At 35.2% G+C, this 144,179-nt stretch overlaps 1 protein-coding gene across 2 annotated transcripts; it reads right to left on the bottom strand.

Annotated features, from left to right (window-relative positions):
• Positions 1-49,274: 49,274 nt before the first annotated feature.
• On the bottom strand, positions 49,275-101,679 carry LOC145694324 (uncharacterized). Of its 2 annotated transcripts, none has more exons than XM_081770431.1 (3): positions 101,417-101,679; positions 95,769-96,308; positions 49,275-51,556 (listed from the first exon to the last, which is right to left on the bottom strand). In XM_081770431.1, exons 2-3 carry the CDS (start codon positions 96,203-96,205, stop codon positions 50,461-50,463), a joined length of 1,533 nt encoding a protein of 510 aa, XP_081626557.1. In that variant the 5' UTR covers positions 96,206-96,308; positions 101,417-101,679; the 3' UTR covers positions 49,275-50,460. The 2 variants fall into 2 exon arrangements, with proteins under 2 accessions (XP_081626557.1, XP_081626558.1); XM_081770432.1 differs by having other exon boundaries at positions 101,287-101,424.
• Between the last annotated feature and the right edge of the window lie 42,500 nt (positions 101,680-144,179).

Below are 144,179 nucleotides of genomic sequence, written 5' to 3' on the forward strand. Positions count from 1 at the left end.
CATAATTGATCAAAATGTCTTATGTGAAATAAATATTTTTCAATGTAAAATAAATGGTTTTATTGTTGAAGTTCACACTCTATGCTTTGTGCGTTCAATTACGGGAATTTCCAGAGCACTTGTTGCAAGACTGTTCTTTTCTAGTGTTGCCAACTGTGGAAAGTAGAAAAACCGGCACTCCCTCAAAATTCCCTATGATATAGGTCTAAGTGTGACGTATCTCTGTTCGGACCCCCCCACCATGGGAAGGAAAATACTATCGTGAACAAAAGTGCATTAGCACCTGTATTCTGCATATCCTTAGTACATTCACTAATAAGCTTAATGCTATAAACTAGGGATGGTCAAAATTTTCCGGATTTCGGAAATTTCACTTTCCGGATTTCGGCAAATTCCGGAATTCAGAAATCTTTCCGAATTCCAGAATTGGCCATCCTTACTATAAATGAGAAATTGAAATCAGCATTGATAATTTTTTTGTATTTATCACCACTTCTTTAAAATTATCGAAACAAATGAATAAATTAATCTTTACGTGACAATTTTGCATTTGAAAAATGAAATTTATTCTTTGAACTTACACTTCAGCTACAGGAAATTGCTTTAAGAAGTCCTTTTTTTACTCTCAATAAATGTATAAAGTTCCTTACAGATAAATTTCAAATTTTCCGTGATATAGCCCTTGTCATCTCTTCAAAATTATGTAAGCAGATGAACAAAACATACTAATCGTTGATAGATGGTGGAAGGTGAGTTTTGGGTTTACAGAATGAAAGCTACTTTTTATATCTATATTTTGCACTAGATAAAAGTTTTAAAAAAACGGTCATAAATGGGCTGGCAAGAAATTTGCAGCGGTAACCGGCTTTAATCAAAATAACAACAATATTTCCGGCCAGGCCGGTGAAAAACCAACCCTATTCTTTTCCGAAAATTAATTTATAACAACTAACAAAGATAGGCCTATAATTCATATTTTATAAAGTAAATGTTTCAAATTGTAATAAATGAAATTAAATATCTTCCAGCGTAAAATAAATAGTTTTATTATTGAAGTATTCACTTCCGATGCTTTGCGCATTCAATTGGGGGAATTTCCCCAACACTTTTTCACGACAGGTTTTCCCTGAAAATGCAGCTTGCTTTACTGTACGTCGAAACTTCCATTAATACTGAAGTTTGAATTCAGCACTTGAAGTAGTAAGCGTTACGTAGTCTTGGGAGCTCCGAGCATTAAGCTTCTTAATTTTGACAAGAATTTTTACGCTATTGCTGGTGTTGATTCTACAGAATGCTTATTTGAAGGGTAGCAACAAATGACTGTTGTTGGAAAACCAAATTTTACTGAATACTTTTGTTACCACCAAAGGTAACAAAAAATACAAATAGTTTTACTAATGTATTTACATATTTACTGTTAGTACCGGTACCTATGACCTTAAACCCGTCAACGTATGAGGGATAACGTCTCTCGGCGGCGCCGAGTCAGCAAGCACACTATTCACGGAAAGTATTTTTCTAATTCAAATAGGCTATAAGGATAATCCACACATTAATTTATTCTATAATTATCTCAAGCTAAGGGGAGTTTTTTTATTCATTCATTTAGTTTATTCAGAACTTAATAAAGGTCTTATGTAGAATGTTGTTGTTTATCTTAAAGTGAAAGCATCTAATGCGCCCAAAGAAAGTTCAAAATCTGATAAAAACAACTTCAAATGTGATCACCTTAGTTGTACCTATAATATACTAACAAAAAGCTCAAAAACCCAGGTGGGTTTAATGCGGGTTTTTTCAGGTGGGTCCAAACCGAAAAAAACCGTTGGGTTTTTTCGGGCTCGGCCCACTTGGGCAAACCCTGATCAGACTTGCCTATTATTCTATCCATAACTGACAATACTCATAGTTAATATTCATTCTATCAACAATACATCATTTACTGAAACATATTGAATTAAATGATGAAAAATGATAACAATTAAAAGAAAATCCGTGTACTTATACTTGTTACGTTATGGAATAGCAGTGAAATCGCAATTGACATTTACATCACTTCGACATAAGAGTTGATTTGACTTACATATACACTCAGTATAAATCAAGAAGTTATCATAAATCACTGCTGTTATTCTAAGCATTTGCACATTAAAGAATTAGTTGGTTGAGCATTAAGCTATTTACTGATTTAGTCTATTGTTTACAAGCACAAATTCGAACGCTACCAGTCAAATAAAGAAAAGTAGTAAAAGTATGCTATACGTCTTCAAATTCATTCAAATTGCACTATATTATATTACTTACAATTCCACAACAAATTGAGACAAAACACACAAATAATCAACAAGAAATGCATAAAATAATGTTGTACATTTATTCGTGAATGACTACACTAATAATTATTTAATGTTAATTAACAACACACTTCTAGTGTATATGATATATTCATTGGAAATAAATATATACAAATAAACACTTTTACAGTTTTTCAAACAAAATGTTTCATGTGCTATGTAAAACGTGATTAGCGGTTATTTTTATCATCTCAACTAAGAAATTAAATTCTTCATAATTTACAAAGCCAGTAATTCATATATTAAACATAGTTATGAGTCTTTACACACACGTATTACGCTTAACCAGTGATTATTAGGTACCGGAAGGAGCAAAGAAAGATACACGACATTTCTAAATTTCATTGTCAACATGGACGCGTATTCGCAATAAAAACTGACATCAAGATTTTAGAGCTTGAATAAGAGTATATATAAGCATTTTAATAGAAAATCCTTTAAATTTCTAACCTATCTAAAAAAAAATTCACTACTTCTAGGTACTTAGCTCAGAAGAAGGTGATAGTAGCTAGTACTGAAAATCAGCAGCAGTACCGTATGGTAACTGAACTAGTACAGTTGAAGTAAAATAATTTATGTACACCTTATATTATACTTGCGTTTAGTTCGTTCTCATAAGGAATTCTAATCATATTTCTAGAGAATATTTGCTACCTGTATAAGTTTAATAAGATGTTAAAATAAGGTGTAATATTACCTTATTATTTACTAAATTTTATGGATTTTGTAAAATAAATTTTAAGTATCATTTAACTACATCATAAATTAAAAGTGAGTACAATAAGTATGATTTTAGTTTTACGTCCAGCGTTACGCTCTGTAGGCTAAGGAAGACAAACGATCTATGAAAATGGATGATTATGAAAGAATTGGTGAAACGAGGATATTGGAAGAAACAGAAGGATCGCCAGAAAACCTACGAACAGATGTCCACCACAAACTCATATGGTCTGAGATTGAACCAGGAACTCCTAGCGTCAGAGATGAGGATCTACCACTAAGTCACCATGTCACCACTAACCAACCATATCCATGCAAAATTACTTTAGATTTGTTATCAATATCCACCATATATATCGTACAAAAAAAACTCAATTCGTAAGGAAGCTCTCAATCAGGATTCCAAAATATCCATTTATAATTTCCGGAGTTGTTCAGTCGAGATTTCTAAATTGGCGCAATTGTAGTTAGGTATTGTACAAGTGTGTATGTGGGAAGCTTAGATCACTGACATTGCATTATAATCCAAAAACATTAAGTCGAAATGCGGAAAGGGGCGGTTATTAATATATATATCACAGGAATGACAATTCAACTCAAGCTCAACAGTTCGCATTTCACCACGACAATCCAGTTCCTGCAGATCATACAACCGATATCAAAGAAATAGAGTCCGCACTATTGGAAAAGTCTCAGGATACCTAAGAACATTATTGCAATGAGACAAGCCAACCAGCACAGTCTGCAATGCTCTTGAACTCGTCAAGCTACATACATTGAAATATACGCCGCAAGTGAAAGACGCATTCGTAATTACGGAATCACATCCCTATAAAGTGTAAGGATGGAATGCAGGTGCATGTATTAACCAAGAATTATGTAAACAGTCAAATATTGCCAAATATTACTACAAATGTTGGGGGGAAACAGATCCTATTCATAACAAGAGGCCCGTTTTCACTTATCGATATACGTGAATAAGCAAAATATTCGGTACTGGTGCAAGATTAACCTGAGGAACTTTATCAAGGACCCTTATATAGTGAAAAAGTAAGAGTGTAATGTTATACCTATTTCTTACTCAGGGATTATTGTCTGTACATCTTTGAAGATAACAACGAGAATTATATAGCGATGTTAAATACATTCTTGAAGTCACAGGAGACACCTTTCTCTAAAATTAGCGGGGAAATATGGCTTCAACAAAACGAGGTTAAATATTCACAGACGGTGTCAGGAGTGTTTCCAATCACATCATCTCAAAATATGGTACTTGTCTTGGCCTGCGCGATCCATGGATATTTTCGCTCGTGACTATTTCCTTTTACATATGTTTATAAAGTTAAATGTTTAGCCCCCTACCATCAAGGGATGTACCACTACCGAAACAAACAATCCAAAGACATATAGAGAAGATCCCCTTCAAATGTACAGTAATCGATAATTTGTAACCGGTTCTAGAAATGTGTAGAGATTGTTGCCAACTGCTGGACATTGTATTCAAGACTTGTTTTGTTCGTCACATGTAACATGAATACCAATTAATACCCTTACGCATTCCATACGCACAACTTTTAAAATAATTTAATTTTTGAAATATAAACTTTAAAATTTGCTTTCTCTTCTGGTTGGACCCTGTACATGCAACTCAAATCGTACTTTAAGCTGTAGGTTTACAATCTCATAATAGCTGTAGCAGAAAAGGAACATTAAACTTCAAATAGCATTACAGGTATATTCATCTATCACATAAATAAGGAATCTTGTAATTAGGAGAAATTTCTATCACTCTGGAATTGCTCCTTTGCATTGAAATCGCGTAAGTGGATGGCATACATTCTCTCTGTACAAACATAGCCATGAATACCAAATACTTTTCCGTAATTTTCAGCATCCCTCATCCAGTGGAGACTCCAGAGTTTTACAACTGAGAAATCACATCGGCAGTGGCGAAATTGTCTTCAATAATGTCTCGTTTAATTAATTGTAGCAGATACGGAATATCTAAGTAAATCACCATTCGTTCATGTAATGTAAACGACATAACTTTCTCGTAATATTAAAAGGACAGACTTCAAGTTTCTAATAAACAAATACAAATCCAAACACATTGCACGTTTTTAAAAGTAATGAAAACTTAATTATATATTAATGAATAAATAGCAAATATATAATTAAACTAACAAAAAATTAAAATCAGAGCTAGCGGCCTATCACACCATTCTCACCCAATATTATTAATAGTAAATATATAAATTAGAAATAGATCAAATATAACAATAGTAACGAAACTAATAAGTAAGAGAATTTCGTATTCACTGTGCCCCTTCGATAGACTACCAACCTATGAGAATTCAAAAATGAAATGAAATGAAATCCTTAAGTTTAACGTCCCACGGTTATGCCGGTTAGGCTAAAGGAGACGGTGATAATGAGAAACGAGTGAAATGGTGGAATGAAGAAAGTGGGAGGAAACGGGAGAACCCCGAGAAAACTCACGAGCACGGTGTTTGTCCACCACAAAGTCCACACGGCGCGAGCTGGGATCGAACCAGGGACCCCAACCATCGAACGTGAACGCTCTACCACTGAGCCACCGCGCCCCCTATGGAAATTCAATACGTAAATTTGAAGTAGTAACTCTATAACTGATGGATGCATTAGAGTGATAAGATTTAAGATACAACCTGTTTTTCAGAACCGGAATCCATACCAAAAAGCCATTACTCGCTATATCTTACTGTTTTTGTTCAATGCGACGAAAGTTGAAATCGGAAATTATAAATCTGAAACACTTCCGCTTTGAACCGAAAGTTAACGGAAAAGATTGAACCTATTCCTGGTAAGCTGAAACAATTGAAAAAATCTACATATCGATTTCTTACCGTTTTTGCTCTGTGTGAATCAGTATTGAAACCGGACCTAATAGTAAATTTCAACTTCCGGTTTTAGTAGTGTGATGATACATTGTCTTGGAGGCCCTGACTCAATTGCAGAACACCGTTTTTCACTTTCTACTATACTTTTTCTCTTGCGATGAACGTTGAAACCGGAAATGGTTAATTAGAACCACTTCCAGTTTAATAGTTGGTTAATGGAGGAGACAGACACTATTCGTGAGAAGCTGAATCTATTGTATAAAACAGCATCTCCATATCGTTAACATTTTTGTTCTATCGGAAGTAATAGTAAATTTGAACTACTTCTGGTTTTGGTAGAATATTGTTGATAATCATGTTATATTGAGATGCTGAATCGTTGGCATAAACCGCTTCTGGCTATCTTTTACAGTTTTCGATCTATGATTAATGTTGAAACCATCCTCCAATTTTTCTTTGATACCTGTCGATAGACGGACGAACGAACAAAGGCATTCTATAAGACTTGCGACCTTTTGCATAGCATAGTTTGGAAGACTAATATAGCAATAAATGTTAAATAACAAAAAATTATATGTTAAATAACAAAAAATTACCAATAACATATCTATCGAAAATAAAATAATATAATACAGTCATGAATACTATAGCAACAAATATAAATGGACAAATATATTTTACAAAATACCAAGTTGCTCAACATGTATGCATGTCTTAGTATATCAGCTCTGAGCGCTATGCTGTTGAGCTACAGTGCCCATCAGCATAACAAAATAATTTGTAATTTATATACCAATATGGAGGCAGTAAAGAAAGATTGTGTACATTAGATTTTAACTGAAGTTTCGTAAAGTTTTCACTGGTAAATAAACATCTCTCTTTGTCATTTCAAAAGTTCTTGCCTCAAAATCGATGACAATAACAAAGCACAGCAAAAAATCCTAGGAGATGATGCATGTTTTATTAATAGCATCATCTGAAAGGATTTCCAACTGGCTTCGTGTTCTTCGAGAAGCAGTGACGACAATCTATCTACTTGTGCAAACCAGCACTCATCCTATCTTGCACAAAGGCCGAATCCAAACTCTGTGTTCCGTCATTATAACCTTCCAAGGAACTGCAGCAGCTTTCGCATGATGAGCAATTTAATATTCCACTGAACATGATGCGGAATTTTGCATGCTTCAATTTCCAGCTAGTTGTAGACTGTTTTGAATGCCAAGAGTAGTATTAAGCATAACATTATACATCAACTGAACAAGTGTTCACTGACATACGTGCTGCACTCTACAAGCACAACGGTGTGATACACTCCATTTGGTGATTTATCTACAAGAGGAAATATGTTTGGCTGACCAAGAAGCGGGGTGTAATGCAGTAGTTAACCCATCGTTATAGTGAGGAGGCGGCCAAGATTTAATTCTCAGTCCAGTCATACATTTTCCATTCTTTAAATTTCAGTGGCATACGTTATCTAAACAAATCACCATTTGCCATGAAACGTAAACGACAAAATTAAAACTTTAAAATTACAAAAATTGTCTCTTAAATTCCAAAGAAGCTGTATATTTTAAAAGCAATGAAATATATATTGTAGAGGTATATTAAGTTTATAATATTTTATTTTTGGTGATTGGGATAATGATAGGTTTGAATTAAAGTTAAAAGATCAGAATATTACAATGATGTTAGATTGTGTCATATTGGCACGTGTGATTGTTACTGTTTATTTGTTGATGTAAGCCATTGCACATGGTTGTGCTTATGTTATGTTAGTCGTGAAATCCTGGCGAGACGCTAACTCGCAGGATTATGTAAATATAAAACTAAGAAGAGTAAAGTCAGCTTTGTAGTGTCAGAAATATGTAATACCATCTTTTGTTAACATTGACACAATTCGGATATGGCATAATATTCAGATTCGCAAAATTGATCGTCTGGGAATTCGGTCACGATGTAATACGGTTTGAAACAAATGTTTGACTAATAGCTGAGGTAAACAAAGTTGAATCACAACATGATGAATTCCACCGTCTGGAAGATCAAACAAAAACCCCGATTCAGAGGAAATCAGGATCAGTCTACGAGGAGTCGAAGATCAGTCGAAGCAGTTTAACATCTGCCTGAGATTAGTTGGAGACCACAAGTAGATCAAGGGTTGATTTACATTACGTTTCAATTACGACTACCATCGAGTAATGGTTGGTCATTAGTTGGCTAACTGTGGAGACCAAGCGCAGACGCCAACCTCGTCCTGATAGAGATCCAGAGCCAAGCAGTAAGGATTCGTCTTTCCAGCCTGAAGCTAGATTACTAGGGTATGTGTGCCTCAGCTATTTGTGTTACTCGTGATCTAAACTCCAGGCATTTGACAGTCTGTGATCTGAACAATTAGGTCATATTCATTAATTCCACACATTTACACGATGACATTCAGTAATCAAATACATGAGTTTAAACTACTTAGAGTGTTTCTGTGATTATCCTCTAGCTAGAACATTTAATTGCTCGGTACCTACTCATTTCAGATAATGAGTAGTAGCAGCTTCGTTACGTCACTACAAAATTATCCCCAAGCTTTACAGGCACGACGTAAGGAGGTTGTTATGGTGGAGATGCTTCCGGTTCGATTCCCGGTGTGTTTGTAAGGCTTTTAACAATATATCCCACCATTGTTATGGTGAAGAAATGTTTGGTTCGATTCTCCGTTCGGTTACCTAGCAATATTAAGTTCACCATTGTTATGGTGAGAATATTTTTGGTTCGAGTCCCGACTGGCTCACAAGGTAATTTATCGTTGTTAGAATAATGAATATATTGTTTAAGATAATAAAATAGGTTAACCCTCACCACCCTCCCTCACTGAGTCATTAAGCTAATTCAAGTTATTTTAAAGTTATAAGTTTATTATTAGATGACTGAAAACAAAGTGTTAACTAGAGCACAAAAAGCAAGCAAGGGTATTAGGATTGAGTTTAATGATCTATTTAGTGTGAGGACACCTGACAGACGAGGACAGATAAACATAAGTAGTCAGGATACAGCCGTGGAACCCGCGAGTCTAAAAATCGAAGTAGGAAAAGGTCCAATATTTAATTTTCCTAGTAGTCCGGTGGTAACATCGTTTTCGGAAGATTATCCGTCAATTTCACTGCTAGACGAGAAATTGGTACACGTTGGTGAAGATAAGAAAACAGAGAATTTAAATATGGCGTCAAATATAACATTCTATGCGGACGTGAATAAACTCCCGAAATTCGATTTAAAGAATGATCGTGACATCATAGCATTTTTCGATGAGTTTGACGATGCATGTCAGATGGCAGGCGTCGCCGAAAATAAAAGAAAGGAATTACTGCCGAGCATATTTAAAGGAGTTGGGAGACAATGGATAAAATTATTCCTAAAACGGAAAAATTTAGGTAAAATCTCATATAAAGAATAGCAGGCGGAAATAGTAGATGAGTTTACGAGAACTAACGTAAGCTTTGATATAGAAGACCGGATCCGCGAACGATTGCAACAGGAGGATGAAACAATCATAAATTATGTTTATGTTATGCTGGTATTCTGCGAGAGACTAGACTCGAACATGACCGACAAGAGGAAAATTGGTATAATAGCGGCTTACAGCCTTACTATATGGAAAAGGTAGGGACTGTAGCCTATTCAAATTTAGACAAATTCGTAGAAGATTTGCAAAAGATTGAGCGTAATAAATGTAAAATTGAAAAACAAGTAACCGGTAAAGTAACAATAAAAGATTTGGTAAAGAAAATAAGAGAGCAGGTCGAAGACGATGAAAGTGATACAGAGTTAGATCGAGCAGTATTTTGGAAGAATAAAGACGAAGGAAAAATTAAGCAAGAACCGCAAAATTTAACGCAATTGGCAGAATTAGAAAAGAAAATTGATCAGCTTCAATTAGCATTATCGGTAAACACACAGGATAGTGATAAGCGTGAAAATAGAGAAAATAAGTCAGTGAAAAATCAGAGTTTTTCAAACAATAGAGGTAATAGACAATATAGAGGTAGTGGAAGAAAGCATTACCGGAATAGCAATAATAGATCATGGAATAACAATAGTGATGCTAGAGGTCAGAACAATTTTAGAGGAAATAGAGGTAATAACAGATTTTCAAATAGGCGAGGAAACCGGAATGAGTATTGGCGAAGTAATAGAGGTAGAGTACAGCAAGGACAGTGGCATAGAGACAACCATTGTCAGCATACGTGTTGTCACCAAAATCAAAGCCAGCAAGAGCAAAACCCACAAAGATTTGTGCATGTAGTACCGGCACAAGTAAACGGTACGACGTATTATCAGCCAATGGGTACGCAAAATTTAAACTAAGAAGTACTGTAAATGGGAGAGGCACATTTACAGGAGATAAGAATAGCAGAATACGCGAAGTGATAGCCTCTGTATTACAAGAAAATAATATGGTTTACTTGCCATTAGAAATAGAAAATAGACAGGTTAAAGCATTGTTAGATAGTGGATCGCAGATCTCGATCATTAATGAAAGATTAATACCACCCAGTGCGAAAGTTATCCCAAAACAAACAAAAATACGTGGAATCACCCAAAACGTCCTGGTAATCAATAAATTAGCAATTATGAAATTTAAAATTTCTAATCAGACATTTCATCAGGAATTTAGAGTTATTAAGGACTTTCCTGATCAAGTATTGATAGGAAATGATTTTCTGAAAACTCAAAATTGCCAAATTGATTATGGTAACAGTAAGATATTAGTGCAAAGATTCGGAAGACCTAAAAAGAAATATGAGAACAACCAAGAACCGCGATCAGTTTCGGAGAATACAGCGGTTGGTATTAGGACTAGTTTAAGACCTAAATGAGTGCTAGATCACAAAGTTAGATTATTACCAAGAACTAGGACAACTGTTGAAGTGAATTTGGTTAACTCTTGGAATGGTAATGAGTATTTATTGGAATCGGATAGGAGATTAAAAACCCAGTATAATGTATTGATACCGGAACGTGTGTGCGGAAAGGAACATTTTTCAGCAATGTTGAGTATTGCGCATGTGTTCTTGCTATCTTATTGTATTGTATTGTATTGTATCAAGTAGTCAACTGGAATCTCTTCTCGATCCGAAGAAAAGAACAGGCGAAAAATGCTACTATTGGCGGACAGTCATTTAAGAAACTGTGCATCTATTATCCAAGATTGTGCAAATACTGACCTTAGTGTAAGCAGCATTGTGAAACCAAGTGCACCCTACGAATCCATCGTTGAGAACGTTCACAAACTAACTAGTAAAATCAATGAAAACGATTGTGTTGTGTTGGCTGGTGGAACTAATAATAACCTAAGCCATCTATTAGAAACCTAGAATGTGTTAGTATCTTTAGAAAGAGCACTTGAAAGCACAGGTAAAAGAAACATTAGAACAGTAGAATTGTCAACACCCTATAGGTATGATTTTCCGAATAGGCCGAACGGTAGTGTGAACAGATCAATATTTGAATTTAATATGCAGGTGAATGAAATAATCTCTAAAAAGTACAGCCATGTTAGATTTGTTAGTTTAGGTGCATTGCGTAGACAGGATTACACTAGTCATGGCTTACATCTAAATGCAAAAGGAAAGAGAAGGGTCTGTGATTGAATTATTGAGGCAGAAAATGCTTTTTTATAGGTTACGAGTTCTGCAGAAAAACGAAATTTATGACGTGTACTTCACTTCCGCAAAATAAACATAGAGAAGTTTCCTGTAATTCTTATGACAAAAAAAAGTAATGTAGGTTATGTGTGTTGTGGTATGCCCTCTTGTATCTCGGATCTAAATGTTGTAGATGATGTAAATTGTCAAAGTAATACTCCCCTACTAAAAGCAGTAGATATAACTATCGGTAATGTTTCTAATCAAAATGTAGAAGACGGAAGTGAATCTAAAAATATTAGTCTCCAAATCCTACACCACAACGTCCAAGGATTAGGAAATAAAATAATCGAACTAAAAATTATTTTGGTAAATGAATTAGGTAAAATTGATGTCTTGTGTATATCGGAACACTGGTTGAATAAAGAAGAAATAGAAACAATTTCACTCACAGGCTTTAAACTATCTGCGTACTATTGTAGGAAAAATACATTCCATGGCGGTATTGCCATATTCGTCAAAGAGGATTTTCGTATCAAAATTCTAAGGAATACCCTTACATTGAACGTTGAGAAAACTTTCGAATCTGTAGCACTAGAATTTTGCGATCATAATTTAATACTTATCTGTCTCTATCGCACGCCAGACAGTAATGTCAATGGCTTTTTGAATAAATTAGAAAGGCTTATATCGGAATTCTCGTCCTCTAAAAAGTCGTTAGTAATTAGTGGTGATATTAATATTGATTTTTTACTAAATAATAGCAAAGAAAAAGATCTTATTTCGCTCTGCACATCATTTAATCTGAAACCTATCGTAAATAATCCTACCAGAATAGGCAAAACAAGAATCTCTGCTCTTGACCAAATTATAATTCCATGTGATGATTTCGTATCTCATGTTGATGTACTAAACCTAGGCTATTCTGACCATAATGCTCAACTTCTTTATTTTTACACAGAAATAATTAATAAGAATACAAACATGGGCGTGGACTGGTCTGAACGGCGTTCATTTACACCCACTAACGTGGCATATTTCAGATACTTGTTGAAAACTGAGTCGTGGGAAGATGTTTATATTGAATGTAATGTTAACTACCAATTTAATTCCTTTTTATGTATATTTACTCATTATTTTAATATTGCTTTTCCTAAACAAAAAATCAAGATAAATAAATCGGTAAATGTCAGTTCGAAGTGGACGACTTTTGGAATAAAGGTTTCTCTAGAAAAAATGCGCTATTTACATCAACTATCCCGACGGTGCCGTACTCCCGTGTTTAAACGATACCACAAAATGTAGAGACGAGTTTTACATAAGATCATAAAACAGGCAAAAATGTTAGAGAACGATACTTACATTGGGAAAGCTTCCAATAGAATGAAAGCTACATGCCAAATTATTCGGAAAGAATCTGGGGAACGAAAACCCTCCTCTAAGATAACTAGCGTTTCTTGTCAAAATAAAGTTATTAAAAATCCGACTGAAATTGCAAATGCTTTTAACGATTACTTCACGAATGAAGTGGAAAAGCTTATCACTAATAACGTGAACAATAAACTATCTAGCAAACAATACGTTAGTAGACCCAAAGATATTTTAGAAAAATCATTGTTCTTGCACCCAGTAACTAGTCAGGAAATCTTAAATACTACACTGAAAATGACAAATAAGAGTTCTTCAGGATATGATGAAGTTCCTGATAAAATTCTAAAGCAATGCTCTTATGAAATTGCTGACATCTTATGCTTCATAGTAAATAACTCATTTAGTAGTGGCGTTTTTCCTGATGCATTGAAGCTAGCAGTTGTTAAGCCCTTATATAAAAGTGGCAAGAAAGATCTTACATCGAACTATAGACCAATATCATGTCTGTCTACCTTCTCTAAACTTTTGGATAACTTATGTATATAAGAGAAGTTAGCTTTCTAAATAATTTTAACTTAATATCTCCTGCTCAAAATGGCTTTAGATCAAATAAGTCTACTGAAACTGCTCTTTACTCCTTTCTCTATTCCGCTTTAAATTCAATAAACGCTAAGAAATATACAACCGGTATGTTTCTTGATCTTAGCAAAGCTTTTGATACAATTGATCATCAAATTTTACTTAAAAAATTGCAATACTATGGTATTAGGGGAAATGCTTATGAGTGGTTTAAATCGTATATATCCAACAGAAGGCAAACTGTTGAAATTAACTGTCAGACTCGAGATACTCAGGGAGTAACCAAATGTTATTCAGATTCCAAATAGTTAAAATTTTGAGTTCCTCAAGTTTGCATCTTAGGCCCTATTCTATTTTTAATATATATAAATGACTTGCCACAATGTTTAGACTCTGCTAAAATTGTTCTATATGCTGACGATACAAATATATTAGTAACTGAAGAAACTTACGTTGAGTTATGTAATGCAGTAGATTCCACCATGTCTGCCGTCAGTGACTGGATGGATAGAAATAAACTAATACTAAACACAACAAAGTCTTCGTGCATGTGCTTTCACGTAGTAAAAAACGAGATAAGAAAACGCCCTTGTGTAACAATTAACGGCAAAACGTTGAATTACGTGTCGGATATCAAATTTCTTTGTCTTTGGGTATCAGATACATTAGATTGGAAAATTCACATTCAAAAATTATCTAGTAAATTGGCTCAAACCTGTTACATGTTAAAGCTTTTACGAAATAGTGTCAGTCAGCATGTTCTGCTCACAACTTATTTTGGACTTTTTCATTCTAAATTGAAATATGGTATTATATTCTGGGGATGTACTGCACTGCTAAATTCCATATTCGTTTTACAAAAGAGAGCTTTAAGGTTTATGACCGGAAGTAAACCTCGAACTTCTTGTAAACCTCTATTTAAATTTCTTGAAATCTTACCTCTTCCATGTTTCTATATATATGAACTTCTAAAATTTGTAAGAAAAGATATACAGATAGGTACAAGCAGCTTCCGGTTGAACTCAGATATTCATATGCATAATACAAGACAAGCGTCTGATCTTCATGTAGAGTCCTCACGTTTAAAAGTACATAAGAATAATACATTTCCTATGGCAGTGAATATTTATAACAAGCTTCCTTCCACTTTAAAAAACAAAACATCCGGTTTCAATAAACCAGTCAAGTACTACCTACTCGAGCACTGCTTCTATTCTGTAGAAGAATATCTCGCCTGTAGTAAATAAGGTTTAAAGTATATATATTTTGTATATCTATAATGTAAGGTTTTATTAACTGTTATGTTGTTTTATATCCTTGTATGTAAATTAGAATAATGAAAAATTGTACTTTTTTTAAACATAAATTTACACTATTTTAATATTGCATATAGATTTAAATATATACATATGTACACATTCAGTGTTTTTATGACGTGTCCAACTCATACATTCACGTTGTGGATGTTTGTATGAAAAAGGATGAAAATAAATACAATACAATACAATATACGCGTTTCTTGTCATATTCATTCATCAGTTTCTATTATTGCAGTTCGTGTTTGGGGAATGACTTTTTTTTTTGTCATATATCGATGGTTTAGAGACCAAGATGTGTTAATCTAGAGAAATGAAACTAAGAAAATTAGAGTTTTTCGGCATTTGTAGACATTTTAGGGCATTGATAACGCTGTTATCCGCAGATAAATAAATTCATTGTTTTTCTTGTTTATGCCTCTGAAAGAAGTTGTAATTTTCTGTTAATCGCACCGTGAAAGTGAATTTCCTATTTTTGACTTGAAACGAGTGGATTCTGAGCCATCCACGTATCGTTTTCCACTCCCTACTTCCTCTGTTTGATACCGAACGACAATGCCCTATTCGATTTGAATATCGAGCACGTAATAATGCGCTCATGCGTACAATGGATGTTTTTGTGCAATGTATAAAAGGTTTCTTTGTATTTTAGGAGAAAGTTATATTTTGGTTTGAATTTTATTTATGTAACTTCAAAACTAATCTTTTATTTCTCAATGATGACATTCGCTATTTAAATGTGTAGTCCCTTCTGGTGATACAGTATTATTGCATTGAGTTTTATGTTAAGGTCACCATTTTTCTTCCTCAGGAGCAGTACAACTCCAATTTCCTGATATACAAACTAGCGACATTGTCGGACGGATTGGGAAAGTCTTAAGTGGTTCGCGAGATTGGGATGGTTACAGATGTAATCGAAGAAGAGAACAGGCTCAAGACTTAGAGGAAGATGCACAGTCGTTCCGCGGGGAACCAGCAAGAGTCCAAGGACCACTTGAATTCATCTTGCAGAGTCGGCCCGAAAGGAATGCCGCGGGGTGTTCTGTCCCGCAGCTAGTTGTGGTCAACCCTCAGCAGTGTGTCTCCGATATAAATAAACTTACATGAGAGAAAAGTCTTATTGTAGATATAATAGTGAGAAAATATGTTAAAGTAAAAGAGAATTATAAACTTAATGAAAGTAACTCTTATAATAGTTTTTCTATTTATCACAGTCACTTTCAGTTCGCTAAATTGCAGAAATATTTCCTAGTGATACATTTTTATAAGTTTTATGTTGTATTTTACTGCAAAGAACCTATCCAAACTAAAACTTTATAGTGGCATGCATATTTTGCTAAACATAATGAGTTTTCCTAACTTCCGTGCTGTCTGTGTAGCTGTAAGGGGTGAGTCTACACTCCAGACCAGTGTGCGAATTAACGGATATTTTACAGTCGGAAGTGCACTTCAGTAGGAATAATGTACTTGGGTCGGGCGTGGGAAAATTTTTTTCCTAGAATTCGATGTCATTTCCTGGAAATATGAGGCAAGTTTCGACAAGCCTTTAGTTGCTATGTTCATATCCTTTTACGGCTAGTACAGAAGTTCGTGGGAAAATGTTGTTGTGAGAACAGTCTGTTGTTATGGTGATAGTCTTGGATGTCTTCATCGTCTTGGATGCTCATACTGTTGGACGGGTCATAGTCCTATCAGTTATCATGATCGAAGTTTCCCAATTGATTGATTGATTGATTTTTGTCTTTTCGTTATGTATTGAATAGCTAGATGCTCTTGACCTTCATAGTCTTGGATGCTCATACTCTTGGTCTGATCAGAGTGCTATCAGTTATTATGATCGAAGCTTCCCAATTGATTGATTGATTGATTTTTGCTTTTCGTTATGTATTGAATAGCTAAATGCTCTTGGACGGATGAGAGTTCTATTAGTTATCATGATCAAAGCTTCCCAATTGATTGATTGATTGATTTTTGTCTTTTCGTTATGAAATTGAACCCCCCAAACCCCTCCACTCCCTCCTGCGAAGAACGTAAGGGAACGTTGTTACTATGCTCATACTCTTGGACGGCGAAGCTTCCCAATTGATTGATTGATTGATTTTTGCTTTTCGTTATGTATTGAATAGCTAAATGTTCTTGGACGGATGAGAGTTCTATTAGTTATCATGATCGAAGCTTCCCAATTGATTGATTGATTGATTTTTGTCTTTTCGTTATGGATTTGAACCCCCCAAACCCCTCCACTTCACTCCCTCCTGCGAAGAACGCAAGCGAACGTTGTTACTATGCTCATACTCTTGGACGTCTATCACGTTTGAAGCTTCCCAATTGATTGAATATCAAGTTCGAAGCTTCTCAATTGATTGTTTGATTTTCGTCTTTTCGTTATGTATTGAATACCTATTTTGCATAGCGAAGAGCATACTTAATGTCTTAAAATATTCAGTGCTTTCTCATCGAGAATCGAACCTGTACACTAAATATGTTTTCATTTTGAAAGCTCTCTCATTGAAATCGAACGCAAGACCAGTACTTCACGATTTAGAGTTGAATTAATTCTTGCATAAAGAAAAAAAAAAAGAATTTCATGTATTGATTTTAGCGTAGCATATGATATGTACATTGTTCGAAGCTCTTCATTTCGAAGCACTATAATGTTTTCAAGTGTTCAATGCTCCTTTTCTCTATCCTTTTCTCTCTCTATCATCGAGAATCGAACCCGGACCAAAGTGGTATTAAAACATAAATAACAACCATAAAAATAAATTTAAAAAATACAGCATCACATTATTATTATTATTATTATTATTTTGGGAGTGAAAGTGAAGCAGACAACTAACCTTGATTGTAGCTTCGTTAACTTATGAAATAAAGATTGTACATCGGAATCGAACGCGAGACCAGTACTTCACGATTTAGAGTTGAATTAATCCTCGCATGAAAAAAAAAAAAAGAATTTCACGGAGTAATCCAACTTGAGGTGAGCACTCTATCACTGAACGTCAGTGCCTCGCATATAGATTAGATTTTATTTTTAAAAAAACTTTTCGTCTTATTTATTTTTCTAGTCGTCTGGTATTGGGTAGCTAGACTCCCCCCTCAGCCCCCCAGACCCATCTTGTAATGCTAAGAATAGAAGTTCCCAGATTTTCTGCGTAGAATTTGAGGAGTTTAACCTGATCTTATTCTCACGAAACGTCTGGAAAATTTTCGTCTGGAACCTTCTCAGGAAATTGAGTTGATAAGACGATTGTTGTAGTTCATGGATGTTTTTAAAACGTATTGGTAGCGGAAGCACTTCTCATAGCATATCATAATGTTTTAAAAACGTAGGATGAGAAAATTTGTATGCTCAAATCAGCAGGGTTGATTGTATTGCATGTGAAAAGTATTATATGGATATTCACATGATGATGTCTGTTATGACAAGTAATTAAAATCACTGAAGTTGAAGCCGTGATGAGATATTGCGTTGTAACACAAAAGATTACGCCCTATGAAATGTCTGTAGGTTATGAACTATTTGCTTTATCTAATTTGGTCTTGGGATTCTCACGAATTCACTTGTAAGTGTTCATGGGAATAGAATTTGTTTGCAGACTGTTCTTTGATCGAATAGACCTTAGTTGCTCAGGGGAATATCGCATTGCATGAATCGTGAATATCGAATACATTTGAATCTGAAACTAATGTCAATCCCTTACTTGAGATTGATTTTTGTCTTTTCGTTATGAATTTGAACCCCCAAACCCCCTCCACTCTGTCCTGCGAAGAACGTAAGGGAACGTTGTTACTATGCTCATACTCTTGGACGGCGAAGCTTCCCAATTGATTGATTGATTGATTTTTGCTTTTCGTTATGTATTGAATAGCTAAATGCTCTTGGACGGATGAGAGTTCTATTAGTTATCATGATCGAAGCTTCCCAATTGATTGATTGATTTTCGTCTTTTCGTTATGTATTGAATAGCGAAGAGCATACTTAATATCTTAAAATATTCAATGCTTTCTCATCGAGAATCGAACCTGTACACTAAACGCAAGACCAGTGCTTCACGATTTAGAGTTGAATTAATTCTTGCATGAAAAAAGAAAAAGATTATCATGTATTGGTTTTAGCGTAGCATATGATATGTACATTGTTCGAAGCTCTTCATTTCGAAGCACTATAATGCTTTCAAATGTTCAATGCTCCCTTTCTCTCTCTTTCTCTATCATCGAGAATCGAACCCGGACCAAAGTGGTATTAAAACATAAATAACAACCATAAAAATAAATTTAAAAAATACAGCATTACATTATTATTATTATTATTTTGGGAGTGAAAGTGAAGCAGACAACTAACCTTGATTGTAGCTTCGCTAACTTATGAAATAAAGACTTTTCACAAAATTCTACTTTGGTAGGGAGCTGGGATCGAATTTAGTACTTCATGATTTTAAAGTTGAACTAGTCCTTGCATGAAAAAAAAAGAATTTCACTTCGTTTTCACGAAAGAAAGGATCGAATTAATTTCATGTCTTAAAATGTGTAAAGTTTTCTCATCGAGGATCGAACCAGCAGAACACGGGAATCAAACGCAAGACCTGAGAATCAAACGCAAGACCTGTACTTCACGACCATTGAGTTGAATTAATCCTTGCATGAAAAAAAAGAATTTCACGTATATAGCACATCGTTTCACGACAGAAAGGAACGAAATAATTAATTTATTGTCTTGAAATATTTAATGCTCTTTCACTAAGAATCGGTAGAACACTAAATATGCTTTTATTTTGAAAGTTCTCTCATCGGAATCGAAGGTGAGACCAGTACTTCACGAATTAGAGTTGAATTAATCCTCGCACGGAGGAATTCAACTTGAGGTGGGCACTCTATCACTGAACGTCAGTGCCTCGCATATAGATTAGATTTTATTAAAAAAACTTTTCGTCCTTTTTTTTCTAGTCGTCTTGTATTGGGTAGCTAGATTCCCGCTCCACCTCAGCCCCACCAGACCCATCTTGTAATACTAAGAATAGAAGTTCCCAGATTTTCTGCGAAGAAAAAAAAAGAATGCTTTATCATCGAGAATCGAACCCGGATCCCAAACGATCGTGGTCTTTCGTAAGTGTATGGTACATGAATAAACAAGATGAAACATGATTTCCTCTTCGTCATCCCTTCTTGCATCATGCATGTGTGCACAGATATTTGTATGCATAGTGTCATTAGTCTCTGTTGATCATCTGCTGAAATAACATGGCTATGTAAATCATAAGTTACTTTATAATATTGACTTCCATAGATTTCCAACATAATTGAACATAGAAACGTAGGCAAGATTTCATTGAAGTAGACGATTAGAAAAATACGAATAGTGGAAGATTAAGAATGGAACTGCGACCAAATTCTGTATCTGAAAGGATACCACTTCAACAAATGCCAGAATTACCATATAGTGGTGCGTATAAATGTTTTGCCCCTCAATATAATCAGTATTGTACAAAGGAATTACGTTTAAGAACATTCGAACACTGGCCTATTTCATCAAAACAATGCCCGGATCAATTAAGTGATGCTGGATTTTTTTACACGAAGACAAGAGACCAAACTATATGCTTCTATTGTGCTGGAGGATTAAAAGATTGGACTGATAACGATGTTCCATGGATAGAACATGCGAAATGGTTTCCTAATTGTCCATTTCTTTACCTTAAGAAGGGATATGCTTTTATTAAACAAATACAGGAAAAGTGCCCTGTTATACAAGTATTACGTAGTGCTCCGAAATGAAAGCCAAATTAATGTGTATTGTACTAAAAAGTGGAACATTTGAATAAGTGAATCGTGTTGTTAAAGACCTTGTATTTGGATTTAAGTGAAATTTTAACAGAATAGGAAAGAAAACTTGTACATTTGATTCCGCTTGCTTTCAGACTATAAACAAAAACTTATAGATTCAATTATGACTGATTTATTGGATAGTGTACAAACAGAGTCAAGTTTGACGGAAAACGAACTTTAAAGTTGATGAGTGTCAATGAAGTGGACTTCTGTTCATAAAGAAGCAGAAAATAGTTTTCATTTATACTGAACAGTGTAGTACTAATTCTAGAGCATTAATAATAATAATAATAATAATAATAATAATAATAATAATAATAATAATAATATAGTGAAATTGAAATCTTTTATTATTTTCACATAAAATTTGTATTTTGTGATCGATCAACAAGGCAGGATTTTTAAATTAGTATACTAATGTTGTTGTTATTCCGATACTTCTGTTTTAGGAGTTAAGAAACTTCATTTAGAATGGTTGATCTGAAAAGAAACCGTACGGACGTCTTTTTTTCGATCACAGCACAACGTACGTTTACGATGAAGAACGTTCTGTTTGTAGATTTTTGAATTTATCAGAAAGTCCATACGGTGTGAACCGTGATCGAATCAGGGACCTCAAAATACTGGATGTAAATCCTCTATCACTGAGCCATCATACTCGTCAAACAAAAAAAACACAGACACATATGTGAATGTCTGTTTTGCTAGTCTCTTTCTTTTCTCTGTTTGCTAGCACATTAAACTTCATCTTAAAATGGTTTAGTTTCAAGAGCAACAGATAAGATAACATTATCAAATGTTTTGATGATTCGTTACAGACTGACCTACAGCCCCCTGCTAAACGAATGATAAAAGGTACAGTACATTTAATTGTATGTTAAATCATATTATGTCTTAAAATGATATATATATGTGTGTGTGTGTGTGTGTGTAGTATGTGCTTGGGTGAGCCCATCTGGAACATCGATTCACGAGAAAAAAAAAGAAATGAAATCTATGAGTTTTATTCCTATAGTTATGACTACTAGACTAGTGGAGGGGGAAAGTGATGATGAGAAATGATGAAGTGAAGAAAGTGGGAGGAAACGGGAGAACTCCCAAGGAAATCCATTCATACAGTGTTTGTCCACTACAAAGTTCACTTTGTCTGGAGCAGAATTTGAACACGGTGCTTCATGCATTACAGATGAACGCTCCGGGAGAACCCAGAGGAAATCCACGTACACGGTGTTTGTTCATTATAAAGTTCATCTGGCGGGAACAGAATATTGAACCTGGGATCCGTTTGATAATATGATGCATACCTGTCTGTCTTTCTGTATGTAAATGAAATCTTTGAACAATAAAGAGTTTTACGTCTCACAATAAAGCCAACAAGGTCTATCTGTCTTTCTGTCTGTAAATGAAATCTTTGAACAATGAAATGAAATCTTTGAGTTTTACGTCCCACAATAAAGTCAACAAGGTTAATGGGAAATCTTTAAGTTTTACCCACTGGAATGAAAGATTAAACTATATTACCCATGCAATGATTGTTTGACATCCCATAAACATTTGTCCCTATACTTGTGAACTATAAATGTAAATATATCTAAGTGTATATCTTTCTGTCTGTATATCTGTATGATGAGCATAATCGTGGTACATTAAACTGAAATATTTTCTTACGTTTCGAACGTAAGAAATATGTGAAAAGTTTGTGTGTGTGTGTGTGGCTCAGTGATAAAGCAACGAAACAGTAAACGTCGTCATAGCCGCATACATAACAGCACAAGCAAGATTAGAATTGTACAAGTATTTAGATCAACTGCAAGAAAGAGTATTGTATTTTGATACAGATTCAGTCATTTATACGCAAAAACCTGGTGAAACTACAATCCCAACTGGTGACTTTTTAGGCGATTTAACAATAGTGTAGTAGAGCATTGTTCCGCAACCCCAGTGCATGCGGTCCCTAGTTCGATCTCCGATCAAGTAAGCTTATAATTTTTTATTACTAATTGCCGCTCACTGTGGTCGACTTCCGAACACAGTGTCCGTGAGTTTTCATGGTCTACTCATACATTCTCATTCTACTAAGTATTCATTCATTCATTCATTTGTCTTAATCATTCGTCTTCCTCAACATAATGAGCATAATCATAGTACGTTAAACTGAAATATTTTCTTATGTTTCGAACGTAAGAAATATGTGAAAGTTTGTGTGTGGTTCAGTGATAAAGCAATGACTTATTCTTTCAGATGAATACTTAGTATAGTAGAGCATTGTTCCGCAACCCAGTGCATGCGGTCCCTAGTTCGATCTCCGATCAAATAAGCTTATAATTTTTTATTACTAATTGTCGTGCACTGTGACAAAGTGCATGCAGCCCCCTAGTTACATCTCCGAACATCGTGTCCGTGAGTTTTCATGATCTACTCATACATTCTCATTCTACTAAGTATTCATTTATTCATTTGTCTTAATCATCCAACTCCCGCAGCATAATGGGCATAGTCGTGGTACGTTAAACTGATTTGAACGTACCTCTAAATTGAGTTTTCGTATTTGCTATGGAATAAGAACATCATATTGTGTTAAGTAATAGTTTTCGCAATCATTGAGACATCATGCCCTTCGTAAGAGAGAGAGAGAGAGAGAGAGAGAGGAAATATTTTTAGTTTAACGTTCCGCCTAACAGAATTTCTTCGTATTTCCACTCTTCAGTGAAAATCAACGTTGCAATTTTCTTTTAACATAACATGTTTTTTTGAAGGTACATTAGTGACAATACTACGCGTCTCGGATGTTTCTGTTTCATTTCGAATTTGAAAAAATGTACTTGTCGATTTGCGACTTATGTCTTTTCGTACCGAAAAGTTTCTCCATTCGTTGCCAAATAAATCTAAAAGTAATAATTTTTTCTTCACGAACTATGAGAATTATCTGAAACAAAGAGAGAGATGTGTTTATGCCCTTATTATTATTATACTGAACACCTAACATTACCATCATCATCATCATCATCAGCCTTGAAGAAACATGAATCTAACAAATTCCGAATTCGTTATCTTTCTTTTTTTTAGAGTAATTAACTGAAAGTGTGATGATTGCCAAATCTGAGGCACGGATCGCTATTAAGTTCCAACAGGATGCATACCAAGAAGCTTCAGCATTTGAAAAACGAAGTACTGATTGTAAATCCTTTACCACTGAGCCACCATACTCCTCAAACCTAAAATGTAATAGATTTGTACATCATGTAAAGACCCCCCCCCCCGAAGCCCCACAAATATGCCCTTTCTCGGTAAAAGGACATATGATTAAGACAAATGAATGACGAAAAAATAATAGTTGGTAGAATGACAATGTGAATAAACGTTATATCACTGAGTCATCATGCATCCTGAAATCCATTGAATTTATGAGTAGAAGAACAATACACGTACTAGAAAGAAAAGATACATGTTCTAACCTGACATAATTGCTTTAGAAAAATAACAAACATAAAAATAAAAAATACAGGAATGAACAAAGTAGAAGTAAACAGGAGAACTAATGCTTACAGTTTTTTTGTTTACCACAATTACCTATTAACATGAACTCGGATTGAGACAGGAACCACAAGCACCAGAAGTATTCACTCTACCCATGCCCTTATCCATAGGGATGACGAGCGCCCCTAAAATTATCACGGTAGGCTTGCAAATGAACTAAAATATGATTGAATTGGGTCTTTCCTAACTTCTACTGCCCATCTCCCTACATTTGGGGCTGACTGTTGCCAATCTACCAATGGGACTCAACCATTGATCCATCATGACCGTTAAAAAATTAAATTGTGATTACTCATCACTCTTTTACAAAAAGTTACGAATACCGTCAGCGAACTTTCCATTGTGATAATACCAAGGAGACAGGAGGCTAATGAGGTAATGCTTAAAATTACTAATATTTGGCGAAAATGTGAGCCATGATTAGCAACCAAAAAATTGGCATGTCCATGCTCCCTTTTAGAAAATTTTGTTCCAACAGGACCTGATTCAAAACGTTAGTGGTTACATTAGATAGTATTTGCAAAGATGTGATGTGCACAAGAGTAACATGTAATCGTTTCTTAGAAAATTAATTACTTTTAAAAACGAAAGTCTAACATTAAAAATGAATCGAATGACTTCATTAAAAGATTGAAATCTATTGTACACGTTCACCATCATCATCTTTAAACATCGCAAGTTTACTTTTTTAAAAAATGAACTACATACGTGTGAAGATAAATATTAAACCAAGACATTCATCAACAAAAATGAGAAGTGTTAACGTGATGTTCTGACGTAATGCTGAACAACAAAAGATAGCATATATCTAAAGAAACACTGACCTATCCTATATACAGAAGGAGTAGCAATGTAATATTCTGCGATATAATACATGATGCATTTTTATATAACTCTGCACATGTCGACATCAGATCCGCAATTTGAATTACTAACGAAAAAAGGTTGCATCACGTAATGACCAATAAGATTTGATCTATATTTGTTGGAGATACAGTAGCATCATTATTACGTATAGCCATATAATCTTCCTGTACACACGAAAAAGAAAGTATTCTTCAGTTGACAAATTTTCTTTTTCGCATTAATTCGTGAACAAATGAATTAATCTGTTTTCACGTTATCTTTGGAATAGTTATAATTTGATAACTTGTCAAGTCGGTACTGTAATAGGAAAAGAAATTTTCTCAACTTTTCATTTTGAATTTGAAAAAATGTACTTGTCGATTTGCGACTTATCTCTTTTTCGTACCGAAAAGTTTCTCGATTCGTGTCATATTTTGTCAGACAGTGAAGATAGGAACAAAGGAATCACTGGATGGATTATTTTACAGAGAGGAATTACAACCTGTGACTTTATCAAAGATCTAGATATTCTATGCTTGGTCGTCCTTCTACCTTTCTCTCTATCAACACGGATTTAATAAAAAAAAAAAAGTCGTGAGAAACACTAAAAGTATTTCACATTATTGCTTATATTTCTCATGGCTTTCCTTTTCCAGTCTAATAAGACCACGATTCCAAAACGACTTAAAATGAGCTGAAGGAGCGAGCCATTTATGAAACTCAACTCGACTCGAAACTCGACCTGAAAACAGTAACTCGACTCGAAACTCAACTCGAGAAAATTACATTTGACTCGACTCACGCCTATCCCTAAGATTTACGCATGTAACCTACGATTTTACGTACGCTACATAGTTTTTTCTTTGTGGCATCAAGTCTGTATATAATTGATTCATATTGAGCCTCAAAGTCTTTCAAAATCCTCAACTTCAGTCCATATAATGGAAATTTAATCCATTTTGAGAAATGATGGATAATGTTGCGTGTTGTGTGTCATCTTTTTTGTCCATTGACTTATAGAGGATTTATTTTTCTTTCTTCTTTGAAATGAACTGAAATGTTAATAATTTATTCTACTAATATCTTCTTAAAATATTCCTTACTTAATAAAAACTAAATTTTGGTAGATCTACATCAGTTGTCTGAAAAGCATTGTCCTTTGAAGTTCAAAATTTGAGAATACACTTGTGATTTGAAAATAACGCAATGAAACTTCAAATACAAATGATCTGCCATTTTTCCGGTAACAGAATTAACCTGTAACTGTAGAACAAGTATTTCAAACTTGTGAATTGCATGTGGCCCTTGAATCATTTGTTTGTGACCCTCGGTTCACCTTCAGAAAACAAGAAAGAAGTACTCGTATATATATATATATATATATATATATATATATATATATACAATATATATATAATGGCCCAAAAGTAGATATACAGCCCCGTACTGATCAGCTCATGGAATTTTCATTTACTTATTGCAACCCATACATACAATATATTGACTTAGTTTCTTCATTATTTGCTCTTAATTCCTTTTCACTTATGTCTAAACTCGAAATAGACCGAAGCATATAAATTCATTATCTTAATAAATTAAAATGTCATACTTGATCAATGCAGGTATGTATACCTACTTTGGGTCACTTTGTGATACGTTCAAAGATAGTTCACATAGACAATGTTCTTAAATCAACTTCATATGGCTTAAACCAGCGACAATTTGCTGTTTTCTTGGAAGATTTTGCATAAATATTCTAGGTTTCCCTATCGCAGAGAAGTGTGCTGGGTATCCTGTGCTCCACGGGTCTGAAAAGTTCCTAGAACTTGAGAGATGGAATTAGCAATTTTCTTCAAATCAAAGAACAAAGCACAAACTTACTGACAGATTCTTTGTGGTTACAATATGTTTCTTTCATGGCAGATGATATTACGAAATATTTGTCACATTTTAATTTGAAACTTTAAGGAAAAAACATAATTACTGCAAACATTACGTAAATAAAACGTTAGAACACAAGTTGCAGCTCTGGGAGAAACTGTTACAAAACGAAGGCTTCATACATTTACCAATTTGTGTTAAGTATGGAACAAGTACAAGGCACTTGCTTTGTACAGGATGCATACCAAGAAGCTTCAGCATTGGAAAATGAATTCAAAGAAAGATTCCGCGATATCAGACCTATTAAAGATTAGCTCTCCCTGTATTCTGCTTCTTTCTGAACTGACATTAAGGAATGATCAACTCTCAGTCCTTTCGCGTGGGAGGCGCGGGTTCGATTCCCGTCGGGAGCTCATGTGGTTCGGATTCCACGTTAATCAGTAGGGCCACGTCTCATATAGCCTCACTGCCAAACGGGACGTTAAACTCAAAATCAACTGATATATGCCACATGTAACATTAAAACAGTGTCTGAGGACTAAAACTTGAGTGAACTAGTATTGTCTATGAGACTCGGATGTTTCTGTTTCATTTCGAATTTGAAAAAAATGTACTTGTCGATTTATATCACACGAATCTACTCCCCCAAATTAATAATAATAATAATAATAATAATAATAATAATAATAATAATAATAATAATAATAATAATAATAATAATCAAACGGTGAATTTAGTACATAACTTTTCACAAAATTAAGATTTCCTGCTCGAAGTGATTCTACCTAAGGAACGTCTGAGATGATTTTTCGTTTCTTTTACTTTTATTAAAATGTAAAACTTCCAAACAAATGTACAAGATTAAATCTAAACCTAATAGCTCTCTTTCTCTCTCTCTCTCTCTTTCTCTCTTCAATTAGTTTTTTATTGGTGAATGAATTCAAATACGATTTTTAATACAACGTAAAATATTAGTGAACTAATGAATGATACATAATCGGAAATGTATAAAATATATCACTTTCACTAAAATCACTACACTGAAAAAAAATATTTTTTCTTTTCATAATAATGAATTCAAATACGATTTTTGCATACAACGTAAAATATTACTCCAGAATAATACGCGTTCAATACTACACAGAGGCTTGTAGTGTTTGAGCCCCGTCGCCCAAAGCTTGGACCTCTCCCAACAAAAAATTTCTTGATGCACGCCTGTGTACATAGCTAGTATAGGAATTCTATGACGGGATTCTGAGCATTTTAAAAGAAATTGATGATAATAATAGGGAATATTTTAGCTACTTTCGTCCTTTTAAAGTAATATCACATACAGCTTAGACTATAATATAGAGAAAACTGTACAAAGTTCAACTTAAAGAAATGGAGATAGAGAAAACTGTACAAAGTTCAACTTCCTAGATCAACTTAAAGAAATGGAGAAATGTTCTCTTATTTGAGAACAGACAATTGTTTTAACTTGAAGATTTGTGCCCATGTTGAAATCGTGGGGTGCTGTGGATCAGTGGTAAAGCGTTCACCTCCGGTGCTTGGGGTCCCTGGTTCGATCCTAACTCTCGCCGTGTGGACTTTATGGTGCATATAGCCTCGCTGCTGAACGGAACGTTAAACTCAAAAATCAATCAACATCATGTGTACATGGGTAACGACATCCGAGATGAATAGGCAACACTAGTTTTGTCAAGTTTTAGATCTCAAACACTGTTTTAATGTTACCTAAAACACACACACATACATATCTTCGCTTCGTGTTGTTTGAAACCATGACCTAGGATAATGTTGACGCGACAGCTGGAGAACAACATTGAAATACAAAACATGTTCTGTTATCTTATTTTTCTGCTCTTTCCAAGTAGACAGTACAGATACAGAAACTCTCTCAGTTCGTTGACTTATGTATGTGTTTTTAACGTTAGATTTCACTCTTATTAACATTAGAAAATTATGAAATTAACTTTAGTGCCTCAGTGGTAGAGTGTTCACCTCTGGTGCATGAGGTCCCGTGTTCAAATCACATTCTTTTTTCTATATACTTGTCATTAATTTTAGCGACCACAAATTCCCTGCTTCCTTTACAACTTAACGAAAATATGCTATTGACTGTCCCCGGACAACCGTCCTTATCATTTCATTTTTACGTTCCAGAGGGCACGGTGGCTCAGTGGTAGAGCGTTCACCTCAAGTGCTTGGGTCCCTGATTCGATCCCAGTTCGTGCCCTATGAACTTTGTGGTGGACAAACATCGTATGCGTGGATTTCCCTTCGGAGTTCACCAGTTTCCTTCCACTTTCTTCATTACATCATATCATTCATTTTTTCATTATCACCTCTCCTTCATTAGCCTAGTAGACGTAAACGTAGGACGTAAAACTCACTTTTCACTTGTCCCATCGCCGTCCATTAGTATAGTACACTCAGCCTAACCGGCATAATCGTGGGACGTTAAACTCAAAGATTTCATTTCATTTTTTTCGTTCCAGAGGGCAGGGTGGCTCAGTGGTAGAGCGTTCACCTTAAGTGCTTGGGGGTCCCTCGTTCGTCTTCCATTAGCATAGTACACTTAGCCTAACCGATATAATCGTGGGACGTTAAACTCAAAGATTTCATTTAATTTTTTTCGTTCCATGGGGAACGGTGGCTCAATGGTAGAGCGTTCACCTTAATGGGGCGTTTACACTTGGTCGATTTAGTCGCACGACTAAATCGATTAAGTCGCACGACTAAATCGACTCGCTGCATTTGTCACTAAATCGAAGCAACTAGGCCGAATCAGATCGATGGATGTGTTCAATTATTTCAACCACAGAAAATAGAACGTCTTTCAATTCAGTTGCCAGTCGATTAGTCGCCTTCGATCAACAAGCGATTAAGTTGAAGTCCTGTTTACACGGTCGATTAAGTTGAAACTGACGTCAATTCAACTGAATCGAACGCAAATCGACTAAGTGTAAACGCCCCATAAGTGCTTGGGGTCTCTCGTTCGATCCCAGTTCGTACCCTATGAACTTTGTGGTGGACAAACATCGTATGCGTGGATTTCCCTTCGGAGTTCACCAGTTTCCTTCCACTTTCTTCATTACACCATTTCATTCATTTTTTCATTATCACCTCTCCTTCATTAGCCTAGTAGACGTAACCGTAAAACGTAAAACTCACCTTTCACTTGTCCCACCCACACAGATTATACTATTTTCATTTGCTAAAACGCACATATCTTCGTTTCGTCTGCTTAATCTTCCACTATTCGTATTTTTCTAATCGTCTACTTCAATGAAATCTTGCTTACGTTTCTATGTTCAATTATGTTCGAAATCTATGAAAGTCAATATTATAAAGTAACTTATGAAAACGTCACACGAAATTTAAACATTTCAAATATTACATTTCAATACAACCGTTTCTTCTTTCTTTTTAAAAATAATGATTTAATGTATACTTACACCGCAGCGACATGACGAAGCACTCACCTATCTGAGAAAGGGGCCTTACGAAATTTCACAAGCCCTAATCAGAATTTCATGTCTTTCGTCTCTACATTCTTCAGGAAATGTCCTAATCGAAGAACAAATATATTCAATTACATCAACAAGAATAAACTGATACCAACGTGATTAAATGTACTCAGCGAAAATAGAATTTCTCACAAACACACGAACAAAAAAAAATCATAAATCCCATATATACATTAAAGGTAAACGTAATCGCAAAGCAATACGATAACTTATATCTGAAGTCAAAAATAAAGCAAGTTTATTATGATAACTCTTTTCAAGAAACATATGAGCTTTTCCAAGCGAATAAAATCTCCCCACCTCTCCCATGCTACATTTAATATCCTTATTCAGTTTCATTTCCTTATTCACACACATTATTTGATAGATGTATCAAAATATCATCTTTAGTAAATCTTATCTATTAACAGACTTATTTTTCATTACACAAACTCAGCGTTTTCGCAATCAGATTACACTATGTTCAGTCGCACGTGAGTATGTTCGTATCTGAAGATGACAACAAACATACATGTAATCTCATAATGCTGTATACGTTTGTAAATACGATATTCACGATTCATGCAATGCGATATTCCCCTGAGCAACTAAGGTCTATTCGATCAAAGAACAGTCTGCAAACAAATTCTATTCCCATGAACACTTACAAGTGAATTCGTGAGAATCCCAAGACCAAATTAGATAAAGCAAATAGTTCATAACCTACAGACATTTCGTAGGGCGTAATCTTTTGTGTTACAACGCAATATCTCATCACAGCTTCAACTTAAGTGATTTTAATTACTTGTCATAACAGACATCATCATGTGAATATCCATATAATACTTTTCACATGCAATACAATCAACCCTGCTGATTTGAGCATACAAATTTTCTCATCCTACGTTTTTAAAACATTATGATATGCTATGAGAAGTGCTTCCGCTACCAATACGTTTTAAAAACATCCATGAACTACAACAATCGTCTTATCAACTCAATTTCCTGAGAAGGTTCCAGACGAAAATTTTCCAGACGTTTCGTGAGAATAACATCAGGTTAAACTCCTCAAATTCTACGCAGAAAATCTGGGAACTTCTATTCTTAGCATTACAAGATGGGTCTGGGGGGCTGAGGGGGGAATCTAGCTACCCAATACCAGACGACTAGAAAAATAAATGAGACGAAAAGTTTTTTTAAAATAAAATCTAATCTATATGCGAGGCACTGATGTTCAGTGATAGAGTGCTCACCTCAAGTTGGATTACTCCGTGAAATTATTTTTTTTTCATGCGAGGATTAATTCAACTCTAAATCGTGAAGTACTGGTCTCGCGTTCGATTCCGATGTACAATCTTTATTTCATAAGTTAACGAAGCTACAATCAAGGTTAGTTGTCTGCTTCACTTTCACTCCCAAAATAATAATAATAATAATAATAATAATAATAATAATAATGTGATGCTGTATTTTTTAAATTTATTTTTATGGTTGTTATTTCTGTTTTAATACCACTTTGGTCCGGGTTCGATTCTCGATGATAGAGAGAGAAAAGGATAGAGAAAGGGAGCATTGAACACTTGAAAACATTATAGTGCTTCGAAATGAAGAGCTTCGAACAATGTACATATCATATGCTACACTAAAATCAATACATGAAATTCTTTTTTTTTTATGCAAGAATTAATTCAACTCTAAATCGTGAAGTACTGGTCTTGCGTTCAATTTCAATGAGAGAGCTTTCAAAATGAAAACATATTTAGTGTACAGGTTCGATTCTCGATGAGAAAACACTGAATATTTTAAGACATTAAGTATGCTCTTCACTATGCAAAATAGCTATTCAATACATAACGAAAAGACGAAAATCAATCAATCAATTGAGAAGCTTCGAGCTTGATATTCAATCAATTGGGAAGCTTCGAACGTGATAGACGTCCAAGAGTATGAGCATAGTAACAACGTTCGCTTGCGTTCTTCGCAGGAGGGAGTGAAGTGGAGGGGTTTGGGGGGTTCAAATCCATAACGAAAAGACAAAAATCAATCAATCAATCAATTGGGAAGCTTCGATCATGATAACTAATAGAACTCTCATCCGTCCAAGAGCATCTAGCTAATCAATACATAACGAAAAGCAAAAATCAATCAATCAATCAATTAGGAAGCTTCGCCGTCCAAGAGTATGAGCATAGTAACAACGTTCCCTTACGTTCTTCGCAGGAGGGAGTGGAGGGGTTTGGGGGGTTCAAATTCATAACGAAAAGACAAAAATCAATCAATCAATCAATTGGGAAGCTTTGATCATGATAACTAATAGAACTCTCATCCGTCCAAGAGCATTTAGCTATTCAATACATAACGAAAAGCAAAAATCAATCAATCAATCAATTGGGAAGCTTCGATCATGATAACTGATAGGACTCTGAGCCGACCAAGAGTATGAGCATCCAAGACTATGAAGGTCAAGAGCATCTAGCTATTCAATACATAACGAAAAGACAAAAATCAATCAATCAATCAATTGGGAAACTTCGATCATGATAACTGATAGGACTATGATCCGTCCAACAGTATGAGCATCCAAGACGATGAAGGCATCCAAGACTATCACCATAACAACAGACTGTTCTCACAACATTTTCCCACGAACTTCTGTACTAGCCGTAAAAGGATATGAACATAGCAACTAAAGGCTTGTCGAAACTTGCCTCACATTTCCAGGAAATGACAGCGAATTCTAGGAAAAAAAAATTCCCACGCCCGACCCAAGTACATTATTCCTACTACATCCTAAAAAGATAACTTGGAGAAGTTAATATTTATGGGAAACTAATAATTTTAAGAAAAGAACTTCCTAAATTTTCTCTAAATTATTTCAAGTTAAGTAGAAAGATAAATATTATCTGCATAGTTTCTTTAGTTATATATTAGTTTCCCTAAACGGGATATGTAACGGAAAAATTCGATGTTTGAAATAAATTTATTTACAGTGGCTTTTGTTGACCTAGAGTGTATATGATTTTTACATGTTTAATTTTATCATACATATGATATATTTACATAAGGGTCAGAAAAATGGCCACTTATCAGTGAACCATTTTTTGAATAAACTACATAGTTTCCACAGGTTGCGGAACAAGAGCTAGTTCCTTCTAAAGTGGAAAGAAAGAATGATGTATATGAAGACTACGCGTTAACTGTGAAGGTCACATTTTCGATATGCTCAAGATATGTTTTGAGCACACCACACCAAAAGATAGAAAATGGTTGGTTAAAACAGGTCGTAGTCCACTCGTGAATGTACACGTGAGCGAATTACGTTTTTTCACCATCTTAATTATAAACTTTTGTGCTGAGAAAGGATTTTCTGAGCATTAGAAAAAGTGCTCTTCATAGTCCTTCCTGCGTACTCTTCATATGCAAGAGAACAAAATGCTAAAGACATTGTCAACGTTTGGTAACTATTAAGTTGATGCAAGAGAAGATTCACTCATTTTTCTATATTGTTTCTATATTAATGATAATCAGTTAAGTGTCTAAAAGTATTTATTTCCATTCGTTATGTTGGAATCAGCAAAACAATTATACAATAGATACCTCTATGCAATGATTGAAATTCACGATAAAAAATAAAAATAGGGAATATGTTTTGTGTAAATCGTATTTTGATTATTTTTAAAAAATAAAAATGAGATTACTTCAATCTGAAAGTGTTTTTATTATATACTGGTTTGCTTAGTCTAAATACTGCATCTGTGAAATATGCTAAGTGCCCGACCGACCGCTTGGATCCGCCATAGTTAGAAGTGTGGCAAAACAACTTGCACCAGTGACATTTTGAAAAAATGTCAGATGCATCTGATGTCATTTTCTCCCATTTTCATCAGAAAACCATAACTTGAGTCCAAAACGGTCGACGAAGCATGTAGCGTGCGCCAGAGATGCTGTTCTTGTCCCTATTCAATTGTGATGTGGTGATATAACCATCTGATGTTAAATATGTAAAAATTATATGGTTACATCTGGTTTACCGATGTGGGTGGGATCTCCCACCCAAATCTTCCACATACCCAGATTGTCATTCTAGCATCCATGGTTAACCAATGTTCCCTTATATGGGTCCAACCCAGATCTACAACATACTCTACAAATGAACATATCCGCACTCAGATTTTTTAAAACTTTTATATATAATCACTTAGTGTGAAAAGAAATAGGCTGAGCTCGTACGTTTCGCAATTGTGTATAGTACCTGGGTGATCAGAAATATCGTCTATTGTATGTTCCTTGTGAAAAGTACTGGGCGGTTCAAATACATTTGAATAGCTTCGTTCCTTTTACAAGGAAGATATAGAGCTACATCGGTTAACCATGGGAGTTAGAACGACGATGTGAGTATGGAGCAGATCTAGATGGGTCTACATTGACCCCACATCTTTAATTTAGAAAATATAAAAGAAAGTAATACAGAAGACATGGAGGAAATGAATTTACTATAATCTCATATTTTTTTTGAAATCGGAGGGCACAAATATATGGATGGTGCTCACAGGATGTCGCGATGGTTGGGGCGACATTCACCAAAAGAATATATAAAATTTTGTCTTTCCATTAGAGGAACAGTGATCCAAACAAATTCTTTCTTTTAGATGCAAGTTTTTAGATGTAAGTTTTTATGATTTTAAATGTCATAAAAGCCTGTTCAATCTCACTTTAACGTTGTAGTTATGGAAATACTTTGCGCTCTGTAACCTTATATAATTAGCTGGGTCCTTCTATGCTGGCCAAAATACTGGGAGGGGAAAATTGCGCTCGTAATAACCATAACATGCTACAAAATAACCCTTCCAATGAAGGTGCAGCTAGTTCTTCCGAAGAATCTCCTGGCATTATGACGAGTGATTTTGAGTTTGACCCTAAGTTAGCATCAACACCTTTAAAGAAAGAACAGCAGCATATAGTTGCTCCAGAAGCGGTCGAGGATGAGGAAGTTTATTTTCCATTTGATATACCACCTCACGTGGGAAAACCCTTGGAAAGTAAACTGCCGGAAATTTCGCCACCTGAATCCAGTAAATATGATTCCGATGATGAAATTAAGCAACTGGCAAAGAAGGAGCTCTATCAGGAAAAGACTGCACGTGACGTACTAACAACAAGTCATTTTTCATATGATTCAGGCGAAGAACTCAAGGAGTTTATAAATGAAGAACCTTGTAAGAATCTAAGCTTCTCTAAATATCCACAAGTTGCTTCTCACCCTCCTTAAGTAAAATATTCCCTTACTGCCGATAACGCACTTGCACTTTTGTTATATAATAATATTAGGCAAGAAATTTTACATAATCACGAAGTGAAGACTTCCTCAGAGGATTCATTACACTTGGACGAGAATAAGTCAATAGAAGTTAATTCACCCCACCCGAAAGAACCTCAAGTAGAAAATAGGCAAAATCTTGATGAATCAAGTGCAAGGGAAGAAACTGAAGATCGAGTAGCCAGTGTACCGGTAATGAAATTGCCGATATTTAAAGGAAGTCCTAAAGAATCTGTTGCTAGATTCCTTGATGAATATCAAACCACAACTCGTGCTCTGAATTGGCTCGACCAGGAGCAATGTATTTATTTGGTGGCTTGTCTCGAACATGCGGCTCTTGACTGGTTCTTATGTCGTAAGGAAGCCATTCAACAGTTGCAGTTTCGGGAATTAAAGCAAATGATTTCTCAAGCGTTTCCCGACGATTTATATAAAGGTCAGCTTGAACAAAACTTAAAGTAAAGAGAAAACGACTCCCTCCTCATTTTCCACCTGATAACTTCGCGTATACGTTAATAAGAGATTGTCAATTCGTAAGACCTGAAATGGGAGAGAAAGAATTGTTACGCCTATTGTATAAGGCGTTGCGCTCGGGAGAGATGGTAGGCCAATTGAAGTGAAAAGAGCTCGAATGAATTTGTGTGATCACAGATTGGCCACGAATCCGATTCGAATTTTTAATAGAAAAGTAGATGCATTGTTAGATAGTGGTTCGCAGATCTCTGTTTTGGCTGAAGAAATGATTCCTCAAGATTTTCCACTTGCTAAGCGAATGCGTGCCACAATATGTTTGCGCACACTGAGGATAAGTTAACTCAACCACTCCCAGTGGTTCGGTTAAGTTTCCAAGTTGGAACCTATGGTCGAATATCGCGTCGCTTATGGTTAAACGTAGCGTTAGTTAAACAGTCTTACAGTCTGTAACTATTAGCGGCAATCAAAGACAGCCAAACATGAAGTTTCATGTTCAGTATTTGCCAAGTCGCAAGGAACAAACAGTGTTAAATCTGTCACATGTTCAGTTTTACAACAAGAATGGTAACCCTCGGACAAATAGAAATGTTAGCTCAACATCTGTACCGCGTACGAAAGCTGAAGTGACTCAAAAAGGATTAGAGCTCAATGTTTCAGGTTCCTCTTCTGAAGATGTTTTTCCAAATTCACAACCGGAAAATGAATGTCCTATTTTGAGGATCAATTGTATTGAAACTCAAGCATCGCGTAATTTAATCACAACAGTCGAGTGCATGCAAATATCTGCTAGAAAAGTTGGTTTACTAAAAGTTAAGCCAAGTTATCCTATAGTTGGAGATCATTATGTGGAACCGAATGACGTTTTACATCGATCTTACTCATGTTTAATACCACCCACAATTTTTGTGGAAAAAAATGGGTTTGCTAAACTGCCTGTGTTCAATCTGAGTAAACGAGATGTGACTATACCTGACTCTCAAATCGTAGGACATTTAGAGAAATGTGTCTCTACACCAGAGGTAAGAGTGAACACGATTAAAGCTAGCTCACTCCCCGCTGAGAAAGTTGAAGAATAGAAATCTAAACTACAACACGATATTGGTAAGGAAATTGACAATTCCCCTGACCTTTCCCCCGAAGAACAAAAAAGAGTAATAGATCTACTGACTGAATTTCAAAATATTATTGCGTGGACAATAGGAGATACGACTGTAACACACGAATATGAGCATAGTATGGAATTAATTTCAAACATTCCTGTATCCTCACCACCCTATAGAGAGACTTTAGAGAGTAAGAGATCCATGAAGGAAGAGATTGACAAATTGCTTAAACAAAACATCATTTCTCCTTGTCGGTCTCCATATGCGTCTCCAGTTATTTTAGTCAATAAGAGAGATAATTCTACGAGGCTCTTAGTGGACTATAGAAAATTGAACACCATCATATCTCCTGACAGTTACGCTCTTCCATCACTCAACGACTTGATAGATTTATTTACAAATATTCAATTTATAAGTACAATGGACCTCAGATCTGGTTTTCTACAAATTCCCTTAAGGGAAGAGGATAAATTGAAAATGCATTCATTTGTAGTCCCGGATTGTCTAGTTTTAATGTGGTCCCAAAAGGTCTTTCCACTTCCCCCGCAGCATTTCAAAGAATGATCGATAAAGTGTTTGTCGGTTTAAACTTTAATATTATGGCATGCTCCGTGGATGACTTGATTGTTTTGGAAAATCTATAGACGAAAAGTTAGATAGACTTCGGAAAGAATTTACTCGTTTGCGAGAAGCCAATCTACAATTAAATCCCTCAAAATCTCACTTCATGTATGCCGAACTACCAATCAAATGATTCGTCGTAGGACGCGAAGGGGTTAAAATAGATCCTAAACGAATCGAGGCTATCACTAACTTTCCCGAACCACAAACAGTTCGTGATGTACGTAGTTTTGTTGGATTGGCTTGTTAAAATCGAAGATTTATTAAAAACTTTTCAGTTATCGCGAAGCATTCAGTAGATTTGACTAAGGCTGATGTAATCTTTCAATTTGGAGATAAAGAACGTCAAGCCTTTAATATCTTAAAGGAGAAGTTCGTTACTGCCCCTGTATTAGCCATCTTTGATCCGGAAGCAGATGCTACCGAGTTGTACGTAGATGAATGTGAATACGGAATTGGCGCCGTATTAATGCAAATCAAGAAAGGAGAGAAGAAACCGATTGCTTATTATAGCAGGAAAATCTCAGATCATGAAGCTAAGTCCTTAACGATCCCAGAAAAAGTGACCAAGGCATTGGTACAAGCTGTATTACATTTCCATGACTATTTAATAGGACTGCCTCACTTCACAGCGTTCACAGACAGCTGTTGTCTTTGTTATTTAAGAAATATGAAAAATCTAAAAGGAAAATACCTCCATTGGTTAGTTAGGCTTCAATTTTACAGCTTTTCAATAAAAGCGATAAAAGGTAACCCCTCTAATGTCCAGATATCCTACGCAGACCTTAAGTGAGGAAGAAAACGCAAATCGAGAGGACGGACTTTATATAAATACAATGAAAATTGACGCCCCTGATGTAATCAAGTCCCAGAAAGAAGAGGAATATTTTGGGTGAATACGCGATATAGTAAGATCTGATCCTACTAATAATGAGGCTCTTCCTTATATATTAGTAGACGAGATGTTATATCGTAAAGCCAATAACGATTTGAAGCAATGTGTCCCACGTTGTATGGTCCCTGAAATTTTATATGCTACCCATACAGCATGTCTAGAAGGCGGATATCTTGGAGAGAGCAAAGTGTTTTTTCGTGTCAATAAGCGATTTTATTGGCCTCGGATGGGAACTGATATCAGAAATTTTATCAGGCCTTGCCGCGAATGTCAAGAACGCAGGGACTCAACCACTAAACCATTAGGGTTGCATGAACCAATCAAACCAATAGCTTTTCATACTTTAAATTTGAAAGTGTTTGGCCCACTGCCCTCCTCTAATGGTTATAAGTATGTCATGACCGTTGTCGATATCTTTTCAAACTATGTAGTGGCACGACCTTTAAAAACCATAACAGCAAAGAATGTTGCAAAGTTTTTATTAGAGGATATTATTTATTTTGGTCCACCCCGCCATATATTGTCAGACCTTGCTTCTAAATTCCACGCATAAATAACTAGCGAAATTATGGCTGTACTAGGTATACATCAAAAGTTTAGTACTACTTATTATCCTAGGACAAATTGACGAGTGGAGAAATATGATCATACTTTGGCAAACTATTTGAGAAAATATGTGTCTACTTCTCAAAAAGATTGGTCTCTATTTGTTAGAACTGCTTGTTACGCTTATGATACTGCGAGACACGAACACCATCCTTATTCTCCTTTTGAATTGGTGTTTGGTAGAAAGGCTGTATTAGGTATCGAACTCGAGACACCATGTCGAACCCCGTATGGAAAACTCGTGAAAAAGAAAACCCGTGAGCCTGGTCGTTAGTCGTATAAGAAAACTAGCTCAAAAGGCCTTAATTAGTCAGCAGTAAAAACAAAAAAGCCAAAATTGATAAACATAGGAACGCCCATACGTAAAAGGAAAATGATTTAGTCTTCATTAGAAATTTGGCAACTAAGCCGGGGTTATTTCTTAAATGTAAACGAGGGAGATCAGCCAAAGAAAGTTAATGTTGGACGAATGAAGTTATATTATCCAAGTTCTCTAGTTCCAAACCTGATCGATTTTGTTTGATCATCTCACACTGCATAGTCAAATTAAAATATGTCACTTTAATAAGTTATCGCGGTAGACGTAGGAACTTCTAACGTGAAATTCAATGATGATGCTGGCTTTCTGAAAGAAATGTTATATTAATACCTAAATAAATAAATAAACAAGTAAATGGGTGCTCAATCAATTAAGTAAATATATTTATATGTATAGAAGGAATATATAGAGAAAATAGTAGTTTAGAGAAGTACAAGATTGTTTCTAAATCCATATATTGTAGGAAACCCTGCTAAAAAAGAATAAAAAGAAGAGAGAATGCATGAACAATAAAAATATATAACTAAGGAATTAAATTGATTTCCTTAAGTAGGTATACATTCCTGGTGTAGACTAGCAGACCAAAGACAGACAGACAGACAAAACAACCAAGTGAAAAGAAAAGAGAGAAATGAAAAATAAAAATTATTTATTTGTTAAAAGTAAAACTTCCGTTAGAAGGATTGAAAATCGCATTAATGAGCGAGAATAAAACTTAAAAATAGGATACGACTTTGTATTTTATAGGTCCAGATAGGTTTTGCCTTCGCAGCCTCCGCTAAGCTTGGTGAACCATTGCCTTATTGGCAAGACGGAATAAAACACCTCATGAACTTTTTCGAATTAGGTATGCAGTTCTAAGAGCATGTAACAAACTAGAATTAATTATGAGTACGTATTACATATTAAAAAATGGTACATATTAAAAGGTTTGGACCCCGTGTATTGGAAATTATCTTTACCCGTGAGCCTGGTCGTGGTCGTGTGTAAATGAAGTTGAGAGACTACTTAAATTGTATGAATTTGCTAAGGTTCAAGCAGGTTTACGTGCCCTCACTGATGCTCCTTTGGAGCTTCATAATGTGGAATGTAGTCAACCCAAGATAAAATCAATCGACAAAGAGTATTGATGAATCGTGGAGAACAATGACTTTATAATAATAGAAATCGTGGTATAAGAGGTCACTATATAATAACCTTACCTAACCTAAGGTTAGTAAACCAGCCTTGGTAATTATTTTCTTTTATCTTAATCATTGTATTTCTTTATTTTTATTTTCTTTCCTTTTACTGTTAATGTCTATAATGTGCAGGTAATTAGTAATTAGAAGAGTTAGCTAAGGAAACAAAAGCGTATTAAAAGGACTGATATAGTCCTTTATATCATAAGATAACGAATCATGAATCACTAAATGCTTCATCCTCGTATAGCAGAATGGTGTACCTTTCCATAATTCTATTAGTATTATTTTACTCTAGAACATTATATTATGAAGCAGTGAGAACGTAGAAGTTGTCATTTGAAAAACAAAGACAAGAAAAGAACACGAGCGACAAAAATCTTAATTCTGTGTAATCATATTTTGCTTCCTTTTAGAAATAATGCCTCTATTAATTGTCATTGCTCGTGAGTAATTACGTCTTGTTTTGTTTGTATTAATGCAATGCAACATTATAGTATATTCTATATAAAGTATTATAGTTACATACATTATTGTATTAAAATATTGCAGATGGATGAAAATTCACAATTCACCGTTTGCGTAAGCACTATAGATAGTCCTGAAATACCGGTGTACACCCCTTTTTGGATTGGCATGAATGTAGGCAATGTACTCTGTTACGAAGCCAGGACTCCTTCTTCCCTCTTTACTTTTTTTTTCATTTCCGCTCTATTTCCGGCCTGATCCTGCAACGTTCTGTACCTTTTTGGAAGGTCTCTAAACAAGTATATGTTTTGTTATATATTTCATATTTATTAAATAAAATATTGTGATATACTTCATATTTGTTAAATCAAACATTGTTTCTTTTCTCAACGATTTTACTTCATAAGTATTATCTGCTATTATGTAATAGTGTTCTCTTGCATAGTTTCTGTATTCCGGAAGTAAGTTATATACTTTCTTATTCAACTAATCGTTATCAGCACACGCTCTCGGCAAGAACACAAAAATCTTTATCTACAATTTGCATGCAATGAAGTGCATTACTTTAAAAAGGAGAAGGTTCTAAAATATAAAATCACCATCATTACTATTTGAGATTAATGCTCTACTATTGGAATTAGGTCAAGTTGAATGGCAGCAGCCTTACTCAAAAATTTTCATGCAATACTAATAATGTTAATAATAATAATCATGATAAAATACATATAATTTGTACCGTCATCTAAGTTAAATAATAATACTAATGAGCATATATAAGGTATTCACTTCTCGATTCCCCGTGTAAATTACCATCGATCCTCACTTACTTAAATTCGTTACCTTCAATTGATTAATGTACATGTTATATAACAATAGCCTTTATTACTCTTACTATAACAACGATTATGAGTCAATATTATTTGAATACCTTCCTCTAATACCACTACTTCCATTGCGACCACTTACATGGCTTCCTGTGCGTATTTCTTGTGCGCTCATTATTGATTACGCTCCCTCCTTATACTGGTGACGTTTTCTAATCGTTGTAACTACCATTTACTATTGCAAAAAAATTATTTTTCTTTTACTCTAAATTCTTTTTTCTTTTAATTTTATTTCCTTACTATAAGTTCAATTTTTCTTTTTTTATTACTTAATATATCTATATAATTTTTATCAACATTACGTTAGGAAATTCAGGTTATGCTATGGTGTTACTTTTTTAAATCTTTTAATTGAAAATGGTATATTATAAATAGTGTTTTATTCTATTTTCATGGATCTAATTGACTTCTGAGTGCGAGTTCTGTTCTTTGAAAAATGGAAGAATGCCTAAGAAGAGTAAAATTTGGAAACTCCCTCTCCCTTTCGAAATCCTTACTGTTCTTCGGACATCAGACTACAACTTTAGGAAGTAATTGTTTTTAATTGTGTATAGTGGTGTATTTCAGTGGCGTATTTCATTCAAAACGTGGCATTATTTGCAAGAGTTAGAGTATTATACTATGTGGTATTATACTATGTCAGAATATAGTTTCTACTTACCACTTGATACTCTTCCAATGGTAATCCTTTGGTAGGATGCTGAAGTAAATCACGCCGAGGCGACTATAATATTTCCAATATGATTTAAATCCCTAATTACCCGCAGTATTAAGCACACGGTTATATTTTGGTTGGAATTGTTGTAATTGCATTTAATATGCATTTCTTACTTAAACAACACTCACACCAATACCTACATTACGATCACTTCGCGATTCTCAAGAATAAGAGTAACTACGTTGTGCATGTCAATCCGCGAATTACCACCGTTTAACTAAGTGATCACAAGCTTTTGCATACTATAAAATATTCTTACTTTCCTTATATGATGTGTGGTGTCATCCTTAGAACATTGACTCGATCAAGGAGTATCGAACCCAACATTTTTTTAATTATGAAAACTCAATAGCATTCACAATTAAGCCCCTTATTCTTGTGGATTCCAACAGTTAAAACAAAAAGGAGTATAGAATTACTTCTTAGTCCGTTGGAAATTTTGTAAATGTTTTCCTAGACAAAGTGGCACACGCTTCCTGCCTATGCAAATTATAGCCAGTCAACAGGAAATGCCTGCGGTTTTACCTAATCTTAGATTGCGAATAATTGCCGGTGGCAATATACTTTAATACCAGCAAGAAGTTAATAAAATGTGAATGATTAAAATTATCTAATTGGCTAAATTCAGTATACCTGATAACTCGCCCACGACCTCAACCGGAAGTATGAACCACTAGGTGTGGAGGATCCAAATCTAACTAAGTATTGGTTCGATTCTCCAGAATCCCCGACTAATAAACAACAAGGGATCCTTTTCCTTCCTCGCTCCTTTTGAATACACCTGTAAACTTTTAAAATGCACAAAAGAGGAGAAAGGAAAGAGAGGAAATCACCCCTTATTTTGGGTTCAAAATGAGAGCACTCATAACGAAACAGGGTTCCAATATTATAGTTTCACCGACATGTAGACTCAAGGCGGCGACTACAGGTGAACTCATTATTAAACTTCTATTTATCTTGTTGCTTTTGTCATGCATGACATAATATAAAATACAATAGAATAGTAAATTAAAATTTTAAAAGATTGTAGTATTAAAAACCTGCAAAATCCAGTGACAGTAGTCCACCCTCGATTCTTCGTGATCTACATACTAGGATTTCATTGTATAAAATAAAGTATGAATAAGTCAGCACTCTTAGATATCTCGAATCTGTATGTAATCAAATCTCTACATTGCTATGTAACTACAGAAATTGACTTCTAAACCCCATTAATTGTTGTTGTTACAAATTACTCATTTGGGGTGCCTACTTTGTAAATATTCACCCATCTTTGTAATGTAATCTACCATAAACTATGTATTGGCGTATCTTCTTTTCCATTCATGTTAGAATTTTGCTCTTCAATTTCCTAATGTCATTAAATTAGATGCCACAAATGCATCAATCTCTTAACCAATTGTTGTTTCATTCATTCAATCATTTTATAAGCATAATATTGATAATAAAATCTATGTAATGTAATGGAATAATGCAAACTAATTGCGCTCCTGAGTATACAACGTTCGTTACTAATTATAGCAATGCTAATTCTTACTTACTTGTGTATTGTTCAATTTTAATGGGAGCCTATTTCGTTGAATGTGAGATGGTACACCTCTCACTAGATTGTAAGCATTTAACGTACCTAACTGTATATCAATACTTACTCTTAATAAAATTTCAGACTCTATCAATAGTGACTCAACTATACTAAAAAAACTAAGTTCGAATCTGAGATAGTGTTCTGAACGTTACAAAATTATCGTTGGAGTGATAAACCGAACGGTTCTCTGTTATTGTCAAGTAATCTAAATTACTATATTATTAGACTATATTATTATTATATTATGTCGTTACTTTCTCTCTATGCCCTCTCCTTGCCCATAACAAATTCCAATAAAAAGTGGGTGTTTGTCGTTCAATGTTTTATTGCAAACGTCAATGTTTGTACACGATTCTGTTGTAATGAATCTCTGGAGGAGATGAGAAATATTAGCTATTCTGAACTTCCAGGGAATTAATCGATTGTTATAATGTTAACCTTTTGCAAATGTAGCGAGTTCAATATATTATTGACTTTTCAACCTTAATGTGGTAATTCATTCACGTAACTTCTTGTAAATGTAGCATGTTCAAATTATTATTGACTTTTCAACGTTAATGTAGTATTTCATTCACGTAATTACTTGCAATTATAGCATGTTCAAAAGGTTGTTGACCTTTAACTTTGATATAGTACATCAGTACTGCTTTATGCTGTGTCAAACTAACATATATTTGTTAATTTGCAGTTAATTATACTTGACCACTTGTATTTCCATTTAGCTGTGTTGAGTTATGAAACAGAGACGCCATCCATTCTCTGTATTATTGTTAAGAAAAGGTTAAATGCGACTATGCTGACAACAGGTTCATAATTAGGTGCATGACCTATAATATTCTTCACTTTGCAAAATTTTTTTTCAATATAAGTTCTTCTACGAGGGCCACTCGGAAAGTAAGTTACCCATGTTCCGGCGCTAACGCTAGCTTCTTGGCAATTTTCGAGGTCTAAAATTACGAGGCAGTGGGAATGTGACACTGAATCCAAAAATATGGTTACATTGTTTTTTATTGAAGGAATTGAAAAGATCATTTTGAATTCATATGCATATTAAAAGACATTTTTCTCTTTTGACTTGCCACGAGCTAGCAACAGAGAAAGGAACTACGTATAATTTGCTGAAGGTGACTGATGTTGCTTTTGCTGCGCAATTTTGTAGGAAGTTTACTTGTTGAAAGTTACTCATAGTCATCATTCAGGATATATATAATCATGATTTTGACAACGTGACGCCGCATTAATGTGCGGAAATTGGTTAAATAGTTAAGAATCTATGGAAAAGTTTAGAAATCATGCTATTGAATTCTTCCGGCCATGACAGTACACGTGTGTACATGTGTCATGCCATGTATCCTGGGTGCGGCCCTTGTCAAGAGCCAATCAGAATGCAAAAGAGCAATAAGTTTCCATATTTGTGGATCTGATGCAAACGGAAAAACTGACTGATACGAGGTTTGGGTGTGTCCCACGCAAAATAATAAAAAGGGACCTCAAGGTCTCAATTATTCATTCGGAGATACGAAAGTCGAGATTCGAGACGCAGGTTGTGAGCTGACAATCATCGTCAAAGTTCTACGAGTTACAAGACTACTCCTATAAGGTATGTACGAGCACTTGTTGCATCAGTAATTTCAAGTTTAGAGATGTCATGCAGTACTTCAAAATGTTCTGTTTATCCTTAGTAAAACTTTCAAGATTAAGAACTGTTGTCGCATATTCGTATTGCATCTTCCGTCTCCAATAACTTAAATATCTGAATAACTTGCCTGTTAATCGATCTATGTTAAGATATAAAACTATAAAATAAACTATGAGATATCAAATAACTAATGTGAATTACTCAATTAAATGTTGTTGTATATTACAAATTTTAGTTATGTAATAAACTTACTATTTATAAATAATGTTGTCATTCCCCTAGATTATTCCCCTTTTCCCATGAAAATCATGGTGTAATTTAATTCTTTTGTGACAACCGGTAAAGAAATAGCGTGAGCAGTTCTCTACATTATGTGGAAATTAACGAGCTAAGTAAACAGAAAGAGACCTGCACATCGTCACAGTTGCAACATTCTAGGCATTTAAATTTTCAAAACGGAAGTTTGTAAAGTATATTTTGATTCTCACTTTCTAATAATCTATTTTTTTCTGATAAACAGCACAAATTTCTTCATGATACTTCAATAAGAAAAATTAGAATCTTGAAAATAGATTATGCCATTTTCACACATAAATTATCCCTTAGTGTCCGCCATTGGATCTGCTCTATTAGAATGTTTTCTAGTTTGGGAAATATAAATTTAATTTTGTTGTAGAAACGGACCTACGTTACATTTTAGGGAATTCTAATATCTGTAACTTCGTAATATCTGTAACTTCAGGATTTCCTTTAAAATAGGGACATTACTATTCCGGTTCCATTGAATATTTTTATGCTCGGTTTACACTGTTAAAACTGTATTGAAACATACCAAAATCCAAAGCGGGTCATTGTGAGAAAAGCAAGGAACCTTCAGCTACAGAACTTATAATCTTCAAAACAAGAGCTGAACTTTCAACAAGCAAAGGATGAATTTGAGCTACTTTTTTATATAATTAATTTCATAAGTTCTTAATGTTAATTTTCAATTTTATGCAGAGCATTGACCTTCCTGTTCAAGATTAGTTTGGTTGGCAGAAAAATTGAACGTCAATATATTTTGTATTATGAAGTATTCGTGAGAAACCGTAATACTCTGGCAACTAATTTCTTGAGTTTCTTATATAACATTGCCAGCTTTGTGCAAACTGTGTATTCTATGCTGGTTAATAAAAACCCGCTGTGTGTCATACATCGTCGAAATGGACATAACTATTCCCTGCTTTGAAACTTAAGCAATCATATTTTTTCTATGGCACCTTTACAAAATAGAATGTCGAAACTATTGCTTTTAAAACCGGTAGGTCCCACAGCCACAAATGGATTCACAAAAAAATACCACCCGTAGACGGATTGGAACTTGATTCATTCAGTTGCTAGGCAAACTGATAATCCTTACTGACTACACTATTGCGCCCCTGATACTGCTTTTTGGAATGGAAACTGAAAATCCGTACGCCGATAAACTTAAAATTGTAATTATATGCTAGTGTAGTTGTTAATAAAATCAGATTGTCAAAGCGGTGGTCCATTCTTGATTTCATTCCCAGAAATATAGCTACATTCTAAATGCGTGCTTAATCTAAAGATAAAATAAAACTACATACTCAAAGCAAGTCCATGAGTAGAGTATCCAACTTCATTGGCGTAACCGAAACCTCATTACGAGAGTGCTTCAAATATCAATCATAAAATATGTATGTGTACAGACCTCTAAGAATGGCGACTGGATATATATATAGTCTGGCGCCTAGTTAATTTAAGCTTAAAAAACGTTTTTCTATGTATCGAATTCGTCACAAATTGCATAAATTAAAACTGCACGAGATGAAATGGCAACAAAACTATGATCTGGCTACCGAATTCAAATGTATAATTTGTACTCCTCTCGACAATATACAGCAAAGCATTATATAGATACTTTTACACATAGGCTTTGAAACGTTTGAAGTAAAAGGCTAACCACGTATGTATCCAAATCAACATATTCTGGCGCCCAAAGCTGCACTTTAGAGCTCTCACCCCCTCCGGAAATTATTGATAAAATTGTTATCTACTTTGTATTTAATATTCAGCTACACGAAATCTCATTTTCGAATGAGCGTTTATACCAGGATTCCCCGTGAGGAGTAAAGTTTAATATAGAAATGGCCATATCAGAAATTTTAGAAGATTAATTTATTCCTTAAGATCCAAGTATCCCCAAAAAATATGTGGCCCTGGCCTACAGAACAGTAACTGATTTTAGGTTTTCTGAGAGACAACAAGATTGCCCAATAGAGAAGTGATAACATTTGCTAAAACATAAAGGGAATTACTAAACGCTCTTTCGCAGTTGATATAGATTTACTATCGCAAGTGCCACTTTTTTAACTGGGAGATGCATGGTCACTTCATCGTTTCTCATGTATCCCGCTTTCTCGAAGCAGTGCAATGCTAATTTATTTCGATAGCTTTACCACTGACTCATGATTCAGAATTAGCAGCAATTAATGCGTAGTCAGAACGCGTCATTCTTGCTTGCGCATATATATTGACTTATGCTTATATATATATATATGTGTGTGTGTGTGTATGAAGTTGTAACAAAAAGAGTCAGTGAATCAAACTCAGAAACTCGCGACGTGTAAAGCCTCTGTTTGCAAACAGAGACTGACCATGGCTCGGGTACTAAATATAGCGAACATTATAAAGTGAACTTATGACTTCTTGGCTATTGACTTTCGTTGAGATCGGAGGCAGCAAGCAGATCTGTTTTTTCCCGGCTACGGCACTGTCTTGCGTTATTAAGCTTGTCACGTTTAAGAGGAAACTTAAATAAGAATCACTTACGTATGTTTTTTTCTTATCAGTTTTTAACTGTCATACGTATATTTTCCAAAAAACACAATAGTAAGAACGGAAAATTTTACATGGATCAGTATGTGCTTGCCTTTTCAATCAACAAACACGAAGTTTAAAGGTATGACACTACTTTGAGGATACGGTACTTCAATATATAAGATATATATTTAGTTTGGTGTATGAATATTTTTATAGAAGTGTTTGGTTTTAAAGAAGTGTTTTCAAAGTATTGAATTTTGAACCTAATTCTTTTCCACCATTAAGACGTGAAATTTTTTGTCTACATGTAAACTTATGCATACTTAACCATCTTTATATTTTGATTTTTTGAGAATATTCTTCTTTTATATGTGAAAATGGATTGTGCCAAATTTTAATGTTCTTTCTGCATTTCTTAGACGTCAGGGATATTTTTATCTCCTTTCTGTACTCTATATGCCATTTATATGTGTCACTCTTATCTCTTAAAATGTATTGCTAAATTTAGTTTTGAACTTAGTCGTTTTTTACTCTCTTTGCTTGTATGAAGGTTTTTAGCTTTATATGTTTGCACACCTATATACACTCATACATATACCGTCATTCACTCTATATTTTGGAGAAATTAGTTTTGAATATAACGCCTTCAAAACTTCACCAGATTGGTTTCCAATCTTTGCTGCTAACGTCAACACAATCTTGCGACGAAGAAGTTTTCAGTTGTTTGACCTAAATTGACTTTAATCCGAATATTTAACCACATTGTATATTTTGCCACATCTGAACCTCCCTAATACCCAACACTCTTAGGTCCTGTTTTATCTCAACTGTATATATAAACACCTGACTTGCAAAAGTTGAATTTCGGTTAAATTCTTTCTCGCACTCTTAACACGAACGAAAGTTCCTCCTAAGTGAAGCATACTCAACTCTTGACAAGTTTGACTTTCTCACTTGCAAACACGAACACGTGATATAAATGTGATCTTAGATTACATAAATCTCGGGATCAAAAGGTGTTACAAAATCTGAAAAAATCTCTTTCCACACTCTTGGTGTCATCTTTTCCACCTCTATGTTAACATGTGTGTGTACAACTGTGAACTTTGGCCAAATTCCTTTTCACAATGTTAGTATGTGTCTACTTTTCACAAGTATGTACAAATATGTGTCTAGCTAAACATGATTCACTACTTTATGCCTTTCCACAATCAAGGCACGTGTGAGTATTTTCACGTACGTACATGAGTAAAGCTCACCGTGGACTTTGACCGATTCCATGCCATATAGTTTGCATGTGTGAGAATTTTCACGTGTATGTATTAGCATATGGCTAGCCAAACCAGTTGATTCATTCCGTTGCCACAATATTGTCATGTGTGAGGCTTATCACCTTTATGTATTAATATGTGTGCCTTCAAATATGTACCTCGTCTAAACCTTTTACCACAATGCTGGCATGTGTGAGGCTTCTCACCTGTATGTGTTAACATGTGACTAGTCAAATGATTTTTATGAATAAATCCCTTACCACACTCTTCGCATTTATGAAGTTTTTCACCTGTATGTATTAGCATGTGCTTAGCCAAATACGATCGTTGATTGAATCCCTTTCCACAATCATGGCATATGTGAAATTTGTGACCTCTATGAATCAGCATGTGTTTTTTCAAATATGAACTATGTTTAAATTTTTTACAACACTCTTGGCATGTGTGAGGTTTTTCATCTGTATGTATTAACATGTGCATAGCCAAATGGGATCGTTGATTGAATCCCCTACCACAATCTTGGCATGTGTGAGGCTTTTCACCAGTATGTATTAACATGTGCGTAGCCAAACTGTATCGTAGATTGAATCCCGTTCCACAATCTTGACATTTGTGAGGCTTTTCACCTGTATGTATTAACATGTGTTTTTTCAAATATGAACTTCGTGTAAACCTTTGACCACAATTTTGGCACATATGTCCCTTATCACCGGTATGTGTTAACATGTGTGTTTTCAAATATGAACTATGTTTAAATCTTTTACAACACTCTTGGCATGTGTGAGGTTTTTCACCTGTATGTACTAACATGTGCACAGCCAAATTGAATCGTCGATTGAACCCCTTCCCACAATCTTGGCATGTGTGAGGCTTTTTACCAGTATGTATTAACATGTGTGTAACCAAACTTGAACGTTTATAGAATCCCTTTCGACAATGATGGCATATGAGGAGTTTTTCATCTGTTTTTGTTAACATGTGTCCAACAAAACTTGAAGGTACTTTGGATTCCTTTCTACACTCTCCGAATTTGTGCGGTTTTTCACCTGTGTTTTTTAACATATCTGTTGCGAAATGTGATTGAGGAAACCCAGCGTAAGACTGCTTGCAAATATGAGATTTCCCACCTGAATGACAATTTATATCCTTCCGTGTAGTAAACATATATGCTTTCCTGGAAACAGTGTTTTTATGTAACCTGCAACAAAATCAATCAAAACGCTAATGGATATCGAGCTAGATAAGAAACACTAATGATATGCAAACAGTTCCATATCAAATACTTGCTTTCTGCTATTGCATCTTAAAGCTCGTTATTGCCATTTGTTATGCGGTCTTTATTATACGTTATACAAATGACGTCTTCCGTCTATGCTTCATGTATCCTATCTATCATATCTCATACGTAAGAAAAGTTCTTATCGATGTGAGTATACACATATATCTATAACAACTTATTGGCGTTCAGGGACCTAGAAAAACATTCTGCAGTAGTAATTCTCGCGCCAGTTGACTACTTTCCTCTCTGTGAGTATATTTTCGCTAAATAAAATATGTAAACATTTAGCTAATCCATCCGAAATCCGCAATTTGTAGATTACCATCTTTATTTTTCATACGTATTTTTGGTGTATTGTGGAAACGTTGGTTTGTGTAGGTTATATTAAGTTCGTATAGCATCTATTAAAGACATATGTACTAGGTACCATAAAACTGAACCTAACGTGCACAAGGCAATCAAAGAGTATACAAAAAGTAAAATCTTTACGCATTTGTTCAAAGTTTACTCTATATATTTTAATATTGATGCTAATATTATACTATATGTAATACATATTTACACTACCCATGTAAATTATCACTTCCTGTCCCATAAAGTATGATAGGTCTATAAAACGATTAGGCCATTTTAGTGCGTGTTGTTGATACATTCTGGGCACATATATGGATTGCGTACGCTCGCATCCCAGATAGCTTGTATGACCTATTTCCTTTGTCCTTGTGTTGACCCCCCTCTTCTCGCGTAGCTTTTGTAGCACCCCGTACACCTTTCTCGAACTTTGTTGGGGAAAATACGTGCAGGTGTGAAAATTAGCTGATGTTCACTATTTTCCTGTTTGCTGGTACAGTAGGAGCTGATTTATCTTGGATTGATGCGCAACATAAAGATTCCATTATGGCGTCGTGAAATTCCTTGATTTTCATCTTGTCTCTCAAGATATTACTATTATAGAGATACTGAGCAATTACAAGGTTTGTACCTCAAATTGCCTAAATAACAATTTTTCCTTACCACTTTGTATATCTTCTAGAATTGTACTATATATGGCTATCTGGTCACAAGTATAAATTCCTTTCGTGGTTGTAATTTGCAATGCACTTAGGTTTTTTAAGTTCTTGGCAACGAAAGGTTTTCAAGAGATAGTCGTCTGCAGACTTAGCAGTGGAAATCATTAGGATATCTCTTTGGCCTTTCAACTTCAAAACTGAAACACCTCCTCCTGATTTTTTACCATTAACCTCTTTTCCTCTCAACTTCATACATTTCACTTCCTTATGAATGTTTTTTTTTTTCTTATTTCACAAGATCCCAACGAGATGAGAGTTTTCGCGCAACAAGTGATATTTAGAGCAATAATGTTAAAATAATTGTCTACGTAAGATAACGTCCTTCACCAAAATGTCCTGTAATCAATGACAACCACTCCCTACGGAATTGACTATCTTTATTTACAGTTCTACCAAATACCATGCATAACCATTATCACTAGATAACTTAAGAGACAATCATTTCGTATTAGTTGCGGTTCGATGTTACATGCTGATGGAACGATAGTCGGCCTCGTCAGAGGATAATAGATTAATCCATGCACACCTTTCCTCCTCGAGGATATAAACATTGATATTTGCTAATCAACAGATTTAGGATGTTTTCTACTTTATGAAGTCTATTATCATTAGCAGTTTCGTTGTCGGCAAAATGCCACAATCGCAACAGAAGTTGATATCTGTTTTGCGACAATACCGATCTTGGTAGTGCAAGACTACTTAATTTATTATTGCTCCAATAGTCCTCCGCATTACAGTTTGACAAGAACCACAGAACCTTCCAACCCAAAAGTTTTCTTTATTTTTTCAATGTTGGTCCGAGTGCACCTATGTCATTTCAATGTGTTCAACGTCGTCATGTTGCAAAAGAGTGTGAGTAGCGAAGAAGTTTGTTTCATTCACCATAATATGTAACAACATTTAGAATTGTTAGACAGGTCAAATATGCTATATAAAATCTGTACTACAAACCTGTGAGCAACTGATTTACGCTTTAAGAGATTGAAGCGGCAATTTCCGTAGTTTGCTTAATATATATAAAATTACCATATTATGTAAAATTAATAATGAATGTCCATTTTAATAATCACAGCTTTGCTTGCATATAAAAAAAATTCAGGTAAATTAGCTTTTCATGAAGATTTCAAAAAATGTTGTTTACCTGTGAATCCTGTAACCATACGGTTCAGCTCAGTCAATTTTTTTAAAAAAAAATTTAACTTTCTAAATAAACCTCGCATAAAAGTGCTCACAAGAATTTTTCTCTCAGCCAACAAATGAATGTGCATATATGTATGTGCGTCTCGTCTGCAACGGAAATCGTAAAGTTCCTCTCTGTTCGGCCGCATTTCATTATTCTTTTGTTTTGTATTTGGCAACACTGGGACGATTGATAGTTCTTTATAAGTGTCAACGTGGTGTGTGTGACTGCATAGTGTGTAGTTGCTTATGCATAGCAATTAGTGTATTTAGTTGTGTGTTTACAATATAATAAATAGTATATTGTACAACGAACTTTGTGTTCAAAATAATACAGTCCACGAATATTAAATTGGTCCTTACCGACCGGATTTTGTTCCAGTTGTGCATGTGCATGGTTTGCGAACTTGTGGCGCAGTATCTTCATTTTGTAGTGCATTGTCAAAGTGGTGCAGAATTATAACAATGGAAGAACTCATAGGTAAGAAAACTGTCTTGAAACGTGAAGTGACAAGGTTAATACATAAAGTGAACGAGAATAAAGACAAGCCTAACTTCAGTATCAAGCTGTACACTGAACGTGCTACGCAATTACATAGCGATTGCACAGAGCTCATTACAAAGTTCATTTCTGTGGGTGGTGAAAGTGAGTTTGCAAAATATGACGGAGAATTTAATGAAGTGCAAAATAAGTTGGACTCTGTCTTAGAAATTTTGTACAATATGCAGTCACCTAATACTGAACAGGTAAATACATCTAATAAACAGTGCACAGATGTGAAGTTGCCAGACTTAGAACTCCCTACATTTTGTGGTAGAGTGCAAGATTGGCTATCGTTTCGTGACTTATTTGTTGCTGCTGTTCATAATAACAATCGGTTAGGAAATGCTCAAAAGTTGCAGTATTTGAAGACAGCTGTATCAGGAGAACCTGCTGTATTGTTGCAGTCTATTTCCATATCTGATGATAACTATAAAGTAGCATGGGAGTTACTTAAATCAAGATATGAAGACGTGAGGGAGCTAGCAAATCATATTTTGAGCAAGTTTGTTACTCAACCAGCTGTGAAGAATGAGTCATCAGGTGAGTTACGAAGATTGGTTGACAATAGTGTTCAGTGTGTGTGTGAACTTAAATCCTTGGGCCTTCCAGTGGAACATTGGGATGTGATTTTAATTTACCATGTGGGTGAGAAGCTAGATAAGAACACCAGAAAACAATGGGAGCTTTCATTGAAGAAAAACGAACAACCAACTTTCGACCAGCTGAAAGAGTTCATATTACAACGTGCCAAAGCATTAGCTGCAGTGAGTGCAAGGTCACCGGCAGACACGTCTGCTTTAAAAGCAAACAAAAAAGGCAACACGTTAGTTCATCATTCAAGTCCAATTGTGTCATGTATCATGTGTAAAAATAACCACAAGCTATATAAGTGTCAAAAGTTCATAAATATGTCAGTGAATGATAGGCATAGTTTTGTGAAAAAGAATTCGCTTTGTTTCAATTGTTTGACCTTAAATTGTTCCGTGAATAAGTGTAGTGTGAAGCAGGGTTGCCACACTTGCAACAAAAAACATCATACTTTATTGCATTTTGAAAAGAAGGATAAAGTAGATAATGTAAATTGTTCTCATTCTATAAATCAAAAACTAATTCCTCAGGTGTTGTTGTCCACCGCTGTCATAAATATCAAAGATAATGCAAATAAGTTGATACAATTTCGTGCTCTTATCGACTGTGGTAGTGAATTATCGTTTGTAACTGAACGTTGCGTCCAGAAATTACGCATAAACAAAGAGAAAATAAACATGAGCATATCAGGTGTTACTGGTTCTAACGTTGGAAATTCTCATGCAATAGTTGATTTGTGTTTTCAGTCATTGTACAGTAATAATAATATTCATACTAAAGCAATAGTAGTCCCAAGAATCACAAGTAACTTACCCAGAGTAACTATTCAAAATATAGGTAATTGGGAAATTGTGAAACAAGTAAACTTAGCAGATCCACAGTTTAATAAAAGCGGCCCTATTGATGTGTTGTTAGGTGCTGATGTTTTCCCATTATTGTTGCTCAGTGGGAGACACGTAAGTACGAATGGAGCTCCGTCTGCCATTGAAACGGTGTTAGGTTGGGTATTGTGTGGTCAGATTAACTTAACGAATAACACATCAAGTGTTCAGTCATATTTTGTTTCTGTTGATCTCAATAAAACATTGCAAAGATTCTGGGAAGTAGAGGAGTTGCCAACTGTACAACATTTATCCGTTGAAGAGCAAAAATGTGAGCAGTATTTTGCTGAAACTTACAAACGTGATGTTGATGGTAAATACATTGTAAAATTGCCTTTTAAAGAAAATGTTGAACCTCTAGGGGTATCACGGGACACAGCAGTAAAGCGATTATGCTAGATGGAACGTAAGTTACAGAAAGATCCTGATTTATGTAAACAATATTGTGATTTCATGAAGGAGTACTTAGACTTAGGTCACATGGGAAAAATTCCTGATGTAAAACTTGATAAGCTTGTATCTGAATCTTATTATCTGCCGCATCATTGTGTCTTAAATGAAAGTAGTTCTACCACTAAATTGCGAGTTGTATTTGATGGTAGTGCTAAAACTAGCAGTGGAGTATCTCTCAATGACAACTTAATGGTAGGTCCAAAATTACAAGATGATATTATCCCATTAATATTAAGGTTCAGAACTCATCCAATTGCATTGTGTGCTGATATAGCAAAAATGTACAGACAAGTTAAGGTAGATCAAACTGATTCTGATTACCAGAGAATAGTGTGGAGAGAAACAGTTGACCAACCTATTAGTGATTTTAGATTGTTAACTGTTACTTATGGAACCAGTTCGGCTCCATATCTCGCTGTAAAGTGTTTGCAACAGTTAGCTGTAGATGAAGGTTATTGTTATCCCAGAGCTGCAGAATTAGTCATGAATGATTTCTTTGTTGATAATTTAGTTTCAGGTGCAGCTGATAGTAGTGAGGCAATGGTATTGTACTCAGAATTAACAGCATTATTACACAAAGGTGGTTTCGAATTAAGAAAATGGTCTACGAACGACATGAATGTGCTAAATAGTATACCTTCTCACTTAAGAGAAACTCAGTCGTTAATTTGTTTTAATGAAGATGAGAATGTAAAAGCTTTAGGTATACAGTGGAATCCATCAAGTGATTCATTTTCATTTTCTATTGTTGTTCCCACTTATAAGTCAGTAATGACAAAACGAATGTTACTATCTGATATTGCAAAATTGTATGATCCGCTTGGTTGGTTATCTCCAGTATCCATTGTTGCAAAATTGTTGCTACAATCATTATGGAAATTAAAAATTGAATGGGATGACGTACTTCCGAATGATATTGCTCGCTCGTGGGAAGTATATTGTCAAGAATTGCCATTGTTGAGACAGATTAAGATCAAAAGGTGTATTTCTTCTGAAAATATTGTGAAATATGATCTAATTGGGTTCTCAGATGCTAGCGAAAAGGCGTATGCTGCAGTAGCATATGTACGTTGTATAGATACATCTGGAAATGTGCAAGTATACCTAATTGCTGCAAAGACCAAAGTTGCCCCTATAAAGCAAATATCAATACCTAGGTTAGAATTGTGTGCTGCAGTATTGTTATGTAGATTAGTCAATACGGTCATTAAGGCAATGTTAATCAAGTTTGAACAAGTTGTCTGTTACACAGATTCTACTATTGTGTTAGCATGGCTTTCTTCATGTCCGAGTAAGTGGAAAACATTTGTGGCTAACCGAGTATCTGAGATTCAACAATCAATTTTTATTAAATGGGCGCACACATCGAGCAAAGACAACCCAGCTGATTGTAGTTCTCGTGGTTTGAATCCGTCACAATTAGAGTCTTATTCACTATGGTGGAATGGGCCAAAGTGGTTGATGGAATCAGAGTTACCTATTGTAAATATTAATTGCAAAAATCTAGATTCTGTTCAATGTGAGCAAAAGTCTTTAACTGTTAACATGCACATTAAGGTTGACTGTACAATAGTAGATAAATTTTCATCATTATCTAGGTTAGTTCGTGTTACTGCTTGGTGTAAAAGATTTATTAGGAATAGCAAAAGTAAACAGGAGTTAAGATGTAGTGGACCATTAACTACAAAGGAGTTGTCAAATGCATTAATGCATTGGATAAAACAAGCTCAAGAATCAGAATATCCACTTGAGATAAAATACTTACGTATGAAAAAACCTTTGCCTTATAATAGCAAACTATTGTGTTTAAATCCATTTCTTGATGAGAGTTGGAGGTCGCTTGCAAAATGCTAATGTAACATATGATTTCAAATATCCTATCTTACTTCCAAAACATGCTAGAATTACAGAACTTCTTGTAAAATCTGAACATATAAAGCATCTTCATGCAGGTTCACAGTTACTTTTATCTGTTTTGCAACAAAGGTTTTGGATTATTGGTGGTCGTGACTTTGTAAGGAAAATTGTAAAAAGTTGTGTAATATGTCACAAACAGTCAAGTGTAACAGCCTCCCAATTAATGGGTCAACTTCCTGTTGGTAGAGTAACACCAACTCGTCCATTTTTGCATTGCGGTTTAGATTATGCAGGTCCACTAAGGTTAAAAAATATGAAAAGTCGAAATTCAAAATTGTTCAAAGGTTATGTAGCACTCTTCATTTGTTTCAGTGTCAAGGCAATCCACTTAGAATTGGTAAGTGATGCTTCAACAGAGTCATTTATTGCAGCTTTGAAACGTTTTATAGCTAGAAGGGGAAAACTTACTGATATTTACAGTGATTGTGGTTCAAATTTCATAGGTGCAAACAGAGAATTAAAATCCTTACTGAAACTTGTAACGAATGGTGATTCAAAAGAGTCTGTATGTAATTACCTCAGTGTGCAATCTATAAATTGGCATTTTAATCCACCATCCTCACCTCACTTTGGAGGCATATGGGAAGCTGGTGTAAAGTCTGTCAAGTACAACTTGAGACGTGTAGTTGGTAACACTATACTCACATTTGAAGAAATGTATACAGTTTTGTGTCAGATTGAAGCATGTTTAAATTCTAGACCATTAACTGCTCTATCTTCTGATCCTAATGACTATCAGGTATTAACTCCTGGTCATTTTTTAATTCACGATTCACTAGTAGCAATACCTGAACCAAATTTGTGTGAATTAAAAATCAATCATTTGTCACGCTGGCAATTAACTCAAAGGTTGGTCCAACATTTTTGGAACCGTTGGCAAACAGAATATTTGTCTCGGCTGCAACAAAGGCCAAAATGGTGGTGTAAACATGCTAATATCAAGGTCAATGATTTAGTGTTAGTGAAGGAAGATAAGACATCTCCTCAGCATTGGAATTTAGCAAGAGTAGTTGCTGTTCATCCTGGTGTAGATAATATTGTTAGAACTGTTACTATTAAAACGAGCAAAGGTGTCTTCAAACGACCAATTGTAAAAATTTCTCCTCTTCCATTTAATGAAGAATAATATGTAGAATGTGTAGTGTAGAGTAATGTGTAGAATAATATGTAGTGTTGAAATGATATTTCAAGGTGGGCGGTATGTTCGGCCGCATTTCATTATTCTTTTGTTTTGTATTTGGCAACACTGGGACGATTGATAGTTCTTTATAAGTGTCAACGTGGTGTGTGTGACTGCATAGTGTGTAGTTGCTTATGCATAGCAATTAGTGTATTTAGTTGTGTGTTTACAATATAATAAATAGTATATTGTACAACGAACTTTGTGTTCAAAATAATACAGTCCACGAATACTCTCTCCTTCCCAAATAAGGAGCTAAAATTCAGCACAAAAAACAATCGTCGTCTCTAAACATTCCTATCTATAAGTTGTCATAGCTATTTTTAACTTCTGACATCACCTAATTGCGTGGCAAAGCGAGTTGTTGCCTAGCAACAAGAGGAGACGGAGAGAAAAGTAAAGTTAGTGTTAGATATACACCCGGCAAAACAACCACAAATGGTCTGACAATGGTCCTCGGTGCGATAACAGTTTGTGTTTGCCATGGAGACTAAAATAAATGAACATACACTACTACTGTACTTATAACAATATGTTCTTCGCACAACGTAGTTATAATGTTCCACTACATCAAAGGAGTGCTTGTAAAATAAATGTGCTTACAACATGAACAAATGTATTTAAAATCGTTGAGCAATGAAAAGTGATTAGTTCATTGGGAAGAAGATGAAAGGAGAGCAGCCCGCAACCTTCAGGACACCCCCCTGGAATCACAGAAGATAGTCCTCCTTCCAGTGTCAAAATGAGTGAGCAGCAACAGTGAAAATGTGTGAATCGGCAATATAACGAAACATTACGAATAATTCGTGGCAACCGCGTCAACCGCGTTCTCAATAATAAATGGGCCTAAATTAAAATATCATTATCAGTTATCCATTTGAAGTGCCAAAAGTGATGTATTATATGTTCGTAAAGTTTTAGTGTCATGAATTAAAATCAAAAATCGAAATTTGAGTATCCTTTCAAAATAATAATCATGGTTTAAATTTATATGTGTTAACTTAAAAAAGCAATCTAATTCACTTTTCTTTACAGCACGAGTGATTAGCGCCTATGCAACTTAGTAATTCGTATATTAATAAATTGCATCAGCGCTAAATATAATATTAAAATCTACTTTTATGCTGGTTCTCTAAAACGTTCCGGTTCGAACTCCGAAACATGTGTCCAGTGGCTATATGGTAGGCTTAGATGGGTGATCCAAATTGTTAATAAATAATAAAGGAGACATAAGTTGCAGAGGATCGAATCCCGGACTATTGTAGATATCCGAGCCCACCTAGGGATCTGTAGAATCCGAACTACGTAATGTTATTAGAGGCTATACTCCGACAACGGACACACATAAGGATCGAACCCAGTACTAGTACAAATAAGGCGTACCGAACAAGATACGAACCCAGACGGGTCACAAATATGGTTTCCCGAATAGGAACACGATCCAATCGTGTCATAGAAATGGCTTTCCCGAACAGTGACAAGCAGGAATCGATCCAATCGTGTTACAAATATGTCTTCCCGAAGAGGGACAGGTAAGGTTCGAACCCAATCGTGTCATAGAAATGGCGCTCCGAACTGAGACAGAATTCCTGAACCGCTAAATGGAAACTAGTAATTTATGTACTGGAACGTGTGATAAAACCACATAAAAGCGACGCTTATTGTATTTTTGATCAAGGTAAATCGTAGTGCCTTTTTAGTACCTTTTAATTTTTTTGTTTGGCATTCGTAAATCAGTCATCATGTATGTGAATGAAAAAATGATACCTGTCATGAAGGAAATGCGAAAAATTTTAAAAGAAACAGAGTATGTAATGGTGGAAAGACAATTCAGATATACAATAGAACCATTTACTTTGCGAGATGTTGAAAATGCTTTGAAGGTAGATCAGGAAGTATCTAAAATTCGTAAAAGAGCTAAACAGGAAGCTGCAAAATTTCTTTTAGAAAGCAATATAGAACATAGAGCAGGAGTTGAAGATAAAATTGTGGCTAAAATGCATGAAATACGCAAATCTGAGCTTTATCGAAAGGTTAAAGATGAGTGTATTTTTAAATCAAAATCTGTTTCTTTGTCAGACATTAAATATAAGTTGAAGATCGATTTCGAAATTTCAGATATCGTACGTATTGCAAAAAAAAAGGTTAGCTGAAAGGATTTACAAAAACTATTTAAAATATCAAAATATTAGTTGTAATAAGGATTCCAGCGATGAACGGAAGGTAAATTGTAAAACAGTACCACCAAAAGGGGTTAAGGTTGTCGATCCTCCTGAAACTGTAACATTTCCGCATCCCTTTGCAAATGTTAATAAGTTAGAAAATAGTCAAAATGACGAGAGTCGCAAAAGGAAAACAGTATCATTAGAAAGAAAATTTGCTAAAAATAACTTTGAATTTGTTAAACCTGAGTTTGAAGGAATTATGTGGGACCCTGCCCCCGTAGCTCAGAAAGCATACGCGCAAACAGTGAAAAATGAATGTGTTAAACGTTGTACTATTTTGCCATGTGTTAGTTTTCACTTACCACCTGTTGTTTTAAATCAAGCCAATGTTGAATTTCTTGACAACAAATTTGAACAGGTCGAAGAAATATTTGAGTGTGAATTAAAGGTAGAAAAAGAAATCATTCCTGTTGTCAGTCACGTTAACGTCGAATTAGGCCAAGCCAAAAAATTTGTTTTGTCTCTCTCGAATAGCATCCTAGAAAGAAAAAAGAATAATGACCCAGCTGTTAAAAAGATTTCTCAATTACAACGCCCGACCATCGAGTTGGTCACGTCCAGTGTAGCTGTGTGCATGAATCAGCAGCCAGCTGTTTCTGGTATTGTTTGTTTGTTTTGTAAAGGAACAAAAGGCATTCATGGATGCAATGCGTGCGTCACTACAGAAAGGTTTACTAGAGTTGTAATAAATTGCGTTGAAAACGGGAATGAGAGTAGCCCATATACGCAGCCTTGTAGTGTATTATGTTTATTAGAGGAAAATTGTTTTTATGGCACCTTGCTAACCAGTAGATTAGAATGCGTTCCGTTTTACAAAATTTGTTTATTTTTTGTGTCTGTTAGGGTTGCTGAGATTTGTCAAGAGAAGAGTAGTTCTTTAAGTTGTGAGTTGAAAATTAAAAACGTAGATAGAACAAATGAATTATGTCACCTTTTGCATAGTCACTTGTACTCAAATTGTGTATTTAGAAGATTGTACAAACGGCTTTATGCCAGGTAGGCATAATGGTAATGACCATGACTCAATAACGTGGGAAGAGAAATTAAAAACCTGTCAAGAATATTTTAGTAGATTACGAAATGTTGTTTGTCAAATGGTAAGAAAATATAATGTACAGATTCAATATGGCAAAAAGCACCGGCAATATAAAAAGAAAGTACATGAAGTCAGACGAAAACTAAAAAGAATCAAACGTATGTTGTATTGTTTTTCTAAATTGCATAAGTTTGTTCGTAAGTGTTCTTTGAAAAATAAATGTCACAGTCGCACCAATGCTCAGACAAGTAGTCGTAAATGTCAAGTTGTGTTGTCGCGTGATCAAAATTTCAAATCAGATCCTGCTGGTAACTTAGAAAGTAATAATTTAGTAAAGGGGTCAGGTGCTGACCACTCATCACCTGCAAGTAATAAAAACCACGAACCTTTTCAGGAAGAATGTGGTAATCGGGTGAATAAATCTTTCACGTCTAATCGATTTGAAAGTGAACGTAATAGGAAAATTAAATGTCAATCACCAATTGTTGTCAGTGATGTGCTATCAGCTGATCGTGACGTCATAACAAAGGTCAAACATACAGGTAAATGAAAAAACCTAGTGAAACAAAAAATGCAATTTAGTATTCATTCTGAATACCGTAAAATTGGTGCACATCGAAAATTATTACGAAAAAAAAGTAATTGCTATTCAAGCAGTGATAAGTTAGTCAAATTCTTGTGCTATGCAGCAATCATACATGTTGAAAAACCGCTTTCTAATGTAATCAGGATCGATGAAAACCTCGTACTAGTTGATACATTCATGTTAGCTGTTTATTGGCAAATGAAACCTTTGAAAATTGTCTTTGTGTTGAAAAAGCCTCGATTGGTGTAGGATAAAAACAAAAAACTTCGTTAAGCCGGACTGCTTGTATATTAGGAAATCGACACTTGCAATGATTTTGATATTTCAAAAAAAAAGGAAGGTTGTTTACTGTGATGTTAGCAGGCATCTGTGATTAGCTATGCGACTACCAGATGGCCGTTGATGTTTCTTTTCCAAAGTAATGGAAAAACTAGCAAAGATATATGCCAAGTCATAGAGATGAGGTTCCCCCCTATATATTTTGGGTAATGTAATATTTCTTTAACGCTCGGAGTAAGCAATTTTGGTAAATCCCATTCTTGATTATTTTGAATTTTTAACCTTGTGTTCTATAATTCGGCCTCATCTCGGGGTGAAAAATAAATAATAATGTGGGTAGGTATCTTCAAAATTTAGGAGGGCAGACACTTTAAAAAGTGTAATGGTGTAACAAACCATCCTCTGCTCAGTCCATTCTTGGTCAAGTTTTAACCAGAATGTAATAAATGTAAAATATTGTGATTAATAAGTATTGTTGTAAAATTAAGTAAAAATTTTTTTTCATACCGTAACCAATATTTTGAAAATATTTACGTGTGTTGATACTTGAATTTAATTTGTGTGTCATATATTTGTTTCATAGTAGTAATAATAATTAAAATAATACCACTACTAATAAAAATATATGGAAATGAATATATATTTGTTATGTTAATTTTCAAGAATGTTGGAAGTTGTTTTCAATGAAAGTAAATATTGAAAATGAATGCTTTTTGAAAATAGCAAGAAAATAAATTTATGTTACACTTAAGAGTACAAGGCACTACATTAGTAAATATTTTAGGTTACAATAATTATCAAATATACTTATAAATATAATATTTTATATTTAATGGTAAACAGTACCAGTCGTTAGTTATTCGAATTATCAAATATGCTATTTTGAGCGAAAATGATGAAAACTTTGTTTATGTTTTGATGTGTTTAAAATTGTGGCACTTAAATATTTAAAAACAACAAATATTAATATAATGAAAGACATTGACAAACTATATTGAAATTATGGCCCAACCGTAATCCGAAATTCGTTTCGTATGGCCCACGTGTTCGTTACCGTATTTCCGAAAGGACTTTAAAATTTTTTCGTTTATCATCTCAAGAAGACTTAAGTGATGTTAACCCTTTGAAGACCAGTGGAAGAAATTTGGTGACACTAGTGAAGTGATCAGTGTTGCAGGGTTCTGTTTGTTTTTCCTCTTCGCTCGAAAACAAACGTCCTGTCGAGCGCCTTTGTAACCATACGGTTCAGCTCAGTCAATTTTTTTTAAAAAAAATTTAACTTTCTAAATAAACCTCGCATAAAAGTGCTCACAAGAATTTTTCTCTCAGCCAACAAACGAATGTGCATATATGTATGTGCGTCTCGTCTGCAAAGGAAATCGTAAAGTTCCTCTCTCCTTCCCAAATAAGGAGCTAAAATTCAGCACAAAAAACAATCGTCGTCTCCAAACATTCCTATCTATAAGTTGTCATAGCTATTTTTAACTTCTGACATCACCTAATTGCGTGGCAAAGAGAGTTGTTGCCTAGCAACAAGAGGAGACGGAGAGAAAAGTAAAGTTAGTGTTAGATATACACCCGGCAAAACAACCACAAATGGTCTGACAATGGTCCTCGGTGCGATAACAGTTTGTGTTTGCCATGGAGACTAAAATAAATGAACATACACTACTACTACTTATAACAATATGTTCTTCGCACAACGTAGTTATAATGTTCCACTACATCAAAGGAGTGCTTGTAAAATAAATGTGCTTACAACATGAACAAATGTATTTAAAATCGTTGAGCAATGAAAAGTGATTAGTTCATTGGGAAGAAGATGAAAGGAGAGCAGCCCGCAACCTTCAGGACACCCCCCTGGAATCACAGAAGATAGTCCTCCTTCCAGTGTCAAAATGAGTGAGCAGCAACAGTGAAAATGTGTGAATCGGCAATATAACGAAACATTACGAATAATTCGTGGCAACCGCGTCAACCGCGTTCTCAATAATAAATGGGCCTAAATTAAAATATCATTATCAGTTATCCATTTGAAGTGCCAAAAGTGATGTATTATATGTTCGTAAAGTTTTAGTGTCATGAATTAAAATCAAAAATCGAAATTTGAGTATCCTTTCAAAATAATAATCATGGTTTAAATTTATATGTGTTAACTTAAAAAAGCAATCTAATTCACTTTTCTTTACAGCACGAGTGATTAGCGCCTATGCAACTTAGTAATTCGTATATTAATAAATTGCATCAGCGCTAAATATAATATTAAAATCTACTTTTATGCTGGTTCTCTAAAACGTTCCGGTTCGAACTCCGAAACATGTGTCCAGTGGCTATATGGTAGGCTTAGATGGGTGATCCAAATTGTTAATAAATAATAAAGGAGACATAAGTTGCAGAGGATCGAATCCCGGACTATTGTAGATATCCGAGCCCACCTAGGGATCTGTAGAATCCGAACTACGTAATGTTATTAGAGGCTATACTCCGACAACGGACACACATAAGGATCGAACCCAGTACTAGTACAAATAAGGCGTACCGAACAAGATACGAACCCAGACGGGTCACAAATATGGTTTCCCGAATAGGAACACGATCCAATCGTGTCATAGAAATGGCTTTCCCGAACAGTGACAAGCAGGAATCGATCCAATCGTGTTACAAATATGTCTTCCCGAAGAGGGACAGGTAAGGTTCGAACCCAATCGTGTCATAGAAATGGCGCTCCGAACTGAGACAGAATTCCTGAACCGCTAAATGGAAACTAGTAATTTATGTACTGGAACGTGTGATAAAACCACATAAAAGCGACGCTTATTGTATTTTTGATCAAGGTAAATCGTAGTGCCTTTTTAGTACCTTTTAATTTTTTTGTTTGGCATTCGTAAATCAGTCATCATGTATGTGAATGAAAAAATGATACCTGTCATGAAGGAAATGCGAAAAATTTTAAAAGAAACAGAGTATGTAATGGTGGAAAGACAATTCAGATATACAATAGAACCATTTACTTTGCGAGATGTTGAAAATGCTTTGAAGGTAGATCAGGAAGTATCTAAAATTCGTAAAAGAGCTAAACAGGAAGCTGCAAAATTTCTTTTAGAAAGCAATATAGAACATAGAGCAGGAGTTGAAGATAAAATTGTGGCTAAAATGCATGAAATACGCAAATCTGAGCTTTATCGAAAGGTTAAAGATGAGTGTATTTTTAAATCAAAATCTGTTTCTTTGTCAGACATTAAACATAAGTTGAAGATCGATTTCGAAATTTCAGATATCGTACGTATTGCAAAAAAAAAGGTTAGCTGAAAGGATTTACAAAAACTATTTAAAATATCAAAATATTAGTTGTAATAAGGATTCCAGCGATGAACGGAAGGTAAATTGTAAAACAGTACCACCAAAAGGGGTTAAGGTTGTCGATCCTCCTGAAACTGTAACATTTCCGCATCCCTTTGCAAATGTTAATAAGTTAGAAAATAGTCAAAATGACGAGAGTCGCAAAAGGAAAACAGTATCATTAGAAAGAAAATTTGCTAAAAATAACTTTGAATTTGTTAAACCTGAGTTTGAAGGAATTATGTGGGACCCTGCCCCCGTAGCTCAGAAAGCATACGCGCAAACAGTGAAAAATGAATGTGTTAAACGTTGTACTATTTTGCCATGTGTTAGTTTTCACTTACCACCTGTTGTTTTAAATCAAGCCAATGTTGAATTTCTTGACAACAAATTTGAACAGGTCGAAGAAATATTTGAGTGTGAATTAAAGGTAGAAAAAGAAATCATTCCTGTTGTCAGTCACGTTAACGTCGAATTAGGCCAAGCCAAAAAATTTGTTTTGTCTCTCTCGAATAGCATCCTAGAAAGAAAAAAGAATAATGACCCAGCTGTTAAAAAGATTTCTCAATTACAACGCCCGACCATCGAGTTGGTCACGTCCAGTGTAGCTGTGTGCATGAATCAGCAGCCAGCTGTTTCTGGTATTGTTTGTTTGTTTTGTAAAGGAACAAAAGGCATTCATGGATGCAATGCGTGCGTCACTACAGAAAGGTTTACTAGAGTTGTAATAAATTGCGTTGAAAACGGGAATGAGAGTAGCCCATATACGCAGCCTTGTAGTGTATTATGTTTATTAGAGGAAAATTGTTTTTATGGCACCTTGCTAACCAGTAGATTAGAATGCGTTCCGTTTTACAAAATTTGTTTATTTTTTGTGTCTGTTAGGGTTGTTGAGATTTGTCAAGAGAAGAGTAGTTCTTTAAGTTGTGAGTTGAAAGTTAAAAACGTACAGATAGAACAAATGAATTATGTCACCTTTTGCATAGTCACTTGTACTCAAATTGTGTATTTAGAAGATTGTACAAACGGCTTTATGCCAGGTAGGCATAATGGTAATGACCATGACTCAATAACGTGGGAAGAGAAATTAAAAACCTGTCAAGAATATTTTAGTAGATTACGAAATGTTGTTTGTCAAATGGTAAGAAAATATAATGTACAGATTCAATATGGCAAAAAGCACCGGCAATATAAAAAGAAAGTACATGAAGTCAGACGAAAACTAAAAAGAATCAAACGTATGTTGTATTGTTTTTCTAAATTGCATAAGTTTGTTCGTAAGTGTTCTTTGAAAAATAAATGTCACAGTCGCACCAATGCTCAGACAAGTAGTCGTAAATGTCAAGTTGTGTTGTCGCGTGATCAAAATTTCAAATCAGATCCTGCTGGTAACTTAGAAAGTAATAATTTAGTAAAGGGGTCAGGTGCTGACCACTCATCACCTGCAAGTAATAAAAACCACGAACCTTTTCAGGAAGAATGTGGTAATCGGGTGAATAAATCTTTCACGTCTAATCGATTTGAAAGTGAACGTAATAGGAAAATTAAATGTCAATCACCAATTGTTGTCAGTGATGTGCTATCAGCTGATCGTGACGTCATAACAAAGGTCAAACATACAGGTAAATGAAAAAACCTAGTGAAACAAAAAATGCAATTTAGTATTCATTCTGAATACCGTAAAATTGGTGCACATCGAAAATTATTACGAAAAAAAAGTAATTGCTATTCAAGCAGTGATAAGTTAGTCAAATTCTTGTGCTATGCAGCAATCATACATGTTGAAAAACCGCTTTCTAATGTAATCAGGATCGATGAAAACCTCGTACTAGTTGATACATTCATGTTAGCTGTTTATTGGCAAATGAAACCTTTGAAAATTGTCTTTGTGTTGAAAAAGCCTCGATTGGTGTAGGATAAAAACAAAAAACTTCGTTAAGCCGGACTGCTTGTATATTAGGAAATCGACACTTGCAATGATTTTGATATTTCAAAAAAAAAGGAAGGTTGTTTACTGTGATGTTAGCAGGCATCTGTGATTAGCTATGCGACTACCAGATGGCCGTTGATGTTTCTTTTCCAAAGTAATGGAAAAACTAGCAAAGATATATGCCAAGTCATAGAGATGAGGTTCCCCCCTATATATTTTGGGTAATGTAATATTTCTTTAACGCTCGGAGTAAGCAATTTTGGTAAATCCCATTCTTGATTATTTTGAATTTTTAACCTTGTGTTCTATAATTCGGCCTCATCTCGGGGTGAAAAATAAATAATAATGTGGGTAGGTATCTTCAAAATTTAGGAGGGCAGACACTTTAAAAAGTGTAATGGTGTAACAAACCATCCTCTGCTCAGTCCATTCTTGGTCAAGTTTTAACCAGAATGTAATAAATGTAAAATATTGTGATTAATAAGTATTGTTGTAAAATTAAGTAAAAATTTTTTTTCATACCGTAACCAATATTTTGAAAATATTTACGTGTGTTGATACTTGAATTTAATTTGTGTGTCATATATTTGTTTCATAGTAGTAATAATAATTAAAATAATACCACTACTAATAAAAATATATGGAAATGAATATATATTTGTTATGTTAATTTTCAAGAATGTTGGAAGTTGTTTTCAATGAAAGTAAATATTGAAAATGAATGCTTTTTGAAAATAGCAAGAAAATAAATTTATGTTACACTTAAGAGTACAAGGCACTACATTAGTAAATATTTTAGGTTACAATAATTATCAAATATACTTATAAATATAATATTTTATATTTAATGGTAAACAGTACCAGTCGTTAGTTATTCGAATTATCAAATATGCTATTTTGAGCGAAAATGATGAAAACTTTGTTTATGTTTTGATGTGTTTAAAATTGTGGCACTTAAATATTTAAAAACAACAAATATTAATATAATGAAAGACATTGACAAACTATATTGAAATTATGGCCCAACCGTAATCCGAAATTCGTTTCGTATGGCCCACGTGTTCGTTACCGTATTTCCGAAAGGACTTTAAAATTTTTTCGTTTATCATCTCAAGAAGACTTAAGTGATGTTAACCCTTTGAAGACCAGTGGAAGAAATTTGGTGACACTAGTGAAGTGATCAGTGTTGCAGGGTTCTGTTTGTTTTTCCTCTTCGCTCGAAAACAAACGTCCTGTCGAGCGCCTTTGTAACCATACGGTTCAGCTCAGTCAATTTTTTTTAAAAAAAATTTAACTTTCTAAATAAACCTCGCATAAAAGTGCTCACAAGAATTTTTCTCTCAGCCAACAAACGAATGTGCATATATGTATGTGCGTCTCGTCTGCAAAGGAAATCGTAAAGTTCCTCTCTCCTTCCCAAATAAGGAGCTAAAATTCAGCACAAAAAACAATCGTCGTCTCCAAACATTCCTATCTATAAGTTGTCATAGCTATTTTTAACTTCTGACATCACCTAATTGCGTGGCAAAGAGAGTTGTTGCCTAGCAACAAGAGGAGACGGAGAGAAAAGTAAAGTTAGTGTTAGATATACACCCGGCAAAACAACCACAAATGGTCTGACAATGGTCCTCGGTGCGATAACAGTTTGTGTTTGCCATGGAGACTAAAATAAATGAACATACACTACTACTACTTATAACAATATGTTCTTCGCACAACGTAGTTATAATGTTCCACTACATCAAAGGAGTGCTTGTAAAATAAATGTGCTTACAACATGAACAAATGTATTTAAAATCGTTGAGCAATGAAAAGTGATTAGTTCATTGGGAAGAAGATGAAAGGAGAGCAGCCCGCAACCTTCAGGACACCCCCCTGGAATCACAGAAGATAGTCCTCCTTCCAGTGTCAAAATGAGTGAGCAGCAACAGTGAAAATGTGTGAATCGGCAATATAACGAAACATTACGAATAATTCGTGGCAACCGCGTCAACCGCGTTCTCAATAATAAATGGGCCTAAATTAAAATATCATTATCAGTTATCCATTTGAAGTGCCAAAAGTGATGTATTATATGTTCGTAAAGTTTTAGTGTCATGAATTAAAATCAAAAATCGAAATTTGAGTATCCTTTCAAAATAATAATCATGGTTTAAATTTATATGTGTTAACTTAAAAAAGCAATCTAATTCACTTTTCTTTACAGCACGAGTGATTAGCGCCTATGCAACTTAGTAATTCGTATATTAATAAATTGCATCAGCGCTAAATATAATATTAAAATCTACTTTTATGCTGGTTCTCTAAAACGTTCCGGTTCGAACTCCGAAACATGTGTCCAGTGGCTATATGGTAGGCTTAGATGGGTGATCCAAATTGTTAATAAATAATAAAGGAGACATAAGTTGCAGAGGATCGAATCCCGGACTATTGTAGATATCCGAGCCCACCTAGGGATCTGTAGAATCCGAACTACGTAATGTTATTAGAGGCTATACTCCGACAACGGACACACATAAGGATCGAACCCAGTACTAGTACAAATAAGGCGTACCGAACAAGATACGAACCCAGACGGGTCACAAATATGGTTTCCCGAATAGGAACACGATCCAATCGTGTCATAGAAATGGCTTTCCCGAACAGTGACAAGCAGGAATCGATCCAATCGTGTTACAAATATGTCTTCCCGAAGAGGGACAGGTAAGGTTCGAACCCAATCGTGTCATAGAAATGGCGCTCCGAACTGAGACAGAATTCCTGAACCGCTAAATGGAAACTAGTAATTTATGTACTGGAACGTGTGATAAAACCACATAAAAGCGACGCTTATTGTATTTTTGATCAAGGTAAATCGTAGTGCCTTTTTAGTACCTTTTAATTTTTTTGTTTGGCATTCGTAAATCAGTCATCATGTATGTGAATGAAAAAATGATACCTGTCATGAAGGAAATGCGAAAAATTTTAAAAGAAACAGAGTATGTAATGGTGGAAAGACAATTCAGATATACAATAGAACCATTTACTTTGCGAGATGTTGAAAATGCTTTGAAGGTAGATCAGGAAGTATCTAAAATTCGTAAAAGAGCTAAACAGGAAGCTGCAAAATTTCTTTTAGAAAGCAATATAGAACATAGAGCAGGAGTTGAAGATAAAATTGTGGCTAAAATGCATGAAATACGCAAATCTGAGCTTTATCGAAAGGTTAAAGATGAGTGTATTTTTAAATCAAAATCTGTTTCTTTGTCAGACATTAAACATAAGTTGAAGATCGATTTCGAAATTTCAGATATCGTACGTATTGCAAAAAAAAAGGTTAGCTGAAAGGATTTACAAAAACTATTTAAAATATCAAAATATTAGTTGTAATAAGGATTCCAGCGATGAACGGAAGGTAAATTGTAAAACAGTACCACCAAAAGGGGTTAAGGTTGTCGATCCTCCTGAAACTGTAACATTTCCGCATCCCTTTGCAAATGTTAATAAGTTAGAAAATAGTCAAAATGACGAGAGTCGCAAAAGGAAAACAGTATCATTAGAAAGAAAATTTGCTAAAAATAACTTTGAATTTGTTAAACCTGAGTTTGAAGGAATTATGTGGGACCCTGCCCCCGTAGCTCAGAAAGCATACGCGCAAACAGTGAAAAATGAATGTGTTAAACGTTGTACTATTTTGCCATGTGTTAGTTTTCACTTACCACCTGTTGTTTTAAATCAAGCCAATGTTGAATTTCTTGACAACAAATTTGAACAGGTCGAAGAAATATTTGAGTGTGAATTAAAGGTAGAAAAAGAAATCATTCCTGTTGTCAGTCACGTTAACGTCGAATTAGGCCAAGCCAAAAAATTTGTTTTGTCTCTCTCGAATAGCATCCTAGAAAGAAAAAAGAATAATGACCCAGCTGTTAAAAAGATTTCTCAATTACAACGCCCGACCATCGAGTTGGTCACGTCCAGTGTAGCTGTGTGCATGAATCAGCAGCCAGCTGTTTCTGGTATTGTTTGTTTGTTTTGTAAAGGAACAAAAGGCATTCATGGATGCAATGCGTGCGTCACTACAGAAAGGTTTACTAGAGTTGTAATAAATTGCGTTGAAAACGGGAATGAGAGTAGCCCATATACGCAGCCTTGTAGTGTATTATGTTTATTAGAGGAAAATTGTTTTTATGGCACCTTGCTAACCAGTAGATTAGAATGCGTTCCGTTTTACAAAATTTGTTTATTTTTTGTGTCTGTTAGGGTTGTTGAGATTTGTCAAGAGAAGAGTAGTTCTTTAAGTTGTGAGTTGAAAGTTAAAAACGTACAGATAGAACAAATGAATTATGTCACCTTTTGCATAGTCACTTGTACTCAAATTGTGTATTTAGAAGATTGTACAAACGGCTTTATGCCAGGTAGGCATAATGGTAATGACCATGACTCAATAACGTGGGAAGAGAAATTAAAAACCTGTCAAGAATATTTTAGTAGATTACGAAATGTTGTTTGTCAAATGGTAAGAAAATATAATGTACAGATTCAATATGGCAAAAAGCACCGGCAATATAAAAAGAAAGTACATGAAGTCAGACGAAAACTAAAAAGAATCAAACGTATGTTGTATTGTTTTTCTAAATTGCATAAGTTTGTTCGTAAGTGTTCTTTGAAAAATAAATGTCACAGTCGCACCAATGCTCAGACAAGTAGTCGTAAATGTCAAGTTGTGTTGTCGCGTGATCAAAATTTCAAATCAGATCCTGCTGGTAACTTAGAAAGTAATAATTTAGTAAAGGGGTCAGGTGCTGACCACTCATCACCTGCAAGTAATAAAAACCACGAACCTTTTCAGGAAGAATGTGGTAATCGGGTGAATAAATCTTTCACGTCTAATCGATTTGAAAGTGAACGTAATAGGAAAATTAAATGTCAATCACCAATTGTTGTCAGTGATGTGCTATCAGCTGATCGTGACGTCATAACAAAGGTCAAACATACAGGTAAATGAAAAAACCTAGTGAAACAAAAAATGCAATTTAGTATTCATTCTGAATACCGTAAAATTGGTGCACATCGAAAATTATTACGAAAAAAAAGTAATTGCTATTCAAGCAGTGATAAGTTAGTCAAATTCTTGTGCTATGCAGCAATCATACATGTTGAAAAACCGCTTTCTAATGTAATCAGGATCGATGAAAACCTCGTACTAGTTGATACATTCATGTTAGCTGTTTATTGGCAAATGAAACCTTTGAAAATTGTCTTTGTGTTGAAAAAGCCTCGATTGGTGTAGGATAAAAACAAAAAACTTCGTTAAGCCGGACTGCTTGTATATTAGGAAATCGACACTTGCAATGATTTTGATATTTCAAAAAAAAAAGAAGGTTGTTTACTGTGATGTTAGCAGGCATCTGTGATTAGCTATGCGACTACCAGATGGCCGTTGATGTTTCTTTTCCAAAGTAATGGAAAAACTAGCAAAGATATATGCCAAGTCATAGAGATGAGGTTCCCCCCTATATATTTTGGGTAATGTAATATTTCTTTAACGCTCGGAGTAAGCAATTTTGGTAAATCCCATTCTTGATTATTTTGAATTTTTAACCTTGTGTTCTATAATTCGGCCTCATCTCGGGGTGAAAAATAAATAATAATGTGGGTAGGTATCTTCAAAATTTAGGAGGGCAGACACTTTAAAAAGTGTAATGGTGTAACAAACCATCCTCTGCTCAGTCCATTCTTGGTCAAGTTTTAACCAGAATGTAATAAATGTAAAATATTGTGATTAATAAGTATTGTTGTAAAATTAAGTAAAAATTTTTTTTCATACCGTAACCAATATTTTGAAAATATTTACGTGTGTTGATACTTGAATTTAATTTGTGTGTCATATATTTGTTTCATAGTAGTAATAATAATTAAAATAATACCACTACTAATAAAAATATATGGAAATGAATATATATTTGTTATGTTAATTTTCAAGAATGTTGGAAGTTGTTTTCAATGAAAGTAAATATTGAAAATGAATGCTTTTTGAAAATAGCAAGAAAATAAATTTATGTTACACTTAAGAGTACAAGGCACTACATTAGTAAATATTTTAGGTTACAATAATTATCAAATATACTTATAAATATAATATTTTATATTTAATGGTAAACAGTACCAGTCGTTAGTTATTCGAATTATCAAATATGCTATTTTGAGCGAAAATGATGAAAACTTTGTTTATGTTTTGATGTGTTTAAAATTGTGGCACTTAAATATTTAAAAACAACAAATATTAATATAATGAAAGACATTGACAAACTATATTGAAATTATGGCCCAACCGTAATCCGAAATTCGTTTCGTATGGCCCACGTGTTCGTTACCGTATTTCCGAAAGGACTTTAAAATTTTTTCGTTTATCATCTCAAGAAGACTTAAGTGATGTTAACCCTTTGAAGACCAGTGGAAGAAATTTGGTGACACTAGTGAAGTGATCAGTGTTGCAGGGTTCTGTTTGTTTTTCCTCTTCGCTCGAAAACAAACGTCCTGTCGAGCGCCTTTGTAACCATACGGTTCAGCTCAGTCAATTTTTTTTAAAAAAAATTTAACTTTCTAAATAAACCTCGCATAAAAGTGCTCACAAGAATTTTTCTCTCAGCCAACAAACGAATGTGCATATATGTATGTGCGTCTCGTCTGCAAAGGAAATCGTAAAGTTCCTCTCTCCTTCCCAAATAAGGAGCTAAAATTCAGCACAAAAAACAATCGTCGTCTCCAAACATTCCTATCTATAAGTTGTCATAGCTATTTTTAACTTCTGACATCACCTAATTGCGTGGCAAAGAGAGTTGTTGCCTAGCAACAAGAGGAGACGGAGAGAAAAGTAAAGTTAGTATTAGATATACACCCGGCAAAGCAACCACAAATGGTCTCACAATGGTGCTCGGTGCGATAACAGTTTGTGTTTGCCATGGAGACTAAAATAAATGAACATACACTACTACTGTACTTATAACAATATGTTCTTCGCACAACGTAGTTATAATGTTCCACTACATCAAAGGAGTGCTTGTAAAATAAATGTGCTTACAACATGAACAAATGTATTTAAAATCGTTGAGCAATGAAAAGTGATTAGTTCATTGGGAAGAAGATGAAAGGAGAGCAACCCGCAACCTTCAGGACACCCTCCTGGAATCACAGAAGATAGTCCCCCTTCCAGTGTCAAAATGAGTGAGCAGCAACAGTGAAAATGTGTGAATCGGCAATATAACGAAACATTACGAATAATTCGTGGCAACCGCGTCAACCGCGTTCTCAATAATAAATGGGCCTAAATTAAAATATTATCATTATCAGTTATCCATTTGAAGTGCCAAAAGTGATGTATTATATGTTCGTAAAGTTTTAGTGTCATGAATTAAAATCAAAAATCGAAATTTGAGTATCCTTTCAAAATAATAATCATGGTTTAAATTTATGTGTTAACTTAAAAAAGCAATCTAATTCACTTTTCTTTACAGCACGAGTGATTAGCGCCTATGCAACTTAGTAATTCATATATTAATAAATTGCATCAGCGCTAAATATAATATTAAGATCAACTTTTATGCTGGTTCTCTAAAACGTTCCGGTTCGAACTCCGAAACATGTGTCCAATGGTTATATGGTAGGCTTAGATGGGTGATCCATATTGTTAATAAATAATAAAGGACATAAGTTGCAAAGGATCGAATACCGGACTATTGTAGATATCCGAGCCCACCTTGGGATCTGTAGAATCCGAACTACGTAATGTTATTAGAGGCTATACTCCAACAACGGACACACATAAGGATCGAACCCAGTACTAGTACAAATAAGGCGTACCGAACAAGATACGAACCCAGACGGGTCACAAATATGGTTTTCCGAATAGGAACACGATGCAATCGTGTCATAATCCATGCATCTTAAACACAACATATAGACATATTTCCATATTTTGACATGAAACAACGTCTTAAACTGTAGAAGCTCTCGTGGAATAAGACGTTAGACATGTTTTCAAACAAACAAAGTATTTCCATCATCTAAATAGCGATATTTTTTCCTTTTTTTATTACGTAGATTATTCTGCTGCTTGGGAAGAATATGTCAAAAAAAATTCCTCCTGCGTAATTCATACTCGTATTACGTGCTTCATTCCCGAGTTACTATTATGCAATTTTCACTGGGCAAGACTTTACTACGTATCTATGTAGTTTTAAGACTTCATGCAGTATATAACTTTTTAAGCAGACGACTGGGAAAGTAAAAATTACATACTATATGCCTAATATTCTGATAAACACTCAATATATGAAGACCATTATAACAACGAAACTAGAAAAGCAATTCACATTTAAAATAGTGCTTTAGAAACGAACTTCTTTCCACGTCTATAACAATGCTTTCTGAAAATTGTACACATTTTATTGATATTATCTCATCCCTTTCCTTCGCCTAAATGCTTTCGGAAACTTGTCGATTTTCATCTCAGTAACAAATAAGATCCAGAACCTGCAGATCTTGAATCGGGGGACAATATAGATAACATATCCTCAACTGTATTTTCTCACAGAGCTGTCAAATTCAGAAGTTGAAGTTGTGCATTAGTTTTCTGGACATTCTGTTACAGAAATCGAACCTGGTCAATCCATGCAATGTGATCGAGAGAGAAGAAAAATTGCCGCTCGCTATTTTCTAAAAAATCTAATTTCTTCAAGAATGTTTATCCTATATCAGGGTTCTTCGAAATCACAATTAATTTTTTTAAAAAAACATACTATGGCGACGTAGCGCCTGCCCGTAGTTTTTTTTCGATTTTAGGCGTCAACGTTGTTTTGAATATCTCAACAAGTATTTGTCTTGCAGAACTAAAACTTTGATTTCTTAACATTTTTGCCTAAAACCACTTGAACAGGGTGAAATCAGGTTCTACACTACCAACATTTCTGGACATTAAAAACATGATTGGGAAGAGGAAACAACTGACGGAGAGGTCTTAATTTGGTTCTGCATGTAGTCCGGTGTCACAAGTAAATACGCCATGTCTTAATAATTTTAAGACAATAAAATTTACAGAACTGTAGTTGCTCCCAAAGCCCTGAAAAAAATAGTGAAGTTGGAAAATTATGCCAATGTAGCATCTTTCACTCTCCAATATCTCTAATGGGCATGAATAAAAAAATCTGAAATTTTTGCAATAGTTTCTCCTTTATATACCATAACACGCAACAAAGCGCGTTTCGTGTTTTGGAGCAGAAAGGGAGTCAAAGTATCAAGTAATGACGTCATAATCTAGGAAGTGTTGTTGTAAAGTAAACAAAAAAAAGTAGGATGAATGCTTAGTCCAGTCAAGGCGCTGAAGCTCGTTTCTTTCCTCTAGTTATAAACTTGTCACCACAAGAAAAAATCAAGCATTAATTTGGTGGTATGGAAAGAGACTGAGGTCATAACAAAAGTGTACAGTAGTACATGGTAACGTCTTAAGACAATATAATTAAAATATCAATGTGAGTAATACTACTGCTAATTTTAATAATAATAATAATAATAATAATAATAATAATAATAATAATAATAATAATAATAATAATAATAATAATATAGAGAAGTTCACTAAGTTAAAATATTTGCCATAGTGCTAAAAGGAATGAGATTAACGAGAAGAGAGCAACAATAGTGGAGAAAAATGCGTGGAGAACTCTTTACAAATCTTTTCAACATTAGAATAAATATTGCAGAAACTAAACAATTGAAAATCTATAACTCATCAGTAATAAACATACAGACCTAACGTATAGAACAATTGGATAGGGTACAATGGATCAGTACAAGTAAACAATCGTATCTCTTTATAGAACTTCTGATAGTAATCCAAATATTTTTTTTTTAGGAAAAATGGAGAAGTTATTGGCATTTCTCAGTTATTGGCAGTAACTCTCACAATTATCAGGTAGTAATAGGGAGTTATGAAAAAATGCACATTTTGATGTGACAACTGAGAAAGGAACTGTCCATGAGTTGCTTAATCTACTCAGACAACATAATATTCAAGTGATTAACTTAAACCGACTAGTGGCACAGCGTGCTTAGATAATGCACTTACCAACGTAAAAATGGAATATTTAAACAGTAATGTATGTCAATTTCTTTCTCAGATCATGATGCCCTGCTAGTCGATCTAATTAAAACAAAAGTTGCATTTGTTTTAATTAGAGAGAATAATAAAGTCCTGCAATTTTAGTATTCCCGCCACCAAACATATAGCAACTAGGCCCCTCACAAAAACTAAATTGCAAAGTTTAATTCAACTATTATCGTGCATAAACTGGGATGTAAAAATTAAGTACGATAATTTAAATGCCAGCGATAAATTGATCTTTTCTTAACTTAGTTTCTAAACATTTTTTAAATGTGTGTGCCTAAAATGGTGGTCCGATATAATTCACCAAGGAAAACCAAGTTAGGTAACAGAACGTGGTATACCCTAGAACTCTCTACTATGAAACGTAAAGTAATGCTGTATTATAATATATATAAGAAGAAAATGACTAGTGAATCCAGTGATATTTATAAGTCTCAAAAGAGTAAATATAAATCTGCAATAAAGGTAGCGAAAGCAATATATAATGAAAATTGCATTGAAATATTATCAAATAAATGCAAAACTGCATGGAAGATAACCAACAAGGTAACCAATAGAAATAATAATAACGATAACATTACGCTGTCGCCTGATACTCTTAACACGTATTTTGTTACTTCCGTAGAGGAAATAAAAAAAAGCAGATACCAATGTAAATATGTATCTGTATTTAACTCAACAAAGTCCACTTAATAGTTCTTTTCTTATTAATCATGTTATGACGTCATAATAGTAGTAAAGAAATGAAAACTTGTGACAGTACGGATATATTTGAAATATCGGGCAACCTTATAAAAGCTCTCATTAATCACATTACGAAAACCCTTACAATATGCTTCAATAAAAATCTCTGTCACAGTATTTTTCCTAAGCGCTTAAAATAGCAAAAGTTATTCCTATATATTAAAAGGGAGATCGATCGTGTTCGTATAATTAGCGTCCAAAATCTCTTATTCCAGTTTTCTCTAAAATTATGGAAATTATTCTTAAAGATCAGCTATATAAATATATGAGTGAGCAAAATTTAATTCTGGAAGCTCAATTTGGATTCAAGCCTTGGAAATCACAACTGATGCAGTAGAATCAATAACGAAAAAATAACTGAAATTTTTGAAAAGAAGGGCTTGCTCCATTCTGTGATTTAAGTGAAGCATTTAATTGTGTAAATCATAAAATCTTATGTGATAAATTAGCGTATTACTGATTCCATGGTAGCTAATTAAAGTTTGTAAAATCCTATTGAAATGAACGTAAACAGATAGTGTTAACAACATGCACTCAAACATCTTAGAAGTGAAATATTGGGTACCGCAGGGTTCTGTTCTGGGTCCGGTACTATTTTTAATAATGATAAATGATTTGCCTCTAAATACTAATACCACATCAATTCTATACGCGGATAACACTACGCTACTTAACATAAATACTAGCTTTGAAGAAGTGTATATAGAAGCTCAAGCTGCATTAAGAGAGGCAGAGCCCTGGTTTAAAAGAAATGGTTTTGTGCTAAATCAAGATAAAACAAAAAAAGTAACCTTTAGTCTCAATCACTGCAATGATAAAGGAAACTATGATGAATCTCAGGTTAAATTTATTGGTATATGTATTGCAAGGATCCCCACATCACAACAGATGCAAGTGTCAACTCAACACGTGCTATTATTTATAAACAACATAGCAGACAGCAAGCCAACGCAGAGGAACACCGCGGAACGCTGAAAGCAGACGGACGTCACGGAAGGACCCGAGGAGTACAAATAAAAGGAGGACCATCAAGGAACCCAGCATCAGTCGACCAACTGATCGCCTAACCATTACCTTCCTATATCGCTGTGGACTAGGAGCACCTCTTCCTTATCCTATGTCGCACTGGGCTAGGGATCCATCTTAAACTTATAATCCAAGCCTAACCTACAACCTGCCAAAATGTTCTGGAAACTGCCATGAGTGGAAGGGCACCCGGCAAAACATTTAGTATTCCTTCACTTGGTCATTGAGAAAGAAACATTGGATTAGAGACACTTGTATTTCTTATATTATACTTTGTAATAAAACTTGGTGAAGGGGAAAAGACATCCGGTCTATCATTTGACTCTACCAAACATTCCATGGTGTAGGCACCGATGTTTTGTACGGGGCGCTCTTTTTCTCAACTTTTCATTCGAACACTGACGAGGTTAGTATAACAATTCAACTAAATTGGACATAATCCCTCCCTCTCTTCTTAGCTTTCCTTAGTGCCGGAAACTAGGTCAGGTAAACAGACGTACAGTTCAGAAGAGAATAATACAAATATGACAGAGGGTACATCGAATTTATTTTTTAATATGCCACATTTAATGAAATATGCGGGACACGTACACGAGGACCCGGACAGGTTTTTTATGCTATTCGACCATATGGCAGCAATGCAGGCATGGTTAGGGATTTCCTTAATAAGATAGAATTAGAAAGGTTTGCAATGGTAGAAGCGCTACAGAATAAATTAAACACACTGGAAGCAGCTAATGACCTTTTAAGGAAAAGCGAACACGCAGAGCTATCACAAAAATTACGTATGTTATATGGCCAGAATAATATACCTAACCTGCATAATCCATCCTATGGCCTATCAACCGGACCAAAGTCAATAAATCCTGGACAACAGTTATACCATCCTTGTGCAGATGCAACCTGTTACACAACCAATGAATAGCAATATACCAGGATATCAACAACAAAATAATCCATCCATGGCAATTCCTTAACCCAACCCTCAAGAATTTCAATCCCCAAGCCAGGAACCTAAGACCTTTCCCCACCAAGAGCAAAATCCTCCACACAGTGACCTCTCTACCTTGGCTAGTGATGGGTAACATCCCGGAAAGATATTTTTCGGGAATATTCCCTGGGAAGATTCCCAAAATGGGAATTTATCCAGGAATTTGTGTACAATCAGAAATAAAATTGCATTCTATTACTATATTACGATTTCAAAGTTGAATTAATTTTTATATCACAGCATGTTGTTACTGTTCTCCACAGAGGATTCTTTAAAATGTATATTCTGAAGGGTAATATGTTACTTTATTAACACTTTATTATATCTAGAGACTACGCATAAATGTCCTATCAATTAAATATGTGTGGAAAAATTATATAGTAACAGTTTAAATTTATATGTAAGTGGATTTGCTCAACTTGACTCTATTACTGATATTATAAAGACATTAAATTTATAAATGTTATAAACCAATTAGATTGGGTAAATGCTAGAAGGTACATGTCTCACCAATGTATGTTCACAAAATTTGCAAGATACTTATCTTTATATTTTAGCACGTAACTTTGCCATACACGACCTTTCATTCTACCTATTTCTCGAAATTCCATACGTTAATTCACAAGTAAAAAAAAAAGTCTGGTACCTCTTCAGAAATTTGAGTCAGATACAGGAGACAGACCGACGTCTATTACTAATGGTGGTTTAGGGTTTATTAATAGTACTTCATCTCTATTTCTACATAATTCTAAATTACTTTACAAAATGGTACGTTTTCATCATTTGTAAATTAGTACTTTGCTAATTTTGGCTGTTCTTTAGCATTGGGGGCTAGCTATTGCACCTACATTTTTTGCGATATTCTATACCGATGCGGTTGTCTTATGGTATCATACGTTAAATTACGTTACCAACATTAAATTCAGGCAGCATTGCAAAGCGAGCGTTAGCGAATGAAGGCGGGTTAGTGCCCCGCATGGCACATTGTTTTCTATCTTCGTTACCAACAATTCACTTTCTTTTCTCACATAAATCACTTTCACTTACCTTTCCATTTTGTACAAATCCCCTACTGCCCAAAAAAATGTGTTCAATACTCTCTTGACTACTTGAACATCACTATAAACTTATTTCTTCCGCAAATCATCCTACTCTTTGCTAGTTTTGGCCCCCAATACTAAACAATTACCCTAGTTTTAGTGCAAATGGAAATGGAACTTAAAAATCATATTATTCGTTATATAAAGTACCGTCAAATAATTATAAATTTTTTAACCTCCAAATTCTTTAAAACCTAGAAGTAAATCATAATATATTAAAATAAAGTATTTAGTCATATGGTTTTATAATTTGGAAGATAAAGTAAAGAAATGGAAATAAATCCCTTCCCGGGAATTTATAGGCCAGGGAAAATACCCGGGAATATTTCTATTTTTAAATTCCTTCCCACCGGGAATATTCCCACTGCCCATCACTAACCTTGGCCAATAAATTGGCAGAATTGTCGCTGGTGATAGCCCAGACGAATTATAAAAGCTATCTGAGGAAAAGGAACCAGGGAAACGGAAGGAGAAACAATAATAGTGGGAAGAAAAAACAGGGACAAGTCCGGAATAATCAACAAGCTGCTTCAACGGAAGGGCAAATTTTGGTGTGTGCAATACGCCGAAAGCGGAGCCATGGGGCATCTAATTGCTACAAGCGTAAAAAAAAACGCATAAGGCAGTCCCTTGACAAGGGGGCTGAAAGTTACCATCACACGGAACGAAGAGACCTAAAAGAAGCTGGCAAAAACTATGAAATTCCTGTAACAAACGAACAATTAGGACAATTGGCGGAAAGAAGAGAAAATATTGCGTTAGAGGACGAAAATGACAGGTCACATTTAACAATTAAAACTAAATTAGGCCTTCACAATGCGATAAATGATACAGGAAGTACGGTTTCCCTATGGCCAACCCAAATCGTTCCCCCTGGCACAAATATAATTATATTTCAGACAATAATAAAAGGAATTTCAGGCAATAACATTAATTTCAGGAATCAAAGGAATTTCAGGAATTTGAACCAAATAGCATTAATAAAATTTAAAATAGGTCAAACAACATTCATTCATTACTTTAGAGTAATTGACAAGACAATGCCAATCATAATAGGAATCGATTTTCTTCAACGTTCGCATTCCACCATTGATTTAAACAAGAACACAATCTCGTTTCTTAAATGACCGAGGAAACCGCAGTTACCAGTTCAAAGTACAGAGAATACATTGTCAGCTTTAACGACTCAGATAGTATCGCAGACGGACCTCCAAGATCGCATACATATGTACAAAAATGAAATGAAATCTTTAAGTTTTACGTCCCACGGTTATGCCGGTTAGGCTAATGGAGACGGTGATGATGAGAGATGAGTGAAAACGGTGGAATGAAGAAAGTGGGAGGAAACGGGAGAACCCCGAGAAAACCCACGAGCACGGTGTTTGTCCACCACAAAGTTCACGTGGCGGGGGCTGGGATCGAACCCGGGACCCCAAGCACCAGAGGTGAACGCTCTACCACTGAGCCACCGCGCCCCCCTACATATGTACAAGTAGCAGGAAAGAAAAAAATAGCTGACAGAGAATTCCTATATGTATCACTGCTTCCTGGATTATATAGGTCACTGCGAGAAATATAGGTTAAATGCCCTCGATCAAAAGATAGAAACAAGCAAAATGATAATTTTAATTTCAAATCGAAATGGAAAGAGCGTAACTATAAAGAGGAATACGCCAGTGGCGGCTCTTGAGGAAGGGCACAAATTTCTTTTCACGCCCTAGAAGAACCCGATTTCTTTGAAAAGGCATATCAATTCAAGACAAAAGAAACGGAAGAGCGTTTAAAGTACACAAAAACACTTTTCAATAAAGAGCTCTTTGACGTCAACCCCGACCCAGACAGAAAACAAAAGCAAGCAGTTTATGACTTGTTATTTAAATATAGAGAAGTTTTTACATATGCACCTGATGATATAGGATATTTTAGGGGATACGTTCATAAAATCAGAATTACTAAGTCTGCCGTTTTCCACGACCGCTCCCCATCTATTCCATTAAATATTAGGTGTCAAGTAGATAAGCAGATTCAAGCCCTTATCAAGGCAAAAATAATCAGGCCTACTGACAATAATGAATTCTCTTCTCCACTTATTGTGCTCAAGAAGCCTAATACGAATGAATTTCGAATAGTTCTCAACCTGCAGAAATGTAACACATACACCAAGTATTTGTCGGTGCCATTTCAAGCAACAGAGGACGTTCTAAACTCTATAAAGGGGAAAACTTTCATAACCTCCGCCAATCTTTCCAATTCGTATTTCCAGATCTTGTTGCACCCTAAGAGCCGTAAATAAATGACTTTCGAGCTCAATCATAATAGAAAATCATACGAATTTTTGAGATGCACAATGGGGGCCAAAACAAGTTCCCAAAGTCTAAGCGTGGCCACGAGAATGGTATTGGAGGGACTACCAGATAGAATTACAAATTTACCGACGATCTTGTTACTAGTTCGTATAATTTTCCGCAGCACTTGCAGGATTTAAAATTATTATTCCAGAAGCTTAGGAAACACGATTTTCGAGCATCACCCAAGAAGACACACATTGGCTATCATGAACTTAACGTATTAGGACACCTTGTTAGTGGGGAATCCATTAAAATATCCCAAAAGATAGCTAAAAGATACGAAATTTCAAGAGACCGACTACAAAGCGGATTCTCAAAAGCTTTATCGGCCTATGCTCATATCTTTGGGCCCACATTACAGACTTTACGTTAAAAATTGAGCCTCTCCAACAGTTAGTAACAACCAAATCTAAATTTAAATGAACAGAAAATCACGATGTTCTCTTTGAACAATTAAAAGAAGATATACTAAACGCTCCATCACTTGATCACTTTGACGATTCGCTAGAAATCTGAGTCTATAGCGATTGCAGTCAAACTCAAGCAGGAGGACTACTCGCCTGCTATGACCCAAAAACTGACACTGACAAGGTAGTAGCTTATTGTTCCCGGAGGCTAACGAAAAGTGAAGAGAAAGCAAAAACATGGCAAAAAGAGTTGTACGCTCTTATATACACATTGCGAAAATTTCGCTACTTTCTACTTAATAGAAAATTTAACCTATACGTAGAAGCGAAGTGTATCGCGACGATGAAAACCTAGCCGGAGAAAGTCTGGAAGTACACAAGATATAAGTAATTTCTAGCCGATTATGATTTTGATATACAATATTTGCCTGGATCCAAACACCCAGCAGATATAATCAGTAGCCTAGAACATGCCCAAGATATTAAGAAAGAAGGTGAAACAGAAGAAAATGACGAAGAAAAAAGAGAGGACTATTATGCTTTTAAATCAAACAGCCTTCAAGTTAGTACTATAGAAACAGGAAATAATGAGCCTTTACCGAATATCGCAAGAGAGCAGCGCAAGGATGAAAATTACAAAGACATCATTTCCATTTTAGAAGGAAGGGAGCCGGAAAAGATTTCCACAGTCAGATCAGGAAGATTTTTTTGTCTTAAAAACGGCATCTTATATCGAAAACAAAACCATCCCGATTATGGATTACTACATCTTTTATGCATACCGAAGTCCTTAGCTAATTTGTGGTTCACAACCTTCCACCACCAGGCGACCAATCCACATTTTGGATTTTCAAAATCATACAAGACCGATATCAAGAAATTTTATATGCCATATCTGAAAAACTATCTTGCTCATAAGATACGCACGTGTACTGATTGCCAACATCTGAAGAAACTAGCACAGAAGAAACAAGCCGAACTCTTACATCACCCGGTGGGAGACATAGCAACAACATGGATATATGACGAGTTAGGGCCCCTACCAAGCAGAGAAGCAAGAAATAAGTACATACTAGTAGCCACGGAACTAGCTACACGATATGTCATTGCAAATACAGTAGACGCCATAAACGCGGAAAACATAGAGAAATTTTTGGAACACGATATTATCCTCAAACTTGGAGCTTTTACAACATTGTATTGGGAACGACACCCAGTACATGGAGCAACTCGTTTACAAAATTTGGCACACAAGTAAGATTTCGTCTATAAGTACTCACCCGCATATAATCATGCTTCCATAAGGTTAGTACAGCAAACTAATAAAATCATACAGAATTGTCTAAAGTTTTTCGTTCAAGAACCATACGGATTGGGAAAGATGGTTACCGCACTTTTTTTTGGCACTAATACGTACGTACAAGGAGGGCCCAAATATTCAGCAAGTTTCTTATTGTTTGGTTATGAACCCAGGACCCCGCCAGAATGTACGCTCGAATCAAGACAACACATACAAATTGACAGAGATAAACTAGCGGCTATCAGGAAGAAAGTACTGACAACCTGGAACAGGCATACAATAAACAAAAGCAGTTTTACGATAAGCTCCATAGACAGACAACTTATAATCCAGGGGACCTTGTTTTGCTATATTATCCCACAAGGCAAATAGGCTTACCCGAGCACTTCACAGTTCACTATGACGGCCCGGCACGCATCCTGGAGAAGATTAACTCAAATTTATATCGAGTAGAATTACCGTCTAAATTCAAGGGCAGAATTCAAGAAATTGCGGTAGACCGTTTATAACCATTTTACGAAGACCAAACTGAGGGAACACAAGATTAAGGAGAAAGAGGCACAAATCCAAGAAGAAGAATTTAACAAAATTCCACGTACTCACCCGGAACAGAAGAGGACCAACAACAAAAAAAAAAAGAAAGAAAAAAAGATGCACTGCCATAAATCCGCACTTCTTTATTTCAACTATAAACTATATATCATTTTGTTATTTAACTTCTTTACAATTTGTGTTTCCGTTCTCGCAAAATGAAAGATCACCATTTTTTTCTTTCTTTTTTTAGTTTCAAAAGTCGTTAATACTTGCAAGTTCGAAATACAATACTTTCGTGCTTCTAGCATCGCTTCTTCAATACGAACGTACATGAATGCTTATTACGTCACTTCGTCTCCTTAAACAGTATGTTCATAAAATCAGGCTCTTGATTCAATTATACAGAGTGACCAGAAACTCACATTCTCTATTTTTTTCTTTTTTTAAGAAAAGAAGCTATTAAATTCCAAAACTGATTCTTCTCTCTTCATTCGTTCTAGTAATAATTAAATTGTGCCTCGCCTTTCATAAGCCCCGCTACAAAACAAAACATAAGCAATTGGCTACACATATCTTCACCATTAAGAAAACTCAATTCACTGGCGCCTACTACCACTAATATTACGAAAGAGACTCCACTGATATAGACTACCCTTACCGGATGTGACCGATCCTTAATGAATTGATATATTTATTCACTACAGTGATATCACTTCTGCCCACTTTGAGGGAAATGATAAACTGTTTTTGATTTTGCTTAGTTAGGACAGAACTACAGTGTTATTACCATTATGTGTATATTTCACAACAAGTTTTTCATAGTGATATTAGTGTATCACAGTGCTTATAGTGTTTTCTTGTGTCTAAACAGTATAAAGTGTATCAGTGTTGGTGCAGTTACCTTTTACTAATTACAATTGTGTATTTTCTGAAAATTTTCCAGATTATTTTTTTTCCAGTGTGGGGGGTGCAAGGATCCCCACATCACAAACGCACGTGTCAACCCAAAACGTGCTTTTATTTATAAACATAGCAGACAGCAAGCCAATGCAGAGGAACACCGAGGAACGCCGAAAGCAGACGGACCTCACGGAAGGACCCGAGGAGGACAAATAAAAGGAGGACCACCGAGGGACCCAGCATCAGTCGACCAACTGATCGCCTAACCTTTACCTTCCTATGTCGCTGTGGACTAGGAGCACCTCTTCCTTACCCTATGTCGCACTGAGCTAGGGATCCATCTTAAACTTATAATCCAAGTATAACTTACAACCTGCCAAAATGTTCTGGAAACTGCCATGAGTGGAAGAGGCACCCGGCAAAACATTTAGTATTCCTTCACTTGGTCATTGAGAAAGAGACATTGGATTAGAGACACTTGTATTTCTTATATTATATTTTGTAATAAAACTTGGTGAAGGGGAAAAGACATCCGGTCTATCATTTGACTCTACCAAACATTACAGTATAGACGCTCAACTAATCTAACAACATGTCAAATATGTATGTACAATGCTCTCCCGTGTGCTCTTTATGTTAAGAATATTGTAAGATACAGTTCCCTATTAGTATATGAGGAATTCATATTTTTCATTTTTTCACAACATAATTGGACATGGGATTTTGCTTTGGGGTAACAGTAGCCAAGCACATGATATTCTAGTTTTGCAAAAGAAATCCATCAGGATTATTGTGGAACACATAATAAAGAACACTGTAAGCCACTATTTATCAGGCTTAAGATAATGACAGTCGTTAATGTATATATATTTATCAAGTGCTACTTTACAGTAAGTAAAACCTGGCAAATATGACACTCAGAGATGAAGTACATACATATAATACTAGATTGTCTAAAAAATTGATATACCCTTCACTAAATTATCGAAGATCAAAAATAGTTATTTAGTTATCGGACAGAAGCTGTTTAATAAACTAACATCCTCCATACAGCAGCTGCCATTTAAGATTTATAAGAAAAATTGTACAATTGGTTAATAATGAATCCATTTTACTCGATGCAAAAGCATAGTGAATGTCAAGACACTGTGTCCTAATTTTCAGTGTCACTTTGTTTCAAATATTATTAGGTTTTCCTCTATAATATTAAACAATACTGATTGTTTGTATGTTATGGTTACTTTTCTATATATCTCATTCGGACGTTGTCTATTGCTTGTAAAGCAAATGACAATAAACTATTCTATTCTAATTTATTGCATCCGTGTTACACTAACAACTTCGCACCACGATCCACTAAGACCACTGTCTACTATAACCTTCAATGAACTACTATGACGTATCACTATTCACAACCAGCGTCATATACCTTGATGTCTTAGCAGCACTTAATTGAAAAGAGCGTATAAATGTTAGCATTTCTTATGTCTGACACACAATCATAGTCAACGTCTTGCGAATAAAATCAGAAAAATAAACACACTGCTGAACAAGACTGCACTTATTTAATATAAAAACACATTTACACGTGACGTTTCGATCTTCTAGCCAAGATCCTCATCAGACGTACACTCCTGATGAGGATCTTGGCTAGAAGATCGAAACGTCACGTGTAAATGTGGTTTTATATTAAATAAGTGCAGTCTTGTTCAGCAGTGTGTTTATTTTTCTGTTCTTATGTATGTTTAACTAGTTAAATCACTGAATAGAATTTCACGTGATGAAATTAAGAAAATAGAAACAGCACTGATATTTCTTTGCTAATCAGATGTGTGAATTTTTATGGTATTCACTTAAACATCTTTTTGTACAGTAACTATAGATCATACGAATATCATACAAGCACCGTTGAGTAGTGGTTATAGATAACATAAACGAAGAGAGACAAAACTGCCTGAAGCCAAGTTCTAGTGATGCTAAAAGGAGGAAATGGTTTCCTACGCCAGTCAGCACTGTAGTTGAAAGTCTTTGATATTTTCATTCTTTTGTGTTCTCTTTTCTTATCTTCTACTTTCTTTCAAAAGTCCTCTGTTTCCCACACTAGGCATAGATCTAAGGCACTCCTCTTAGTTGTAAGATTTGGCACGAAAAATATCTGTACATAATCCACATACCTCTTTTATGATTTTGAGCAAAACGGAACTGACATTTTTCTGTGTACAATAGAATACAGACGAACATTGCGTTATCAAATTATGCATTAATCAACCTCTAGTAAATAGCGTTATAAATGTTTCCCAAGAAACTGATATTCAACAGACGTTTTTTTAAAAAATACAACTGAATTTCTCACCTGAAGATCTTCAATTTTTGAGTTGATCAATGTATTAAAACCACTCATTAAAAGAACTAAATGCTTACTTATTTAATAAATGGCACACAGTACACATTATCCTAATAAGAGTATTAGCTTGGCATTTTATTAAACAATTACAAACCGCCGTTTACAATGTTTCTCATTAAACGATGATATAAGAATTATCATTAAATACGAAGCTAAAGAAACCCTAAAGTTATAATTTGATGACATTTCGTTACAGGTAATATACCACATTAAGAAATATTTCCTGAGACACGAACTATTACAAGTGAAGTTAATTTAGCCAAATATTAAAATAAACTATATCGGGTTGGGCTAGTTATAGTATGTTCCTGATACGACATACATCAATATTAGAGCAATCATATTAAGTGAAAGGATTCCGTAACTTATTATTAAAAAAAAAAAAAAAAAAAAACTCCACAATTCCTTCGTGTGAAGAGCATTTGGCATTCTTATTTACTAAGAAGTTCTTTACATAAAATGTTAGAGTCTCTTAACTGATAAATAAAATGGATACAAAAGTATGAGCTTTTGTATTATGAAAATATTTTCAATGAGAGGGGAAACTTATAGATAAGGGTGTGAGGTACTGTTCTCTATAATATGAAACTTATTAACGAATATTGACATTATTAACAAGGAAAGGACATTAACATGATAACGGGACTTCCTAATCAAACCTAATGCATTCGATAAACATAACAAAGATATGTTCATGCACAACGAATTAGGTGCCATGGAAAACGGAGTAACTCTTGGAGCCCATTGACCCTGTTAGTGTAAAGAAAATCGCAGAATCGGAGTAAAATAACTATGGCATCAACAATGTTCATTGAAATGTCATGTTTTATAGTTGATTGCTTCAGCATGAAACTAGCTTTCCAAAGGTGCTAAGTATTGGGGGCCCTAGCGTACTCCAACAAGGAACACTAGGAGAATGTCGGGAAAATTTCTTCCAGAAATTCCTCCCATTAAAATTTGGGCGCCTCTGAAGTAACCCCAGGTAAAAGCACAGAATCCAAATATATCTAAAAAAAATACCATAGGGGACAAAAAAATATGTACACCCCAGGTTGTTTTGATAAACGGAACAGATATAGAGAAAAGCTTGTATAACAATACACGATCTCCCCTCATACTTAGTCTCTCGAGCAATACAAAACTTAGTACACACACTTCTTATTCACTATGATATTTTTTGAGATATATTTGGATTGTGTCTTTATACCCGGGGTTACTCCAGATCAGTCCAAAGTTGATGGGAAGAATATTCCCGACATTCTCCCAATTTTCGTTCATGTAAGTTATTAGTCCAAACACATAGCACGTGTGGCAAGCTTGTTTCATGCTGAAGAGAATGAACTATGACCCATGAGTTTCCAGTGTTGATGCAATGGTTACTTTACTTGGTGTATACGATTTTCTTTATAGTAACAGTGTCAATGGTTTACTCCGTTGTCCACATTACCTATTTTTTTCTGCATGGACATATCTTTGTTATGTAGATTTCCTGGGGTCTAGTGTTAATCCAATATTCTCGTGATTGCTGCCAGAGTGAATGTTGGCTGAGCTCTCGTTACCCGGTAACGTCTTCAGAGTTGTGGGTTGGAGCATGCAATTGGTATGGGTTGGGGTGTGCACAAGTTCGTATTTTCCTGTCCCAGAACTGTTTGCTTTTGTTTAGAACTTCAATTTGGTTCCACATAGTGCTATGATTTTATTGTATGCGGTGTTCGGTTATTGCAGATTTTTCAGGTTGTTTCAGTCTGGTGTTTCGCTGGTGTTCTTTCATTGCCTTCAATATTCCTTTTCGTTTCGCTTATGTAAGCAGCGTTATATTCATATGTGAACCTATGGATGGCCTGTGTCTTTAATCCCAATGGGTCTTTTGGGGTAGGTAGAAAACTCTTAATCTTCGGTGGGAGGCAGTGATGAATTTCTTCAGTAGCCTTGCAACTTAATTAGAGGTTTTTCCCACGTATGGAATAATTGCAATATTTTCCTTGTCTACCGTATCGTCTTCTTTCGTGGCGCAATTTCTGTTACTGTATATTCTCATGGCTGCCTTGATCTGTTCTGATGAACATCTCTTGAATTTAAATACGTTTCCCAGGTAAGAGGTTCCTATGCTTATATTATCTGCTCAGCTATTTGGTGTGCTCTGTGTATTAGATGATTTAACATACCCATCTTGTGTGCAGGCTGATGAAAACTGGTATCGTCGAGGTACAGATCAGTGTGCGTGGGTTTCCTATAGATTAAGTGGCCTAGACTTCCATCTGGTTTCTTGTATACGAGTACGTGCAGGAACGGGAGTCTTCCTTCTATTTCTATTTCCATTGTGAACTGAATGTTGGGGTGTATAGAATTCAGAATGGTTGTGCTCGTATTCAAGAAACCAGAAAGAAGTCTAGGCCAGTCAATATACATACACACTGATCTCTACGTTGATGATACGACTTTTCATCATCTTACACACAAGATGAGGGTAGTAAATTTTCTAATACACAATGAAAACCAAATAGTAGATGCAGATAAGCTTGCAATTATGTCAGATCAAAACGGTATTTAAATATAACGCACAGTCATCAAAATAGATCAAGACAGCCATGAGAAAATATAGTAACAGAAATTGCGCCACAAAAGAAGACAAAACGGGATACAAAAGGAAAATGTTGCAGTTATTCCACACGTGGGAAAAACCTCTAATCAACTAGCAAGACTACTGAACAAATCCAACATCAAGACGGTACATTGTCCTCACCTAAGATCAAGTTTTCTACCAACCCGAAAAGACCCATTGGGATTAAAGACACTGGGCATCCATAGGATCACATGTGAATGAAGCGCCACCTACATAGGCGAAACGGGAAGGAATATTCAAGACAGAATGAAAAAACACCAGCGAAATACCAGACTGAAACAACCTGAAAAATCTGCAATAGCCGACCACGGGTATGTGGGGCCAAATTGAAGTTCTAAAGAAAAGCAAAGAGCTCTGCGACAGGAAAATACAAGAAGCTCTATAAGTTCGTACACACAATGCCTCCATCAAAGGAGACAAAGGTTATCATCCACTTGATATCTTGCTTCAGCTTCTCAGTACGAAGAGGACCATCAGCCAGTCAGAGAACAGTTTCCACCAGCAACACCAGAGCACGCTATTGCCCAATAACAAAAACTAATAGAAATACAGGAATTCCTTAAGATTATGACAGTGTGAGGTTCGATTACCGTGTATTCCCGTTTGGAATAAGCCATTCTATAACGGTACAGAGGTTAAGGTACCGATGAGGGAACATTACACTATCAGGGTATCCATGTTCGCGTGCTATCGGATTAATAAAGAGGGACTTGATCGCGTACCCACTGTTGCTGACAAGGGATAGAACTGCAAAAAAGATAGACCTTTTTTTAACAATCTTGTAAAAATTATAATTATATTTCCGAGCTTCTAGAGCGTCTGGAAGGAAACTCATGAGGTGTACAAAAAGCAAAAGAAGCACCAGATGGTTGCAGAGGACAAATGTAACCTTGCACTGCGCTACATTAAATATATCGATGGGTATCTGGGCAAAGGTGATAGGTCCATTTTTTTCGCAAATGAGGTTATGAGTGATACGGATAATGTCCGAAGTCCTTATTGTTAATTTGTGAGCAATGGTTCTAAATGCAAATACGTAATAACGAGGTTATTGGCAAAAAACAAAGGTGATATGTTTTGGAATCATGATATGATGTGAGCAAAAGTGACAAGTCCATTTATATGTACATATTACTTATGTTTTTTCTTAAAACAGAGATGATAAGTCCATTTATGTGAACATATCACCTGCTTTTCTGAAAACGGTTCGTAGTTCTTTTGGTATCTTCACATATCTTCTATTTCTTTTGGTTGCTGATAATTCCACCATTCTACTTTGTATATGCACTTCTTATTATTTTTTAAAACTTTACTGGAGGTATCTATTTCCACATTTTCCCCTTGTCGTTTCAATATTCTGTAAATATAAGACATTTTGTGATAGGGGATCAAGTTACATCCTTTACCGATCCTTTTCCAGTATCAAAGTCTTGCCTGCCTTTTTACGCGTTACGCCTTGTAAAGGCTCTGAAGGCGTAGATACATACTAGCAGAATAAAAAATAGTTCCTACACAACACTTAGTTTTTAAGCATTTTCTTCACTTATAAAAGTTGATCAATTGAATATTATCTTATTGGGAACATATTAATCATATTTAAACACATAATAATATACGTAATAACTAATTATTATTAAAAAATGCACATTATGACATATAGTCCACTTCTGCCTTTTAGCTTTGGGGTAGGAGGGAGGAGAATGTTAAACTGAGTATAATTTTTTGTCCATATTTGGTCGCATGAAGACGAAAGTAGGAGGGCGGATGCATACACACACACACACACACACACACACACACACACATAAAATGAGCAAAGGAGTTCGCATCATCTCAGTTTCTAGGAATTTTTGTTCTGCTGCATAGTAACTCCAAAAATTTCTCTTTGCATATGAGGGTTGATTGAGAATTATATAACGAAAACGTTATAAGATTACAATATACATTGCACTAGCAGCACACTCTAAGAAAATGCTCTGAAGATGTTACAAATGCATCGTAACGAAAGCTCAGCACAACATTCACTCTGGTAGCAATATCGAGAACATTGGATTAATATCTTTGTTATGTTTATCGAATGGACTGAGTTTGACTAGGTTGACAGATTCATGTCCTTTTCTTTTCAGAAGCATGTCAGTATTCAATCCTAACACCCAACCCTTATAGCAATACGAGCTTTACAGCAAGTTGTAATTACTTTTGGACACTTATTTCACTGCCAAAATTTCTCCCCTCTTACAAATTTAAGCATTATGTTGCATTCTCTACGTTTCCAAACGTTTGCGATTCAATTAACTCAGTTTAAAGCAAACGAAGAAAAGAATAGTTAACGACGTATTTCAAATGTTGAAAATATATATTTGTACGCATCATACCCATGATGAAACAAAACGAATTTAAACGTACCTGAGGGCTTGAGCATCGTTACCTGCTTCTCGATTATCATTTTTTTGAACATCCACTTCCTGATCGTCCTTCTCTCCAATAGTGGCAGACATGTGACTGTTTGACTCTTCCGTGTTGTGTGTAAAATCCCGGGACCTAGGCTCGATTTTACTGTGAAAATGATTGGCATTTACAACCACTTCATCTGTTGATAAACGCTTGACTAAACATATTGCTTCCGAAGTTAGTTTCCAATCGGATATTGCTTCATCCTTATTACTTTCTGAAGTTATATTCTCTCTTTCGGTTGCACTTTCTAGTTTCTTAACTTCCAAACGTATTTTAAGAGGATCTTTATGATCACTTGTGTCACTAGAACTTAGTACATAATTACATTCTTCAAATGGCTCGTTTTCTGTTTTAATTTCAACATTAATATGATCGTTTTCTGTTTTCATTTCAATTTTATTACGACCAAAGTACAAACAATGAAAAGGAATTTCGCTCACACAAAAACTGTCCACGTTAGAGACTGAAACCTTTAGCACTCAGCAAACAAATCTGAAAACAATATGAAAGGAATTAACAAAAATTATGAGTGGGCCAGAGGAAGACAATGTTAAAAGCCTCTTCAGGTGAAATTCAGTTGGTGAGTGAAATCGTTTAGGATCAGACTACGGGTGTGAAAGGTACTAAAATCACTATTTTAAAATATCTGAAATTTTCCTACCGATACTAAAATATCGATATACCATAATACTGAAAATACAGATTTGTACGGAAATACTGATATTTATATTATTTATTCTACTTTATATGAGTATATTATACACCTACATTATCTCTCTTGTATAAAGTTGTTTTTTAATACATAGGTTAATTTTATCGATGTACTATTTTTGCGTTTCGAATTCAGGTAGCTACGAATTCTCAACATAGGGTATATATTCATTTAATCTTTTTATAGTTCATCATACCTACCTTAACTTAACGAAAGAACAAACGTATTAAATGCATAAAAAACGGTATATTTTACTTAAGTAAAACGGTCCAATAAATATATACACATGGTATTATGTGGTTATCAGTAGCGTAGCGTTAAGTTTCGCAATGGTAGACAATATATATATATATATATATATATATATATATATATATATAGAGAGAGAGAGAGAGAGAGAGAGAGAGAGAGACAGTTTAGTGCTCCACGATTATGCTCTGAGACTAAGGCAAATGGTGATGAGTTGGATGATAGTGGTGGATTGACGAAAGTGGAAGACAATCTCGAGAAAATCTACACACACAGTGTATCTCCCGTATAAAACCAACTTGGTGGGATTTGGAATCTAACCAAGGACTTACGCGTCAGAGGTGACTGCTCTGCCACCGAGCTATCGAGGCTTCTCTTTAAATATTTGTTACAAAACTTTTCCATTTACATTATTCCATAATAACCATAGCTTTAGACTTTTCGATTTAACCATTTTTTAAAAATTTATTTTGAAGTTATTTGCAGTTTAAAACATATCAATATTGAGATAGTTTGACGTCTCTTGTAACCTGAAATCCACATGTTTATACTCCACATATATCCAAATATATGAAAATTATCAATTATTTGGGGCCGCGGTGGTTGAGGTTCATGGGGTTTTTGGTGCGATCCCAGTTCGCGCCAAGTAAATTTTGTGGTGGACAAACACCGTATGTTGAGTTTTCTTGGAGTTCTGCCGTTTCCTCCCACTTTCTTAATTCCACCATTTCATTCATTTCTCATCATCACCGTCTACTTTAGCCCAGCCGCCATAACCATGGGACGTAAAGCTCAAAGATTTCATTTCATTTTTAATATATTATTAGAAAGAGCAGACACATGGTGCAAAATGTCGCATCGATATCCAGAAACTAATAAAATTATGAGTTTAAGGTTTTTACTTCCTGATGAAAACCTCCGAATGAGTAAAATTATACGAACTCTTTTTTAATAATAATTTCTGAAAGGAACATTTACAGTGTAGCAATTTTTACAAACTCCTAACAAAATTTCGTTAAAAACTTATTTTCGCGAGGTTGCACTACTATATATAATGCACAGAAAACTAATTTCATGAACACATTCCTTAGCGATTAAATTAAACCAGTATATCGATATAAATTTATTCTGACAAATCTCGGTATATACACTAAATACATTAAATTGAATTAATAATTTACTTTTATGTATAATCTTCCTATTAGCTTTGCACGATCCTGATTTAAAAAGTAAACTCATAAATTGGCTATTTTTAAAGTTAAGCTTAGACATGCCATTTAATAACAACTGGTGCAGTAAATCTATTTCCAATCAATTGATTTGCACATAATAAATAACTACTAACTCAGACAGACCCAAATACAAATTTACCTAACGATTTTAAAAACAACAAAACGGCAGACTACAAAATCTCCTGGTCTTGCTTTTGCTTTTCCCAGTGTTGATACGCTCTGGTATTGCGATTAAACAGAAGTTGAACCTAGATCATGAAAGATTTATATGAATTACTGTATAGATAAAACCTTCTTAAGGTAGTTATTAATTTAGGTTTTTATTTCCTTCTATTTCTTAATAATTTTCCTTGCAATATGATTGAATATCTAAATGGAAGAATGAAAAGTATACTGGATTTAAAATGGTATCATTTCGCTAAGTATGGCATCACTGCTATTAAGACATTTTGCCCGATGTCTCTTTGCTAGGTTGTTTCAGCGAGTGAGAAGCCTACTGCCACATGCGCGCGCCGCTTTCTCAAGTGTATTTGTTTCACATTTCTTGTTGTCTCTGTGCAGCCTGTTTGACGGAGATAGAACTTCTTTTCCCCCGAGTTTTGAAAAGTAAAATTATTTAGAAAGACTTTACTACTATTCTTATTAATCAAGCTATCGCTGGCCCTAGTATTTCTATATTTTTCTTCAACACGAAATGAATATTAGTTCTTATTAATAAGGAAATTCTAAAGCTATGTTCTTTTACTTTCAAAGGGTAGACAGTGTCTCAATGTCTCATAGCACTCTACGCTACTGATGGTTATACAATGTTTTTCGATAATCAGACAATCAAAATCAATACTACACAAATCTTAACACCAAACAACGCATATGCTAGCGAAAAATTTCATTTATTCTAAAAATGGAAGTAAAATAAAAAGGTGAGAATAGCAATAATCTTACCATTCTTTTTAGCCTAACATAAAAAACAAAATTTATTTTACCCAAATAAATTGCTGTTTACATTAGTAGGTAGTTCACGATTTAAATGGTCATTTTCTCGCTGGTGCTGTAGTTTTGGCGCACCACAGTTTGGAATATTTACAAGTGGAATTAGATACTTTGCACCAAAGAACAAAATTTTAAAAAAACAAATTTCTCAAGCGACAGAATTTAATAAAAGTAATACAGCTGTATTTAAGTTTGCAAGTGCAGATCTACAAGTGTAAAATCATTACAAGTGCATTACGTCAGATAAAAATAAGTTAGTGCATACAGAGGACTCTATTAGGTGATACTTTTGCTTTCGGTGTATTTTCTTTAGAGTGTAGACAAGCGGTATTTTATGTTAACAAATAGTGTTGACAGTAGGAAATGATGGCAATTGCTATTGAAATTTATAACATTGGCAAACCACGTCTATTTTCAGAAACCTCACTTACGCATATACCTACCATTGCTGACGCACCCGCTACCTCAAAACATCCCGGCTTGCCAACAAGCTTGGCCCTGCTCTGCCGCGGTTAGATAGTAATTGTTTTTACAAGCCATTTAGCATGGGTAGTGTGTGTTTTAAGGACTATGTGCGTACAATGTATTTACACACAAATCATAAAACAATTGTAATTTTTCAACATTGACTTCTAGTGGTTGCCTTTATATACACAAAGGGAGATATTTTCGTGTCCCTCAGCGAAAATCTTCTATGGGACAATAATATGGAAATTAGTGAACGAATTACAGTTTTTCAACAATTATTTGAGTGGTTCACCAAAAGCAAACTTTTACGATTTTCTATACTTAACAAACAATAGTATATTATCTTCCTCCCCTTTGAGAGATATCCCGGGAGAATTTACCCAACAGGATTCAAGTAGGGTTACCTTTCTTTCGTAGTATTTATTTCCATCTCAGGGATAGTGATGGGTAACTTCCCAGGAAGGTATTTTTCGGAAATATTCTCTGGGAAGATTCCCAAAATGGGAATTTATGTACAATCAGAAAGAAAATTGCATTCTATTACTATATTACGATTTCAAAGTTGAATTAATTTTTATATCACAGCATGTTATCACTTTGTCCACAGAGGATTCCTTAAAATGTATATTCTGAAGGGTAATATGTTACTTTATTAACACTTTATTATATTTAAAGAGTACGCATAAATGTTCTATCAATTAAATATGTGTGGAAAAATTATATAGTAACAGTTTAAATTTATATGTACGTGGATTTGCTCAACTTGACTCTATTACTGATATTATAAAGACATTAAATTTATAAATGTTATAAACCAATTAGATTGGGTAAATGCTAGAAGGTACATGTCTCACCAATGTATGTTCACAAAATTTGCAAGATACTTATCTTTATATTTTAGCACGTAACTTTGCCATACACGACCTTTCATTCTACCTATTTCTCGAAATTCCATACGTTAATTCACAAGTAAAAAAAAAGTCTGGTACCTCTTCAGAAATTTGAGTCAGATACAGGAGACAGACCGACGTCTATTACTAATGGTGGTTCAGGGTTTATTAATAGTACTTCATCTCTATTTCTACATAATTCTAAATTACTTTACAAAATGGTTCCTTTTCATCATTTGTAAATTAGTACTTTGCTAATTTTGGCTGTTCTTTAGCATTGGGGGCTAGCTATTGCACCTACTTTTTTTTCGATATTCTATACCGATGCGGTTGTCTTATGGTTCCATACGTTATATTACGTTACGAACATTAAATTCAGGCAGCATTGCAAAGCGAGCGTTAGCGAATGAAGGCGGATTAGTGCCCCGCATGGCACGTTATTTTCTATCTTCGTTACCAACAATTCACTTTCTTTTCTCACATAAATCACTTCCACTTACCTTTCCGTTTTGTATAAATCCCGTACTGCCCTAAAAAAAATGTGTTCAATACTTTCTTGACTACTTGAACATCACTATCAACTCATTTTTTCCGTAAATCATCCTACTCTTTGCTAGTTATGGGCCCCAATACTAAACAATTACCCTAGTTTTAGTGCAAATGGAAATGGAACTTAAAAAATCATATTATTCGTTATATAGAGTACCGTCAAATAATTATAAATTTTTTCACCTCCAATTTTTTTAAAACCTAGAAGTAAATCATAATATATTAAAATAAAGTATTTAGTCATATGGTTCTTATAATTTGGAAGATAAAGTAAAGAAATGGTAATAAATCCCTTCCCGCTACAGTTAGTTACTCGAATGACATATTATATGAGTGCTTAACACTTATATGAAGTGGCTGAACATACTGAGACCACTCACATACAAAGACGTGTTTGAAATCAATTTCCATCTTTTCTTTCATATTTGTAGGAAGTTAGCAATCTTGAATTATAACCTAAATTTCATAGATCGCAATTAACTCTCTAAATGATGTGTAGATGATTCTTACTGTTGTGTTGGTGTTCTTATCCAATAGCAATCTGCATCTTCTCTTATGGTAAAAATGAGAAAATACGTCTGACAGGTTCAGGTTCAGGTTCAAGGTATTTTCCTTCCTTCTCTTCCTTCACTTCACTCACTTCACTTCACGGGGAGGATAAAATCCCCCCTTTATATGTTCCCGGCAATAACGCCTTTGAACAAGGTTTGTAAGAAAGGTATTCAGGTACTTCTCTTCCTTCCTTTCCTTCTTTTCCTTCCTTCGACGCCTGACAACCAGTGTTGCCAGCAACCCCTAAAGAAAATAGAATTTTATTTATTTATTTATTTATTGAACAAATTCCCAGATACAGCATAATTGTGCCATTTTACACAGGGAAATGCAGAATGGAAGGACTTTACAAATAAGCTCTTATACGCAAAAATTGGTAAGCTTGTGAACTGTTAACCTAAATTGGGGCCCTAGCATAATTAAATGATGAATTTTATTCGATGAAGACTAACAATCAACATACATAACTTTAAATTACAATAAAATCCATTAACAACCAAGGGCATCAATCCTGAGGGACCGGGGAACGGTCCCACAATGCTCATGTGGGCTCCATAATTTTTAATGAATACGTATTTTTATTGTATTTTTATGAATACGTATACGAACATCCTATACGTATTTTTTATGAATATGCAATACTTGGCATAATTTTAATTCAATTTGTCTTAGGATCCTCATATAACTTAAGCCCTCTTAAACCCTTGTCTGCAACCAGGGCGGTAGAAAGCCCGAAGATGTAGTGTGTGCCTGCTGAAGTTAGGGGATGCCCGATTGAACCATATTATAGTTCATTTGCAAGCCTAACGTGAAAATGTTAGTGAGGCAGCAAAAATTTAGGGGGAAGGTCCCCTAGACCCCCTTGGATACGGACCTGTATGCAACCAAACGACCATCTAAATGCCCACATCCCCCGCCAAAGTTACAGAGAAATCAGCGACCTTGTCAAAACTCATCTGATTTGTGAAAGTGAACAGTTGTATTACCAATTGAATTGAAGTAAGTCATCATCGGTGGACGGTGGAACTGGATACAACACTGTTGGATTGTTGATTGGTGGTGTTTGTGTATACTGCCATTGTCCCTATTCTCAGTAGTACTTCTTTTGGTAGTTCATAGTCTTTACAAACACTTCTTATTTCTCCGTACACCCACATGGATCATAATGATTGCATTGTGATTTTAAGCTAATTAGATATTCTATTTGTTTCCTTTCATTAAAAAAAAAAAGGAATTTCTGTGGATTTAAGAACCGAAGAGTCTACTAAATGTGTATTACAAAACTTTCACTCTTGCAATGAATTGGGAAAATCAAAATTATTAAAAAGTAGCAAATAACGGGACCGTTAAGAGAACGACATTAAAAATATTTATGAGTTGATAAGTATTGTTAAGTAGTTGTAAATCAGTGGGGGGAAGAAGAAGAAGAATGAAAAACAATTGTTTGTTTGGCTGTCTAGAGAAATCAATTAATACGATGACAAATATAATGACAAATAAGCGAAGGTTTCAAAATTATACTTTATTTTCAAAGAAAAAGTAGTTTTAGAATTAATTTAACGGATAATAAGAAAAGGCCAAAGTAGCAAACGAATTTAGAAAACAAGCTATATTTAAGGCTATAAGCATTTCCTATATTTGTATGGCTAAATGTCTCTCCAAATAGTCTAGAATTAGCCAAAAATAGGCTAAATTTGCATCACTGGGGAGCAGGGGCGGATCCAGGTGGGCGATCGCCCCCCCCCCAGAAGAGGAAACTTTTTTAAAATTTTATATATAAATAAAACCCGTCCCCGTGTTTGACGCTCTTAAAACTTGCTCTAAGTACCAGTATTACAACCCACCGCCCCTCCAGAAGTCCGCCCCTGCTGGGGATAAGTTATCAAAAGTGTCACTTGGAGAGGGGTTCATTGAGGCGGGATGCCAGTACCATATAAATTGTTTGGTTCTGATTCAAGACTGTACAATGACAGTGGGGGCATTCCGTAATTGTTTGCGTAAAGCAACCCTAATCTTGCGACAATGTGCATAATAGTTATAATAACATTTACGTCACCTACAGTAAAAACATGTTTTCATCAATATCATGCTCTATTTAAACTTCGACTTCACAGTATAAATTTTTCGGTGTGAATAGATTCTCAGAAAAGACAGTGGCACATTAAGTAACGGTTTGCGTCAACGCGAAGATAATCTTGTGATAACCGTTATTGAAGTTTTACATGACATTTTTGTCTCTGTTACGTTACAGTACGCAAAATGTTTCGATGACTGGTACGGAATGAGCCTCAGCATGATTTAGTGTCACATTACACTGTTTCACAAGGGTTGTATTTCGAAAATGAAATTTTCTACTGTGAAACGAATGTGACATGGAAGTTCAAATGATACATCCGATTTGATCCGTCAGGGATAGTTTACGAGTAATTCAAGCATTCATGTACTACATACATTCATATACATGCGAAACACTTTATATGGTGACAAAAGGGTATTTGGAAAATAAGACCTTGCAACATTGACGGCTTTCATTTTTCAGAGGTTGGCAAACGCATATTTTCGAAATACACTCAGCCCTAGCCAGAAGGCATTAGGTTTGGCAACATCGCACAGAAATAAATGAATGCTGAATTGCATTCTAACCCGTTCCTACTACTACTACATTTATTATTATTATTATTATTATTATTATTATTATTATTATTATTATTATTACTTTTGCTATGGATGTGTATAAGTACAAGGGCAATCTTATTTTAATGAAAGAAGTTTAATGAAAATTTTAAAAAATAATCGTTAAATCACTTTTTGAATATTATTTTAATCTTATTTTAACGAAAGAAGTATTAATTTTAAAAAAAATAAGAAAAGCTTTCCTAACGCAGGATTTGAACCCACGCCAACAACGATTTTCCTTACTAGCATGTTGCGTTTACTCACTCGGCTACTAGGGCCGAAAGCATTTGGCCTTTACTTTGTGCTATATGTAGGTCATGACTTGTGATCGCGATGTAAACGTCATTCATTTTTCATACATTGTTGCCAAGCGTAACCCCGTTCACAATGCCTTATGGCTAGAGTTCAGTGTATTTCGAAAATACGCTTGGCAAACCTTGGCCGACAGTGTTTTGTTGTTGCAATGTGATGTTGGGAGTAGTTTGTGAGTTAAACTGAGCGTGTGATCCTGGTATTTTATCGGGCGTTAGTACTAGTTACTGTATGTAAACTGAATGCAGTGGATTCATTTTGTTTGTGTTTAAGAGAAGTAAAAAAAAAAAATGCCTCGCACTCGTGGTTGTAAGTACGCACCTAACAACTTCTGTTATCATTGTGGCGAGTTTACCTTCGTGAGGAACAGAAAGAAAATCACACCCATCATCAAGACAGCATATAAGCAGTACTTTGGCGTCGAAGCTGGTGAATTTGATAAGAAGTGGTCACCTAATATGTGTTGTACTACATGTTATTGTAAATTAATTAAGTAAAGGGAAGGAAAAAATATTTCATTGTTCGCTGTACCGATGGTTTGTAGTGAACCAAGGGACCATTTGGCAGACTGTTATTTCTGCACACCAAAATTCAGGGATTCACGAACAGCAAATCAAAGAAACATATTGTTTATCCGTATGTGCCGTCAGCAAGACGACCTGTGGCACATTCTGAAGCTTTACCAGTTCCTTTATGGCTCACAGATATAGAAGAGATGAGTGATAGTGAAGAAAGTAGCACTACAGAACTTACATCTTCTCCGAAAAAAAGAAGGGATCCCCGTATCAAGCCACAATACGCCCACGCCACGTGTATTACAGCAGGATGATTTAAATGATTTAGTGCGAGACTTAGGACTCAGTAAACAGAAAGCAGAATTGTTAGGCTCCATGTTACAGGAATATAACCTTCTCCAGGAAACAACCAACATAACCCTCAGGAACAGAGAATGTGCTTTTGTGTCTTATTTTGCCAGTGATAGTTCCGTGACATTCTGCAATGATATTCATGTATTAATGACAGCCTTGCACATAACATACGAACCTGGTGAATGGAGATTATTTTTAGATGCTTCGAAGAATACTTTAAAAGGTATATTGCTGCATATCGGGAATAAACTGCCTTCAATCCCTGTTGCATATGCCACTTTTACCAAAGAGAGTTATGAAGTTTTCACTAAGATATGTACCTTAATTAAGTACAGTGAACATAATTGGAAGTTGCGTTGTGACTTCAAGGTAATAGCATTATTATTAGGGATGCAACAAGGCTACACGAAGTATGCATGCTTTTTGTGTGAATGGGATAGACGGGAAAGCACTTCCCAATATGTGAAAAAAGAGTGGTCTAAACCCTTCTGGACAGTTGGTGAAAAGAATGTGCAACGGGACAGTCTTGTAGATCCTAAAAATGTTCTTCTTGTTCTGATTTGCTTAATGACACGCAAGAATTAAACCACAGAACCTATATTGTTAAACATAATTTTGTGCAAGTGCAATATCGATCACAGAATACAAACTTCTACTACTCACAACACTGTTGCCATAACATGTATTTTGAAAAACCCAACTTACAATACCAACTTATCCCCTCCTCAATGTTGCAATTTTGATTTTAACATAAATTCAACATTGTACAAAACTGTTTTATTTTTAACCCTTGGAGTGGTTTTGTTAACATATCAGCTATCATTACATCACTTGGACAATATTGTAATTTTACCTTTTGTTTACATTCCAAATCACAAATAAAACGAAATTTTATCTCTTGGTTCTGGGATTTATTTTGTCATTACTTATTAGTTTTAGACAGCTTTGATTATCCTCATTAATTACAATCGGTTCACAAAAGCTTTCATGCAAATCACTCAACAGATTTTTAAGCCATTTTGCCTCCTGACAAGCTTCAGACATTGCAACATATTCTGCTTCAGTAGATGACAAGGTAACACATGACTGTTTACGACTTGCCCAACTAATAATACCTCCGGCATATTTAAAAATATAACCACTGTTTGATTTTCTCTCAGTTAAATCGTCTGCCCAATTTGCATCTACAAACCCTATTAGTTTGCTGTTACATTCTTTCTTATTACCCAACTGCAATTTGTAACATTTGGTCCCTTTCAAGTATCTGAGATTTCTTTTTACTTCAACCCAATCTTGTTGAGAAGGATTATTAGTTTTTCTACTTAATATGGAAACACTGGCAGCAATATCTGGCCTACTATTATTGCTTATATACAGTAATGCGCCAATAGCCTTTTGATACAAACTTGCATCAACTTTACTTAATGATTCTGAACATGAGACATTTCTAATGTAACTACGATCTAATGGAAATTTTGACGTTTTTGCATTTTCTAGCCTAAATCTTTTTAGCACTTTATCGATGTAACTTTCTTGCGAAATCACAAAATATCCATCAACATTTCTGCTGATTTCGAGCTCTAAGTATCTGCTCAAATCGCCAAGACAATGAATCTGAAACTCTTTTGAAAGCAATTGCTGTGTTTCATCAATAATCCTATTATCGGTACAAGCTATAACTACATCATCAACATATATTAACACATACACATGAGTATTATTTACTTCCTTAAAATATAAACAAGGATCTGACTTTCCCCTCCTGAACCCATTATTTACAACGAAATCATTTATCTTTTTATTCCAAGATCGAGCAGCCTGTTTAAGACCATATATGCTTTTCTTCAACTTACATACAATGTTACCTGGTTGCTCAAAACCTTCATGTTGTTTCATGTAAATTTCTTCTTGTAAGTCGCCATACAAAAAAGCTGTCTTTAGGTCATAATGTTTCACTTCCATATTTTTTTTTTCCTGCTACAGTAAGTAACACACGCAAAGTGGTTTCTTTAACAACCGGTGCAAAAACCTCATCATAATCTTCCCCCAAGACTTGATAAAACCCCTGCGCAACAAGTCTAGCCTTATACTGTGAGCCTTTGCAGTCAGTATTTTCTTTTAATTTATAAACCCATTTGCTACCTAGTGCTGTTTTTCCTTCTGGTAATTTCACCAATCCCAAGTTTGATTTTTGTGCATAGAACTAATCTCTTCTTTCATTGCCATCTTCCAGTTTTCTTTGTCCGGTCTACTCATAGCTTCCTGAAAGTTTCTTGGTTCTTCTTGTGTCATTACCACCACCTTCTCTGCATACCTGGCAGGTAGTTTTCCTTTGATGGAACGCGATGATCTTCTCACTGTCTCTGCTCCTAAATTGTTACCGGTACAAATTTCATCTTGAGCACTTTCTTCATGGTAACTACCGGTACTTCCTGAGGTTTCCAGAGTTTCACATGCTTCATCGTTATTTAAACCTAACGGTATAAGGTCATCATATTCGTCTTGTAATACTGCATCCTCTTTGGGAAGATTTTGTGTGTCTAAGACAGTACGATCTTCACAGGTTGGTACTTCATGCGATACATTCTCAACAAAATGACAGTCCCTACTTATCACTACTTTGTTTGTTGTGACATCTAGTAGCCGGTACCATTTTGTGTTTTCTTCATACCCAACTAAAATCAGTTTTCTTGCCTTGACAACTAACTTTGATCTTTGTTGATTAGGGATCATCGCATATGCAATACATCCAAAAACCTTTATGTGTCCAAGATATGTTTTTACCATTTTTCATATGGTGTCACCTCACACGCTCTAGTGGGAAGACGATTTTGAAGATAATTTGCTGTTAGTACAGCTTCACCCCAAAATTTATTTTCCTTGTCCGCATCAATTAGCATACACCGTGCCATTTCTGTAATGCTTCGATTCTTTCTTTCCGCTACACCATTCTGTTCGGGAGTGTACGGTACCGTTTTCTGGTGAATTATGCCCTTCTGCTTAAGAAATGTCCGTAAACCAGCCGATGTATATTCGCCACCATTATCTGTACGTAGCACTTTTGGTCTCTTCTGAAAATAATTTTCGGTGAATTGCACATATTCTTTCTACTTTTCTTCAACTTCATTTTTGTTTTTTTAGTAAATAAATAACAGTATACCTACTACGATCATCAATAAATGTTAAAATATACCTTTTTCCCCTTGGAGTTGGTGTTTGCATAGGCCCATAAACATCAGATATCTTAGTATCACATTGCTTTAATACTACCCCACAAACTAAGTCATCTTTAACCATGTTTTCAAGTACCTTTGGACTTCTGTGTCCTAACCTACTATGCCACACATTAATACAATTGTTTATTTCTCATTGAGTAACCTTTAAAGCTTGAGTATCATTACTGTACTGTTTTTTACAAACATCTAGTTTGTACAAACAACCATTTTCTGTAGCACTAGCGATCATGCTGCCATTTTTCTTAATATGACATTTATTCCCCGAAAAATATATATCAAAACCCTTTTTTGTTAGTTGATTCACAGATAAGAGACTACCATCTAATTCTGGCACATACAAAACATCCTTTACACAACATTACATTTTCCATTTTTAGCAACTTCATTTCTGCACAGTAAAACACCTTCCCCGATACCCTTGGCTACTAACATTCGACCGTCTGCCAAGTAAATTTTACTTTCTGCATTATAGTTTAATGTTTTGAAAAATTGTTTATCATTTGTCATGTGACAAGTAGCAGCAGAATCTATATACCATTCACCTACATTTACTTCCCTTGCACTAGCCTAAAACATACATATGCATCTTCGCCTTCTTGTGTTCCTTGTGAACAATGCGTTTCTACAACCACTTCACTAGCACTTTGCACTTTATTTGCCCTTGAAAAATTTTTTTTTACTACCGGTAGCTTTAAATTTTGCACAATCACATTTGAAATGACCTGGTTTTTTACAAAAGAAACACACGCTCCTCTCCTCTTTTCCTTGCACTTTTTTCTTTGAGTCCACCTTCATGGCACTTTCTTCATTCCTATTGTGACGTTGCACTTCCTTTCGCCTCTTGTACTCGTCTATAAGCTTTCCTTTGACTAATTCTAGTGTTAGCTCGTTCTCTGGACGCGTTTCCAATTCTGTTATCAAAGTTTCATAGCTGTCCGGTAAACTGCATAATAGCATCGCCACTACCACACGATCGGCCAATGTCTCTCTTAGTCCGGTAAGCTGATCCACGATGTTTAACATAGTATTAATATGTTTTCCCATGTCGCCATTTTCTTCTAACTCCATACGACACAGTCTTTTCAGCAGAAACACCTTGTTTGTCAAAGTCGATTTTTCATGATATGACTTTAAGGCTTCCCAGTAGTCCTTTGCAGTTTCCTGTCGCCGTAAATGAACTAACTGATTACCTTCAACTAGCAGTCCGATCGTTGCCCTAGCTTTCCCATCCTTCTTGCACCATTCTGCATAAGGAGATTCCGGTTTTGGCTTTTGTACGACATCCCACAGTTCTTTCATGAGAAGCAACTCATGGTCATGTGCACCACCTAACTGTTGAGGATTTTCCTCGTAGATATTTCACAAGACATGGTATGCACTTAAGCAATACAGGTAAAAAAGAACTATGCGAGAAACTTAGCGTAATGATGGGAGAGCTTTCAACAAAAATTAGTGTAAATAAAACACGCATAATTATTGATACAAAGGGTACAGTACGCGAAAACTTTGACATAAATTGCAAAAGTAGTAAAATTCCATGTCAAGAAAATTGTTTCATACCATCTAATGAAGACGGTATCAGGGTAGAATCGAATATTGAAAATATGAATGTTTCAAATGGCATTGTCTCTCCTCAAGAAATTACGTCATATCAGGACAATGTATATAGGAAATCAAAACGAGAAAGAAAGCCTCCAACACACCGTCCGGATTATTTTTTATGGTAGGATCATCAACCCAACATAAAGACATCCGTAAAGATAATTGGAGTTCTGGTAAACGTCTAATTGACAATAAATTAAAACTAAGGTATATTGAGAGTAATGCTGTTAAAGTGCAGACATGTTATCAAAGTATACAGTCTGACAACTTAAGTTACAAACACAATAGAAATAATATAGTTATTTTCCATCAAAATGTACAAGGGTTTTCGTTATATAAAAAAAGCATGTTGGAAGAACTACTTTTGGACAAATTGTTGGGAGTAAATTTAATATGTATAACAGAACACTGGTTACAATCAGGCTGCTTAGAATACCTAAGCATTCCTGAATTTCAGCTAAGAGCAGGATACTACAGAAGTATTAGAGATAGAGGGGGAGCCTGTATATATGCAAAGAGGGGTCTAAAAACGAAAGAATGTATTAGGTTTAAGTATTTAAATGTAGAAAAACACTTTGAAAGTTGTGCATTAGAAATAGTAGATTATAACCTTGTAATTGTATCTGTATATAGAACTCCTGACAGTGATATAGAAATTTTTATAAATAGGATGGATACGATACTAAATTATTTTATGAAAATCAAGAAGACTGTCGTAATTGTTGGCGATATCAACATAGACTTTTTACAGCCTATAAAACACGAGGTAGAACTTCTTCTAGATTCATTTAATATGGACGCAATTGTTAAAGTTCCCACACGAATTACAAAATACTCTAAAAGTGCAATTGACCAGTTCATAGTGAGCAAACATCTTAACTACAACACAGTAGACGTCTTCAACAGTGGTTTTTCAGACCACCTTGCCCAAGTACTCGACATACATGTAACTCCTAATAAAAATTTTTGTAATGCAAAAGCAAGTAGTGTAACGTACAAAAGAAAATTTAATGACGAAAATATACAATATTTTAATCACCTTCTCAGGGAAGAAAATTGGAACGAGCTTTATATACATAATCAGATTAATGAAGCTTTCAGTTATTTCATTGACACCATAAGATTCTATTTCGATCTAGCATTCCCTGTTGTAAAATGTGTAACTTCAACAAAACAATCAAAACCCTGGGTAACACAAGGGATCAGAATAGCAAGCAAAAAAATGAGACTTCTTAACAAAGCTAAAACACAAGGAAATCTATCACCACATACAGAGACATATTACAAAATATACAAGAACATATACAAACGGGTTTTGAAAGCAGCAAAAAAAATTGCACAATGACACAATCATTAAAAAATCAGATAATAAGTCGAAGGCGTTGTGGAAACTAGTGAAGAGCGAGTTAAGTTTAAACACTCGTAATGATGACGGTAATTTAGAGGTAATTAAAAATGGCAACATAATAAAAGACCCTCGTATAATTGCTGACCTATTTAATAACTATTACACCAACTTATCACATACGTACAATAATGATCCAGCATTGTCCACTTCGAAAATATTCTCAAAAATTTGCAACAATACAATGTATCTACATCCAGCTACTAATGCAGAAATAATAAAGGTGGTAAAGAAAATGAAAAGTAAATGGTCAGCTGGCGTAGACGGCATACCGCCAAGTATTGTAAAGAAAAGCATTAAATATATTGCTGACCCTCTGTGTTTCCTCATAAATATGTCGTTTTCAAGTGGAGAATTCCCTAGTATATTAAAAATTGCAAAAGTAAAACCAATATATAAAAAAGGCGACAAATCATCACTTGAAAATTATAGGCCTATTTCGATTCTCTCAATTTTCTCAAAAATCTTAGAAACCACAATGAGTGTCCGGCTAGCATCCTTTTTACTTAAACATGATCTAATAACACACGAGCAACATGGCTTCCTACAAGGGAAATCAACGGAAACCGCAATATATAACTTCGTGGAAAGTGTACATAAAAGTTTAGATAGTAAGGAGAAATGTATAGGTGTTTTTCTGGATCTTTCGAAAGCATTTGATTTAGTGTCACATAGAAATCTTCTCTCAAAGCTACAAGATTACGGAATAAGAGGCATTGCATTCAAATGGTTTCAATCGTATCTGAAAAATCGGCAGCAAGTAGTAGAAATTACATACAATAACAGGGATACAAACCAAGCTACACACTACATATCAGACAAACAAGAAATAACATGTGGAGTGCCACAAGGATCCGTATTAGGGCCGCTATTATTTTTGATATATATTAACGACCTACCAAGTAATATTGCTCCAGCAGAAGCATCCCTTTATGCAGATGACGCTAATATTATAGTAAAAGGTAAAACAAATGAGGTTGTTGAAGGTAGTGCAAACGAAATCCTTTGTAAAATCTATCACTGGGTTAAAGAAAATAAGCTTAAATTAAATATTGAAAAGACACAAGCAATCAATTTTCATCACATGCGCAACAAACATACACAGCCTAGGAACATTATAATTCAACATAATGAAATAGAATATGTAAACTCAACTAACGTAAGTTCTTAGGAATTTGGATAGATAAAAATCTTTCTTGGGATGTGCAAATAACTAAGCTTAGTAAAAAATTAAACCAAATATATTTCGCAATTAAAGTTCTTAAAAATGTTTTAAGAGAGTCTACTTTAAAAACAATTTACTTTGGATTATTCCAATCGAATTTAACATATGGTATTATATTTTGGGGAAATACACACAAGGCCAAAGTCATCTTTACGATACAGAAACGAATAATAAGATTGATGGTAACTGCTAAACCAAAAGATCATTGCAAACCAATATTTAAAAAACTTCGTATACTTCCAGTACCCTGGTTGTATATTTTAAATCTATTGATATTTGTAAAGAAACATCTACAAGGTATCCTTACGCGAGTAGAACAGCGACATGATCATGACACAAGAAACAAAGAAAACTTTTCTATTGTAGAACACAGAACAGTATTATATGAAAAAGAATGTAAATACGCGGGTATCATGCTTTACAATAAACTTCCGAAAGAAATTAAAACTCAGGACTCTGTTGCTATATTTAAAAAAGAACTCCAGAAATATGTATTACAACATTGCTTTTACTCGGTAGAGGAATACATGAACTGCTAAGTAAATAGAAACATTACAGGATGTACAGTAAATCAATGTCATCACTTGCTTTTAGCATTACATATTTGTTGGAGGGTTTCTAAATACACTGCAAGTAATAATTGCTAAGTTTATTTTTAACAATGATGTCATGTAAAATGTATAGTGTAATAAGATGTAAGAAGTAAGGCTTAATTACTAACCTAGTGTATGTAATTTTCACTATTATTGTTTCTTTTACTTTTGTATTCATATATAAATGACGTGTCCGCTTCATATGCATTGTATTAGAGTGCTAAATGTATGAAAAAAGGACGAAATAAATACAATACAATACAATACAATACAACTGCATTTTATATTTCCAAACACTGTAAATGCTATTGTTTAACTTTGGAAACAAAATTTTTTGCTGTGTCCACCATCTCGTACAAGTTTTGCGCCAATGAGAAAAAACGATCGATCCTAATGACTGCCAGACATAAAAATCACAAATACAATACAATACCAACACTTGTTCCACCCCTACATATAAAACTTGGACTTATTGAACAGCTTGTGAAGGCAATTGATCCAAATGGGCCAGCTTTTGCGCACCTTGCTGAAAAATTATCCCGACTGTCAACTCCAAAAATAAGAGAGGGCGTGTTTGTTGGTCCGCAGATACGGGAACCGCAGAAAGATGGAGGTTTTGAGGCATGTCTCACAGAGAAAGAAAAGCGCTCATGGATGAGTTTTACGAAAGTAACCCAAAACTTTCCTGGGAGAACACGGGACCACAAATACAAGGAGATGGTGGATGAAATGTTTGCAGCTTATCAGGATTTATTGTGCAAAATGTCCTTGAAGGGGCATATCATGGACTCACATTTGGATAACTTCCCCAGTAATTCCTGTGACATTCATAAAGATATATCCACCATTGAAAAACGCTATGAAAGGAAGTGGGTGACCACCATGCTGGCAGACTATTGCTGGTGTGTCATTAGAGACAAGAGAGACACTCAGCACAAAAGAAAAATGTAAACAATTATGTTCGGTCCACAGCTGTTTCGCATACCTATAATTCTATGTTATATATAGTGTCAACAATATATAGTAATGCTTTACAAACACAAACATTACGTGCTCATTACTCCAAAAGTGTGCCCGATAGAGAAAAACTGAAGTCAGATTTGAATTTAGGAGTGGAAATCCTTTCATAATCACTACTTTGTTATCCAGAAATACAACTTTTTAAATTTTTTTTGTAGATCAGTGTTATTAGGTGACATTTTTTCGAAAACGGAGAGATTTAATTTAAAGAAATTAGGAGAGAGCGAGGTAAGAGAGGAGTACCAGATTGAAGTTTCAAATAGATTTTCGATTTTAGAAGATTCGGAGTGCACTAGTGCTCAGGATACTTGGCTTGAAATTAGAGATAGCATTAAAATTTCAGCAAAAGAAAAATTGGGACACGCGGAAATACGTAGGAACAAACCATTGTTTGACCAGGAATGCATTAAACTAGCAGAGAAGAAAAACAGGCCTAAATTACGCTGGCTACAAAATCCGAATGAAATAACTACACAAAATTTCACAGATATCAGGCGGGAGACTTCCAAAGCTTTAAGAATAAAGGAACGCGATTTTCTGAAAGCTAAAATTAAAGAACTTGAAGATAATAGTAAAAGTAAAAACATTCGGGACATGTAAAAGGGAATCTGTGAATTTAAGAAAGCCTACCAACCTCGTGCTTATATATTAAAGAAAGCTGACGGTACAGTTCTTACATCTAATTCGGATAGCATCTTAAATAGATGGAAAGATTTCTTTGACGATTTGCTGAACACGTAGCCAAAAATTAATGTGCGTGGAGAAAAAGAGATATATACACACAGCAGAACCGTATATTCCAGAACCCAACCGAATAGAAGTAGAAACCGCTATAAAGAAATTAAAGAAACACAAATATCCGGGTGTAGATGAAATTGCGGCTGAGATAATTTTAGCAGGTGGCGAAGAATTGTGGAACAAGAAACACAAACTCATCCTCCTCATCTGGAACAAGAAAGAATTGCCACAAGAGTGGAAAGAATCAATCATTGTTCCAAGTCATAAGAAACTGACTGTAATAATTATCGAGGCATTTCTCTTCTGTCAACATCCTATAAAACCCTTTCAAATATTCTATTAGCAAGATTGACCCCATACGCAGATGATATTATTGGAGATTGTCAGTGCGGATTTAGACGAAATCGATAAAATATCGACCAAATATTTATCATTCGCCAAATACTCGAAATGAACTGGCAATACAATACCCCGTACATTAACTATTTATTGATTTTAGAAAGGCGTACGACTCGGTTGGGAGAGAAACATACATCGTTCTTACAGAACTTGAAATACCGACAAAGCTAATTAAAATAATTAAGATGTGTTTAAATGAATCCCAAAGTAAGGTCTGGGTAGGGAAATTTTTGTCCACGAGCTTTCACGTCGAAAATGGCTTGAAACAAGATGGTGTGTTGTCACCATTATTACTTAACTTTGTTCTGGAATACGCTCTAAGGAAAATCAAAAATAACAACCAGGACCTAGAGTTGAACGGTATTTACCAGGTTATGGCATATGCTGATGATGTAAATTTAATAGAGGATGATAGTAGTACAATAGAAAGAAATGCAGAGATCTTATTGAACGCTTGCAGGGACATGGGTTTAGAAGCAAATGCAGAGAAAACTAAATACATGGAAGTGCGTCGGGACCGTAATACGGCAAATTCTGGATGCGTTAAAATATTAAATAATACTTTTGATAAAGTGGATACTTTCAAATATCTAGAATCAATATTAACAGACGAAAATCATATTCACGAAGAAACTAAATGTCGACTGAAAGCAGGGAATTCGAGTTACTATTCGGTTCAAAATCTCTTGTCGGATCTGTCGAGAAATTTGAAGCTGGAAATATTCAAAATGATAATCATGCCTGTTGTTCTGTATGGTTGCGAAACATGGTCGCTTACTCTGAGGGAAGAACATAGACTGAAAGTATTTGAAAACAAGATCCTGAGACGAATATTCGGACGCAAGAGGAACGAGAATGGGAAATGGAACTTCATAACGAGGAACTACATAATTTATACGGTTTACCCAACATTGTTATGGTCGTCAAGTCTAGGAGGCTTAGGTGGGTAGGTCATGTTGCTAGAATGGAAGAAAATAGAAAAGCTTGTCTGAAAAGTTGAAATTGAAAAGTAGAAAGCCTTGACTGGAAGACCAATCGGAAAACGAACGTTAGGAAGACTAAGCGCAGATGGGAGGACAATACTAAGAAGGATCTCGCAGAGATAGAATACAAAGTAGAAACTGGATCAAATTGGCTAAGGATAGAAGTCAGTGGAGAGTTTTTGTGAGCGAAGCATTGAATCTCCGGGTTTCATAGGGCATAGCCAAATTACGTTACAACAAAATACTTTGGTTTGTGTAATATTTACCTGTACCTTGGGCAGAAAGTACTCATACATATGCACTATACTTAGTAGAATGTTCATTTCATATTAACAAAAGAAGAATGTTTTTAATATATGTAAGTGATTATTATGGGATAGTTGATGATATGGACATGTTTTATGGTTACCTAGTCAGTGAGTTTGTGTACTTAACAGTTTTAAGAAAAGGATATTATAAGTTATATCAAATAATAAACCAGTTTAACATCGTTTATAGACGTTGTCAGTTTTATTAAAAAGGTGAGATTAATGATATTTAAATATCGAAGCTAATATTTTTATGCCAAAGAATTACTACCACTTCGGATTTTTATCTCAGCAAACGAACCAGGTTTACGACTATCTTTTTGATAAGTCGTTGTAAAAATTTGGTTTACCTCACCCGGGACTTTGTAAATTCAATTCCCGAAGAAGAGTAAGGCTGAATTTACTTTCATATTACAGTTAATGAATACGAACTTAACTATATTGCGAAGTGGTAAAGTAATCATAAGAAAAATCGACAACGAAACAATGCAGCAGGAATCAAATACTAGTGATAGCGATGAGACTAGTGTAACACCAGGATTGGCATCGGAAGATATCTTGTTAGCTTTACAGCGACAAATAATGCAGTTGTCTACCGAGATAAAGCAGACCATGGAACAGAAGTTTGACGAAGCTAACAAGCAATATGAAGAATTAAAGCAGACCATGGAACAGAAGTTCAACGAAGCTAACAAACAAAATGAAGAATTAAAGCAGACCATGGAACAGAAATTCAACGAATCTAACAAGACCATGGAACATAAGATAGAACTGAAGTTTGACGAAGCTAACAAGCAATATGAAGAATTAAGTAGACGGATAGAACAGAAATCAGATGAAACGAAACAGACAATTGTCCAGGTGGTGAACGACATTTCCTCACAGTTCGAGGAAAAGTTAAAAAGGATATCCGATGATTGTCAAGAAAAGCACAATCAACAAAACCAAGAAATTAGTGCTGTAAAAAAAGATTTAGAAGTAATAGAATCTTCCATTAAACAGCAAAAGATCCAGGTCAGCAACAACTCTAATAACATACGTGTAAATACACAGTTGTTAGCTACTATTCAGGAAGAGATTAGAACGTTACAGGCTAAAGACAACATTTACCGTAATAACTTGGGTAGTGATCGCTTTGAGTTGCCCCACTCACCAGAGATGAACTCGCCTTTGCCCGGATCTGATGAGGATATTATACTAGAAGAAAGTTGTCCGAAGAACACTGATGAGCGAAACATAGATGGTGTCATGACACAGCACGTCACGGATAGGAACTATCACTCAACAAGAACAAGGAATGAGAAAAAGAAGGTAAAATTAAGTGTTAAAATGAGTGAAATTAGAGCTATGAGCAAATTCAGTGGTAAGTGTAATGAGAATGCTACTTCTTTCTTAGAGAAATTCCAAGACGAATGCAATATAATGTCTATCGATCGATCACAATATATGAAATTAATACCCCATGTATTACTCCCACCTTGTTCCTTATGGTTTAAAGCAATACGTGATCACATTAGTACCTATGAGGAATTCAAAGCGGCATTGATCGCAAATTATGAAAATGACTTTTTGCTGGCAAATAGAGATGCCACCCTTAGAAATCAACACTTCAATCCTCGATTGCACAAATCTCTTGTAGAGTTTGTTGTAAATGTCTACAACGAATTAAAGGTCGTTAATCCTTTGCAATCGGAATCGAGAATAATAGCATCGATTCGAAATTTGCTTCCATTTAAACTGCAACAGATCTTATTTTCCACACAGTGTATGAGTTTCAGCCATTTATTGATGCTTGTCCAATGCTACGAAACTCAATACCATGCCATGAACCCACAATCAGGAATGGGTAAAAATAAGAATAATTCAGATCATTTGGTGCCTGTTCGGAATTTAAATATTCGGAGTGTGAATAATACAGGACCTAACCTAAGCCGAGTATACTCTAGCAATCAAAATGCGCACAATAGGCAAGGTTATGTAGAGAATCCGCCTAACCTAATTAATAGTAGCAATTCGTATGTTAGACCATATAGTCAAAATAGATTTAAAAATCGACGTAATGTATGGCGAAATTCCAGAACTATAGCGAACTACGCGGATAGACGTAATGGAAGGACAAGAGATGGCACTTCGCATCAAGATCCAGGCATTGAAGTAATTTCTGTACAGAACAATAATACGGGACATAATCACGATTGTGCTGTACAGTGTACCTTATTGGAACCATACACGAGTATGAATTTAAACTAATCGCGGCTGATGTGGTAGGGGTTAAACCCATGTCAGCTGTGGATTCTCATGAACATTTATCTAAAAATTTAAGCGATAATTCTTACGAACATTTATCTTCTAATTTACATGTTCATGCTAATTATGAAAATGATCTTTCACATGACGTCACTGTAAATAATTATTCTGAAATAGCAATTAATAGGTGTCAGTACCAATTTATACCGGTTGTAAATCGTTGTTGGTTTGAAGATGATACTGTCAATGATGGTTTTAATATTGAAGAAAATTTTGTATTTTTAAAGTCATATAGTACAGCTAAAATACCTATTAAAGTCAATGGGTTAAGTACCGAAGCTCTACTTGATACAGGAGCAAATGCCTCTCTATTATCGTATTCATTGTGGAAAGCAATTACTAGTAACTATTCGAATCCTAAGCTACAAAAGGCTGAGAATCTTATTATAGTTGATTTTACCGGTAAACATAAAAAGAGAGTAGCAGGAATTACTCGTGTGACAATATCTATTCAAGATTTTGAAATATCAATCCCTATTCTGGTGATAAAGGATCTTAACAAGAAATTAATTATGGGCTTAGATTTATTATCCCAATTACGTGTCATGCTTGATTTTAAAAACCAAACGTTGACGATACCGGGTATACCTCAGGAAATCGTACAGAAACTGCTTTCAAAATTAGATAATCTTGCTTGTCAATATAATGATATGTCTCCTATAGTGAATAATGTTTCTATTAGTGCAAAAAGTGATAAATTAAATGATCCCCGATTGGAAGACAAACAAAATTTGATGAATATAAAGGACGATGTATTATTTTCTAAACATGTTAAATCACTCGAAAGCAGCCTTGATTTTGCTGATAATACAGTAATAGCCGACTTTAAGAACATCTTATATAAACATAGAAATGTCTTTTCAGAACGCCCTGGACGTTGCAAGGATTTTGTTTATTCTTTTAAAGTTAAAACAGACAAACCCATAGTAACCAAGCCCTATATAATTCCATATAGATACAGGGAGAATGTACGGCAGCAAATTGCAAATATGTTAAGAGATGGGATCATTAGGCCTTCAAGAAGCGTCCACCTTAATCCATTACATGTTGTTCCAAAGAAAAATGGTTCTCTACGTGTGGTATTAGATTTGAGACGCACGAACAGCCACATTGATCTGGAACAAGTGAGGTATCCTCCAGTAGAAGAAATACTAGCTTCTTTACAAGGGAACACTGTATTCGGAAATCTAGATCTAGTGATGGCGTATAATCAGGTCGAGTTACATGAAGATTCAAAACCATACACAGCATTTAGTTTTGAAGGTCACTTGTACGAATACAATCGTGTAGTCTTTGGGCTTATCAATGGTAGTGCAGCATTAGCATCCTGCTTGAACAAAGTTCTAGGTCAAGACTTACGTAGCAACGTGATAACGTATGCTGATGACATCTTAATCATGGGGAAAAATCCACATGAATACCTGAAGTACTTAGATATAGTTTTAGACAGATTGGAAAGTTCAGGCCTTACTATCAATCTACAGAAATCCAAATTTCTGCAGAATTCTATAGAATTTCTTGGGTACCAAATTGATGCCTCTGGTTTACAATTCAGTCAATCTAAAGTTCAAGCCATAGAAGATCTACCTGCGCCAGTAAATGTGAAACAGACACGACAAATATTAGGACTCTTTAATTGGTTTCGCAAGGCCATCCCGCGATTCGCTGAGATAGCCCAGCCTTTATTTATGATCATAAAGAAAGGGGTACCATGGCAATGGGGTCCTATTCAAGAACACAGTTTTAATAAGTTGAAGGAGTGCGTAAAACGAAACATCCATTTGAACCACCCCAGATACGACGTTCCTTTCTACGTACAGTGTGACGGTTCTCAACTTGGAATCTCTGCAGTACTCTGGCAACCTAACCCAACCATTCAGGAACCAGCTGTTATACATTGCGCTAGTCGTACTCTAAAGAAAGCTGAAAAGGGATACACCACGACAGAAATTGAACTTTTGGCTATACGTTTTGCAATACAAAAATTCGCTCCATATCTTAGCGGATGTCATTTTATAGTACTTACCGACCATAATTCATTGCGATACCTCAATAGCGTACAAGGATATAATAACAGATTACTTCGCTGGTCGTTAGATCTTCAAGCTTATGATTTCGAAGTACAACACATTAAAGGGGTAGATAATGGACCCGTAGATACCTTATCACGTCTGTTTCCTGGAGAAGAGCAACATATTTTGTCCATTAACGAATTTAAGATCTTATAGGATGAAATAGCTACCATTTCGATAGAAGATTTAAGAGAACATCAAATGAAGTATCATGAATATAAACAAATCATGGAACATTTATCTTCATGTGGCGAGGGATGTAGTTGTCCCAAACACTGGAATTCCAGATTTAAATTAAACAACGGGATTTTACTTATTAAAGATTTCAAATTCAAATCTAGGAACAAAATTTGCATTCCACCTACGTTAACAGCACGCATATTAAAGGCCTACCATGATGATTTCGGACATTTTGGGTATGTGAAGGTATGTGCCTTGGTTAATAAATCTTTTTACTGGAAGGGAATGAGAGCTCAAGTCAAAAATTATACCAATGACTGCATTGAGTGTATGCAAATTAAGCATAATTATCAGGCTATACAAAAACCAATGCTCTCAATAACACCTGAGAGACCACATTCATTTCTATCGATTGATTTATATGGACCGTTACCCAGAGCAGCTACTGGAGAAGTTTATTTGTTAACAACTATGGATATCTTTTCACGATATGTGGTAGCCTATCCCTTGCGTAAAGCAACCTCCGCTGCTATCGTGAATAAAATTCTGAATGTATATATTCCACATTGTGGCCCTATCGAGCATATATTATGCGATAACGGTTCACAATTCAAAAGTGATGTGTTTCTCAAAGCCATGAACAAGGCCAACATTAAAATTCATTTTGTGACTCCGTATCATCCAAGTAGCTCCGTGGTAGAAAATGTACATCGCAATTTTGGTATGTTGTTTCGGCACTTTTGTAAGGATAAACATGCTGAATGGATTAAGCATGTCAACCAAATTACGTACCTTTTGAACCATTCTATATCAGACACTTTAGGTGTGTCTCCTGCTAATGTGCATAATGGCTCTGATTTGATTTTCCCTGTGGAACAACATTTTGATGTCAAATTAGAAGATTCGACAATTATGGATTCATCCAGTTTAGTGAATATGGTGAAGATCCGAAGACATAACAAGTTTTTGAAACGTAATTCGCAAATAGAGTCTTTGCAAGAAGGAAAATATCGGATCAAGGTCAATGACTTAGTTTTTGTTAAACAACATCCGCAAAGTAATATGTTGTTAAAGAGGATTTATAAATTTTGTGACATTTTCTCAGGTCCTTATTTATGTTTTAAGGAAATAAATCCTAAAGTTTTCGAATTGTTGAACGCTAAAACGGGGATGTCAATTGGACTTCGCAATATAGATGAGTTAAAGGTTTGGAAACCTACTCCGTATACAAAGGAAAAATGGATGCATCTAGTGAAAGAATTAGTAGCACCTGACATTCTTGCTCAAATAAATAAGAATGAAAAATAATAATAATAATGAAAAATGTATTTATATAATACCAAAAGGGTGTCTTTTGTTTCTGTAAAAATAGATTTATTTACTTACATGTGCTTGTTCAAACGTAGATTGTGTTTAATTTTTGATTTTTGTTCAATTATATTTTCTTTGATTTTCATTCATCAACGATAATTTTTCAATGACTTGAATTCTTTCTTATTAACGTGAAGGATTGTAATTTAATTCATGATTAATCAAGCACAAAAATTGTTTTCATTATATTAATTTGTGTTAAAACTTTCTTGTTAAAAATAGGTATTTGATGAAATGAAAGAATTGTTATGAATGTATTTATATATATATATGTATATGTGAAATATAATGAATAGATATACAAGGTGCGATCAAAATATGATGGACATATATAATATAAGAACACTAATGTAAACGGACCAGTGGTTCTTGAAGATAAAAGCCAAGCCTACTCATGACTTTTATATTCAGTCCCTTTGTCGAGCGACATTTTTATACAACAAAATACTTTGGTTTGTGTAATATTTACCTGTACCTTGGGCAGAAAGTACTCATACATATGCACTATACTTAGTAGAATGTTCATTTCATATTAACAAAAGAAGAATGTTTTTAATATATGTAAGTGATTATTATGGGATAGTTGATGATATGGACATGTTTTATGGTTACCTAGTCAGTGAGTTTGTGTACTTAACAGTTTTAAGAAAAGGATATTATAAGTTATATCAAATAATAAACCAGTTTAACATCGTTTATAGACGTTGTCAGTTTTATTAAAAAGGTGAGATTAATGATATTTAAATATCGAAGCTAATATTTTTATGCCAAAGAATTACTACCACTTCGGATTTTTATCTCAGCAAACGAACCAGGTTTACGACTATCTTTTTGATAAGTCGTTGTAACGTTTACTACAAAATCCGAAAGAAATAAGTTCACAAAATTTCGTAGACATCAGGCGGTAAACTCCCAAAACATTTTGTACAAAGAAACGCGATTTTTTGAAGGCTAATATTAAGGAACTTCAAGATAATAGTAAAAGTGAAAACATTCGGGACATGTATAAAGGGATCAACGAATTTAAGTATAAGCCTCGCGCTTATATATTAAACAAAGCTAACGGAGCAGTTCCTACTGATACAGATAGCATCTTAAATAGATGGAAGGATTTTTTCACGATTTGCTTAACACAGCAAAAACCTAATGTGCGTCGAGAAAGAAGATACACACCGCAGAACAGTATATTCCAGAACTCAACCGAATGGAAGTAGGAATTGCTATAAAGAAATAAAAGAAACACAAATCTCCGGTTGTAGACGAAATTCCGGCTCAGTTAGTTTTAGCTGGAGGCGGAAAATTGTGGAACAAGACACAGAAATTCATTCTATTTATCTGGAAGGAGGAAGAATTGCCACAAGAGTGGATAGAATCAATCATTGTTCCGATTCACAAGAAAGGCATCAAACCTGACTAATAGTTATCGAGGCATTTCTCTTCTGTCAACATCCTATGAAGTTCTTTCAAACATTCTATTAGCAAGATTGTCCTCACATGCAGATGAAATTATTGGTGATTATTAGTGCGGACTTAAACCAAGTCGATCAACTATAGACCAAATATTTACCATTGGTCAAATACTCGAAAACAAGTGGGAATACAATATCCCGGTACATCATTTATTTATTGGTTTTAGAAAGGCTTACGACTCGGTCAGGAGAGAAGCACTGTACAACGTTTTTACAGAATTTGGAATGCCGAAAAAGCTAATTAGATTAATTACGATATGTTTAAATGAATCCCAAAGTAAAGTCCGGGTGGGAATTTTTTTGTCTACGAGCTTTCACGTCGAGAATGGAATGAAACAAGGAGATGCGTTGTCGCCATTATTATTTAACTTTGTGCTGGAATACGCTCTAAGGAAAATAAACGATAGCAAAGAGAGCCTACAGTTGAACGGATTTCACCACGTCATGGAGTATGCTGATGTAAATTTAATAGGCGATGATAGGGGAGCAATAGAAACAAATGCAGAGGTAATATTAAACGTTTGCAGTGACATGGGTTTAGAAGTAAATGCAGAGAAAACTAAATACATGGAAGTACGCCGGGACCTAATACGCGAAAATATGGATGCGTTAAATATTAAATAATACTTTTGATAAAGTGGATACTTTTACATATATAGGATCATTATTAACAGACGAAAATCTTTTTCACGAAGAAATTAAATGTCGAATAAAAGCGGGGAATTCGCCTTTTTATTCAGTTCAAAATTTCTTGTCTTCGAGAATTCTGTCAAGGAATTTGAAGCTTAAAAAACAGAAAACGATAATAATGCCTGTTGTTTTATATGGTTGCTTACTCTGAGGGAAGAACTTAGACTGAAGAACAAGATCCTCAGACAAATATTTTGACTCAAGAGGAACGGGAAAACGGAATGGCAGAAACTTCATAACATGGAACTACATAAGTTAAAAAATTTACCAAACATTGTTAGTGTCATCAAGTCTAGGAGGATTAGATGGACAGGTAATGTAGCTAGGGTGGAAGAAAGTAGAAACGCTTTCAAAGTCTTGACTGGAAGATCAATCGGATAACGACCATTAGGAAGACATAGGCGCAGATGTGAGGATAATATTGAAATGGATCTCGCAGAGATAGAAATACAAAGTAGAAACTGGATCCAATTGGCTAAGGATAGAAGTCAGTGGAAAGCTCTTGAGAACGAGGCATTCATCCGCCGGATTCTATAGGCCATAGAGTTAGTTAGTTAGATATTTTCCTTTAATCGACGTACTTTGTCAGGATTATTGTACTATTGGTAACAGCGATTGTTTTCAGTTTATCGCTTTGTATGCTTACTCCTCCCCTCCCCTTCTTCCACAGTAAACCACCTTCAACTCACTTGGTGTTTGTGTGAGTCAGGAACAAAAAAAAAAACACATTCGGAACATGCAGCCTTTAAAATCATAGCACGAAACATCTGCAGAAGTTGCTAGAGCAGATCATGGAATCTTTTGCTGCCATTACAAAAGACATGTTGATTCGAGTATGGGAACAAATGAACTATCGACTAGATATATGTCGTGTCGTGTCGAAAAGCGCCCATATTGAATCCGATTTTCTCTGGGTTCTCCCGTTTCCTCCCACTTTCTTCATTCCACCAATTCATTCATTTCTCATAATCACCGACTCATTTAGCCTAACCGGCATAACCATGGAACGTAAAACTCAAAGATTTCATTTCATTTTTCTAATGTTGTTACACCAATCTCTTCGCTGTCAGCAGAGCACAGTTGGTCGGTCAACGCTTAAGGCTGGAAGTCTACATCGCTCAACACGTCAGGATTAAAAGGGTGGATCCTTGTAGCCTGCCACGAACTCCTAACTTTCTCAAGTACGCAATGCGGAAGATGCCGCAAATGTCCCTTTGTATTATTCCTCCTCCCGGATGATTAATGGTGGTTCACCATCCATTTGTCATATTCAGTTATTAGTGATGGGCAGTGGGAATATTCCCGAGTTTTTTCCCTGCCCAATAAATTCCCGGGAAGGAATTTATTTCAATTTCTTTACTTTATCTTCCAAATTATAAGAACCATATGACTAATTACTTTATTTTAATATATTATGATTTACTTCTAGATTTTAAAGAATTTGGAGGTTTAAAAATTTAAAATTATTTGACGGTACTTTATATAATTAATAATATGATTTTTTAAGTTCCATTTCTATTTGCACTAAAAAGTAAGGTAATTGTTTAGTATTGGGGGCCAAAACTAGCAAAATGTACGATGATTTACGGAAGAAATTAGTTGATAGTGATGTTCAAGTAGTGAAGAAAGTATCGAACGCAATTTTTTCAGGGCAGTAGGGCAGGGATTTATACAAAACGGAAAGGTAAGTGGAAGTGATTTATCTGAAAAAAGAAAGTAAATTGTTGGTAACGAATATAGAAAACAACGTGCCATGAGGGGCTCTAACCCGCCTTCAATCGCTAACGCTCGCTCTGCAATGCTGTCTGAATTTAATGCTGATAACGTAATTTAACGTATGAAACCATAAAACAACCGCATCGGAATAGAATATCACAAAAAAGTAGGTGCAAAAGCTGGCCCCCAATGCTAAACAACAGCCAAAATTAGCAAAGTACTAATTTACAAATGATGAAAAGGAACCATTTTGTAAAGTAATTTAGAATTATGTAGAAATAGAGATGAAGTACTATTAATAAGCCCCGAACCACCGTTAGTAATAGACGTCGGTCTGTCTCCTCTCTCTGACTCGAATTTCTGAAGAGGTACTCGGACTTCTTTTACATGTGAATTAACGCATGAAATTTCGAGAAATGGGCAGGAAGACAGGTCATGTGTGGCAATGTTACATGCAAATTATAAAGATAAGAAATTATCTTGCAAATATTGTGAACATACATATTTATGCGCAAATGTTGACAAAATTGTTTATAACATTTAAAAGTTTAATATGTTTATAATATCAGTAGTAGACTCAAGTTTAGAAAAGCCACCTACATGTTTAGCGGTTTAAAAGTATGTGGATTTACTATACCATTTTTGAAACATATTTATTTACATAGGACCCTACTGTAAATAAATATCTATTAATTCGTACTCTCTAAATATAATATAATATTAATAAAATAACATAACATCGTTCAGAATATATATTTTAGACTCCTCTGGGGACAACATTAATAACATATTGTGATATAAAAACGAATTTATTTCTGAAATCATAATATAATAATACAATTCAATTTTCTTTGTGATTGTACATAAATTCCCGGAAAAATATCTTCCCGGGAATTTACCAATCACTATCTCTGACTAATTTCTGAAGAGGTACTCGGACTTCTCGTACATGCGAATTAACGTATGGAATTTTGAGAAATAGGTAGAATGAAAGGTCGTGTATGGCAATGTTACCTGCTAAAATATAAAGATAAGTAAGTATCTTGCAAATTTTGTGAACATAAATGTGTATGCGGAAATGTTGTTAAATTGGTGTGACATGTATCTTCTGGCATTTACCCAATCTAATTGGTTTATAACATTTATAAATTTAATGTGTATAATATCAGTAGTAGAGTCAAGTTTAGCAAATCCACTACATATAAATTTAAACTGTTTAGCGGTTTAAAAGTATTAGGACTTACTATATAATTTTTTCACACATAGTTAATTGATAGAACATATTGTAAATAAATATACATTTATGCGTACTCTCTAAATATAATAACGTGCTAATAAAGTAGCATAGTACCGTTCAGAATATACATTTTAAAGAATCCTCTGGGGACAACAGTACTAATGTGCTGTGATATAAAAATTAATTCATCTTTGAAATCATGATATAGTAATAGAATGCAATTTTCTTTCTCATTGTACATAAATTCCCGGATAAATTCCCATTTTGGGAATCTTCCCGGGAATATTCCCGAAAAATATCTTCCCGGTAATTTACCCATCACTATCAGTTGCTAACAAAATCCTGAGAGGTTCGAACCCCTTGTCAAGGGACTGCAGCGGCTTGAATACGGAGGGAAAGCAAGTTAATGAAGTTATTCCTACAATACTGTGCTGCTTCCAAAGTGCAGTGTGTGGTGTGGTTATCAAGAACGAGAGATACTCCACCATTCTGAGTGGACTTCACGAGGTGAGAGAAATGTTTCAACCAATCCAAAAAAGTTCACTTGTTATATTGAAGAATCTGAGACTAGAGAAGAAGTTTCTGCAGGCTCATATTCATTTTCATTCTATTTTCATTCTTTTTCTGGGAAATATAATGGCTGGAGGCACGTAAATTTCAGTTAGAGACATACATCAAAGAACAGTAATAATCTCTTCTCTATCACCAGACACAACTTTACCCACTGCCTTTTCCCGTTTGGCGAAAGTATTTTTGAAATTTTATTTCGGCCAGTTGAAATCGAACTTTCGTCCATATTAAACACTGTAGGAGATGAAAATTGTTTGTCTTGTAAAATTGCCTGTAACTTGGTGAAAAATACTGTGCATTGAGTTTTGTTGAAGCCAATTACTTTTCCAAGGCTGCACTTCTCCGTTCAGCGCAACATTAAGTTATTATTAATTCTTTTGCAAGATGCATATACCCACTCTTCCAAGCTTTCTTCTTCTCCGTGTTGAAGTTGTGGTTGATCTGATTTATCTCTGCATACTCGAATGCAAGGTTCTTCAGTTGCTTGCATGTGATACCGTTTGTGTGCTGAGCCAATTCCTCTTATTGGGGAGAGCTCCACCGTTGGATTTATCCGTCCCAAAGACCCTAGAAAATTAAAATACAAGGAATTATTGCTAAACTAAAATCGTTGCATTATGTTAGTTTAATTACGAGACAGTTTTCCAAGGTTAGCTCATATGCAGAAGGTTCAAATTTGATAGTTTTTATGTGATTCTGACAATAACCATACCCACCTTTCTTTGATTTTGTCCTACTTCATTCACTTCAGGAATGGCTTAATGACACATTGCTATAATGCAAATCATGTGTGATTCACATTGGTATTGCTTCAGTGAGCCTGTGAATCGCCGAAGATTCGCATTATACCTAGGCCTGTCTACTTTCTCGGGTCAGCGGATCAACGGTGATAGACACATTTAGTAGTAGGTCATCAACTTCTACATGTCCGAAAAGTACTGATCATCGAGGTCAAAGATCAGCTATTTTAACTCGTAAACGGAGCCACATATTGAGGTTCTGTTTCCACATTTAATAATATGTCATCAAGTACTGCACGTTCCAAAAGTATTGAACATCGAGGTCAAATGTCAAATACAGATGGTGATCAGAAAAATGGAAACACCTGTAGTTGGCAACACGTCAGATGTATGGGTTGGCAGTGGTGTCGTGGCGCCCGCAGCGCCGGACCGCTGGTGGTGGTGTGTTAGGTCGGTCTCCATACTACGTCAGGCGCAGTGGAACAGCAGTATCCAGTGGCTGCAGCAGACCGAGGTAGTGTAAAATGGGAGACCTCTCAGATTTTCAAAGAGGGCAAATTGTTGGTGCGCTGTTATGTGAAGTGAGTGTGACGGCAGTGGCTACTGTGTTAGATGTGTCGCGTGGGATAGTGTCGAAGGTGATGACGGCCTACACAACACACGAGAAAACCACATCGGGGAAGCGGAACAGTGGGCGGAAGAAAATCATGATTGACAGGTCACGCCGGGTATTAAAGTGCATTGTCACGCAGAACCGTCGTGCCACTGCGGAGCAAGTGACGGAGGAACTCAATCAGCACCTCCCCCACCCTGTTTCGACAATCACAGTCCGCCGCGAATTACATGGCATGAACTTACGGGGTCGTGTTTTACGGGCCAAACCGCTCATCAGGGACCATAACGCTTTCGCACGCCGCAAATGGTTCCGCGACCATGCAACTTGGACCGCTGAGGACTGGAAACGTGTGACATGGTCGAATGAGCCATCCTTCACCCTATTTACCCGGGCCGTGTTTATGTGTGGAGAACGCCCAAAGAAGCTTATGATCTGCAGTGTCTCCGCCCAACTGTGAAACATGGCGACGGCTCGGTGATGCTGTGGGCCGCAATATCATGGTTTTCATTGGGTCCTGTGGTCACACTTAGCGGACGAATCACTGCCAACGATTATGTCGCAATTTTAGGAGACCACTTGCATCCTATGGTCCGGATGTTGTTCCCGGACAATGACGCCATCTTCCAGGATGATAATGCACCCATTCACACAGCTGGCGTTGTTGCAGTGTGGTTTGAGGAACATCGGGATGAAGTTCAACACCTCTCCTGGCCCGCCAAATCCCCAGATCTCAACATAATTGAACATCTGTAGTCCGTCTTGGAAACACGACTTCGGCGACGATTTCCACCTCCATCCTCTCTCACAGAACTGGCCGATGCCCTGCACGAGGAATGGTGTAAAATTCCACTTGCTACCATTCACGACCTCTATGCCTCCATCCCACGTCGCATCAAGGCTGTTCTGAAGGCGAAAGGTGGCCCGACACCATATTAATCTGGTAAGTTGCAATTTCGTTCAGGTGTTTTCATTTTTCTGATCACCATCTGTATTTAACCCTTAATAAATTGTGAACACAGCGCCGGGTAAATTTGTGTGACCTATTAAGTTTTGTACTAAGCAGAAAAAAGCGAAGGTGGTCCATTTTAACTGGCTCAGCATTTTGTACCTTTTTGTAATATTTAAACAACGAAGGGAACCTACCAGAAAAGAGAAAAGAGTGAAGAATGAATAAATTTGAGTGTCCTATTTGGTTTTGCACCAAACAGAAGAAAATGAAGAATGAATAAATTTGGATATTTTACTATTTATACCAACCAGAAGAGAAAGTGAACAGCCATTTTAACTAGGTCAGTATTTTATACCTTTTTCTACCATTTAAATAAGAAAGTTACATGCTGCCCACCATCTACAAAAAGTGCTGAATTATTCAACTTTCAAAACTATTATTCTTCCTGTTGCTGTAGATATTTAAGCTTCTCAACATTAATGCACTTTAAATAACATAAAAAAGGAACATTATGAATGAGTTACCTAACATTTGTATTGTTAATATAGTGAGAATCCTAAGGTACACTCTATTGAGATCAAATTAGTTTTTTTTTTTTAATATAGCATAGGGCACCTTAACTAGTGTTGAATGAAAACGGCTATTAACTTTAGTTTTAGTGTAATTTCATTAGGAAAAAGCTGCTTATATAGTGCATGTTTTTATATGACGGGAGAGGCAATTAAAATTTATTTAGCAATGCTACTTTAAAGTAACCCTTTCTCTAGTTGACAAAAAAATATACACCACAACTAAATAGACAACTCAAATTTATTCTTTTGCTTATTTGAATCCCCCAAAAAGGTATAAAATGCTGAGCTAGTTCAAATGGACTTTCTTTGCTTTTCTTCTGATTGGTACAAAAATAGACCATCCAAATTTATTCATTCGTCTATTTGAGTAGCCCAAAATGGTACAGAAATATTGAGCTAATTAAAATGAACCTTCTTCGCTTTTGTACAGTGTCATGCCTGCCTGTTCAAATTATGAGAGCCTCGGTGTTTTTAAGTGTGACAGATGGTAATCATCATAAGAATGTCAAGCTATTGATGCATAATTTCATTTTAATGTTTCTATTTGTTTCCTTTAGGCATATAAGTTGCTGTTAAGTTCAAAGTCTCAATTATATTCTACTTTGGTTTCCCTCATTATCAAGAATTTTTATACTTTTGATGTTACACTCATATTTGTATTCGTTTATATTAACTTCTTACAATGCAATAAAAAAATTTGTTTCTCTTTTCGCGTTGCTGTCATAGTTTTCTTTGAATTGTGTTATGTCATTTTCATTTGCTGTCTTAATATTATTCTCACATAGTAAATGCATACTCTTGGAGGACACATTGCGTACTCTTAGAGGCATAGTCCTTCAAGAGTGCGCAAATGCATTGTTTTATAACAATGCATCTATTGTTGTAAATTTTGCGTCACTGTCTTTATATTTGCCTACAATTTTGACCTTAAAGTATGAATAAAAATTTGTGTTGGAAATTATCACTCTGGGTGATTTCTCTTTTCTTCTTTTCGTGTTTAAAGAGTAAGTGCGAACTCTTTGGGGAACTTCCGTTACTATATTTACAACAAATTCGAACAGATAAAAGAGTTATGCTTCCACATTTTGCTCTAATTACAAATAGGATTGCGGGAATGTTCCTCTCTCCCAATATTACATAAGTAAAATCAAACCGTAGCTCAGTTTCTGTTCACCCTAAACCAAGAAAACATCATATCGTAATTGGAGATGATGATTAGACATGAACAGAATTTGTGGGAACAATTTTTATGTAAGTCTCGTAACAAAGCGGCTCGAAAAGACATTCTAATTGCCAAAGTCTTAATATTTCAACAGCCAGTTAATCTCGCTAATGCTGTAGAGCTGATGAAAGCTCATTTTTTAAATGAAAAGTTGCGGTTCTCAAGATATGTACCGGATACAGATGGGTAACCGACAGAAGCAAATAACAATCACAGAGAACATCTCATTTTCTAGTTTACTAGCACAATTAGCAAACTGGCACTGCGATCTTGGACACACAAGAGATCGCTTAGAGTAGGTATGACGCTCCAAAGTGTGCCTGGACCAAGCGATGTTTCAATTGTTCAACAGGAAAACATTTTGCTTAAGTGTGTAATCTCAAACAAAATCATAAGAACATCAAACAGATAGTACTGACAGGAATATTTGTGTTTCAATTATACTAATAAATTAATCTATTACTAATTTTTCCTATGATATATACCTTTATCAGTAAAAGCTATTGAATCTGCAGAAGTGTTTTTCACAAAGCTCCTCAACGTTAATGCGAAGATCTGTGATGAAGCTAGGCTCCTACTTTGAGCAAAATGCAGCTGGAGAGATTACCTCCAACTAGTAATGCTTTGAAACAACTTATAAAGACGTTCCATTATCAAACAGTAATTTGTGAAACGATGATAAGTGTGAGATCGATTACAAAGGCCAGAAGACTCCGGATAGTATTTGGAGGATAAAATTCTGAAGCCAGTTTTGAAAACACTCATAGATATTCCGAAGGGTTGTTGAAAGATTACCATGTGTAGCTGTCAGAAACTTGAGTGTTTAAGTTTGAAATGTAAATGTAAGAATCGTGTTTTTTTTCTGCATTCCAATGTGTAGTTGTCCGAGCGAGTGTAAAAATTCAATATCAGTTAATGAACAGAAAGATGAAGAAGACTGAATGATGCATTAAAGACATAATAAATTTCTTTATCTTTTTAGGATATAAGAGTGACATAACATTATTGAGAACTAATTCTAGAAATCAAATAATTTCTTCTGTTGTGGAGAGATTTCTTAAGCATATGGTTCCCTTCTATTACAGTTTTTATTATAGATTTATTGTATTATAGCAACTTTACACAATCTTAATAATAGGCTAGTGCTTCTTCTGTAAATAAGATTTAACAGTTTCAAAACTGATCATTTATAAAATATGTTGGGCATACCTTATTTTATGCTTTTCTTTTCTTACCGTTACAGTACGTATGAAAAGGGAAAGGTGGTGATATATACTTATAAGCGTTTGCCAAATTGATCATTATTCTCTCTCGAAGGCAGCTTTGAAATTTGGTTCCTGCTCTATTTTGTTAAATACCATTCTCTTTCTTTGTATTTTAAGCATTCTAACATGTTTAGAGCGAAGAATATCTATCGAATAGCGGCATTCAACTATAATAGAACTACTGGGCACCGAATTCCTTGTAGCTAAGAAAATTGTTCTTATGCAAGATGAACGCTTAAAATAGCTCTGGAGCGGTCAAAGTGAATAAAGATAACTTGAGCATAATGGATTATTATTATTATTATTTTATTAAATATTCTGCCTTTTCTAAGGTTCTGGGACTAACGTGTTTTTTTTTTTTTTTTAATTTTAGATTTCGGCATGATAATGTCTTTTCCATGTTTCACAATGTTCAGCCTCCTCTTTTAATTCCAACATTTCCTTCTATTTTGCAAGTCATCGATCAGTTGGGTTGTTCTTCCTATTCCTCGCTTTTCTTCCACTTTCCTTGTATGCCGGTATGAAGAAGACAATTTGTTCGCAAGATGTGTCAAATCCAATTGGCCTTTCTACAGAGGATGGTGGCTAAAAATTGTCCTCTTCTCTGCTATCTGTTTTAAAACATTGTCGTTTGTTGCTCTCCCTATCCATTTTATCTTCTAAAATTTCATCCAACAAAATATATCGAAGCTCTCGAAATATTTCTTTTCTAACTTCCATTATGTCCACTTCTCTGAACCGTACAGTCCAATGCTCCACATATAGCACCTGACCAACTTCTTCTTAAGTCCAAAAATTAGCCTGAAACTTAAAGAGTATTCTTTTCTTCTTGAATGGTTCTTTTGTTATGACTATCCTTGGCTTGATGTCTTTGGTGCAGTAAGCGTCTCACGTCAAAATACTTCCCAAATACTTGAAATTACCGACTTCTCTAAGTTCTCTTTGTTCTACTCTGACTGTAAGGGCGAGTTCTCACGGGGTATTGTCATGGCTTGGGTTTTCACGGAGTATTGTCATGGCTTTCGACCTTTTTTTTAGTTGATTTCCATTCCATATAGTTTCCCAGTGTTAACTATTTTGTCAATAATCTCCTGTAGTCCTTCTTCGGTTCTAGCTGTAATAACCGTATCATCTGAATACATGTTCTCCTTAGTGATCTACCTTTAATCTTGAAATCCTCCATTCCCAATAATGTTTCTTTCATTAAAAATTCAATGTAAATGTTGAATAAATGTAGCGACATACTACATCCTTGTCTGACGCCTCTTCCAATTTCTTCTTCATTCAAGCGCAACTTCACTGGTTGTTCAATGTACAGATTTCGAGTTCGTGGTCGGTCTCTCCAGTTGACCACGATTTTCTTAAGTGTTTCCAGAACTTTCGTCCAATAGACCTAGTCGAAAGTCTTTTGCCAGTCGATATACACCTTGTCTCAAAAAGGTTGAGCACATTCTTTATTAATGTTTCGAGGCAAAAATTTTCTAAGTACAACTTCGGGTATCTTCGGAAAAAAGTAAACCAGGTTCGAACCTCGAAGCTAACCTTTGCAATCGGGAAAAATCTTGCAGATGTGTTTTTCTTCTTTTAAATATAATAAGACTTGTTACCAATTATATATAAAAAGCAACGCTGATTGAAATACTTAATGATACAATATTTCGAAACTATGTATTAATGTCAGCACATGCTTGTTTCTCATTTTGCTCTCCATACTTAATGGAACATTTAGATACGTAAACGAATCTTTCCATATGTAAAAGAATGTTGGAAGCTAAGACATAGAACATAATTCTCGCCTGAGTACTAAAATAAAAGTCAAAGTAGAACAAAAACAGCGTTTGCAGTGGATATGAATGTCATTATTATCTTAAATGCCCTATACATCGCTAGAAGTATCTTGCGCACAGCGTTTGTGTTAGCTCAGTGGTAAGCCGTTGGATTTCAAATCGTAAGGTTGAGAGTTCGATGCCCCTCTGGGTCATTGCTTCTTTTATGAAATTCCATTTTCCGCAATGCATGAAAAATTATATAAAATAATTACATTAAAATACGTCAGTTGTATATATATAACATATAATCATTGCAGAACATAGCGATTATTATGTTTAAAATATAACAGGTGTTCACAGTACGTTGGTATTCTTTATGTGAATGTTAAATACAAATTAAGAAAATAATATCATCGCAATAAATAAATTATGTAGTGTATTTATTTGCAGCTATTTGTCATCGGAAGTTACTTCTCAATTTTCTCATTACAGCAAGTGATTTACACTTTCTGAAAGCTAAAGAGACTATTCGGGTATAAACATAAATTATTATACAAACTCCAATCTTCATTACAGACACAAAACTCACGAAAACCATGTAAACAGGAAATTTACGAACACGAAGTCATGTCTAAGAGACTTATTTATACTTTAGAAAGAAGGCATAATTGGATTTCTTTCCAAAGGATTTCAGTTCAATAATCTTCAATGCTTTTGTATATTAATGTGGTCCCTTTCTCTCCGCCTCATATATATATACACACACACACACTATATATATATATATATATATATATATATATATATATATATATATATATATATATATATATATATTTAAATCCCTCTACCAATATGGAGACCGTCATAAAACGTATCCTTTTTGCAACCGGTAGAACGGCTGGAGTATAGAAATTTGTTTTTGGATATATCGTCTCTAGACATTGAGGATGACACCGTAGTCAACTTTTTTTCTTCAAAATTGATGTATTTCTGCCTGTTTCCAAACTGGCGTTCTTCTGGAGACAATTCACTCAAGTACCTCTTCGGGGTCCAGTATAGATGCTTTTTTGCGTACAGTTTGAGGCAATTTCTGCGCCCATTCAAGCAGAAGTACCAACGTTTGCTTGGGCGTCCAATTAGCCTTACAATGAAGCGGACTTCCGGCGAAGCTGTGTATAGATGTTTTACGCACCTCTAGTTATGGTAACAGATATGTATGTATTTATCTGATGGAGCGACGAGCTTTTTATTCTGTTCCTTCAGCTTTTTACTATACACAAGGAGTCACAAGCCACTTTTCTCGCCTCGTAGTACACGTAGACACTCCAAACAAAAAATGAACTACCAAATCGTATGTGAAGAATCAAATAGTGGTGCTGCCGTATCCAGTGGCGTAGCGGGAATACTTCCCAGGGGAATCAACTTCAAAAAATTTATAAGAAAAGTGGTATCAGTTCCGATTTCTTTGTAAGTATTATTAAAAAACAAGCAATTTTGCAGGAAACACTTTCGTTAAATTCTACGGTTTGGCATCTATGTGTGTTATTTGTTGTTGAATTGCTATCAGACCACCCGTCCCGCGCATTTTTCTCAGTTCATACTTCGTAGTGCAGGTAGACACTTCAAACAAACAAAAAAATGTATGACCAAATCGTATGTGAAGAATCAAACTGTGATTCTTTCATATTCAGTGGCTTAGCGAGAATACTTCTGCGGGGGATCAACTCCAAAATTTTAAATGGAGAGTTTTACCAATTTCGATTATTTGGAAGTATTATTGAAAAGGAAACAACTTTTATAGGAACATTTTTCGTTAAACTCTACGGTTTGGCATCTATGTATTATTTGCTGTTGAGTTGCAACTAAGAACAACAGTTTTAGTTGGTAATGACTCCAAAAGAACATAAGATAGCACATGTTCTATTAAATAGTTGTCGAAAACTCTTTACAGCATTCAGTATCAAACGTTAGGGCATCTCGTCTATTTATCAACAAACGAAAACAATATTACAGGACAGTACTAGTTTAAATTTCGGAATCTGAACCAATGTAAAACAGAAAAACAGAGAAAAACACTCTTTGGTTTTAAACTACGTATAAAACAAATTTGGGTGTAAAGTCCAACAACAACCCCCCTCCCAAAAAATCAAACTTACGAAATCACTGCCACTCTCTTAGTCTTCTTAACTTATGTAAACATTTTAATAAATCACTTTTCGGAACTCATTGCACAAACAATTGTTCAAGAATAGTACAAATAAACAAATTGAAGATAATAAATAAAATAAATAACATGAACTGCAGGTTCTGAACATTCTCACCAAAATATCGTACTCCCCCCCCCAAAAAAAAACAATAAAACTCACAATAAATGTTCAAAGGATCGTCCAGCACGTGCAATGCACATTTGAATGTGCACCGGAACATTGTAGATTGCTGTTAACACTTCATTTCCTCTTAGTCCATGGCAGACATAGATCTTGTTCATTATGTCTTCCCTTGTAGTAGAACGCTCTTGCTAAACCAGCTCCTTGACACGTACCCAAAAGAAAAATCGAGAGGAGTCAGGTCCGGAGAACGAGCTGACCAGGAAACGGCCTCCTCTTCCGATCCACCTGTTTGGAAATAAATGAGCAACAGTTTGTCCGGCAACTCTTGCAAAATGAGCAGAGTAACCGTGTTGTAATCACATTATTTCACGAGTTGCTAATGAGACCTCTTCCAAGAGCTCACAAAGAACATCTGACAAAAAATTAGCGTATCCTACTTCTGTTAAAGTACCTTCGAAGAAATAAGGATCAATTTGACCTCCCACTATACCACACCAGACATTTAGACTCCAGATATGTTGATTGTCAACTTCACGTACCCAGTGAGCATTTTCGCTGGACTAGTAGTGTGCGTTGTGTGCGTTGACCTACATTAATCTTTAAGGTCGCCTCATCCGTACACAGAATGTTCTGGTGAAACATGGGTTCCTGGCGCTCACCCATTGACAAAACTCCAGATGGTTATGGAAATCTTGTTTTCGGAGTTTTTGGTGCAGACAAACATGATAAGGATTTAACGCGTTATTGTGCAGAGTCCTCCAAATCATTATGTGACTCATAGCAGCATCCCTATCTAATCTTCCTGTTGAGATTTGGGGAACCATAAGGACTGCATCAAGGATGTCGGGAGACCGTTTATCCTGAACATGGCGACTGATCTGCAGACGTTTGTTGTGGTGAGATGGACGTGCCCAATCCTTTGCATACAAAATGCCGATCAGATACTCGTGGGCGTTTGCGGACAGATAGTCAGTGTCTGTGAATATCTGAGGGTTCAGTGAATATATTCTGATGAAGGCAAATCGGTTGAGAGCTACGTCCGTGTGACATACTTTTTGGTATGCCTCTCAAACAAGATGCGCTACATCGTATTCGGATGTCTTTACTCCAGCATTCTTGCGCATCCACAGTGAACAAGCATCATTGTATGCGTCTTGAAATGGTTTCATAAAACACCTATCAGTGAGTTGAGTCTTGTGAGTGATATGTGGAGGAGTACTGAGCAGTGAATCCTGTGATCCCTCGCATATTTAATCACTTTCAGTTCTTTATGGCTGCCATGTCCATCAACAATTAGCAGAACTGGGATGTGAGGGGAAGGATGGCAGAATTTCACAAAGTGTTGCAACGAAGTTTTAAAAAAGTGTCACTCGTTATCCAATCAGTACTTTGTGCTACAACAATACTCTCAGGTGGAGAATCAACAAACAGTCCCTCACTCATTCTCTGGCGCGGAAATACGACTATGAAGAGGGGTAGTACAAACTGACCAGTAGCACTCACGCAGAATATCAATGTTATATTCCGACCTCTTTCGCCCGACGTAGGATTGCCAGATTTTGTAAGCGAAAAACCGGGACACTAATCTCGCGCTATATAGCCATAAAGATCACGGTTTCTACTCATTTGGAAAGAATCGATTATACCTGTCTTTTCCAGATTAGTAGCCACTTACAATTTTCCAGTTCATTCTTTTATATACAGTTAGCACAAATGAAGGCCCACAAAGGATGTATAAAAAATATGGAGAGGTAACGGGAGAGCTGCCTGGTGTCCCTTATTCCGAATTCCGAGCTTTTGTGTTTAACAGGCCCTAAATATTCCGCCAATTACGACACACTCTCCCATTTATGATTGAAGATATACTCTTTCATTTGTTTCATCATCATTTGAGTCAGAAATACTACCTTCCATTTTCAGGTGAGACATACTAGTTCTTGCGTGCTGATTTTTTTTTTCAATCTGAAGAGCGAAAACAGGCGTCCTGAAAACCTTTTTCGGGACAGTTAATTCTTTCATTGAAAACCGGGACGTCTGACAACCCTAGCCCGACGTCAACTTGCCCAGAACTCGTTTCCATCACTTTGTGATTAACATGAACACACGATACACCAATCTCATGAGCGTTCAGTATTCGTGATGGTGAAAAAGTACATTTCTTCATCAGTGTGCACTAATTTGTATAGAACTTTGCAATTTGTTAATTATTGAAAGTTGTTGTTCACGATATACTTACGGGCCGCGGTGGCTCAGTGGTAGAGCGTTCACCTCTGCTGCATAGAGTTCTTGGTTCGATCACGGCCAAGTGACCTTTGTGGTGGACAAACACCGTGTGTGTGGGTTTCCTCCAGGTTCTTCCGTTTTCTCCCACTTTCTTGGTTCCACCATTTCATTCATTTCTCATCATTGCCGTCTCCATTAGCCTAGCCGGCATAAGCGTGGGAAATAAAACTCAAAGATTTCAATATACTTGTAGACACAGGTGTTCTAACAAATAAATTGGGAAGTCACTTCTTAAACTCGTATAAACACCTTTCACAGCACTCTGTTTATCTTTGTTGAACCTGTCATTGATATTTAGTTCTTCAGCTAAGTCAAACTAGCTTCAATTATTCTTACAGTGATAATGACATTAAACGATCACCTAACTGTTTCACATGGCATTTCAGCTCTTTTCCATACATATCGGGGAAAGTATTTTCGCAACTCCTAACTTACGCGCAACAGTTAATTTCATTCCTTGCTTTCGCTGTGACAGTCTGTGTTGTAGAGAAGTATTGGGACACCAAATCTATGTATCAAATGCCATGTGAAGCAGTTAGCTGATCGCTTAATAGCATTACCATAACAAGAATACCTAAAACTAGTTTGACTTAGTTGAAGAACCAAATATGAAAGCATCACCATTTGTTGTTTGAAGTGTATACGTGCACTACGAGCCGAAAAATATGCCTGGGACGGGTGATCTGATACACCCTGTAAACATGTTACTTTAAAATTTCTACAAAATTCCTGAAATGGGTTAAGTAAAATAACATCTGTGGTTTGAAAACATTTCTTTCAGTTTTAAACAGTGTTCAGTTCTTTTAAAATAAAACGTTTACTTTCCTTTAAATGGGTGAATATGCAAACAGAGGTAAACTGTATGGCGTTTTTTTCTTCAAATGTAATTTTCTGTTATGTAAAAGTAAAGCGTTGACTTTCATTTATATATCTACAGAATACTTCAAAAGTGCTGTAATATACAAGAAATTGGTAAAACTGAATTTGCGGTGAAAATGTGTGAGATTTTTTTTTTTTTTTTTTTACAATTTTAAACATTATGTTCACTTCTGTATATATTAAATGTTTCCGAGGTTCCCTACATAGTTTCATTGGGGTGAAAGTCCATGGCCATAGGAAAAATTGTTAAATATGCATCTCAACTAAAAGTTCATAAGAATAAAAGTTTAGCAGTTTCAAGCGTAGGTTTCAATTTGAGCGGGTTGTAGGACATTTTAGATAACGTATTTACGCGAGTCTAAAACGCCCTCAAATGTGAGACAAAAAAAAAACTACTCGGCATTGACTTTTAAGAATGAAAAAGATAAATACACATGTGAAAACACAATGAAAATTTTTCGTCTTCCATTTTCAGTTTCCAATTCCCGGATAAAACAATTTTCCCATTTTTGGAAAATGTGGGTATTCCTTGTAGACATTTGTCACAGAATCATGACTAACGAGATTAGCTATCTCCGGCAAAACTCAATCATTTTCTGCTGTAAATTGGGCCTTACTGACAGTGCAAAATGTAGGCTTAAACTTGCAAACTCGAATGTAAGACACACCTCGATTTTGGGGCTGAAAAATAATTTAAAATGTGTGTTTTAGGATACATAAATACGGTATTTGAAAATGAAGGGAGGACAGGAGGATAAGACAAGACGCTCAGCCATTCACGATACCCCAAATGAAAACTACATCCATTTAAGCTGCGACTTTTCTTTCCCCACAATCGTGAATACAAAATAGTATTGTGTGGTCATTTCTTGAACATGGATAAGAATATTACACTTCGTTATTAGAACATATAAAGAAAGCATGGTTCATGCAAGTTGGTGCCCTAGCACACTACGTCTTCCTCATACTAAACTACTTGAACACTAAGCAAACTGTATTGATCGTCAAGGAGCCCGAGGTTTACTTTGAGTTCGAGGAACTACGCTTTCTGGGAGTACGGTTAATCTCTGTTGTAATGCAGCGTATAGATTTGCGATGGGGCTCATCTTTGCACGAAAACAAAGGATATATAAGGGAAGCAATTTGCCCAAATTGTCCCCCTCCCCCCCCCCCCGTATTTTCATCCTTTACCATTCCGCTTCAAAACATGGGTAGAATTCAACAGAGGGCACATTGAACAAATGTGCTCTCATCTATGATACGGGACTTTTTGGACACCCTGTAAACAAACTTCATATTTCTTTGCTTCTTGAAACTATTGTCATCCCCTTAAAAATTTTACCCTTATACGTATAGCTTTACTACGAACTTTTATATTTACCTATCATCCTCCGCAACAAAATCTACTTTTTTTTTCTTGACACTCACCCTCTTTAAATCAAACCTCTTTCAGGCTGTTGCTTCGTAATGAACAATTTAATTCAGTCTCATTTTTATTACAACCTTACGTGCTCATTGACGAGTGTCATATCAGGAGGCAAGTAAAACTCCTGAAGCCTAAAATACCAATTAATCTATAAAGGAATCTTACTTCCAGTAGTGACAGCAAATGCAATAGTGTTGATTATCCGCATTAATTGAGACCGCGGTTACGCATCTAATTAAACATGCGTTTGTTTAGTAAGGAAAGGCACTACAGTGCATTGTTACTTTTCCTATAATACGTCAAGCTTGAAAAAGTGATGGCGGAATCTCAAGCAACGTTCAAAGCCTTCAAGTATTAGTTTAGACTATCATGTTTACGTTGTCCCAAGGAAAATATATAAAGGAGAAAATGTCTGAACAGTGATCAGAAGGAATGATGCTTGCTTCAATTCGTTATTTCTGATCACTGTTCAGATGATGTAGGTCAATGAAATATTGACCCACAACCCATTGACCCACCACCCATCGTGACCATGACCAACTGTGATCCACCATCCACCATGACTCACTTCGACAAATCGCGACCCATTATGTCCCACTATCTAACGTGACACTCTTACCCACTACTCATGAAAACCCATCGTAATCAACTTTAACCCATGATCCACGTCCTCCTGTCCACTGACTAAAGAGTTTACACTTGCAATTAAACAATGCTGTGAAATTATCGCTAATCGGAGTTTGAATTTCTACGGTCAATCGCTCAAGCACCGCTCTGTTACAATAAGGTGGATCTGACCTTTACAATATAAAATGGTAAAGTGTTTGTCATGGGTAAAATTACGATGAATTTGAAGTATTATATATAATTATTTCCTTCCTGAATTACAGATACTTTTCAGTGGAAGATAGGATGAAATTTGAAAGTCTCAAATCAAGGTATAGTGGACCAAAGTAAATGTGAAAAAAGATGTAAGGTTTTCCATATAATTAAGTATACAGTGAAAACTTAAGACTTCCATGTAATTAAACTTACAGTACAAATTGTATATATATATATATTTCTCGCAACCTTATAGCTTCAGTGCCTTGTGCTGAGAAGGCTCCATATAATAAACATAAGATTCAAAAATTATTATATTAGAAAGTAGTGATATATGATACCACTGCTTTCTAATTAATTGAGGCTGTCTTTTTGTGTCTCAATTAACAATTGTTTCTTAATTTTTTCTCAACTAATATCGATCGTTTTTGATTAGTTTTACAAATCAACCCATTACCAATTTCCCATATATAGAAAGTCTTCCCCATAGAAGAGAAATTTAAAAACTGCTAGAACACGTTCTGTTAATTTTTAATAAAGAGTTAATATACTGAATTTCACTCCCTAAGTTGAACGACTTGTGAGATACTCAATTTTTCGTAAAATGTTGGACCTCCTCTCCCCATTTAGTACATGTATTATAATAAAAGTGATATGATAACATCCCAGTTGGGATTGGGGTCTATCTACCAAAATTCATTTCATTTGGCTTTGCCATTTGTCCGTGATCATCACTCACATATAGTTACATTCGCTTTTATGTAATAATTCATGTATGGTGGCAGTGGTGTAATGCTCGAATTTTTGGTAGGTATACGTTCGATCTTTTCAAAAGTATAGCGTATACGCACCCCAATATACGCTCAT

The sequence above is a fragment of the Thermobia domestica genome, chromosome 9 (assembly GCF_964235325.1).
Source record: "Thermobia domestica chromosome 9, izTheDome1.hap1.1, whole genome shotgun sequence".
NCBI classification, from domain to species: Eukaryota; Metazoa; Arthropoda; class Insecta; order Zygentoma; family Lepismatidae; genus Thermobia; species Thermobia domestica.

Coding starts and splice junctions, on each gene's coding strand:
- LOC145694324 (XM_081770431.1), bottom strand. CDS start 96,205: ATGAAAACAGAAAACGATCATATTAATGTTGAAATTAAAACAGAAAAC. Junction 51,557..95,768: donor AACGATGCTCAAGCCCTCAG/GTACGTTTAAAT, acceptor ATTTTGTTGCAG/GTTACATAAAAACACTGTTT.